The sequence below is a fragment of the Schistocerca cancellata genome, chromosome 2 (genome assembly GCF_023864275.1).
Source record: "Schistocerca cancellata isolate TAMUIC-IGC-003103 chromosome 2, iqSchCanc2.1, whole genome shotgun sequence".
NCBI classification, from domain to species: domain Eukaryota; kingdom Metazoa; phylum Arthropoda; class Insecta; order Orthoptera; family Acrididae; genus Schistocerca; species Schistocerca cancellata.
The window spans coordinates 971,386,911-971,531,089 of record NC_064627.1 but is presented as its reverse complement, the minus strand read 5'-3'; the positions used below and the strand labels follow the sequence as shown (position 1 = coordinate 971,531,089).

Sequence of the window (144,179 nt, the reverse complement as noted above, 5' to 3'; positions counted from 1 at the left end):
TTGTTCCAATGAGTCTAACTTTTGAAGATTTTGTTCCATCGTGTCTAACTTTTGAAGATTTTGTTCCATCGTGTCTAACTTTTTAAGATTTTGTTCCACTGCGTCTAACTGTTGCTGTGTTTGTCTCTGGTGTTGTTCCATTGTGTCTAACTTCTGAAGCTTTTCTCCCATTTGTTGCATTAATTGTAATAACAATGCATTGGTGTCTGAAACATTTTCCTCAGTGCTTTTCGGCAGTGAATTTGCACCGGCAACATTCACATTTTGACAAGCTGAAAATGTGTCTTGACTTACTTGAGAAAACGGTGAGGACGCAAAACCTGAATCTACAGTATTTGCAAAATTGTGTCCTATCATTTCGGATTCCTGAGGCGAGCTGTTGCCGACCGATCGATCGATAATGCTTCCCTGTTCACTACCTGTTTCACTGCCTACGCCATTGTTTGACGCCCGCTCCATTTCCCTATGCACAGTTACCAAATTACTACTTTGAACATTAGTAAATTCATTACTCGGCGGCGCTGATAAGCTACGCTCGTCGTCACTATTATTTCTCAATTTAGCTTGGAGCCTAGTGTTACGTTTTTCACACGCCATTATTGTCACAATATTTCACACGATAACACAGAAAAGCACAATTTGAATAGCAAAAATAAGAGAACACATTAACATAGCATTGAAAATAATATCTAGTTAATTGCAAGCGTAGCTGCGAAATACTTGGTGCAAATCTATATGCATGCCACAACTGTTTTACTGTACAACAATGAAAGACTGCAACTACCAAGGAGATTCTCTCTACAATTACGCGCTAAAGCTACACTAAATACACAAACTACAAGAAAAAATCAGAAGATTCCAGTGAGATATCCTAGGCTAAGGGTCGACATATGAAACGTCCCCTTAGAACAATTTATACACGACTGTGCTTAACCTGACACACAATAATTTTAGCGCAACGCAATCTGACTATCAAAAATCCCTGCAAAAGAATGGCCCTGAGTAACATTACACTATACCTTTCACAAATAACTTACCTCACAAAAATCTTCATTACTGGAACTACTGCAATACAGCGAGCGCCACTACTGCCAGCTAAATAAAAGATTCAAACTACAGAAGGCACTAACTACTGATAGGGATAGTTAGCAAATGAAAGATATTAATAGAGAACAAACAATGTATTTACCTTAATATTCATAATTGACATCCAGTATTACAAAACTCCGCCATCTCTCTCCCCACATCCACCACTGCTGGCGGCTCACCTCCAAGTGCCCAACGCTACGCGCTGTTCACATCCAGCTGTAGCAGTGTTTGACAACAATGGCAGACAACAATGCAAACTAGCCACATACTGCACACAGCACAGCCAGTGATTTTCATATAGAGCGCTACGTGGCATTACCCATATAAAAATCTAAACAGCCTACTTACAGTATCTGCGAACAAACCAGGGGTAACGGAAGAACTACTTCAGTCGATCGACGACAGGGACATTCACGAATACAGACATACAAATCACTTAGGAATGAAACAGATGGTAAGTGTTGGGATGGTAAGGGGAAGCCGCTGCATGAAAAATATGTAGATATAGAAAAAAAATGGTCATCAGAAGGACAGATCCAGCAAATATAAAAGTCAAAACAAGCTTCGGTTAAATTAAAAGCATGCGCGATTACATTAAGAGTGTAAAGAGGATTTCACTGTTAAATTCAGGTGAGAGAGAGAATAGGAGGAAAGAATACTATGAAGTCCTCTGAGAGGGAGGAGACTTGACTGATGATGTAATAGAACAAGAAACAGATGCCGACAGGGAAGTAGTAGAATCAGAGCTTTGGAAGGCTTAAGATCAAATAAGGCAGAAGGGATAGATAACATCCCATTGGAATTTATAATATAACTGAGGGAAATGGCAAAAAAAATCAACTACTGATGTTGGTGTGAAGAATGTATGAGACTGGAGACATACAATCATACTTTCGCAACATTATCCACACAATTCCGAAGATAGAAAGAACAGACAAGTGCGAGAATTATCTCAAAATCAACTTAACGGGTCGTGTATTCAAGTTGCTGACATGACTAATATACAGAAGAACGGAAATGAAAATTTAAGATCTATTACGTGACGATCAGTTTGGCTTTAGGAAAGGCAAAGGCACTACAGTGACAATTCTGACGTTGGCTTGATGACTAAAGCAAGACTGAAGGAATATTGAGACACTTACGTTAGAATTGTAGACATGGAAGAAAGGGTTCGTCAATGTAAAATGGTACAAAACTAAACTAAACTAAACTCCGTCCGAACAGACCTTGTGTAAGAAGGCTGTTTAGGTTTTTATGTTGGTAACGCCACGTAGCGCTCTGTATGAAAATCACCAACTGTGCTGTGTGCAGTCTGTGGCTGGTTAGGATTGTTGCAATATTCGCTATTGCAGTGTTGGGCAGTTGGATGTGAACAGCGCACAGTGTTGCGCAGTTGGAGGTGAGCCGCCAGCAGTGGTGGATGTGTGGAGAGAGATGGCGGAGTTTTGAGAGCGGAAGATCTGGACGTGTGTCCATCAGATACAGTAAATTTGTAAGACTGGACGTTATATATATATATATATATATATATATATATATATATATATATATATATATATATATATACTCCTGGAAATTGAAATAAGAACACCGTGAATTCATTGCCCCAGGAGGGGGAAACTTTATTGACACATTCCTGGGGTCAGATACATCACATGATCACACTGACAGAGCCACAGGCACATAGACACAGGCAACAGAGCATGCACAATGTCGGCACTAGTACAGTGTATATCCACCTTTCGCAGCCATGCAGGCTGCTATTCTCCCATGGAGACGATCGTAGAGATGCTGGATGTAGTCCTGTGGAACGGCTTGCCATGCCATTTCCACCTGGCGCCTCAGTTGGACCAGCGTTCGTGCTGAACGTGCAGACCGCGTGAGACGACGCTTCATCCAGTCCCAAACATGCTCCATGGGGGACAGATCCGGAGATCTTGCTGGCCAGGGTAGTTGACTTACACCTTCTAGAGCACGTTGGGTGGCACGGGATACATGCGGACGTGCATTGTCCTGTTGGAACAGCAAGTTCCCTTGCCGGTCTAGGAATGGTAGAACGATGGGTACGATGACGGTTTGGATGTACCGTGCACTATTCAGTGTCCCCTCGACGATCACCAGTGGTGTACGGCCAGTGTAGGAGATCGCTCCCCACACCATGATGCCGGGTGTTGGCCCTGTGTGCCTCGGTCGTATGCAGTCCTGATTGTGGCGCTCACCTGCACGGCGCCAAACACGCATACGACCATCATTGGCACCAAGGCAGAAGCGACTCTCATCGCTGAAGACGACACGTCTCCATTCGTCCCTCCATTCACGCCTGTCGCGACACCACTGGAGGCGGGCTGCACGATGTTGGGGCGTGAGCGGAAGACGGCCTAACGGTGTGCGGGACCGTAACCCAGCTTCATGGAGACGGTTGCGAATGGTCCTCGCCGATACCCCAGGAGCAACAGTGTCCCTAATTTGCTGGGAAGTGGCGGTGTGGTCCCCTACGGCACTGTGTAGGATCCTACGGTCTTGGCGTGCATCCGTGCGTCGCTGCGGTCCGGTCCCAGGTCGACGGGCACGTGCACCTCCCGCCGACCACTGGCGACAACATCGATGTACTGTGGAGACCTCACGCCCCACGTGTTGAGCAATTCGGCGGTACGTCCACCCGGCCTCCCGCATGCCCACTATACGCCCTCGCTCAAAGTCCGTCAACTGCACATACGGTTCACGTCCACGCTGTCGCGGCATCCTACCAGTGTTAAAGACTGCGATGGAGCTCCGTATGCCACGGCAAACTGGCTGACACTCACGGCGGCGGTGCACAAATGCTGCGCAGCTAGCGCCATTCGACGGCCAACACCGCGGTTCCTGGTGTGTCCGCTGTGCCGTGCGTGTGATCATTGCTTGTACAGCCCTCTCGCAGTGTCCGGAGCAAGTATGGTGGGTCTGACACACTGGTGTCAATGTGTTCTTTTTTCCATTTCCAGGAGTATATATATATATATATATATATATATATATATATATATATATATATATATATATATATATAATGACTTTTGAACACTATTAAGGTAAATACATTGTTTGTTCTCTATGAAAATTTTGCATTTGATAACTATGTCTCTCAGTAGTTGTGACTTCAGTAGTTAGAATCTTTTATTTAGCTGGCAGTATTGGTGCTCGCTGTATTGCAGTAGTTTGAGTAAAGAAGATTTTTGGGAGGTAAGTGATTCATGAAAGGAATAGGTCACTGTTAGTCAGGGCCATTCTTTTGTAGGGATTATTCAAAGTCAGGTTGAGTTGCGCTAAAAATATTGTGTGTCAGTTTAGTGAATGTCTGAGTACGTTCAGTTTTGCTCAGCTGTTTAAAATCAAATAACGTAGAGGTTTATCAGCACAGTAATTCAATAATTTTTCTAAGGAGATGTTTCATATGTCGACCCTTAGCCGAGGATACCTCACTGGAATCTTCTGATTTTCTCTTGTAGTTTGTGTAGTTAGTGTAGCTATTGTTTATTGCTAGAGTGTAACTGTAGAGATAATTTCCTTTGTAGTTGTAGTTTTTCATTGTTGTACAGTAAACCGGGTGTGGCATGCATGTGGATTTGCACCAAGTATTTCGCAGCTGCGCTTGCAATTAAGTAGGTATGATTTTCAGAGCTATTGTAACGCCGGAAATGCATATCCTCCTATTTCCATCTACTGTATTATAAATTTTTTCCTTATTTTGTTGCCTGAAGATATGACATTTCTGTGTCTTTATATATTGTAATTGTTTTACTGTTTGTATATAGTAAAACAATTACAATATATATACGTAATATTGGTAAACTGCAGGAGTATCCAGGGCAAGGTTCCTGAATTAGTATCTCTTATTGAAGGAAATAGTGCGCATATAGTATTAGGAACGGAAAGTTGGTTAAAACCGGAAGTGAACAGTAACGAAATCCTAGACACAGAATGGAATATATACCGCAAGGATAGGATAAACGCCAATGGTGGAGGAGTATTTATAGCAGTAAAGAATTCAATAATATCCAGTGAAGTTATTAGCGAATGCGAATGTGAAATAATCTGGGTTAAGCTAAGTATCAAAGGTGGGTCAGATATGATAGTCGGATGCTTCTATAGACCACCTGCATCAGCAACCGTAGTAGTTGAGCGTCTCAGAGAGAACCTGCAGAACGTCGTGAAGAAGTTTCGTGATCATACTATTGTAATAGGGGGAGACTTCAATCTACCAGGTATAGAATGGGACAGTCACACAATCAGAACTGGAGCCAGGGACAGAGACTCTTGTGACATTATCCTGACTGCCTTGTCCAAGAATTACTTCGAGCAGATAGTTAGAGAACCAACTCGTGAAGCTAACGTTTTAGACCTCATAGCAACAAATAGACCGGAACTTTTCGACTCCGTGAATGTAGAAGAGGGTATCAGTGATCATAAGTCAGTGGTTGCATCAATGACTACAAGTGTAATAAGAAATGCCAAGAAAGGAAGGAAAATATATTTGCTTAACAAGAGTGATAGGGCACAAATCGCAGAATATCTGAGTGACCACCATCAAACGTTCATTTCTGAGGAAGAGGATATGGAACAAAAATGGAAAAAAATTCAGAAACATCGTCCAGTACGCCTTAGATAAGTTCGTAGCGACTAAAGTCCAAAGCGAGGGGAAAGATCCACCGTGGTATAACAATCATGTACGAAAGGTACTACGGAAACAAAGAAAGCTTCATCATAGGTTTAAGAGTAGTCGAATCATAGCTGATAAGGAAAAGCTGAACGAAGCGAAAAAGAGCGTAAAGAGAGCAATGAGAGAAGCATTCAACGAATTCGAACATAAAACATTGGCAAACAATCTAAACAAGAACCCTAAAAAGTTTTGGTCATATGTAAAATCGGTAAGCGGATCTAAATCCCCTATTCAGTCACTCGTTGACCACGATGGCACCGAAACAGAGGACGACCGAAGAAAGGCAGAAATACTGAATTCAGTGTTCCGAAACTGTTTCACTGCGGAAAATCGTAACACGGTCCCTGACTTCAGCCGTCGCACGGACGCCAAAATGGAAAATATTGAAATAAACGATATCGGAATTGAAAAACAACTGCTATCACTTAGTAGCGGAAAAGCATCCGGACCAGACGAGATACCCTTAAGATTCTACAGTGATTATGCTAAAGAACTTGCCCCCTTTCTATCAGCAATTTATCGTAGATCGCTGGAAGAACGTAAAGTACCTAGCGACTGGAAGAAAGCGCAGGTCGTTCCCATTTTCAAGAAGGGTCATAAATCAGATGCGAATAATTATAGGCCTATTTCGCTTACGTCAATCTGTTGTAGAATAATGGAACATGTTTTGTGTTCTCGTATTATGACGTTCTTAGATAATACAAATCTCCTTCATCATAACCAACATGGATTCCGCAAACAGAGATCATGTGAAACTCAGCTCGCCCTATTTGCCCAAGAAATTCACAGTGCCGTAGACACTGGCGAGCAGATTGATGCCGTATTCCTGGACTTCAGGAAGGCATTTGATACGGTTCCGCACTTACGTTTAGTGAAAAAAATACGAGCTTACGGAATATCGGACCAGGTTTGTGATTGGATTCAGGATTTCCTAGAAGAAAGAACACAACATGTCATTCTTAACGGTTCAAAATCTGCAGATGTAGAGGTAATTTCGGGAGTACCGCAAGGAAGCGTGATAGGACCTTTATTGTTTACAATATACATAAATGACTTAGTTGACAACATCGGTAGCTCCGTGAGGCTATTTGCAGATGACACGGTTGTCTACAAGAAAGTAGCAACATCAGAAGACTCGTACGTACTCCAGGAAGACCTGCAGAGGATTAATGCATGGTGCGACAGCTGGCAGCTTTCCCTAAACGTAGATAAATGTAATATAATGCGCATACATAGGGGCAGAAATCCATTCCAGTACGATTATGCCATAGGTGGTAAATCATTGGAAGCGGTAACGACCGTAAAATACTTAGGAGTTACTATCCGGAGCGATCTGAAGTGGAATGATCACATAAAACAAATAGTGGGAAAAGCAGGCGCCAGGTTGAGATTCATAGGAAGAATTCTAAGAAAATGTGACTCATCGACGAAGGAAGTAGCTTACAAAACGCTTGTTCGTCCGATTCTTGAGTATTGCTCATCAGTATGGGACCCTTACCAGGTTGGATTAATAGAAGAGATAGACATGATCCAGCGAAAAGCAGCGCGATTCGTCATGGGGACATTTAGTCAGCGCGAGAGCGTTACGGAGATGCTGAACAAGCTCCAGTGGCGGACACTTCAAGAAAGGCGTTACGCAATACGGAGAGGTTTATTATCGAAATTACGAGAGAGCACATTCCGGGAAGAGATGGGCAACATATTACTACCGCCCACATATATCTCGCGTAATGATCACAACGAAAAGATCCGAGAAATTAGAGCAAATACGGAGACTTACAAGCAGTCGTTCTTCCCACGCACAATTCGTGAATGGAACAGGGAAGGGGGGATCAGATAGTGGTACAATAAGTACCCTCCGCCACACACCGTAAGGTGGCTCGCGGAGTATAGATGTAGATGTAGATGTAGATATATAAAGACACAGAAATGTCATATCTTCGGGCAACAAAATAAGGAAAAAATTTGGTACACCTCACACAAATGCTTATTGCTTAGAGTATCCACGCTCTGGAAAACTATTAGGTATACGGAACATTGTAGACTTGAAATTGTACCAACCTAGGGCTGATTAATACCACAAAATGGGTAATTTGTACAGTATGTAAATACAGAGTGTACGATTTAAGGTTTGCTAGATTGCCATGCTTTTGGCTGACCAAGAGGACATTAAAGAAGTTGTAATTAATAAGTAATTAATTTTGACTAAATGATTTAAGAGTAACTGATTATTAATCAATTGAAAAATCCAAGCTGCTGGTTTAAGTTTTCCGCTGATTCACAGTAGATTAAGGAATGTAAATATGATTTTGTAACTAGCTGTAAGAGTTCATGAATGTGTGTTTTACTAGTCATTGCAGATGTACTTAGTAGCTGTTTTAAGTATCAGGCTAGTACATGCGTATGATGGTGGACAGTGTTGAGTTATCCACTGTGATAGTATTAATAGACTCCTTGAGATTACTCGGGAGTGAGTTTTTCCGAAAGAATTCAGTGAAACGGACGTTCTGGAAATGCCGTTATACAGGCGAGTGAAATCAAGCATGCTGCACAGTCGGGCGCAAAAATACTGGCGTGGCGGAGCCGCTGTCGGCTCTTGTGCCGCTTTCGGCATTCTTTGTACTTGCGAGTACCGAAGGCGGAGTTGTTTTTCTTTCCGGACAGCTGATGTGAAAGAATTCTACTGTCAATATTCATGTTTTTTTTTCGATTTGCTGTATATTATTTTGTTGTTTAGCATTAAGTGGACTCTCATGGCGAGAATATTAATTATGAAAAGGTTACATAAAACATGAGTATTCTATGTAATTAATTATAAATTTGCGTGTTTTGATCTACCTGTTTTTATGACCATGTACTCTAATTAATTTTGTAAATAGTATTCCATATCTTGATAGTGTTAGGAATTTTGCTGATTTTAGAACAACTGAACCAGTTTGTATGTTTTCTATGAATGTTGTCAACCTGTTTTCTTTAGTGTAAGATAACAGACTGGATTAAGGTTAGGAGTGTCTCCACTCAATTATTATGGCCTAAAAATTGGTTTATGGTTAATTAGCCTAATGCTAAATTTTCTTGATGTTTTGAGCATATGCGTTTCCCCTGTTTTTTTTTTTTTCCTTTTTGCGACATTTTCTGAGTCTGTTTAGTTTACACGAACATCCTCAAACAATGTGGAGCACGTGTAACGCCGGAAATGCATATACTCCTATTTCCAACTATTGTACTATAAATTTTTTCCTTATTTTGTTACCTGAAGATATGGCATTTCTGTGTGTTTATATATTGTAACTGTTTCACTATTTGTATATATATGCATTTATGTTGATGTATAATTGGTTTATTTTGTAAATATTATTTGTATTTTTATGCTGGGTCTGGCCTAGGGAAAACTATGCTATCGAACGATTACATCGATAGGTCGTGTGGAGAACCAAAGTGTTTAGGATCTCTGGTAGTGAACTCTGCCGCATGGAGCTCGGGCAGAGGGGGTCTGGCTGGGGGAGGGCGGTGGAGCAGGTGTGTTGAGTGACGCTCCCGCGAGTTGCCGCGCTTTTGGGGTTTGGCAGCATGTAATTGCGCTCGACTTGCTATGATAGTTTCTGACACGGTGTCGCGGACGGGAAGCATTAGCTGGTGCACATCAACAACCCGTTTCGCCTGGTGACAGTGTCGAGAAGAAGGCGCGCCAACATCCAGCTTCTGCAACAGCGACGGCCGACAATGAGTGACTGTCTCCACCTCCTCAATCGACGACTTCAAACTTTCAGTCAACCAACAAGGACGACTAGAAGCACGTAAAGTTTTACAACTGTATGGCAGACCTCAGCTTATCAAACTGTTCAATTTGCCTCAAAAAATTACAGCAACGTAGCATGAACCTTTGTTGCTCATTGTCCCAATTGCATTACCAAGCAGGGTGCCTTCCTTTTCCGAAATGAACCCGAGAGTCGTTGAAATTCATACGCCAGCATTAAAGTAATATCATTACATTTCACTGCTTTAATTTCAAAGTTCAGTTAAAGTAGTCATAGCTGGTTACAATATTTAGATTACACAAGCACAAATTAAGAGTGCGAGTTTTGTTACCATATTTTAGCTTACCTGTGACTGCAGCTCAGCTTGGTATGTACTAAATTTTACTATTGTTAATTGTTCAGAATCATTTAATTCGAGTTTAAAGTTAAATCTCTTATTTCTGAATTGCGTAGATTCAAGTAGCTTTTGAAATGATTGTTGAGGTAACCCAAGACTAACCTTATTTTATTGAATTTCGTAGTGCTTCAGAAACAAAGTTCACTATTAATTTGAGTCACTAAATTAACTTTCAATTTTCCGGTTTTATTGATTCTTTTGCTAAATTTAGTCAGAGTGTAGCGAAATTTATTACTTCTGACAAACATTCAGTTTTCATACAACACGCGTCAACCTTCAGTTGCCACGCTTTTAGTGCTAATTATATGTGCAATAATCTTTCATCTTCAGTTATTATAGTAGTTGTCCATAGGACTGGCGACTGTAATTTTCCCCAAATCTCAAATATCGAATTAACGCCAATTAATTGTTAATGTAACGACAGCACATTTACTTTCTTTATTAATTTCACCCTTTTGTCAAAATTAAATTCCACCAATTTCATTTGCATTTTTCGTTTCATTTAGATGTAACCCTTTCCTCCCTCTTTACCGACAAATTAACTTTGGTGACGATTGCTTTTCTCAAATTTCCATTAGGCGCACGTAGTTTAATTTTTCACTGTCATTAAGGTCGATAAGTGAGGGGGAGGTTACACTATGTTAATGTGTTCTTATGTTTGCTCTTCAAATTGTGCTTTTCTTGTTATCGTGTGAAATACGTGATAATTATGGCGTGTGAAAAACCTAACACTAGGCTCCAAAGTAAATTGAGAAATGATCGTGACGACGAGCGTAGCTTATCAGCACCACCGTGTAATGAATTAACATACATTCAAAGTAGTAAATTGGTAAGTGTGCATAGGGAAATGGAGCGGGCGTCAAATAATGGTGTAGACAGTGAAACAATTAGTGAATAGGGAAGCATTATCAATCGATTTGTTGGCAACAGCTCGCCTCAGGATTCCGAAATTACAGGACAGAATCTTGCAAATACTGTAGATTCAGGCTTTGCGTCCTCAACGCTTTCTCAAATAAGTGAAGGCACATTTTCTGCTTTTCAAAATGCGAATATTGTCGGTTCGAATGCACTGACGAATAGCACTGAGGAACATGTTTCAGACACCAGTGCATTGTTATTACAATTAATGCAACAAATGGTACAAAAGCTTCAAAAGTGAGACACAATGTAACAAAATTTTTGAAAGTTAGACACAATGGAACAAAATCTTCAAAAGTTGGACACAATGGAACAACACCAGAGACAAACACAGCAACAGCTTCAAATGTTAGACACGACGCTTGAACAAACATGTGAAGGTTTAACTGCTGAGTTACTTAAAATCGAATCGAAATGTGAAAAAGTCTGTAATGACGTAAAAACACAAATTTGTGAGCATTTTAAACCTATTTTTTCTCGTCATGAAAATGCATTACAGAATCACGAAGCAGCCATAAAGGAACTGCAAACTATTGTTCATGAAAATCACGACACCTTGCAAGCTAAAATTGACTCAGTTGCGTCTACCGATTCGGTTACGCAACTTGCAAGAACTCAGGAAAACTTAATGAACACAGTAGATACGTTTTCAACACAAATGGACACTCTGAAACTTGGTTCAGAAAAACACACTGAGGAAATCAGTTCATTATCGGAGAAAGTAGCCGAACTTTCGCATCAGTTCACTAACTTATCTACAAAGATAGATGATGATCTGAATGACACAAGACCCGTAGCCTTCACTGACACAGAAGTGTATGAACAAATTAGAAAATTCAAACAAAATCAGAATCAAATCAATACACAGTACAGAAGTGAAATGCGGGAAGTACAAGATCAGTTGACACAGGCAATACAAGAACTACATATTTCAGAGGAGACTCGCACTTCAACACGGGAAGAGGGACTTAGAAATACGGAAAAGCTGCAAAATAATAACACAGGGCATTTCGGAAATTGTGAAAGAAATTGGCGAGGTGCACCGAATTTTGAGATGGAACCGGCGACATGACATAACAGTGACCGATATGCGACCCGCCGACACGATGATTTTGACTACAAGCTGTTCATTACTACACATAAATTCAAAACATTTAAGAATTCTGCCAACGACGTTAATCCACAAGCGTGGCTTCATCAATTCTCTCATTGTTTTCCTTCCAACTGGTCATTAGAGCACAGATTAGAATTTATGTGTGGCTCTTTAGAGAATGAACCAGCTGGGAGAAAGCGATCGGTCATTCACGATTGTCACAGTGAAGGAGAATTTTATCATGCATTCCTCTCAGCATATTGGTCTCAAGCTACACAAGAACGAGTAAAACATAGCATCATAATGATGAAACATTTCGAACAATCTGAATTTTCCAGTCTTGTGAAATATTTTGAACACATGTTGCATAAGAATCAGTATCTGTCAAACCCATACAGCCCCTCAGAACTCATCCACATTTGCTTAATCAAATTGCCAGAACATTTAAGACATATTATTTTGGCAGGACGTTGCGAAGACGACATTGAAGCTTTTCAGGGACTCTTACAAGAATTAGAAATTGACACAGGCAGTTGTGGGATGCGAAAACAGGAAAACAATCATTACATTGTCACATCCGTCACAATTCCCTGACGACAGAAACAATAACTGGACACGACAAGGCTATTCTTACAACGCAAATCGTGACCAAAACAAACACCACCCATATGACCACCACTAGCAGAGTAATAAGAATCACAGGGAAAGATCACCTCTCCGTGGTACTGACTATGACAGAGACAGTCAGAGAAACAGACAATATGGCAACCAAAATAATTATTATCAAAGGAGACAGAATAACTTCAGGCGCAACGGTCCACCACGCAGTTACGATTCCGGGAGAAATTCTCCACAACATCACCGACAAAAGAGAAACTATGGAAACTACCGACATAACGTCAGACCTGAATGTCATCAGAACTTACGGGATTCAAACAGGGCAGGGCCCTCTCGACAAGGTGAATCTGTAGAAGTTAGATATCCAAATCCCAATAACGACGCGCGCCAACAAATAGACTATAGGCAATGATCACATCGCTGGCAGCCGCAAAACGTACTTCTGAAACTGACGACGCAGCTGCCGTGGCTAGTAGTTACGTAAAAATGGAAGATATTAGGGACGTCTTACTACAGGAACACGACGTAAAACATAACAACATTACATATCCTGTAATTCACATTGCAGTAAATGACGTAAAATTTACGGCAGTACTTGACTCTGGCAGTCCTATTTCAGTAATTATTGAAACAGCCTTTAGCAAATGCAACAGATCTAACGATTGCCTCACACTTCCGTTACGTAGGATTAAATTACAAGGTGCAGTCGTTTGAAAAAGTGTAGATGTACGCCTACAAACCAACTTAGAATTCTTTTGTCAAAGCCACAGCTTCTCTACGAACTTTCTTATTGTTCCATTATTATCGACGGAAATTATATTTGGAGTAGACTTTTTGAATAAATACAAAGCAATCTTAAGCTTTCACGATGCTGAAGTAAGTTTAGAGAAAGAAGGTAAGTCAATAGCTTTGAAATTTGAAGATCGGATCTCAAACCATGACGAGGAAATTAGTCGGCTTTACCTTCTGTTAGACATCAGTTCGGAATTTTCGACGGAACTAGACACTAACAATCACTCTGCAAGTACTGACAGGGATGATATCGACGGCGTATTTGATACTAATGAGTTAATACAGAATAAAATTCAAACAATTGAGTATCGTAATGACACTGATAGGCAGGACCTTTTTGAGAATTTGCAACTACAGTCCACAGTTGTTACTCACAAAACAGGAACAATCACGGGATTTCAATACCAATTTCATGTTCGTGAGCATACTAAATTTTGTGCTAGACCACACGTAATTCCGGCACGCTATAGGGACCGTGTTAGAGCAGAAATACAATCTATGCTTGACGAGGGCATTATTGAGCCTGCAGCAAGCTCATACAACAATCCATTACATGTCGTTGAGAAGAAAAATGGATCGATCTGGCTTGTCTTAGATTCGAGACAAATCAATACTATCGTCATTCCTGAAACAGACAGGTCGCAAACGTTGGAAGAACTTCTCAAAAATTTTTAAGGTGTAAAAGTGTTGTCTTCTATTAATCTCAGATCCAGCTTTTATCAGATCGAACTTCATCCAGAATGTAGAAAATACACAGCCTTTCTTTGTTTCGGCGTTTGTTACCAATTTCGGAAACTTCCTTTTGGTTTGAACATTTCTTCGGCAGCATTCATTCGCGGGCTAAATTCCATATTACCTGAGTTCTTAAAACGTCATATCACCTTATATGTGGACGATATTCTAATAGCAGAAGCCTCATGGGAACAACATAATCCCATCCTCAACAGCGTGTTACGTATTTTTGCAGAATCTGGAATTACAGTTAACTTGGAAAAGTCTGAATTCGGTAGGACAAAAGTGAAGTTTTTCGGACATATTATTTCTTCTGAAGGCATTCAGCCGGATCCTGAAAAGTTAGAAGCAATCAGAGCCATTCCAGTTCCATCCACAAAAAAAAAGTCCGCAGTTTTCTAGGTCTCGTAAATTTTTACCATCGTTTTCTGAATATGCAAATTCTTGTTACACCAAAACTTTGTTCTCTCACTGGAAAAAATACTATTTGGAACTGGGACGAACAAGCATAGTTGGAATTCAATTCTTTGAAAGAAGCGCTACTTAACGCGCCAATATTAGCTCATCCAGATCTGTCACAAGATTTCTGCCTTAGCACGGATTCTTCTAAAGTCGGTCTTGGTGCCCATTTATTTCAAGAAGCCATAGAGAATGACACTACTGTTCAGAAAACCATTGCTTTTGCTGGCCAAGTGCCAACAAAATCTGAAAAAAATTATTCCGTTACTGAATTGGAAGTTTTAGCTATCGTTTGGGCATTTACCAAATCCCGTTTCTTTCTTTCTGGTAAGCACGTAAAAGAATACAGTGATCATCGTGCATTACAATTTCTTATGTCTTAAAAATTAAATTATGACAGGCTAAAATGTTGGGCATTGTTTCTGCAAGAATTCCACTTCACAATAGTCTACATTCCCAGCAATGAGAACATTGTTGCGGACGCACTGTCACGCGCACCAGCTGGGCTTGATAAAAGTAACACAGAAGGTAACCTCGAGAAAAATTTCAGTATTCTTTACATTCAGAAAGTCGCCTTTGAAAACTTCATCACCACATCTTTAAAGGACATTGCTCATGAACAAGATAAAGATGCGATTTGGAAAGACATCAAAAGTAAATGGCATGAAAAGACACACACACAGATTCGGCATTATTATCTGGTTAGAAACAACATACTCTTCAAACGCTGCATTGTTGATGACAAGCTATGGGTACTTTGCATTCCTGACGATTTTGTTAATAAGCTCATTTGGTACATTCCTTTCAGCTTTGCACATTTTGGTCCACAAAAATGTTGTCATATTCTTCGGTCGACTTGTTATTTTAGCAATATGGAAAAGAGAATTCGAAGACTCTTGTCAGAACACCGAATGGATTTTCGTACGTTCTAGTAGCTGTTGAACTTACTTCAAAATTTGTTTCTTTCACTCCGTTACGTAAAGCCACTGGGCGGTCTGTATCCAACGCCTTTGTTAAAAATTTATTACGTGAAATTGACCACGTTGCTAAAGTCATTTCAGATAACGGACCGCAATTCAGATCTGCTGTTTGGTCACGCATGCTTCAGAATCATAAAATCAAACCTGTTTTTATTTCATTGCACTCTCCACATTGTAACCTGTCTGAACGGATAATGAAAGAAATCAATAAGCTTTGCAGACTTTATTGTCACAGAAAGTATCAGCATTGGGACAGATATTTACACTTATTTCAAAACGTGCTAAATGAAATGCCTCATGACTCCACTGCTTTACCACCTATTCTTGTACTGAAGAATGAAGAACCACCGAACAGAATCAGAGAGCTTGTACCTATTCGGAATACACATAAACTTCGACACAAAGACATAATTGATTTGACTATTAATAATATAAATTCTTCTGCAGACAAAAGGAGAAAACTACACGGTAATGCAAATGCAAAGAAACCATATATTGGTCAGAAAGTTCTCGTTAAAGCTCATTCATTGTCACATAAGAGGAAACACTTGAGTCACAAATTCTTTCTGATTTACAATGGACCTTACAGAATCCGACGTATACCACATGATAATTGCGTTGAAGCTGAAACTCTGCGTACTAGGAAGAGTAATGGATTGCGCCACATTTCACATGTAAAACGGTTTATTGAGAGATAAACTGTTTTTAACTTAGTCTTTGCTATAAAATTTTTCTTTTCACGTTACTAGTACGCTTTGTCACACTTAGAAACAGTTAACATGAAACAATGTTTTGAAGTTAACTATCCAGTCTAGAACCTCGGGAACATATTTAGACAGTAATTACGAATGCATTGTTATAGTGAACAGACGACACAGTGTTATTGTGTGTGTACATTCTTGCTTGTTAGTTGCACGATTACGTAACGACTATAAGGCTCCCATAGTTAGAACATATACCGGTACTGCTAATGAGATTTTAATGCAACATTTTGGTTTACTTGAAAATAATTCTGGATTTAAAATACTTTCTGAGAGATACCAGATGACACAGTGGTTAGTTTATTTGACAGCTACACCATTATATCACGAAGCTGCTAATGTGTGACACAATTTACATTGTTGCTTTTGCGCTGCATCTGTTTTATATCTGCACAGTTTTTCTGAATTCTTCTGGAAAGTAAAACATGTTTTAGTTGTAACTTTTGTGGTATAGCTACAATGAGACAGCCTTTTTTGTAGCACAACAATACGTTACACTATAGTACTTTCTTGATCACGGTAATGTACGTAATAACTACGATATTTATACCCATAGCATTTCACTTTGTTTATTACGAGGTAAGTACATTGACTTCTACAGAACTTTGCTTACGGACGACGATAATTACGACACTTGACACATTTTTTACCCTTATGTGATGAAGGAGATTATCTTACAACAAGACACACAGTTTAGCACTACAGTACACGTATCTGAGTGATTAATTTTGTACTTAAAACGTTTATTTTTAAACATTTTTGAATTACAAAGATACACAGGTTTTCCGTGATACATTTCATTCCATTGCTGTAATCTGTAACACCTGAGGGTATAATTACATTAATCCTCAGGGGGTACACGCCTACTTTGTGTACTAAGTGTGTAGCGAGCGCTAGGAGCCCTAGCTAATATGGTATTTGCTTATACAACTTTACACATCGGTACCATATTTCTATAACACAGAATTACACAGCTATCTGATTATTTAACAGAGAAACAAACATTTTTTTTACTACGTCAGTGACACATGTTTACGCAATTACACAGCTGGATAACTTCACACTTATGAAATTGTATTTTGTCTGTACTTTGTGAACTCTTCATATTTGTTCGGAACCATTTGATACTATGAGAGCTTTGAATGTCATATTTGGTAAGGAATCGTGATTTTTTAAGTATGTTTGAGGGAGATGACTTTATTGAAGGTTCTGAAATTATTGAAAGAAGCTGCAACGATTTTGAGATGTGATTTATCTGTTATGATGTTATTATTACAATGGTGATGTGTATTATGGTGTTGAGGTATGTTTACGATCAATAAGCTGATGGTATATCAGGAATTTGATTATGCTATGTATTTATTATGATGAAATATTGAAGAAGTGTCGACGAATGTGTATATGTGTAATAAGGTAAGGAATAATGAGTAGTGGTTAGGGACTCTGATTTGTGAAAAAGGATGTTGGAAAACAAGAATCGTACTTTAAGAATTATGAAATGTGTGTACATGTGTGAATGTATCACAATGCCGGCAAAAATGTTTTGGACACTATTATACTTATAGGATTTTGTTTCTACACATTTGCAACGTAAATTTTCGACCTGGGGAATTTTTTTTATATGAGACTGTCACTGTAGCGCAAACTGCTGTCATAAATATTTCGGTAAGAAAGCTAAGTGACCTTGATGTAATGCATTGTGGGCGCCCAGCTGTGCTAGTCGCCTGGACAAAAAGCCATTAGGTGGAGAAAAAAGAGGCCATTAACCTCGCTATTGACATTTCTTTGTAGAAAGCATTTCAAATAAGACACGCTCATACTTGAAACATATGATTACAATTTGAAGCTTGTACTTTCTGATATTTACTGAAATGACTAATGAAATGATGAGAAACATTTCACGTCTATTGTCTTGCTAGTTGAGAGATTTTTTACTGCATTATGAAATGCCATATGGCTAGTGAATGACGTTTCGCCTTGCTTTATGTATATATTTGCTCATTTGTTTAATATCTGGTTTCTAGTTGCACTGCAGCATTGATTAAAATAAAATTTAATAGATGTACTAATATCGCTATTTTCTGTCTACAGACCCAGTAAAGAATAAGTTTATGATGTACTTTCTTAGAAAAGAGAGCACAAATAAAGATTTCCCTTCACAGGAACTGCATACATAATTTTCTTTTCAAGTACTTGGTAATGTTTTTTGTAGAATAAGTTGTTGTGGTGCACCACTTTAATGACATAGACATTAAGATGTGAATAGACATTCTCTTATCTGCATTGTTGCCTTTAGTGTACTATTCTTTCTGCTTGAGCTTTGTCATACTTAGGTATAAGTTATTGCATTTGCTGTTGCTGTTTGCCAGGCATAGTGCTACTGAATTTCACTTTGTATTACTCTGTTAAGCCAGTTTTACTACTGATTTATATTTCTTGTTGCTCCACATTGGCTCATATTAGTTGTAATGTTGCATTTGCTTTGCTAATTTAGATTTACTGCTGCTAGCTTTGCCAATTTGGATTTTTTTGTCATTGCTGTTTGTGTTAATTGTTTTGTGCTACTGCATTGCGTGGTCCCGTAGTTTATACATCTGAGCTCAGTAGATTCAAGTTAGCTTAAGAGGGGGTACACTATACAAGAGAATGAGTTTCGATGAACTGGAAGAAATGCATTGATATGTTATACGAAAAGAAGTTTGTAAAAAAAGGGTACTGAACAATGAAAAATAATTATTTTGAAAGAGGATATGAATAGAATACAGAAAGCAGGTATAGGTAGGACTTTTTAGCAATAATGATGAACGAATGGAGATCTCCAAGAAGTAAAGAAAATTTTGTTTGCAAAAAACTGCAAAATCCTTTCCTTTTGTGTTATTCCGCTATGTGTTTGTGTACCCTTGTGTATTTGTGTTCTTCCTGTCTTTATATGTTTATCTGATAAGAGTTATGTTGTAGAATTTTTCTAATATTACGTTATTTACTTTGTAAAGATGTTTAGACATTATTTATTCTATTCTCTTTTAATGCTCATGTGTGAAATTAATATTTCGAAAACTATTCTCATTATTTTATTTATTTATTTATTTCATAATTCCTGTAACACCGATGTATAAGTTTATTTCGATTTTTTCGTAAAGCCCATATTACTACATATGTTATCTGTATTGTTATGTTCTTTAATGATGTATTCTGTACCTTTGTAATTGTATTCTCATGTTATAAAATTGTAATTGACATCAGTTCATCAAATTAAGTAACTTGTAAGCATTCATTTCACTGTGCACATTTCTGTTGGTCATAGTATATGCACAATATGTGAGAAGTTGGGACTGTTATTGTTTGCACATGTGTTAATAATTCAGCAAGGGACTGGTTAACAGCATTGCTGGTTCTAAGGACAATTCCAAAAACTTTTTGAGTGCACAAGTGGTGGTTTATGGACTTGCTATATTGTATGCAAGACTGTTTGATGGTGATTGGCCACCTGCACAGTCGCAACAGACGGCTGCTGGCCATCTCTACAAGGACTGCAGTGGGTCTGCACCTTTGATGACCCACCAATACCATTATTTCTACAAGGACTGCAGTGGGTCGTGCTCCGGTGGCCCACCAATACCATAATCTACCAGGACTACAGTGGGTTTGCTCTGTGATGACCTACCTACCAATTTTCTTCAACTTCGACTGACACTGCTGCGGGTTTGCTCTGTTGTGGCCCATTACGTGTCTGCATGTCAAGAGTCAGCATTATCTTTCTGTTGGAAGGACAACACTACTTCTTCAAGACTGCATGGAAATCCACTACTTCCTTGTGCATTTTCTTTTACTGCTCAGACTTTGTGCATAAAATTGTAATTAATACTGTGATGAATGATCAGGACTGTCTTTATGGACTGTGAGAAAATTTTAGCTTTTGACCAACATTGTATCGATAAGTGTATGCATTTGATATATTTGTTAGCGTTAATATAAAATTTCTTTAACAAATATGTATTGGCCAGTGCCCAAAACAATTTGTAAAAATTTTTGTGGGGAACATGGGGGCTACGTAAGTAGACTGTTTAGGTTTTCATGTTGCTAACGCCACGTAGCGCTCTGTATGAAAATCACTGCCTGTGCTGTGTGAAGTCTGTGGCTGGTTATCATTGTTGGAATATTCGCTATTGTAGTGTTGGGCAGTCGGATGTGAACAGTGCTTAGCATTGTGCAGTTGGAGGTGAGCCACCAGCAGAGGTGGATGTGGGGAGAGAGATGGCGGAGTTTTGAGAGCGAATGATCTGGACGTGTGTCCATCAGTAGTTAGTGACTTCAGTAGTTAGAATCTTTTATTTAGCCGGCAGTATTGGCGCTCGCTGTATTGCAGTAGTTTGAGTAAAGAGGATTTTTGTAAGGTAAGTGATCATGAAAAGTATAGATTATTGTTAGTCAGGGCCATTCTTTTGTAGGGATTACTGAAAGTCAGATTGCGTTGCGCTAAAAATATTGTGTGTCAGCTTAATGAATGTCTGAGTACATTCAGGTTTGCTCAGCTGTTTGAAAATCAAATAACTTAGAGGTCTTCCAGCACTGTCATTTATAAAATTTTTCTAAGGGGATGTTTCACTTGTAAGGCCTAACGGTACCGACCGGCCGCCGCGTCATCCTCAGCCGACAGGCGTCACTGTATGCGGATAGGGAGAAGCATGTGGTCAGCACACCGCTCTCCCTGCCGTATGTCTGTGTATGAGACCGGAGCCGCTACTTCTCAGTCAAGTAGCTCCTCAGTTCGCCTCACAAGGGCTGAGTGCACCCCACTTGCCAATAGCGGTCGACAGACCGGATGGTCACCCATACAAGTGCTAGCCCAGCCTGACAGCGCTTAACTTCGGCGAGCAAAATGGTACTAGATTTTCGAAAATCTAACAAAAATAGTGGTAAGCTATAGGGAAAGGCGGGTAATGTACAATACGTAAACAACCAGGTGGGAAAAATGACACTGGAAGACCAAGAACGCAGTGCTCGGGTTAAAAACGGTGTAAGACAGGAATGTAGTCTTCCGCTCCTACTGCTCGATCTATACATCGAAGACTGAAATAAAAGAAAGGTTCAAGAGTGGGGTTAAAATTCATGGATTCCCAGCACTCGGTTGCGATACAGGTGTATAACATGTCACGACTTAGGTCATCTGTTGTAGTGAGCCATCAAACTGGCGTCTACAAAAGACACTCGTTATAAGCAATGTGTAAAAAGAAACAGTGGTTAAAATCCGCAAATGTTTGTGTGCAGATTTTAGTAATTATGCAGTTGATAGTATTGTTGGGCGATGATACACAGAATTAAAGCGCCAGGAATTATAGAATCCGAGTTCAATGATCTGCCACGTTCCGAATGTTCTGTCACAGTTACTGCTCCCAATATTGTGATTCGCGCAGGTACTATTATTCGTACAGACCTGCGCATAGCTCGCCGATCGACTCTTAAGTTATCTGTGAGCATTGAGATTGCGTGTGCACTGACTGAGACTCATGAATACTCGAAAATGTGCTCGAGATGGGTTTCATGAGTGCTCACTACCATGCAACAAATTTCAAAGAAAAGCCACTTTATCTGTACTGTTGGAACAGTATGAGGCCAAATGAGAGGCCAGTCACTGGACAGGCACCCTCTGCAGATACTCTACTGACAAAGCCATGATGACAGTCTTTTGGGATTAATGTTTTTAACAGCTTCCATGACAAAACTCTGTCCCAAAATCCAAAGATATTATCTTTGTATAAAAGTACACCAGCGTAAAGTCATAATCAGTACCTTTGCTCCGCCACAGCAATCGGGTGGTACTGCCGACAGTGCCACTAAAGCGAAGTTTTCCAAAATTTGTTCACCGAAGAAGGGAAAGTGAATGCACAGTTTGAACCAAGAACTGCTGCCAACACGAGTAACTTAGGAGTAGATGACCTAGGTGTTGTGAAGCAGCTCAAATCTCTTAAAAGACAAGTCCTCTGGTTCAGATTGTATTGCAACTAGGTTGCTTTCAGACTATAGTGATATAATAGCTCCACACTTAGCAATTATATACAACGGCTCTCATGACGAAATATCCGTTCCTAAGAACTGGAGAGCTGCATAAATCACACAATTTCAAAAGAAAGGAAATAGGGGTAATCTGCTGAATTGCAGACTCCAATCACTGGCTTCAGTTTGCAGTAGGATTTTGAAACTTGTACAGTCTCCGAGCATTATGAATTACTCAAGGGAAATGATTTATTGACAAACAGTCACACAGATTCAGAAAATATCATTCCAGCAAAAAACAACTAGCTCTTTATTCAGATACAGTAGTAAGAGCTATAGACAGAAGATCTCAGATTGATTCAGTATTTCTAGGCTTCCGGAAGGCTTTTGACACCATTCGTCACAGGCGACTACTAATCAGATTGCATGCCTACAGAGTATCATCTCAATTATGTGATCGGTTTCGTGATTTCCTCTCACAAAGGCCACAGTTCGTTATAGCAGACGGAGTGCAATCTAGTAAAATAGTGTGAAATCTAGGTTTTCCGAAGGAAGTATTAGGGTCCTCTGCTGCATCTGATCTACTTAAACGATTAAGGAGGCAATACGAGCAGCCATCTGTGATGCTGGCCGTTGTGGCCGAACGGTTCTAGGCACTTCAGTCCGAAACCGCGCTGCTGCTAAGCTAGCAGGTTCGAATCCTGCCTCGGGCATGGATGTGTGTAATGTCCTTGGGTTAGTTAGGTTTAAGTAGTTGTAAGTCTAGGGGACTGATGACCTTCGATGTTAAGTCCCATAGTGCTTAGAGCCATTTGAACCATTTTTGGACCATCTGAGATTGTTCGTAAAGTCAACAGATGATCAAAATCAACTGCAAAATGATTTGGACAAGATATCTTCTGTAGCGAAAAGTGCAAATTGACTCTCAGTAATGATAGTGTGAAGTCATCCACAAGAGTACTAAAACGAATCCACGAAATTTCGGTACACGATAAATCACACAACTCTAAAGGCTACAAATTCAACTAAATGCTTAGGGATTACAATTACGGATAATTAAATTGGAACGATTACGGAGATAATGTTGTGGGGAAAACAAAGCAAAGACTGCAGTTTATTGGCTGAACACTTAGACAATGCAGCAGGTCTGCTAAAGAGACTGCCTACACTACCTTCGTCCGACCTGTGCTAGAGTACTGCTGTGCGGCATGGTATCTATACCAAGTGGGAATAAAGAGAGGGTCACCAATATGATCTGTAAGCTGGGATGGCTATAATTGCAACAAAGACGCTTTTTCATTGCGGCAGAAACTTTTCACGAAATTTCAGTCCCCAACTTCCCCTCCGAACGCGAAAATATTAAACTGTTATCAGCCTGCATACGGAGAAATGTTGATTGTAATGAAATACGAGAAATCAGAGCTCGCACGGAAAGATTTAAGTGTTCGTTTCCCCCGCATACTGTTTGAGAGTGCAACGGTAGTGACGTAGTTTGAGGATGGTTCGATGAGCTCTTTAGTAGATACTTAATTGTGTATTGCAGAGTAGACACGCAGGTGTAGATGTAGATGTAAATATTGATGTAAATGTAATGTTGGTGTCATTTTCGTGGATTTGTTGCCAAAAAGGACAACCACTAATTCAGAGGCCTATGGAAAGACTCTGAACAAACTTGAAAAGCCGGCCGGGGTGGCCGAGCGGTTCTAGGCGCTACAGTCCGGAACCGCGCGACCGCTACGGTCGCAGGTTCGAATCCTGCCTCGGGCATGGATGTGTGTGATGTCCTTAGGTTAGTTAGGTTTAAGTAGTTCTAAGTTCTAGGGGACTGATGACCTTAGAAGTTAAGTCCCATAGTGCTCAGAACCAACCAAACTTGAGAACCGTTTCTGTGTGTTCGATCTGAACAGGACCTGAAAGAAATCTGGTTCCAAAAGGACGAAGGAAGTCCACGCGTAAGTCTCAAAACGCACCGCCTAACTGGGTTGGATGCCCAGACGTGGCGCCTGTGGACTGTCCTCTGTTTCGGCCACTTCAGGATTTTGTAGATGGAACACACTCTGAAGTTCCTGCAGTGGAAACATGGCTATGTGCAGTGGTTCAAAATGGTTCAAATGGCTCTGAGCGCTATGGGACTTAACTTCTGAGGTCATTAGTCCCCTAGAACTGAGAATTACTTAAACCTAGCTAACCTAAGGACATCACACACATCCATGCCCGAGGCAGGATTCGAACCTGCGACCGTAGCGGTCATGCGGTTCCAGACTGTAGCACCTAGAACCGCTCGACCACTCCGGCCGGCGCTATGTGCAGTGGGAAAGAGCTTTTATCAGCATCGAATACATGCTCTTACGCAACGCTGACGTAAGACCGCAGAACGTGATAGCGAATGTGAAAGAAATGTTGATTAATACTGACACCAATATTTTCTTTTTTAGTCATCAGTCTTCTGACTGGTTTGATACGGCCCGCCAAGAATTCCTCTCCTGTGCCAACCTCTTCGTCTCAGAGTAGCACTTGCAACACACGTCCTCAGTGATTTGCTGCATGTATTCCAATCTCTGCCTTCCTCTACAGTTTTTTCCCTCTACAGCTCCTTCTAGTTGCATGAAAGTCATTCCCTGATGTCGTAACAGATGTTATCCGGTCCATTCTTCTTATTATTGTTCTCCGCATATTCCTTTCCTCTCCGATTGTGGGGAGAACCTCCTCATACCTTACCTTACTAGTCCACCTACTTTTCAACATTCATCTGTAGCACCCTGTCTCAGACGCTTCGATTCTCATCTGTTCTGGCTTTCCCACAGTGCATGTTTCACTACCATACAGTGCTGTCCTCCGAACGTACATTCTCAGAAATTTCTTTTTCAAATTAAAGCCTGTGTTTGATGCTAGTAAACTTCTCTTTTCCAGGAACGCCCTGTTTTCCAGTGCTGGTCTGCTTTTGATGTCCTCCTCGCTGCGTCCGCCGTTGCTTATCTTGCTGCCTAGATAGCAGAGTTCCTTTACTTCATCTATTTTGTGACGATCAATACGGATGTTAAGTTTCTTGCTGTTCTCATTTCTATCACTTTTCATTAGTTTCGTCTTTCTTCGATTTACTTTCAATCCATATTCTGTACTCATTAGACGGTTCATTAGCAGATCATGTAATTCTTCTTCACTTTCACTTAGGATAGCAGTGTCAACAGCAAATCGTATCTTTGGTATTCTTTCAGCTTGAATTTTAAGTCCGTTCCTGAACCTTTCTTTTATTTCCGCCATTGCTTCTTCGATGTACAGATGTACAGATGTAGGTGCGAAAGACTACACCAAGTTATACCTTTTATGAATAAATACGTCCTATTGAAAAAATTGTGGTACATTATTTACTGGACGGCTCTCGTATAAACCGAATTGTGCCTTTGTGTATTCTATTCTGTAAGTCGTTGGTTCAGGATTGTTTTGCTCGTTCCTATGTTTCACCGGAATCCAAATTGGCCTTCACTGAGGTTGGCTTATACAAGATTTTCTGTTGTTCTATAAGTAATTTATGGGAATACGTAGTAGCCATCTCTTATTAAACAGATGGCTCGCTAATATTCACACCTGCCAGCGCCTTTTGTATTGGAATTAAGGTTCGTCTTGAAGCCTTACTGTATATGATCTTTCTCAAACATCTCACGTATCAGGAGGGTTACTTTCATCATAGCTGGCTCTATTGCTATGAAATGAAAATTATCTTACGCTTTAATAAACGGGTAAGAATCTCAGACTGTCATGGACGACAAAGGTGGCTACAGAGAAGCTGACAGAAACAGATTTACAGTAAAATCAAGAAGTGTTTCCATTGTGCTAGCAGTGCCACAGGAGTCACGTTCGCGTGCCTACGTTAGAAGGAGGAGAGGGAAAGGAGAAGTAGCTGGAAAACTGTCATTAGCGTCCTTTGAACTACGTGCATTTGGAGGGAGAACATACCAGCTGATGGTTGCAGGGTTCCCCGGCAGCTAATCGACGCCGGCTGTGCAGCGTTGGCGACCTCCAGAGACCACAGACAACGAGATTACGGACGACGTCATCCCTGCCTTCGGGCGGAAAAGTTCGTGAGTGCTCACTACAGCCCCACAGCTGCGGAGGCGTTCCAGTCCACTGCCGCGGCAGAAGCGAATCGGTGAACTTCCGCTGCAGCTAAGGTGAGCCCCTCTCTGAACAACACAGCACTCTTTGTTTTCTACTATCACTGTCCGCTATCCGCGTCTATGACAGGCACACACCGAAAACGAGTCAATAAGCACCTGGTATCATCTGTATACATTTTATTCTGCATGAAGAGTAATTTCTAATCAGACACACACTGAATTCGACAATTTGCTGTTTCCTGGCGAATTTTTAGTAATTTTAATCTCTGTCATTGCTGACGATCGTATCTCGGACTCACGAGCCATAACGTATTTTTTACGCGAAGTTTCTCGAGTAATTTACGCATTAGACTGCAATTATTGTTTACTATCCACTTTTTTCACAGTCTGGAACCGCGCAAGCACTACGGTCGCAGGTTCGAATCCTACCTCGGGCATGGATGTGTGTGATGTCCTTAGGTTAGTTAGGTTTAAGTAGTTCTATGTTCTAGGGGACTGATGACCTCAGAAGTTAAGTCCCATAGTGCTCGGAGCCATTTGAACCACTTTTTTTCGTTATCCAATATTATGCTGTTGTTATGCGGTAGTTGTGGACTACTCTATCTTGCCACCAGCAGATGAACGAGGACGGAGGTTGGGGGTCCACGGCAGGCGAGAAAGTTAAAAAATAGACGTATTAGCAACATATTTTAAAAACTGCCAATAATGACATAAATGAACTAGTAATTTCTCAGGTTTAACCTTCTGATTATCCATACAACGTACATAGAATACGTGATCAGTTTCGGAATACATACTCCTTCCTCTGATGTATCTGGCAAACCAGCTGCATCTACAGAGTGATTCTGCGCTGATGTTACAAATTTTCTGGAGTGATTGAAAAGGGTAGATGTTTCAGTTTGAGCTAAGGGACGCTGGTCAGGAAACGACTGAGTCGAAAGTTATAAGCGAAAATCGTTCTGGTACCCCTGACACGTGCAGGTGCTATTATTGGTAAGGTTGTAGGATAGACAACTTTCAGAGGTGGTCCTATGGCCCAAAACGTGAAAAAAATATCTAGTAAACAAGGGCCCTAAAATGCATGCCTTAAGAGCTACGAGCACGTGTTGATCTTCGCTATTGTGAAACGCATCTCATGTCCTGACCAAGCGCCCTTAGCCCTTAAGAGGGGGTGCTCATGAAAAACACACGCTATTTAAAAGATGCACCAAATCCACAATTTTGAACATCCGGCAATGAAATTTTGTACCACGGTTTACATGGAGTTAAAACATTTACTGTTAAGTTTCTTGGATTGTGTGTATATAACTTTTTTTCATTATGGAATTTAAAACTTTCGTTTTCAGAAAATAATATATGTGTCTTTTTCTCAGAAACTATTCAAGAGATTTCTATTCAAACTTTCTTTGTTTAATCTCTTTGCATCTAGCGAGTTTCACTCATGAGGCACCGAGCGAGGTGGCGCAGTGGTTAGCACACTGGACTCGCATTCGGGAGGACGACGGTTGAAACACGCGTCCGGGCATCCTGATTTAGGTTTTCCGTGATTTCCCTAAATCGCTTCAGGTAAATGCCGGGATGGTTCTTTCGAAAGGGCACGGCCGATTTCCTTCCCTATCCTTCCCTAATCCGAGCTTGTGGTTCAAATGGCTCTGAGCACTATGGGACTTAACATCTGAGGTCACCAGTCTCCTAGAACTACTTAAACCTAACTAACCTAAGGACATCATACACATCTATGCCCGAGGCAGGATTCGAACCTGCGACCGTAGCAGCAGCGCGTCTCCGGACTGAAGCGCCTAGAACCGCTCGGCCACCGCGGCCGTCTCGAGCTTGTGCTCCGTCTCCAATGACCTCGTTGTCGACGGGACGTTAAACATTAATCTCCTCCTCCCCCTCCACTCATGAGGCTTTTTGAATAAATCGAATAAAAGAATTGTAATAATTTTTAAGTATAATTATGTGAGTGAATATAAAATTCATCCAAAATTCAACACACTTTGCCCCATATCTCAGCTTACACTCAAAATCTCAATATTTATGGGGCACCATTAATTGGCTTTATAGAAATAAGTGTACAAAATTTCATAATTCTAGTCTTCATAGATTCTACGAGGATGGTACATAAACTTTTAAAAAACATAATTTGCAGGAAATGGAATTTAAAGTTCAGCCCAACATTTCTTCTTATGTCACCTACTCAGAAGGCCCCCACACTAGTACTCAGGGCCCTCTTTCCCTTCAGGGCTTCTCTCCTGGTTTCTTGTTTTCTGCCCTCTTTGCTTTACCAGGTCTTCAACTGACTTTTTAACTGCACAGAGGCGCCGAATATCTATTTTTCTCAAGAAATCTTGAGTGAAATTTCCTGTCTTGGGTCCGCCTGCTTAACTTTGTGGTGACGTGCTCGCCTCCGATGCAAGCGGGCCCGGGTTCGATTCCCGGCCGGGTTGGAGTTTTTCTCTGCTCGTGGACTGAGTGTTGTGTTGTCCTCATTATCATTTCATTCTCATCCCGGCGCGCAAGTCGCCCAATGTGGCGTCGAATGAAATAAGACTTGCACTTGGCGGCCGAACTTCCCTGACTAGGGGCCAACTGGCCAACGATGCCATACGCTAATTTCCATTTTTTTTTCTGTCTTGAAGCCCATTCTCTCTAATATCTGAATCCTCCCAAGGTTCCCATCAATTACAACTCTGACAACTATAGCGGATGAAAATTGGTTTTGGGGCATCGTTTCCATATGAGTGAATTTACAGACTGATTTGGATTCTGGTTTTGCCATGAACACGGTATTTTAGAAGTCCATGATCGGTCAGAAACCTGTAAGTGGGCTATCCCGTGCAAGGCTGTTTGAAAATAATCCACGGAATCGTTGCTCACTGAGCTAATACGAGGTGCATTCAAGTTCTAAGGCCTCCGAGTTTTTTTCTAATTAACTACTCACCCGAAATCGATGAAACTGGCGTTACTTCTCCACGTAATCGCCCTTCAGACGTACACATTTTTCACAACGCTGACGCCATGGTTCCATGGCAGCGGCGAAAGCTTCTTTAGGAGTCTATTTTGACAACTGGAAAATCGCTGAGGCAATAGCATCACGGCTGGTGAATGTGCGGCCACGGAGAGTGTCTTTCATTGTTGGAAAAAGCCAAAAGGCACTAGGAGCCAGGTCAGGTGAGTAGGGAGCATGAGGAATCACTTCAAAGTTGTTATCACGAAGAAACTCTTGCATAACATTACCTCGATGTGCGGGTGCATTGTCTTGGTGAAACAGCACACGCGCAGCCCTTCCCGGACGTTTTTGTTGCAGTGCAGGAAGGAATTTGTTCTTCAAAACATTTTCGTAGGATGCACCTGTTACCGTAGTGCCCTTTGGAACGCAATGGGTAAGGATTACGCCCTCGCTGTCCCAGAACATGGACACCATCATTTTTTCAGCACTGGCGGTTACCCGAAATTTTTTTGGTGGCGGTGAATCTGTGTGCTTCCATTGAGCTGACTGGCGCTTTGTTTCTGGATTGAAAAATGGCATCCACATCTCATCCATTGTCACAACCGACGAAAAGGAAGTCCCATTCGTGCTGTCGTTGCGCGTCAACATTGCTTGGCAACATGCCACACGGGCAGCCATGTGGTCGTCCGTCAGCATTCGTGGCACCCACCTCGATGACACTTTTCGCATTTTCAGGTCGTCATGCAGTAATGTGTGCACAGAACCCACAGAAATGCCAACTCTGGAGGCTATCTGTTCAACAGTCATTCGGCGAACCCCCAAAACAATTCTCTCCACTTTCTCGATCATGTCGTCAGACCGGCTTGTGCGAACCCGAGGTTGTTTCGGTTTGTTGTCACACGATGTTATGCCTTCATTAAACTGTCGCACCCATGAACGCACTTTCGACACATCCGTAACTCCATCACCACATGTCTCCTTCAACTGTCGATGAATTTCAATTGGTTTCACACCACGCAAATTCAAAAAACGAATGACTGCACGCTGTGCAAGTAAGGAAAACGTAGCCATTTTAAGTATTTAAAACAGTTCTCATTCTTGCCGACGGCGGTAAAATTCCATCTGCCATACGGTGCTGCCATCTCTGGGATGTATTGACAATGAACGCGGCCTCATTTTAAAACAATGCGCATGTTTCTATCTCTTTGCAGTCCAGAGAAAAAAAATCGGAGGCTTTGGAACTTGAATGCACCTCGTATTAAAATATTGCTTCAAAAAGTGGGCATGGCATAAATATTGAGGCGTACATTTAATTGCTTTTCAGGCACTTCGGATGCGATTTGGTCATTGAAACTTTAGGAACTTTTCGTGTGTGAGTTCTACTAACAAATCTAAAATTAATTGATAATTGACATATTCTGTCAGTTCTATGAACTTCCCCACTTAAGATCTGCATTTTACAGCCCATATGAACTAGACTTTTTTTCCTTGGTTTGGTCCGTTGTACCTCCTCCAGAAATATGGAGACAAAAGATTAGAAGAAATACTTCCCAATATCGAAGATCAACACGCGCTAATAGCTCTTAAGCTATGCATTTTATAACCAACATTTACTACACATTTTTTCTAGTTTTGATTCACAGAACCACCTCACAAAGTTGCCTACCCTACAATTTTAGCAGCAAAAATACCGATTATGCATTCCACTGTCGGAGTACCGATGCTACTAGTTTTTCAAGGTATGCAACTACGTTTCGTTGGTGAATACCACTGTTTTATTCCGACCTCTTTCATTATTCTATTTGCTTCCCACGATTCCGGCTGCTTTGAAACAATCTCGGAAATTTCTGTTAGGATGGTTCTCTTACTTTTACATTTATTGAAGTAAAAGCGCATCTCTTTCCAAATTTTCAGAAATATTACCCTTCTCTCTGAAAATTATCTCAGTTTGTGAAACTATAAGTAGTGCCGTGGGGCGAGTTGGTCTCTCACGATCCTTCAGATAATCAGTCCACGTCCCTGGATAGGTTTCAGATTGTCTGCCATTTCACTCTTCCTTCGTAGATACAGGTTTTGCCGAAAAACATGGGTAGTAGCTGAAAGTTAGTTAAACTATCAAGCGTTCGGGATTCTTGCATGACTCGTTTGAAGAAATGTCTAGAATTCCCTTTAAGTTGGTTTATGTCTTTAAAACACGGAAATGGCTATAAAGTCCGTATTTACTATACCGCCATCAATTATTCAATGTTATTGACTGTGTGTTCACTCGTACTGACGCACGACTTCTTGCGAGTTAACACATTCTGTTGTTCATTAGGCTTCTTGTAAAGAAGTGCTCGCCATAATGTAATTTACACGAAACGCACCGCGCGGAGCTTATGTCCAACATTCACACGCAAGTATTTCCTAAAACAAACCACTCACAAAGCTCAAACTTTCACAAAGGACTCACTACTGTAGTCGCCTGTCGTCAACGACACGAGAACCGATCAAACGCGCAAATTCTTTCGTTTTGTACAAATTTTATCAACGCGGCTTAACTTATGTGTTTGGCAGAAAACGGCTCCCGAGCCATTATCTCGACTCATACAGCTGAGGCACAAGGCCCTACACAAACGCACGGGAAATTCTGAATTAATATTAGCTAGTATGTTAAGCAGCTAGTCAGATCATCTCGAGCACTTCCACATTCGCGGTATTTCTAATGTCAGCTAATCAAATTACCACGAGTAATTTAGACTAGAAATCCCGTAACTGCGAAACTGAATAAAATTCAATGAAAACAAAATACGATTTCTTTCCAAAAAATAAATTACTAATAAATTTAATTCTCAACGCCCCTTCTGGCTGACTTTTACAAAATCAAGATCATTCGGACATACGTCACTAATTCCCCTATTGCACAATAACTATTTCACGCACACATTTACATTCTTTTAATAAAATATGACATTCTCACTTTACGTAAGTCTTCCATTCACTCTCTCAGTCTCTCCAAAACACTGTCACAACCAAAACACGATGAAATAATAATTTTCCAAGGTACTCCTACTTACGTCTGAAATCTGTGGTAGTTAAACTAAAGAAAATTCCAGAAAATTAGATTGTATGAACTCATCCTCTCCGTTGCAGTTTCGGTTGTTACTGTAGATGAATACATCACAGTCCCTAACTCAGTTTCACAATTACATCACGTTTATTATGTGTTTTAGATAAAAATTTATATCTCCGAAAGTACTGAAGTTATTGATTTGAAATTTTAACTGTATGGTTGTGCTATTCATCGAATTTGGTATACTAAGTATGAAATAGGTCAATTAATATTTACTAGTACTTCTTCAGATTCGTAGCAATATGTGTAACGCATTGAACTCAGCTTTAGGCAAGTACACAGGTCGCTCGCCCAGTAGCCAGCGTCAGTTGTGCCAGCTTGAGAACCAAAATCAGCTCTTCTCCCGGCTCCATGGAAAGCTACGATTCCAATGCAGGACGACAATTCGTAATAATTTGCGACGCTGCAGTAGGTTTGGCAGTGTTCGGATTTCCTTCTTCTCTTCATAACTCCGAAAAAAAAAGAATACCATTATTTTGTAGTTGCTTTCTCTTTCATAATTCGTTTTTTCTGACATTCCTACTATTTTTGCCACCTGAAAGGTTTCGTTCTGTATAGGCATCTTTACCTGATTCTGCTTTCTCTCTCTCTGGTAAAATTGTACCGCTTTGTACATCAGTTCTTTTAACATGAATGTATCCATTTTCGCGACATTTTCCTTCGTTTTCCACTCTCAGGTGCACTACTCGCGACCTGAAAACATTGACAACGCGGAGCGTTTTACTTAGTCACCACTGTACGTATTTGCTGCAACGTCTTTGTGTGTTTACAATAAGTCACTGTAGCTCAAGTGGAATAATATCATGTTTAAATAGTACATACTCTTTAACGGTGACTAATTTTGAAACAGTACTCTCATTTTCGATCCCTAATCAGCGTCTTTATAATATGGTTGTTAATATTTTACAATGATATAACTAAGATGCAGGCAATGGTTCGAAAATGAACGGACTCGTCACCACTAAGGAATATGTGTACAAATGCGGCAGGAATCTAAATAAATATTGAGTTTCCGTTGCTATGCTGTACAGTCAGTTTCGATTCCGTAAGAAAAAGGTAAAGCTTTATCAACCCGAAGGTTAGTTTCAACACCACACTGCTTTACTGTGCATGGTACTATTGAACTGACATAGCCAGCTACAGAAAGACTTACAATTTAACATACGACTCCGAAGCACGGTACATCTCGACATTTTTCGCATTAAAAAAAGTTGCCCGATGTGAAAGAACTGATAAGGATAAAACTCAAAGGGGTAATCTGTAGTCGAGGATGAGACCCGTGGATCCATAGTCGTACCCTTTTCCATTTTTTTATTTTATTGAGATACCGATTCGCGCTTCGTTTATTTTTGTTTAGGGGGTGGGTGGTGGAGGATTTGTATGTGCTGTAAAATAAAACGTTTTCGCATAATATTCCGTTACTTTTAACCACGTAGTAAAGTGTTGAGGCATGACCCCGGTAGTTAACGGGTATATATGTACAGGTGTATTTCACTCAATCATTGTAGCTTTGTTTGGCTTACCAGATACGTACGATGATGTAATGTGTGTCCCGAAATCAATAGTTACATTGTAAGGATAATAAACAATAACAAAATGCAGCATGAAGAAGTCTGGAATCTTTGACATAATAAAATAATAACTCATTTATTCTCTGATTGGCAGCTTCTAAAACATGTTACTGATACATCTACGTTTCACTTCTCTCGTGTGCTGTTTATTTATGTATAGCTACCGGAAGAATCGATAATCGAGGATGTGTGTTTGCGGATGCTCCATGCAAGAAGCTATTTCGTCTTAAGACTTGTCCTTTCTCACCGGAACGTTTTATATAGAATTGTCGTCTTCAATGGTCACTTCGACCGTGACATGCTCGTTTCAAATAAATGTTGATTAAAACGGGTTCTTTAAAGGGTTGAAACAGTATTTACGGGTATCAATGTTACCTGGTAATAGATTAAATTATGGTACTTCCACAATGTCTGCCGTACGTTAATATTGGGTTCAGCGCTTTCTTTGCCTGCATGGTGTTTAAAGCTGTCCCTTTTAGTGGAAAATTCAATTTCATGTTTTTCCATAGTCACTCTGACACAGACGGCCAGAAATAGTTACCTGAATGATGGTAGTTTTACCTCAATATGATATAGTCAAGCATTCAGAAGAATTTTATTTAAATTTTGTTTTCATCTTCACAAATTATTCACTTAAGAAAGAATGGAACTGGACAGAGATTCTCTACAGTGGCTTCCGGGGTATTTGGGTAGCTGGAGATATAAAAAAGCTAAATATGTTTTGTACGGTTACAGTCTTTCGGCGAGAACGACCTTTCGAGCAACTACTGTCTTCTGTCTAAAGCGCCACTATAGTCCGATGCACGAACGATGGCGGTTCGCGCATGTCGAGACACGGACGGGATTGCATTGTTGACGATTCCAAGCGATAGTTAGTGTGTAGCTAGACACACGGAAAATCAAACATGAACACCCGGAAACAACGGCCATACTCGAAAGAAATTTTGTACGTTAGTTACACAGCCTGTGCAATGTATACGGTTTTAAACAGAAGGTGGTGATGCATTCATGGGCAGACGGTGTTGAATAACAATTCCAGCATTTTGTATAGCCTTCACTAGGTCGTTGTATAAAGTTCTGCCTTCGTATGTAGTTGTCGTCTTACAGGTGACACTAGGTCTATATCGAGAAAACAACGCCATTTAAAATCGTTTACCACGAAATGCACGCATGGACGCCCTTCTGGCTTGTTTTTAATGTTAGCTGACACAAGACGAAGCTGGAAACATGTGGTCAAGCTATTCAGGCTCAGTTTGTGGTTCCAGATGCCTCCGCATTCAGTCATTGCATATATTTCTCGTTCCCACCGCCGCAAAAAACAGTGTTTGCCCCCAATATTTTCAAAAGTTTTCTCTTTGCAGTGTCCATTCGTAAATCGAAGATACTGAACGTATGAAACTTGTACATACATTAGCTATAAGTAAACCAATATACATTGTATTTCTAGAATATTTTTCAAGCAGTAATCTTGATCATTCTGTGCTTCAACCAATGAATAATGTAAATGTTAACAATAACCACCATAGCTGGATTTCAAGTACGTTTATTACGCTACAACAGCTTATGTTAGAAATGATGATCTTCATATGACCGAAATTCCAACTGTATTCATAACTAACAAAGTGGCGGATATGTGCCGATGCCATGACTCAAAACTGTCTAATCACCGTACATAATTCTGAAAGTCAATTTAGAAACACGGAGATCACAGTGAAAAATTCTCCCTTGTCGGGCCCTAGCACAGCCAGTTGTATTTGCGTGGTGGATAACATGCCGCCCTAAATGGTTCTCTACAGCGCAGAATGTTATGTTCCTTGCATATACTGACGGATGTGTTTGTTCCAGACAACCGAGCAATTTTCATTGTGCTCGTCGTATTCCGGAATTTGCCTTTCATCGTTATGTATAGTGAGTAGACAATTTCGTCTCACGGCACTGGCAAATTTCTGCCAGTTTGTGAGAATTAGCTACGGAGACTGTTGGTAAACTATCGATTAACTCAAGACGTTCATTGAGAGCGAAACGGGTTGCATCGTAATATAAGTACGTCAAATACAGCTATACAGGTACTTATTAAGATATGTGTGCAAGTTCTCCACGTAACTTAGTTCGCAGTATCTTACGGGTATTTTGATACTAAAATATTTTGAATGTTTATCAACTTACGCTGTACATTCTGATAATAATTCCTTTATTTTTACAGACTGTCGATATAATGGCTGAGGAAGTGAACGTAGCCTTGCAAAACATATCGCAGGCAAATAATGTCTTTACTTTCGACATGTATAAGGTTGGTATCCAATTAGTCCAGTACATGACAGCACGAAGCTATGTGTTGGAAAAAAAAAAGATATTTTTGATATTTCAACTACTGTGTATGTTTCTGTGTTTCTGTTCCCTTATGATTATTCTTGTTTATATCACTAGTGTTTGACTGTGATTAATGTTTTTGTTAGCTGTAGTCCACTGAAAATACTCAACACGAGCATAACCAAAAGGCCCGAAGAACTGATAGACGTACAGTTTCCTATCCTATATGGTGTATATGGGCTTTCTGTGAAGGCTAGACCACCATATAATAATATAACGAGGGCTAATTGGAAGATGTGTGCCGGCCGAGGTGGCCGAGCGGTTCTAGGCGCTACAGTCTGGAACCGTGCGACTGCTACGGTCGCAGGTTCGAATCCTGCCCCGGGCATGGAAGTGTGTGATGTCCTTAGGTTAGTTAGGTTTAAGTAGTTCGAAGATCTAGGGGACTGATGACCTTAGAAGTTAAGTCCCATAGTGCTCAGAGCCATTTGAACCATTTTTTTGGAAGATGTGTTACATTTTTTCATATACTGCAACAGATAAGTACGACTGAGTGCAGTTTGTAAAAGTTTACAACACTGGTTTCATGATAATGGCTTCGCCAAACATGGCCCTGATGGTCAGTTAATTGGATGTTCTGTCATGTGATAATTTATCTAACATATACAAAAACGAATAGTTGTAGCCGACCACTTACTATTTTCATTAAAAGAACGAAGATTTAGTGTCATTATGTGAATCTCTTTCCTACGAAGTTATTAAAGGCGCAACATCTGTAATAGATACGTACGTAACACTGCGAGAAAATTATAAATCTGCCACCTAATCAAATGAAGGAAATCGTGGAAGTGACATTTACAGTGCTTCAAAATTTCGTTTTCAGCATACTTTCGCTATTAAAGAGCGAACATGTTTCTTCTGAAACTGTTATGAAACATTATCTGCAAGAAAATGTAATCTCCCGTGTCTGACATGCTGCTTGCTTGGTCGTGGACAGCTACAAACCCAGAGAGCAGCCATCCAGGTGCTCATTAACCCCAAGAAACCTTGAGCCTTATTGCATACCGAGTTGAGACATTCTCTTCTTATTCTTTCAAACCTGTCTACACTCTCAGCCCAGGTGATGGAGACCTCGATGACAAGACCAAAGATCTGAAAAGATTCACTCATTCTCTAACCATTCACTTGATGTGAGTCTAGTAAATTATCAGTCAATAAATAATCTTGCTCATTCTTTGTACTCCACAGCTGATTAACGTTAATGACAATAAAAGCACTGTAGCTATATTTAAGGTAAGCTTGTTACGTCACAATCGTTTCCGTTCAATGAACATTATCAGATGACCTACAGTTTAACATTCACAATGCTACTCCAGGCGGGTGTAAAAATTCTTTCAAACCTGTCTACACTCTCAGCCCAGGAGATGGAGACCTCGATGACAAGACCAAAGATCTGAAAAGATTCAATCATTCTCTAACCATTCACTTGATGTGAGTCTAGTAAATTATCAGTCAATAAATAATCTTGCTCATTCTTTGTACTCCACAGCTGATTAACGTTAATGACAATAAAAGCACTGTAGCTATATTTAAGGTACGCTTATTACGTCACAATCGTTTCCGTTCAATGAACATTATCAGATGACCTACAGTTTAACATTCACAATGCTACTCCAGGCGGGTGTAAAAATGAATGTGCCCAACGGAAAATAATAAACGCTAAAATGATGACTTGGCCCTGTCTGACTATCCCCTGAAACAGATATTAGGATCTCTTAATGCTCTTTTTTACATATAAATTACAATCTAAACATAAATGAATGATGAAAGCAACTAATACTAGTAAATGATAAACGTTGTTGTTCAGTATATATGTATTATAGATTAAAATCAACCCTTTAAGTACGAGAGTAATCCCAAAAGTAAGGTCTCCTATTTTTTATAAGTACATAGACCCGTTTATTTCTACAATGGTTTACATCAGTTTACAGCTTGAACATTTAGGTATTTTTCGACATAATGTCATACCAGCTCGCCACCACGTTGTTCAGAAAGTTATGAACCTCTTCTTTCACATCGTCGTCGGAACTGAATCGCTGGGACCACAATTAACGGTGAAAGGTACTGTGAGACTCTGAAAAAACTCAAACGGATAATTCAGAACCGGAGAAGAGGAATGTTGAGCAAGGGCGTACACATTCTCCATGACAACGCTCGCCCACACATCGCTCGGCAAACCGTTGCTCTCCTGCAACAGTTTCAGTGGACCATAATCACCCACCCACCCTATAGTCCTGACTTGGCACCCAGTGACTATCACCTGTTCCCTAGGTTAAAAGAACATTTGGCCGAAAAGCGATTCAGCTCCGACGACGAGGTGAAAGAAGAGGTTCATAAGTTTCTGAACAGCATGGCGGCCAGCTGGTATGACATGGGCATACAAAAACTGCCACAGCGTCTACAGAAATGCATCGACAGAAATGGTGATTATGTCGAAAAATAGCTGAATGTTCAAGCTGTAAACTGATATAAACCGCCGGCCGCGGTGGTCTAGCGGTTCTGGCGCTGCAGTCCGGAACCGCGGGACTGCTACGGTCGCAGGTTCGAATCCTGCCTCGGGCATGGGTGTGTGTGATGTCCTTAGGTTAGTTAGGTTTAAGTAGTTCTAAGTTCTAGGGGACTTATGACCTAAGATGTTGAGTCCCATAGTGCTCAGAGCCATTTGAACCATTTGATATAAACCACTGTAGAAATAAACAGGTCTATGTACGTATAAAAAATGAGAGACCTTACTTTTGGGATTACCCTGGTACAATTGTTTATATTTCCTAACTGAAATTATTAATCAATTGCCCAATTCTGCCCCTTATTATGACTGCGCGGTCTAATATCACTAACGCGAAATGACTGTCATCATCTACGTACCGAACACTAGAAGACACTACTTTCAAAGATGGTCTACGGTAGTGTGGAACCTCAGTGTGAATAAACTAACGTGATCACAGCTGTTTAGCTTTTGTAGCCCTAATAAGCCGAAGCAGTTTGCGATATCACCGTATGTACTGCGTCCGGTGCGTCGAAGTGATGGTTCTAGTACTCGTCTGCGACAATGGAAGAAATCCTGCCACAAATAAACTCTTTCAAACAGTAGGACAGCAGAAGGGGGTCCTCTGACTAATATAATACTGTCTCATCCTCTCTGTGCTCTACGGACGAGAAACGCGAACTCCCAGACACAAGGACGGAGTTCAGATAACGTCTCAACGTTAAGTATAGGCAGAAGAAGTGCTGTCAATTACTGAACGCTGCTTACTCAACGACAACTTCCAACCCGGAGGTGAAGTCCAGAATAGTATAGGTTCGCAACAGTACAGTGCCTTACTGCTCTAACTATAAACTCTCCTGGGAGCAAAGACATCAAGTCCGTCTGTACCACCAAAGCTGATACGGGGCGACTGTCACACACGGGGGCTCGCAATGGAAGATTTTGTCTCTCCAGCGCTGGATTCCCAGCAAGGCTTGGCTCCCCACCATCGTAATTCCGAAAACGAATCATATTCCCGAAACCAAGGAATATTCTCCCTCTCTACAGATTCTTCCGAACGCCGACCAACCATATTTTAGTCTTTCGTCGTCCAGCGCGGAAAGTTTGTGAGGAAAAACCTATACTCCTACAATGGTACGCTTCTGAGTAAAAATCCTTGGAAATAACCCGGCCTGCGTGGTTTCAGAGGTGCCACTTCTTCGTTCCTCTCACCTGCGTCCAAGATTTGCAGAGTTCCCGGTTATCCTTCCGGTCCTGCTACAATAGCGGCCGGCCGTCACCCTATTGTGCTTCAGAGCTCAGGTGCCACGACGTCCGTCTGTCTACTTCCTGTTTTTAAGCAGGACCAACACCTGTGCAGGCCTTCCACCCAGGGCTTGAGTTCTGCCTGCCGTTTCATTTCCACTGGCGTTCCAACCTCTACTAATATAGGCAATCATTCTTTGCGTCATTCTGATAATAAAGAGAAGAGAGTATTCCAAAAAAATGGTTCAAATGGCTCTGAGCACTATGGGACTTAACTATTGAGGTCATCAGTCCCCTAGAACTTAGAACTACTTAAACCTAACTAACCTAAGGACATCACATACATCCATGACCGAGGCAGGATTCGAACCTGCGACCGTAGCTGTCTCGCGGTTCCAGACTGTAGCTCCTAGAACCGCACGGCCACTGCGGCCGGCAGAGTATTCCAGTCAACATTATCAAAAGCTTTCTCTAAGTCTACAAATGACAGAAAGGTAGGCTTAATCTGTCTTCTAAGATAAGTCGTAGGGTCAGTATTGCCCCAAGCGTTCCAACATTTCTACGAAATCCGAACTGATCTTCCCCGATGTCGGCTTCTACCAGTTTTACCATTCTTATGTAACGAATTCGCGTTAGTATTTTGCAGCCGATAGCGTACCTTATTCGTTATATTCTATCATTACTTCCAGTAATGTCTATGAAGACATTTAGGATTTACAGTCTTAAACTCTCATAGCAAACGGGTCTTAAAATTACATTAATATATAGACTGTGACACATGTGTTCATTTTTAGGTTTTGGCAGCAGAGCCGGGAAACCTGTTCTTCTCTCCTATCAGTATACAGGTAATTCTCGCGCTGACATTTCTTGGAGCCAAAGGCAATACTGCCAAAGAGATTGCCAGAGGACTGCGCCTACCAGAGGATAGCGCTGTCGTTGAGGATGGTGTTGGGGCTGTAATGAACAGATTACAGGTGAGTAATGCTTGTGCAAGGGACTTATGCACGCAGATCACTTATCCGATAATATCAGAAGAATGGAAATCATTCTCCTTGATACACGTTTTAAAACTGTTTCTGTAAATGTGACTTCAGTAACACCTAATGAGGCAGTTTGCTTAGTGTGGTAGAGGCAAAATTTGTAAATTTTCGCTTCTAAACAACAGTAAGTGCATGCTTGTTTGTTCTTATTTGCGTTTAACGCATTTTTGAAGAGCATGCGCAGATCTGGAGAATCTGACGAAAACAGAAATAACAGCACCAAAGAATAATTAATGTAGAGTAAAGAAATTTTGGAAATATATACGTTTAGATAGCAGTTCATGTGATTAACATTGCACAATCACAGTTGAATGTAAGGGCGAGATAAGCCATTGAAAATGTGAAATGCTGGTATATAAATAGCCGGTGTAGCCGCCAGAACGTTGAATGCAAGCATGCAAATGTGCATGAATTGTGTTGCACAGCTCCTGGATGTCCGTTTGTCTGGTGGAGTTCGATAACTGTTGCGCTTGGGACGGGTATGGTTAACACGTTTCTTGTAGTAGCCATTTTCGAGGTAGCTGTATATAAATTGCAGTTTTTTCAAAGAAAATAATGTTGTTTGTGGATGACGCTTGCCCGATAATGTCCCATACTAGCTCTCCTGCAAACAGATCTAGTGTTAGAGCGAGCCAAGGCAACATGTCGACATTTTATAGAGCATGTTGGATTACAACATCGGTATTTGGGGGAGCGTCATCCAGTCGGCAAACACTTACTGCGGAATGCTGTTCATGAATGGCAGCACGACATATCGAATCATCACAAATTGATGTACCCATACGGAGTCAGATTGCGGGGGATAGCAACGAGAGTTGCCGAGAATTCTCCGGGTTGTATGGCCGTGGTCCATGGAACTCTTCTATCCCTGACGTGTCGTCCAAAGCTACGCTGGACATCTTCAGAGGTACTCCTGGTTGTGCTGAGTCTTGCCGACTGACGAGTCCTTCGTCGAAGAACGGCCTAAATACCGTGGAAAGTGGGCATGGTCTGGATTTCATGTGATAGCAGAGATAAACCTTGTCAAGGATAAAATATAACTATAAATCATAGTACGTCAAAGATAAGAACTTCTCATCGATTCTGGGGCGCCACTGACCATATATCGCTGAGTTTCGTGGCTTTTTTCTTTTCTGATAAAATTATCTCCATGTTTATATATTTCGATGGCTTCTCTATATAGCCGTGGACAATACACTCCTGGAAATTGAAATAAGAACACCGTGAATTCATTGTCCCAGGAAGGGGAAACTTTATTGACACATTCCTGGGGTCAGATACATCACATGATCACACTGACAGAACCACAGGCACATAGACACAGGCAACAGAGCATGCACAATGTCGGCACTAGTACAGTGTATACCCACCTTTCGCAGCAATGCAGGCTGCTATTCTCCCATGGAGACGATCGTAGAGATGCTGGATGTAGTCCTGTGGAACGGCTTGCCATGCCATTTCCACCTGGCGCCTCAGTTGGACCAGCGTTCGTGCTGGACGTGCAGACCGCGTGAGACGACGCTTCATCCAGTCCCAAACATGCTCAATGGGGGACAGATCCGGAGATCTTGCTGGCCAGGGTAGTTGACTTACACCTTCTAGAGCACGTTGGGTGGCACGGGATACATGCGGACGTGCATTGTCCTGTTGGAACAGCAAGTTCCCTTGCCGGTCTAGGAATGGTAGAACGATGGGTTCGATGACGGTTTGGATGTACCGTGCACTATTCAGTGTCCCCTCGACGATCACCAGTGATGTACGGCCAGTGTAGGAGATCCCTCCCCACACCATGATGCCGGGTGTTGGCCCTGTGTGCCTCGGTCGTATGCAGTCCTGATTGTGGCGCTCACCTGCACGGTGCCAAACACGCATACGGCCATCATTGGCACCAAGGCAGAAGCGACTCTCATCGCTGAAGACGACACGTCTCCATTCGTCCCTCCATTCACGCCTGTCGCGACACCACTGGAGGCGGGCTGCACGATGTTGGAGCGTGAGCGGAAGACGGCCTAACGGTGTGTGGGACCGTAGCCCAGCTTCATGGAGACGGTTGCGAATGGTCCTCGCCGATACCCCAGGAGTAACAGTGTCCCTAATTTGCTGGGAAGTGGCGGTGTGCGGTCCCCTACGGCACTGCGTAGGATCCTACGGTCTTGGCGTGCATCCGTGCGTCGCTGCGGTCCGGTCCCAGGTCGACGGGCACGTGCACCTTCCGCCGACCACTGGCGACAACATCGATGTACTGTGGAGACCTCACGCCCCACGTGTTGAGCAATTCGGCGGTACGTCCACCAGGCCTCCCGCATGCCCACTATACGCCCTCGCTCAAAGTCCGTCAACTGCACATACGGTTCACGTCCACGCTGTCGCGGCATGCTACCAGTGTTAAAGACTGCGATGGAGCTCCGTATGCCACGGCAAACTGGCTGACACTGACGGCGGCGGTGCACAAATGCTGCGCAGCTAGCGCCATTCGACGGCCAACACCGCGGTTCCTGGTGTGTCCGCTGTGCTGTGCGTGTGATCATTGCTTGTACAGCCCTCTCGCAGTGTCTGGAGCAAGTATGGTGGGTCTGACACACCGGTGTCAATGTGTTCTTTTTTCCATTTCCAGGAGTGTAGTTCGTCATAGGGCATAAAACTTCAGTTTCCGAAAATTTCACTACGTTATGACCTGACTGAAGAGCATGTTCCAACACGGCTGTCTTGTCTGTTTTCCCTAGTCGGCTGTGGCGTTTGCTGTGTTATTCAGTGGTTTGGTATTTAATATGTAAATGGAAATGATGATCTTATTTCATTACAGTGAATAATTACGAAATAATTTTTTCTCCCGGCTAAAGATTTGGTCAAGTTGCTAAAGAACTCCAAGTTAACGTTGTGTTAAAGTGTTGCCTGTAAGTTGTGTAAGTGTCACTAAATCACAGTTCATACAACAGATTCTATACAACTATTGATTATGATGGAAACAGTTATGATCATTAAAACCACCGAATATCAGCCGCGCACAACACTGACGTATATTACCTGAAACAATATTCTTCGCAACTCGTGCGTAATTAATTTCGGCTCCATACATCAGCAAGAAAAAGTTTGTTATTAGGATCGGTCTATGAGCACTGTTTTTTAAGAACCAATCTGATTCGAATTATTTTCATTAAAGTGAGTTCGGAACCACCGGTGCACATTTATTTTTACACATTTTTATTGCCTTCGGCATTTATGTTTGCAGAGTTGCGTAATTTAAATTTACCGCTGTAGATACTTTGTATTGTTAGAGCAAATTTCCTTTTAACAGGATAAGTATTTGAAATGCTTATTAAACTTTACTTTCATATTTTGCACTATTTAGACTAATTTTCATCAAGCAAACCTTTGATACTTTCGTAAGAAACACAGATAAAAACGCGATACAGATCGCTCTCATCAATGGCTGCTCTCCTTGCAGCGGAAAGAAATAATTAACACATATAATGCTTATTGAGAGAGGAATTTAAGTTACAAATAATTATTCACTCATATTTCTAATAATAATGAACTCTATTCTCAAGGAATAATTAACAAATAATTACAATTTCTTAACATACCTCAATTTGATATGCGTCTTGCGTCCGCAACCTACAAAAGCCAACAAAAAAAGGTAAAAACAAAGGAAGACAAACGCAGATCATAAAAGGAATTTAAAATTATCATTGTCTTTGTATGACACACATCGATATGTTCAATTACATCATAAAATATAATATTAATAATTAATATTTATCATCGTTTTATTTCACTGGTTTTTCATATGTCGGATAGATAATGTTTGTAACTGTTAGAGGCATAAATTCCTCTCGTCGCACTGTAGCTAAAATTTATCTCGTGGATGTTACACGGGAGAGATTTTTATGTTCCTTCAACCGTGTATTCACACTTGTCTTTGTAGTTCCAATGTAGATCCTACCATATGTACACGGAAAGTTGTATACACCACTTGCATGTCCATGATCACGTATACCTAATGAATTTGATTTTGGACAAGGCCATCGTCTCCGAAGAAATCTGTGACTGGCTAGTGGTGAGAAGTGCACAACGAGTTGTTATGAGCAGCCTACTCTACTCTCTCATTCTCTACTTATTTAGATTTGGTTTAATGCTTAAACAGTGCGACTGCTCACGTAAAATATGAAACAAAAGAGCCTACAACAAATCGAAGTAATACAAAAATTAATACGGTCGCTATCCCAATGGGACACTGTCCGTCCAATAACTGATCAATAATTCGGACGGCAATGAAAACGTAAATGTTTGGGTGTACCTGTGGTGACAGAAGACTGACACACGTCTCTGAGAACACAGTATGCTACGAAATAATATTGAATGTAGAAATCAGTTGTCTTAATACTCAGATACGTTAATTTTAAGAGAGTATTTAAACTAGTTATACAGAAGTAAATTATCGACTGGAGGTAGTTGCTTTGTTACGAAAGTAATTTACGTAACCTCAGATTAACGTTTAGTTACACGCTCTAATTTCCTGGATATGGCAAGCTACGAACTTTGAAAATGATACTTACTATAAAAATTTACTGGGTCAAATAAGCACCTGTTGACTTTCAACAAATTAATAACGCCGAAATACGAACCGACCGAGTACACAATAATATTACTACAGTAGAGACATATATAAAATACGTGAACGTAATTTATTCCTTTCTTGGAACTGAAATTGCCACAATTACTCCGATTTTAGGTTACTTTTCTTTGTTTTCACACAATTAGCAACAAAGACATTGCCTTTGACTATTATTGAACAACAATGAGGCTTCATTATTACTTACTTCAATTATCCTTTTAGCAAACAAACAAAACCGGCAATGATAGTCTCTTATTACTTTTCTTTTAGCTGTTTAAACAATGACACTCTGGTATTCACTAATTGGAAAGGGGTGGGGCTCTAAGTAGATGACAATCACTGAGGATAATAACAAGATCAGGTACCCACAGTTTTTACGTACAGCACTTACTATTGAAATAAAATTAACTGGAAATTTCCCTGGGTAGTATCTCACAAAGTTTACTAAGATTATGAACGTTTTCTGAAAGGCATATTATCATTGATATTGTACTGGAAATATTACAACTTTTTATTGGATGTAGCACGTATATTTAACATCAACATGTTGATAAGTTTAGTAGCTATTTCTGGCCTATGACGAGTAAAATATTCACTGATTACCACTCTCCATGAATATTTCTGAAACGTCTGACCGGTAATAGTTATGTTTCACGTTACAGAATCTATAAGCGTTGGATACATATCGTTTATAAACAGTATATACAGTATTAGAAACAGTATATACTTCATCCTTTTTCGGCAAATCAAAATTATAAAATAAAAAAAGTTCACCTAGTCTCTTCTAACTCAAGTATTCTAATGCAAAACTCTTCCTATTGCACTAAGTGAATAGCACAGCTATGCCGTATTGAATGAACATGCTTGTCGTACATGCGACTGTAATGTTGCTAAATTGCCTTTCTTTAATTTCTCTTTTGTACCAAATGCGACGACATACTGTTACAGACATGTTAGTATGCAAGGTATCACACTGTGGCGTCACACTCCACGAATTTTGGTGTTTGCTGTTAATTCGACTTCTCGAATCATCTCCTTAAATTTCTTATGATATATTATTTTTCGTACCTACGACGGCTATTCCTGCTGAAGTTTTACATCTCTGGACTTACTACCGTAACATGGGCCCCCGAACCGAGATTTCTGTTTCACACTGTGATTTTCGTTGTTAAAACTGTCTTGTTTTGATGTAAATGCGATATTACTGTTGACAGTATTACACGTATTGTGTTTTTATTCTGCAAAACCATATGAGGTACTAGGACTTTGTAAATATTAATGTTCGTATGAAACAGAATAAGAGACGCAAAAGAACGATGATAAAAAGTTCAACATCTCTACGTCAGGAACAGGAGAAAAAGGAGGGCAAGTTAGAACTAAAAACGAATGAAGAAGAAGATATGAAATTGAGATAAACCGTAATATGTTCAGATCCTCATGGCTGAACGAGCTTTCGAACACTCACAGTTATTAGTAACAGTGTGGACCCCTTGGGACAGAATATGCTTTATTTTTCAATGTGATCAGATGACTTGGAATTATCATTACATACATAACGTCCTATATGAAGCCCAAGATGTTTCAGTGTCAGGTATGCCTGTAAATGAATCAGTAGGTGACCTTTAAGAGGCAGTCAAATGGAAGCCGAACATCCCCCAAAACGGAACCATGGAACGGTTCCATTAAAAAGTAATCACACCCGTTAAAACTTTTATTCCACTGGGACATGGGAACACGCGTTAAGACTGAAACCTGGTTGGTAGGTACTCAGAGAGCGCACAAGATAAGGTTACGATTTGGGATGGGGCCGTAAACAGTTACTGTGAGTTGCACAATCAAACACGCAACTTTATTTTTGTAAGAACCACTTACTTACATATTGCTTTAAAAGATCACAATTAGACATACTGATGAAGGCCAAGTTAAAGAAAACTTGAGATGCTTTCTGGGCTGAAGGCCGAAAACCACATCAAAAACAAGAACGGCTGAAGGCCTGTCTTAGAAATCAAAACAGATTAAAAATAGAAGGTAAAAATTTTATTGAAAACAAAGAGCGACTGAAGGCCTACTCTACACGTCTGAAGGACAACTATAATTAAAACACATTAATAAAAATTTTTTTAACCAAGAAATTCTTTTTAAATCTACATTAGAACAGCCGAAAGCCCAATTAATGAAATATTAACTCATTGCACAGCTGAAGGCCACAAACAAATTAGAATCAATGGGTGAAGTCCGGAACGCCAAGTCAAACAATTTAAAATAAACCCCTTCCTTCTGATAAAAATATTCTCCTTTAAAGAATACACGGGGCTGAAGGCCATATTGAAAGGGGTTCACATAAATCCTCTGCTGAAGGCCACACATAACAGATCGAGCAACTAACGGCTTAGGGCCTGGATTACAAACAATTTCAGATAGAACAAATTTTAAGAAAACAATTTTTTTTTAAATAAAATCAATCTTCAAAATTTTAATTTAACATGGCTGAAGGCCCTTATGAAAAATTAAAAAAAAAAAGAACTGAATTAATACACGGCCAAAGGCCTTGCATAATACTTCAGACTAAAATGAAAATCACAATCTAAAACAAACATAACAAGTGGTGCTCAGAAGTGTTCCAAGGGTCGGCCTGAGAAGGTAGCTCATACGTAAGGTGAGGTGAGACAGGCAGCCAAGAATTGAAGTTAAATAATCGGATGGCAACCCAAACTAGGGATGGACCAAGGACCGACCAACAGTTTAACCAATTCCCTTCCATCCGACCAACGGCACAACGATGGAAAATGTTGGCCGAGGACGAGGATACGAACAGCACTACGTTTTCAGAAATTGGCGTGGAAAAACAGCCAAGGGAACAACAACCACTCTATGCAAAATATGAACCAAACAACCTAAAAGGCTGTTGAACTACACGCCGTGCCGGACAGCATCAACATGGCGAGGAAAGGCACATTGCTGGAAAAGTACACTAACGACCAGGGCAGGCGATTGGGGTGTTAACGGCCACAGGGCAGAAAATACCGCTGGTGCACTTCACTGACAAGTAACAGTCAATTTAATAATTAATCACAATATAGGACTCCAACGCGTCATACGTTGTTGCTAGCCCGAATGGCCCAGGAAGCAACAACCCGCAAATGAACGAAGAGATGTCACAGTAGTTGAGGTTTCATAACAGGTTAACTGATCACTCAACTTCAGCGTCCAGGTTCGGTGGGCAACAAACTTTGTCGCTCTCGCAGGTAGCGCCTCAACAGTGCCAGCAGTCCCGGCCTGACCTCTCGCCGCTGTGACTTCCTGGCTGCTGTGTCCCAACCGACTGACCACCACACACACCACCACCACCCGGAAATACTGGCGGTCACACCAAAGATAGTACGACAGTACTATTATCGATAAGCGCTGTTGCTGCCACTCAGGGAGGCAAGCCAGCAATTTCGTTACGGCATTAAGTACGGAAAAAACAAGACGCCATTCGACGTGACAAAATGACAAAGAACAAACGGCATGAACGCGAGCTGCACACGGCTCAAAGACCTTTATCCCACTGGGAAATGAGATGATCAATTCTTAATTTGTAGAACGTGGTCGGCTGCTGGTGCATCCACAACCGCATGAACTCTTGCACTTCCTCGTCCGACTGAAGACGACTTCCACATAAGTCTCTCTACAGGTCAAACAAGTGACAATCCCACGGCGACGAATCCGGGCTGTATGGACATCTACATTCTACATTTATACTCCGCAAGCCACCCAACGGTGTGTGGCGGAGGGCACTTTACGTGCCACTGTCATTACCTCCCTTTCCTGTTCCACTCGCGTATGGTTCGCGGGAAGAACGACTGTCTGAAAGCCTCTGTGCGCGCTCTAATCTCTCTAATTTTACATTCGTGATCTCCTCGGGAGGTATAAGTAGGGGGAAGCAATATATTCGATACCTCATCCAGAAACGCACCCTCTCGAAACCTGGCGAGCAAGCTACACCGCGATGCAGAGCGCCTCTCTTGCAGAGTCTGCCACTTGAGTTTGTTAAACATCTCCGTAACGCTATCACGGTTACCAAATAACCCTGTGACGAAACGCGCCGCTCTTCTTTGGATCTTCTCTATCTCCTCCATCAACCCGATCTGGTACGGATCCCACACTGATGAGCAATACTCAAGTATAGGTCGAACGAGTGTTTTGTAAGCCACCTCCTTTGTTGATGGACTACATTTTCTAAGGACTCTCCCAATGAATCTCAACCTGGTACCCGCCTTACCAACAATTAATTTTATATGATCATTCCACTTCAAATCGTTCCGCACGCATACTCCTAGATATTTTACAGAAGTAACTGCTACCAGTGTTTGTTCCGCTATCATATAATCATACAATAAAGGATCCTTCTTTCTATGTATTCGCAATACATTACATTTGTCTATGCTAAGGGTCAGTTGCCACTCCCTGCACCAAGTGCCTATCCGCTGCAGATCTTCCTGCATTTCGCTACAATTTTCTAATGCTGCAACTTCTCTGTATACTACAGCATCATCCGCGAAAAGCCGCATGGAACTTCCGACACTATCTACTAGGTCATTTATATATATTGTGAAAAGCAATGGTCCCATAACACTCCCCTGTGGCACGCCAGAGGTTACTTTAACGTCTGTAGACGTCTCTCCGTTGATAACAACATGCTGTGTTCTGTCTGCTAAAAACTCTTCAATCCAGCCACACAGCTGGTCTGATATTCCGTAGGCTCTTACTTTGTTTATCAGGCGACAGTGCGGAACTGTATCGAACGCCTTCCGGAAGTCAAGAAAAATAGCATCTACCTGGGAGCCTGTATCTAATATTTTCTGGGTCTCATGAACAAATAAAGCGAGTTGGGTCTCACACGATCGCTGTTTCCGGAATCCATGTTGATTCCTACATAGTAGATTCTGAGTTTCCAAAAACGACATGATACTCGAGCAAAACACATGTTCTAAAATTCTACAACAGATCGACGTCAGAGATATAGGTCTATAGTTTTGCGCATCTGCTCGACGACCCTTCTTGAAGACTGGGACTACCTGTGCTCTTTTCCAATCATTTGGAACCTTCTGTTCCTCTAGAGACTTGCGGTACACGGCTGTTAGAAGGGGGGCAAGTTCTTTCGCGTACTCTGTGTAGAATCGAATTGGTATCCCGTCAGGTCCAGTGGACTTTCCTCTGATGAGTGATTCCAGTTGCTTTTCTATTCCTTGGACACTTATTTCGATGTCAGCCATTTTTTCGTTTGTGCGAGGATTTAGAGAAGGGACTGCATTGTGCATGCTGCATTGTATCCCAACCAAGTCGCTGAAGCGTAGCCTTCGTCCGATTGGCAGTGTGGGTATGGGCGTCATCGTGCAACATGACACTTCCGTCCGTCTCACAGCATTCCCGGGCATTGTGACGTTATGGTGCGTCACAGTTTCTGCAACGTGTCTCCATAGCGCTATGCATTGTAGTTTCACGCTCGAGGATACTGACGAGCAGAGGGCGTCCGCAGTAGAAGAAGTTATCATGAGCTTATCCGAACTTGCGTTAACAACTATGGATTTCTTTGGCGGGGGAGATGGAGGATGTTTCCACCGCTGACTGCCGTTTGCCCTCAGGCTGTCGTAATGCTGTCGGGCGGAATCATTCAGTTGCACGATAACGCAGCCCTATACACTGTCTGTCGGACCAAGGCTACACTTCAGCTGTGCAACATTATCCGTACAGCCTGGATCTTCCACCGTGTGATTTTCACGTCTCTGGCGACCTGAAGAAAGAAATGCGTGTACGTCGGATTCAGTCGGTTACCTTATCGATCTACGTAATTCTCAACATTCATCTGTAGCGCCACATCTCAAATGCTGCAATTCTCTTCTTTCCCGGTTTTCCCACAGTCCATGTTTCACTACCATACAATGCTGTGCTCCAAAAGTACATTCTCGGAAATTTGTTCCTCTAATTAAGGCCTATGTTTGATACTAGTACACTGATCTTGGCCAGTAATGCCCCTTTTGCCAGCATAGTCTCTTTTATGTCGTCCTTGGTCTGTCAGTCAAGCTTTATTTTGCATCCTAAGTAGCAGAATTCATTAACGTCATTTACTTCATGATCCCCTGTTCTGATGTTACGTTTATCGCTGTTATCACTTCTGCTATTTCTCAGTACTTCCGTCTTTTTTCGATTTACTCTCAATCCATAATCCATACTCATTACATTGTTCAGACCATTCAACACATCCTGTAATTCTTCTTCAGTCTCTACATCTACATCTGCATCTACATGGATACTCTGCAAATCACATTTAAGTGCCTGGCAGAGGGTTCATCGAACCACCTTCACAATTCTCTATGATTCCAATCTCGTATAGCGCGCGGAAAGAATGAACACCTATATCTCTCCGTACGAGCTCTGATTTCCCTTATTTTATCGTGGTGATCGTGCCGCCCTATGTAGGTCGGTGTCAACAAAATATTTTCGCATTCGGAGGAGAAAGTTGGTGATTGGAATTTCGTGAGAAGATTCCGTGGCAACGAAAAACGCCTTCTTTTAATGATTTCCAGCCCAAATCCTGTATCATTTCTGTGACACTCTCTCCCATATTTCGAGACAATACAAAACGTGCTGCCTGTCTTTGAACTTTTTCAATGTACTCCGTCAGTCCTACCTGGTGAGGATCCCACACCGCGCAGCAGTATTCAAAAAGCGGACGGACAAGCGTAGTGTAGGCAGTCTCCTTAGTAGGTCTGTTACATTTTCTAAGCGTCCTGCCAATAAAACGCAGCCTCAGTTTTACTGAGGATAGCCTTGTCATCAGCCAATCTTATCATTGTTGTCTCCTCACCCTGAATTTTAATCCCACTCGTAAACCTTCCTTTTATTTCCGTCATTGTTTCCTCTATGTATGGATTGAACAGTAGGGGTGAAAGACTACATCCCTGTCTTCCTCCCTTTTTAATCCAGGCTCTTCGTTCTTGGTCGTCCACTTCCCTTCTGGTTCTTGTACTTGTTGTATATCACCCGTCTTTTCTCAGAATTTCGAACATCTTGCACCATCTGACACTGTCGAATGCTTTTTCCAGGTCAACAGAACCTATGAACGTATCTTGATTATTCTTCATTCTTGATTCCATAATCAACTGCATCAGAATTTCTTCTCCAGTGCCTTTACTTTTTCTATAGCCAAACTGACCATCATCTAGCAGATCCTCAATTTCCTTTTCTATTTTACGAACTACGATGTGGTCATTTCATCTTCCAGTAGGTTAAATATCTCAACGCCTCTGATAATTACGTTCGAATGCAACCATTCCATTATCCCCTTATGGGACGTGTTCGGTTTTAATTTGACTGCCTCTATCAAATGGAAAGTTGCTGTAATTTCATGGGGGATTCGCTTTTGAACCGTGCAGAGAGCGTGGGAGAGTGCAGAGGGAAGCTGGGTGTTTGCGACTGAGGACGTTCAGCGCTGACAAGTTTTTATTGCAAAATTTTATTTTTCCTTTTTATTCTTATTTGTTCTAAAAGCGCAAAAACTGCTTGCTGGGTGCGGCGTCCATTTAGACGCCTGATGTCGCTTCGTTGACCCAGGTGCTGGAAACGATGACGTGTACCAGCAGTAGTGATGCGGCGTGGGTGGCAACGATAGCACGAACGATATCAGCTGCCGACGGAGCAAGACGCAGAGGCGACGGAAGTGTCATGCTCAGTAACAGAGAACTGAATCCTGACTGGGTCACACTGCAGGGAACAGTACCACTGTCCGGTGACATTAAAAAAGAAAACAGAGCCAAAGAGCAACGCGTTACTTAAGCATTATCACAAAATTGATGTCATAAAACCGTAACAACTTCTGACTTCTTCATATTTATTACTGAGCATTCCGTTACGCTTTGCCATAAAAGTAAACCATAAATGCAACAACGAAAATCTGATCACTTCAAATATTGAAAATTACAAAGCAGCACATAGAATGGACGCAAACGAGCATTCACCATCGAACAGACACATAGTTAACGTTTCTGTCCGTGACCGGTTAGTAATCCAAATTAGTACATATAACAAATAAACATCGGCCGCTGTGCTTCACAAGCATGGTTTCTCAAACTAGTGAACTCAGGTTTAGTATTTTTACTAGCGCCGCGCCACTCAGTTCTGTAGAAAATTCTTATACGGTGGGTTTTATTTGTCTGGCTGTCGAAATGGCGATAGTCAAAAAAACTATTAGAAATCTACTCTGTAGGAATCAGCATGGGTTTCGAAAAAGACGGTCGTGTGAAACCCAGCTCGCGCTATTCGTCCACTAGACTCAGAGAGCCATAGACACGGGTTCACAGGTAGATGTCGTGTTGCTTGACTTCCGCAAGGCGTTCAATACAGTTCCCCACAGTCGTTTAATGAACAAAGTAAGAGCATATGGACCATCAGACGAATTGTGTGACTGGATTGAAGAGTTCCTAGATAACAGAACGCAGCATGTCATTCTCAATGGAGAGAAGTCTTCCGAAGTAAGAGTGATTTCAGGTGTGCCGCAGGGGAGTGTCGTAGGACTGTTGCTGTTCACAATATACATAAATGACCTTGTGGATGACATCGGAAATTCACTGAGGCTTTTTGCGGATGATGCTGTGGTATATCGAGAGGTTGTAACAATGGAAAATTGTACTGAAATGCAGGAGGATCTGCAGCGAATTGAAGCATGGTGCAGGGAATGGCAATTGAATCTCAATGTAGACAAGTGTAATGTGCTGCGAATACATAGAAAGAAAGATCCCTTATCATTTAGCTACAATATAGCAGGTCAGCAACTGGAAGCAGTTAATTCCATAAATTATCTGGGAGTACACATTAGGAGTGATTTAAAATGGAATGATCATATAAAGTTGATCGTCGGTAAAGCAGATGCCAGACTGAGATTCATTGGAAGAATCCTAAGGAAATGCAATCCGAAAACAAAGGAAGTAGATCACAATACGCTTGTTCGCCCACTGCTTGAATACTGCTCTGCAGTGTGGGGTCCATACCATATAGGGTTGATAGAAGAGATAGAGAAGATCCAACGGAGAGCAGCGCGCTTCGTTACAGGATCATTTAGTAATCGCGAAAGCGTTACGGAGATGATAGATAAACTCCAGTGGAAGACTCTGCAGGAGAGATGCTCAGTAGCTCGGTACGGGCTTTTGTTGAAGTTTCGAGAACATACCTTCACCGAGGATACAAGCAGTATATTGCTCCCTCCTACGTATATCACGCGAAGAGACCATGAGGATAAAATCAGAGAGATTAGTGTCCACACAGAGGCATACCGACAATCCTTCTTTCCACGATTATTACGAGACTAGAATAGAAGGGAAAACCGATAGAGGTACTCAAGGTACCCTCCGCCACACACCGTCAGGTGGGTTGCGGAGTATGGATGTAGATGTAGCGTAGAAGTAGTCTATGGCAACAGGCCCTTGTAACAAACTGACTGCTCGCACTTAACTAACTTAAACCAGGACTTTAGATTAAGGTAGTGAACGAACCTCTTTATAAATTAACAAGCACTATCCATAATACTAGAAAATCAGATGTGCTGTAATATTAAGGCGCGGTTTAGGCTACTCAGTTATCACCAAGTGAGAATCATTCTTGGTGCAGGACTTTACTAAAGAATTGTAAGTACCGCCACAGCGAGAAGTGGACGACGACGACAACAAACACGTCCGCTGTTCCTTCAGTACGACACGAGGTAAACTAAATAACTATAGAGGCGCACATAGCAAACAACGTGAACAAGCATAAAACATATCCATACAACAAGCCACAAGGCCCTCGACTTTTAAAGGCACTTAAAATGCACAACACCAATTATGAGACAACACATCAATTAATAGACATATCATTCCTAAATTAACAACGGGAACACGACGGCGACACCACTAAACTTGCCGGCGATCGTAGAGGAAGGAACAACAAGATCATAGCAAACAAGAATATAACCTGACAAATATAATACTGTGTCGGACACGGCTCTCATAGGCAACATGTCCTCACATCACGCCACTAAGTTGACAGCTAACCAACAGTGGTACCTGAAGTCTCAGTTTAGTGACTGGTATTGCGCAAAGCCCACGCACGCGATACTTTCCAGTCAATGTCTCGGGAACGTGCAAACTATTTCTTCGTCAATACATACTACTCGTGTCGTATCTCCAAGACACTTGAAACGTCCCATTTGAAAACTTAATGAATTACTGTGCTGATAAACCTCTTACATTATTTGATTCTCAAACAGTTGAGCAGAACTGAACGTACTCAGACATTTCGCTCTTTACCTATTCTGATCAACACTAAACTGACACTAAATATTTTTAGCGCAACGCAATCTGACTTTCAATAATCCCTACAAAAGAATGGCCCTGACTAACAATAACCTATACCTTTCATGAATCACTTACCTCACAAAAATCTTCGTTACTCGAACTACTGCAATACAGCGAGCGCCACTACTGCCAGCTAAATAAAAGATTCTAACTACTGAAGTCACTAACTACTGATAGGCATACTTAGCAAATGAAAGATTTTGATAGAGAACAAGCAATGTATTTACCTTAATAGTGTTCAAAAGTCATTATATATATATATATATATGCATGACATCCAATCTTACAAATTTACCGTCTCTGATGGACACACGTCCAGATCATCCGCTCTCAAAACTCCGCCATCTCTCTCCCCACATCCACCACTGCTGGCGGCTCACCTCCAACTGCGCAACGCTACGCGCTGTTCACATCTAACTGCCCAACACTACAATAGCAAACAACAATGAAAACCAGCCACAGACTGCACACAGCACAGCCAGTGATTTTCGTACAGAGCGCTACGTGGCGTTACCAACATAAAAACCTAAACAGCCTACTTACACACTGACCGACCAGACTTGAAACAGTACCTACAAGGTCTTAACACAAGTCAGTACATACAACAGGCAACCAAATTATACGTCCACTATCTTTCCCATGGTTGAACTAGAAAAACAAGCGACACGTGTGTTCCACGTTACCGATCACACGTCATAGTGGAACCACTCGCAGTGGAGCTGTACCCGATTCCCGAATGCATGATACCAACAACGAGGAAGCCATATGCTATTGATGATGATTTGGTTTGTGGGGCACTCAACTGCGCAGTCATAGGTGCCCTCACAAACTCCCAATTTTTACACAGTCCAATCTAGCCACTGTCGCGAATGATGATGATGAGGATAAAATGTTGAGGACAACACAAACACCCAGTTCCCGGGCATAGAAGATCCCCGACCGGCCGGAAATCGAACCCGGGACTCCGTGATCCAGAAGCAGCAACGCAGGCCACTAGACCACGAGCTGTGGACATATATGCTATTGACGGTTACTACGAACCAGCTCTGATAAGATTGTGGGTGCCGACCGCAGGAAGAATTCTAACCGCACACCCGACATATGTGTACCTAACTAACGCTCGCAAGTCACATAGGAACCACTGTAACGCCGGAAATGCATATCCTCCTATTTCCATCTATTGTACTATTATTTTTTTCCTTGCTTTGTTACCACAAGATATGACATTTCTGTCTCTTTGTATATTGTAATTGTTTTACTGTTTGTATATATAGATTTATACATTTATGTCGATGTATAATTGGTTTGTTTCGTGAATATTATTTGTATTTTTACGCTGGGTCTTGCCTAGGGAAAACTACGCTATCGAACGATTACATCGATAGGTCGTGTGAAGAATCAAAGTGTGTAGGATCTTTGGTCGTGTTAACTCTGCCGCGTGGAGCGCGGGCTGAGCAGAGAGAGTCTGGCGGGAGTAGCGAGTGGAGAAGGTGTGTTGTGTGACGCTCCCGCGAGTTGCCGTGTTTTCGGGGTTTGGCAGCATGTAATTGCGATCGACTTGCGATTATAGTTTCTGACATGGTGTTGCGGACGGGAAACATTAACTAGCGCACATCAAGAGCCCGTTTCGTCTGGTGACCTTGTCGAGAAGAAGGCGCGCCAACATCCAGCTTCTGCAACAGCGACGGCCGACAATGAGTGACTGTCGCCACCTCCTCGACCGACGGCTTCAAACCTTCAATCAACCGACGAGGAAGACTGGACGCACGTAAAGTTTTAGAACTGTATGGCAGACCTCAGCTTTTCAAACTGTTCCATTTTCATCACTATAATTACAGCAACTTAGCATGAATGTTTGTTGCTCATTGTCCCAATTGCATTACCAAGCAGAGTCCCTTCCTTTTCCGAAATGAACCCGAGTGTCGTTGAAATTCAAACGCCAGCATTAAAGTAATATAGCTAACTCGTTTTCACTGCTTTAATTTCAAAGTTCAGTTATGGCATTCATAGCTGGCTACAATATTCAGATTGCACAAGCACGAATTAAGAGTGCGAGCTTTGTTACCGTATTTTAGCTTACCTGTGACTGCAGCTCAGCTTGGTACGTACTAACTTTTACTATTGTTAATTGTTCAGAATCATTTAATTCAAGTTCAAAGTTAAATCTCTTATTTCTAAATTGCGTAGATTCAAGTAGCTTTTGAAATGATTGTTGAGGTAGTCCAAGACTAACCGTATTTTACTGAATTTCGATGTGCTTCAGAAAGAAAGCTCACTATTAACTTCAGTCACTAAATTAACTTTCGATTTTCCGGCTTTATTAATTCTTTTACTAAATTAAGTCAGAGTGTAGCGAAATTTATTACTTCTGACAAACTTTCAGTTTTCACACTACACGTGTCAACCTTCAGTAGCCACGCTTCTAGTGCTAATTATATGTGTAATAACCTTTCTTTTTCAGTTACTATAGTAATTGTCCTTAGGACTGGCGACCGTGATTTCCCCCAAATCTCAAATACCTAATTACCGCTAGTTAATTGTTAACGTAACGGCTGCACATTTACTTTCTTTATTAACTTTACCCCTTTTCAAAAATAATTTCCACCAGTTTCATTAGCATTTTTCCTTTCAGTTAGATGTAACCCTTTCCTCCCTCTTTACCGACAGCTTAACTTCGGTGACGATTGCTTTTCCAAAATTTCCATTAGATACACGCGGTTTCATTTTTCACGGTCATTAAGGTCGATAAGTGAGGGGGAGGTCACACCACTCGGTGTGGAGCTATGCTCGCTATCCGAACGCTCGACACTAAATGTACCAGGAACACGTAACTCTTTTACTCTCCCTACAAAAGCACACCGACAATTGCGTGCGAGATGCCAGCCACCGGCCACAACTCTAATTTGGTCCCCTCCCCTTCCCTCTAAGGCTGCATGTCGAGTAGACTTCACATTACTTTTTGCAGTCGTGACGTCACTTGTGGCCTTTCTACTATCGACTTTTGCGAACGCGTGTGAACGACCCCTCTGTGAACTGTGCGCATTTCGATTATTCATGAATTTAGTAGAGTGTGTGGCGCCGTATGCTTTTTCAAAGCAATGACGCAATGAAAATGTATCACAAGCGCATAACCCTTATCATTCACCGTCAGTTAATAACGCAGCAACAATACAAGGCTTTAAGAGCTGTTATGACAAGTAAGATCTGATATAACATTCGCATGATTAAGCCTTTGCGTGATGGATAACGTAGTGGTTTATGGAGTGAAACGATGTGAGTTCGCAAACCACCACATGCTATGCGTTAAGCACAGTCTCGGACTTCGTTATGACTGTAATACACGTATGTTAATGATTTAAAATTTCCGTCTGATTAGAGAACGAAGGATGAAGTAATTATCTGGCTTTTTATTTTCGAAAATGTAGTGATTTCCAATTGTGTAATTGGTCAATAACCTAACAGAAAAACTCATATTCTACCTTATCACAAATACTTCGTACGTTGCGCAACCACAAACTCATTCCTTGAAAGAGTTCTGCGAAATGCTCCTCTCACTAGCACACCCGTAAACATCAACTCGGCGCTATAGCGACTGACAGATCGACAGCGTCGTTTTTGTTCACCTTCACCACACCGCCCCTAGGTCACGATTACGTCAGTTCCTGCAAAAAATAATGTGAAACATACTCGATCCTCCCAGACAGCATCACCCCTCACGGAAAGTGGCGAGATTTTTCAACGGCGCTCCAGGCGGGACCGCACGGCACAAGCTTTCTACGGCCCTGTTCAATGTATGAAACATTTAATACAAGACTATAACACAACTCAGTAAGGAACCTCTGTTTAACCTAACTCTCCATTTGAGTGATATTCGTCTCTACATAAACATGTACTCCTTGTTGTGAAGTGTTAGGCTCAAGAGCATTCCTTAGTACAAAATCATGCAATGTTACTTTCACATGTAGTGACAAATTTTTCTGGCACTGTGCTAATTTGCCTTTCATTTTCATACATGATCTGTTGTCATAGCTGTGTACTTCCGCTAGAGGCTAGTTCTTTCAAGAAGTAAATAAATACAAATTAAAATTACCCCAGAAAAGGAACACAAGGAATTCGGAACACCTAGTGCATTGTATAAAGCACAAACCATTGTGATCGTAGGTATTTTCTCGCACACTCCCCGTTTCTTCATACGATTATTTTAGCCAAGGTGAGTCATTATATTATAACTCGGAATTAGTCGTAGAATTCGACAGCAGCTACACACTGAAAGTTTGATGTAACAGCCCTGTATTTCAGATCTGCTGCGTTTATTGCATAATAGTGCCATGTGTGCTGTTGTTCTGTATATGGTGACAACGAAATTCTTTGTGTTATTGTCTTAATATCGACTGAATATTGTTTCAGGACAGTAACGACGTGCTGCTTGACATAGCCAACAGGATATTTCTGAAAGAGGGTTATGGCATCAAAGAAGGGTTTAATCAGTCAGCAATTAGGTTCAAGGCTGGAGTAGAAGAAGTTGATTTCCTACAAGAACCACAAGCAAGAAAAATAATAAATGACTGGGTCGAGTCGAAGACGAATAATAAGATAAAAGACATAATTCCACCAGGTGAGCAAGAATCATTGACATTATACTTAAGTCAGAATTCGCAATCAGTAACTGATCAGATAAATATTTCAGCTAAACTAATTACGCATGCATAGGCTGGATATTGGTCACCAACTGACCTCGAATATCTTTTCCTTACGATGGTGTTCAAAATGGCTCTGAGCACTATGCGACTCAACTTCTGAGGTCATCAGTCGCCTAGAACTTAGAACTAATTAAACCTAACTAACCTAAGGACATCACACACATCCATGCCCGAGACAGGATTCGAACCTGCGACCGTAGCGGTCACGCGGTTCCAGACTGAAGCGCCTTTAACCGCACGGCTACACCGGCCGGCTACGATGGTGTGTGTAACATTGTACGTAGACCAAATACATGACTTTAACGAGCTGCATGACATTGTCGAAGGCTGTCATTTCGAGACACGGAAAGCTACTTTTATATTTGATAGCCCATTTCGTGTGTGCCGGAAACAGACTGACAAATGTCTCGCTGTAGATCGTTCTGCATATTATGAGCAAGATTTGTTGCCGCTTAGGCATTGGCCAAATAGAGACACGACCTCTGGACCTCTGAACAGGACATCTACAGCTCTAACAGTCACGAATGCAATCAAAGCTTCATGGTCCCTTTACTTCTTTCTTACGATCAACATTAGCGTATGTAGCGTGTTGGAGTGGATGTTCCTTGAACAAGGGAACTCCAATGGCTGTTCTTATTATACATAGAAGCTAGTTACGACCTCCAATTCCTGTACATAAATTGGAAAGTAGCAGAGCTATTCTTTACCTTTTTGTGTGCATTACTGTTTTATCATCTGCTTAAGCAGTCTTTCGTGGATGGTGGGATCTTTTTAGAACGTCGTTGTTAGGCCATACTATTCCAAATTTAATGTTCAGGACCCAGTGGGACCAAACCCTGAACCCCGCCTCAAGGAATGAAAACAATCACACACAACACTTCATGTTATGTTATACGACATTCAAAGTAAAATTTCGAAGCACAATACGATTTTTAGAAAGTGGTGAGTCAAAGTTCTGTCAACGAAGTACGGTAGGATGCTTGCCATTGCAGGATCTGTCGCACTTCCTTGACCCCGAGCACGACCTGTTTGACTGCCCTTAAAAAGGCTCAAGAGTGCGAAAGTGAGGGGCGTTCCATACTGAACGGCACAGAACGTACTTCTAGAAGAATGGAACCCGGTAGGTAGCTATGGGAAAGATATTCGCTATATCTTTACAGGCAAGGTCCGAGAGACGTTTCCAGTTAATAGCATCTTTCCTCTAGTGGCACTCTTGTTTCTTCTTCTTCGCTTTTCAGTGATCATGGGTATCGTAACTACCGCGATAGAGTACACTACTGGCCATTAAAATTGCTAGACCATGAAGATGACGTGCTACAGACGCGAAAGATGCTGTGCAGGAAGAAGATGCTGTGAAATGCAAATGATTAGCTTCTCAGAGCATTAACACAAGGTTGGCGCCGGTGGCGACACCTACAACGTGCTGACATGAGGAAAGTTTCCAACCGATTTCTCATACACAAACAGCAGTTGACCGGCGTTGCGTGGTGAAACGTTTGAAACTTCCCCTTTCAACAATTATTCATGACTGTGCTTAAACTGACACACAATATTTTTTTTAGCGCAACGCAATCTTTCAGATATCCCTACAAAGGAATGGCCCTGACTAACATTAACCTGTACCTTTCACAAATCACTTACCTCACAAAAATCTTCGTTACTCAAGCTACTGCAATACAGCGAGCGCCACTACTGCCACCTAAATAAAAGATTCAAACTACTGAAGGCACTAACTACTGATAGGCATAGTTAGCAAATGAAAGATTTTAATAGAGAACAAACAATGTATTTACCTTAATAGTGTTGAAAAACCATAATATACATGTTCATGACATCCATTTTTACAAATTTCCAAACTCCGCCATCTCTCTCCCCACATCCACCACTGCTGGCGGCTCACCTCCAACTGCGCAACGCTACGCGTTGTTCACATCCAGCTGCCGCTGCCCAACACTACAATGGCAGACAACAATGCAGACTGGACACAGACTGCACACAGCACAGCCAGTGATTTTCATACAGAGCGCTACGTAACGTTGCCAATAAGAAAACATAAACAGCCTACTTACATAGCCCCCATGCTCCCCACAAAAAATTTTACAAATTGTTTTGGGCACTGGCCAATAATGATTTGATAAACTTTTTCATAATTACAATAACAAAGATATCAAATGCACACACTTATTGATACAATGTTGGTCAAAAGCTAAAATTTTCTCACGGTTAATAAAGACAGTCCTGATCATTCATCAGAGTAAAACTGCCGTTTCTTTTCTCAAAGTCTGAGCAGTAAAAGACAATGCACACGGAAGTAGTGGATTTCCATGCAGTCTTGAAGAAGTAGTGTTGTCATTCCAACGGAAAGACAGTGCTGACTCTTGACATGCTGACAGGTAATGGGCCACAACAGAGCAAACCCACAGCAGAGTCATTCGAAGTTTTGAAGAATACTGGTAGGTAGGTCATCATAGAGCAGACCTACAGTAGTCCTGGTAGAGATTACGGTATTGGTGGGCCACCAGAGGTGCAGACCCACTGCAGTCCTTGTAGAGATACTGGTACTGGTGAGTCAGCAAAGGTGCAGACCCACTGCAGTCCTTGTAGAAATAATGGTATTGGTGGGTCATCAAAGGTGCAGACCCACTTCAGTCCTTGTAGAAATAATGGTATTGTTGGGTCATCAAAGATGCAGACCCACTGTAGTCCTTGTAGAGATGGCCAGCAGCCATCTGTTGTGACTGTGCAGGTGCACAATCACCATTGAAGAGTCTTGCAGATAATAGAGCAAGTCCATAACCACCACTTGTGCACTCACAAAGTTTTTGGAATTGTCCTTAGAACCAGCAATGCTGTTATCCAGTCCCTTGCTGAATTATTAACACACGTGCAAACACTAACAGTCCCTACTTCTCACATATTGTCCATATACTATGACCAACAGAAACGTGTGCAGTGAAATGTAACTTACAAGTTAATAATATGATGAACTGGTGTCAATTACAATTTTATAACATAAGAATACAATTACAAAGGTACAAAATACATCATTAAAAACATAACAATACAGATAACATTTGTAGTACAGGCTTTACAAAAGAATCGAACTAACATATACATCAGTGTTACAGGAATTATGACATGACTAAATACATAAAAGATCAGAATAACTTTTGAAACATCAACTTTACACATGAGCATTAAAACAGAACAGAATAAATAATGTCTAAACATCTTTACAAAGAAAATAACATATTATCAGAAAAATTCTACAACATAGCTCTCATCAGCTAAACACATAAAGACAGGAAAAAGACAAATAAACGAGGGTACATAAACACATAGTGGGATAACACAAGGAAAGGAAAGGTTGTGTTTTATTGCAGTATTTTGCAAACAAAACTTTCTTCGCTTCTTGGAGATCTCCCTTCATTCATCATTATTCCCAAAAAGTCCTATTTATACCTCCTTCCTGTATTCTATTAATATTTCTTTCAATATAATTATTTCTGATTGTACAATACTCATTTTGGCCCAAATCTTTTTCATATAACTTCGCAATGCATACTTTACCTATTATCCATAGTCAGTTTCTTATATAGTCTACCTCTCTTAAGCTAACTTAAATCCACTGAGCTCAGATGCTAAACTAAGGGACGAGGCAATGCAGCAGCACAAAACAATTAACATGAACAGCAATGACAAAAAAATTCAAATTGGCAAAGTAAGCAACTAATATAAGGCAATGAGCAGCAAACAAGAAAAATAAATCAGTAGTAAACTGGCTTAGAAGAGCAACACAAAGTCAAATTCAGTAACACTATGCCTGGCAAACAGCAGTAACTTATACCTAAACATGACATAGCTCAAGCAGAAAAAAATTACACTAAAGACAACAATGCAGACAAGGGAAATGTATATTCACATCCTAATGTCTATGTAATTAAAGTGGTGCACCACAAATTATTCTACAAAAGAAATTACCAAGTACTTGAAAAGAAAATTCTGTATGCAATTCCTGTGAAGGGAAATGTGTTTTTGTGCTCCTTCGTTTTTTTTGAAGTACATCAAAGTTATTCTTTTTTTCTGGATCTGTAGGCATAAAATATTTATATTAGTACATCTATAAAATTTTATTTTAACCAATGCTGCAGTGCAGCTAGGAACTAGATATTAAAGAAAATGAACAAATATATACAAAGGAAGGCATATGGCATTTCATAAGGTAGTAAAAAAATCTCTCAATTCTCGTAGAAAGATACTTGTCATAATCAGGTGTGCAGATGTAAGAATGTTTCCCAGTAATGAGCGTGTCGTATTTGTGGTGCTTTCTATAAAGGAACGTCAATAGCGAGGTTAATGGCCTCCCCTTTTTTTTTCTACCTGTGCCTCTGAAAAGGACACACACAAATGGCTTGTTCTCCAGGCGTCTGACACAGCTGGGTGCCCACGACGCATTACGTGCAGGTGGTCACTTAACTTTCTTACGGAAATATTTACAACAGCAGTTTCCACTACAGTGACAGTCTCATATAAAAATATTTCACAGGTCAAGAATTTGCGTTGCAAATGTGTAGAAACAAAATCTTATGAATATAACAGTATCCTAAAAATTTTCGCTGGCATTGTGATACATTCATGCATATACACACATTTCATAACTCTTAAAGTACGCTTCTTGGTTTCCAACATCCTTTTTCACAAACCAGAGTCCCCAACCACTACTCCTTATTCCTTACCTTACTACACATATACATATTCGTCGACACTTCTTCAATATTTCATCTTAATAAATATGTAGCATAATCAAATTCCTCATATAACATCGGCTTATTGATCATAAACATACCTCAACAGCATAATATACATCGTCTTCGTAAAAATAACATCATAACACCTCAGTCAAATCTCAAAAACATCGTAGCTTTCTGCAATAATTTCAAAACCTAAAGAAGATTCTCTGCTCATTTCAGTAGTGTCATCTACCTCAAACGTACTTTAAAAATCATGATCTCATACCAAATACATCATTCAAAGCTCTCACAGTATCACAATGGTTCTGAAAAAATATGAACAGTTCACAAAGTACAGACAAAATACAATTTCGTAAGTGTGAAGTTATCCAACGCTGTAATTGCGTAAACATGTGTCACTGACATAATAAAAAAGATTGTCTCTCTCAGTTAAATGATCAGATAGCTGTGTAATTATGTGTTAGAGAAATATGGTACCGATGTGTAAAGTTGTGTAAGCAAATACCATATTAGCTAGGGCTCCTTGTGCTTGCCAAACACATGGTACACAAAGTAAGCATGTACCCCCCTGAGGATTAATGTAATTATACCCTCAGGTGTTACAGATTACAGCAATGGAATGAAATGTATCACGGAAAACCTTTGTATCATTGTACTTCAAATATCTTTAAAAATAAATGTTTTAAGTACAAAATTAATCACTCAAATACGTGTACCGTAGCGCTAAACTGTTCGTCTTGCTGTAAGATAAGCTCTGTGGAAGTGTCGTAGTTATTGTCCTCCGAAAGCTAAGTTCTGCAGAAGCCAATGAACTTACCTCATGATAAACAAAAGCGAAATGCTTTGCGTAGAGATATCTTAGTTATTATGCTTCTTGTTGTGATGATGAAAGTACTGTGCTATAATGTATTGTTGTGCTATGGAAAAGGCTGTCTCCATGTAGCTATACCACAAAAGTTACTACTAAAACATGTTTTACTTTCCAGAAGAATTCAGAAAACTGTGCAGATATAAAACAGAAACACCGCAAAAGCAACATTGTAAATTGTCACTCATTAGTAATGTTGTGATATAATCGTGTAGCTGTTACATAACCTAACCACTGTGTCATCTGGTATTTCACAGAAAGTACTTTAAATCCAGAATGTATTTTCAAGTAAACCAAAATGTTGCATTAAAATCTCATTAGCAGTACTGGTAAAGGTTCTAAGTATGTGAGCCTTATAGTTGTTACGTAATCGTGCAACTAACAAGTAAGAATGCACACACACAATAACACTGTGTCGTCTGTTCACAATAACAATGCATTCGTAATTTCTGTTTAAATAAGTTCTCTTGGTTCTTGACTGGATATTTAACTTCAAACATTGTTGCATGGTAACAGTTTCTAAGTTTGACAATGCATACTAGAAATGTGAAGTGAAACGTGTTATGGCAAAGACAAAGTTAAAAAGCAGATTATCTTTCAATAAACGGTTTTACATGTGAAATGTGGTGTAAACCTTTACTCTTCCTAGTATGCAGAGTTTCAACTTTAACGCAATTATCATGTGGTATACGTCGGTAAAGAATACTGGAATTTTTCTCAAGGTTAGCGTCTATGTTATTTTTCTCTGAGCCAGCCAGCGCATGCGGCAGCCTGCGGTGCGAGTCATTGTCTGTTCCTTTGTTGGCGCGCGTCGTTATTGGGATTTGGAGACCTAACTTCTACAAATTCACCGTGACGACAGGGCCCTGCCCTGTTTAAAGCCCGCCAGTTCTGATGCAGTTCAGTTCTGTCGATACGATCATATCGTCTGTCGTCATGTCAGTAGATTCCATAGTTTCTTTCTTGTCTGTCACGTGGTGGAGAATTTCTCCCTGAGTCGTAACTGCGCGCTGTACCATTGCGTCTAAAGTTATTCTGTCTCCCTTGATAATAATTATTTTGGTTCCCATATTGTCTGTTTCTCTGATTGTCTCTGTGATAGTCATTACCGCGGAGAGGTGATCTTTCCCTGTAATTATTACTACTCTGCCAACAGTTGTCATACGGGTGGTGTCTGTTTTGGTAACGATTTACGTTGTAAGAATAGGCTTGTCGTTTCCAGTTATTGTTTCTGTCGTCACGGAATTGTGACGGATGTGACCTGTAGTGATTGTTGTCCTGTTTTTGCATCCCACAACTGTCTGTGTCAATTTCTAATTCTTGTAAGGGTCCCTGAAAAGCTTCAATGTCGTCTTTGCAACGTCCTGACAAAATAATATGTCGTAAATGTTCAGGTAATTTGATTAAGCAAATGCCGATGAGTTCTGAGGGGCTGTATGGGTTTGAAAGATACTGATTCTTATGCAACATGTCTTCAAAATATTTCATAAGACTGGAAAATTCAGATTCGTTTCATCATTATGATGCTATGTTTTACTCGGTCTTGTGTGGCTTGAGACCAATATGCTGAGATGAAGGCATGGTAAAATTCTCCTTCACTGTGGCAATCGTGAATGACCGATCGCATTCTTACAGCTGGTTCATTCTCTAAGTAGCCACACATAAATTCTAATCTGTGCTCTAATGACCAGTTGGGAGGAAAACAATGAGAGAATTGATGGAGCCACGCTTGTGGATGAATGTCGTTGGCAGAATTCTTAAACGTTTTGAATTTACGTGTAGTAATGAACAGCTTATAGTCAAAATCATCGTGTCGGCGAGTCGCATATCGGCCATTGTTACTTCGTGTCGGCGGTTCCATCTCAAAATTCGGTGCACATTGTCAATTTCTTTCATAACTTCCGAAATGCCCTGTGTTATTATTTTGCGGCTTTTCCCTATTTCTAAGTCCCTCTTCCCGTATTGGAGCGCGAGTGTCCTCTGAAATACGTTATTCTTGTATTACCTGTGTCAGATGATCTTGTACTTCCCGGATTTCTCTTTGGTGTTGCGTATTAATTTGATTCAGATTTTGTTTCAGTTTCCTAATTTGTTCGCACTATTCTGTGTCATTAAAGACTACCGGTTTTGTGTCATTCAGATTATCATCTACCTTCATAGATAAATTATTTAGCTGATCCTAAAGTTCAACTACTTTCTCTGATAATGAACTAATTTCCTCCATATGTCTTTCTACTGTGTCCTTTAAGTTTTCCTGAGTTTTTGCAAGTTGCGTAACCGAATCGGTAGATGCAACTGAGTCCATTTTAGCTTGCAAGGTCTCATGCTTTTCATGAACAATAGTTTGCAGTTCTTTTATGGCTGCTTCGTGATTCTGTAATGCATTTTCATGACGCGAAAAAATAGGTTGGAAATGCTCACAAATTTGTGTTTTTACGTCATTACAGACTTTTTGACATTTCGATTCAATGTTATGTAACTCAGCAGTTAAATCTTCACGTGTTTGTTGGAGAGTTTGTTCCAATGAGTCTAACTTTTGAAGCTTTTGCTGTGTTTGTCTCTGATTTTGTTCCATTGTGTGTAACTGTTGCTGTGTTTGTCTCTGGTGTTGTTCCATTGTGTCTAACTTTTGAAGATTTTGTTCCATTGTGTCTAACTTTTGAAGATTTTGTTCCATTGTGTCTAACTTTTGCTGTGTTTGTTTCTGATTTTGTTCCATTGTGTCTAACTTTTGAAGCTTTTGTCCCATTTGTTGCAGTAATTATAATAACAATGCACTGGTGTCTGAAACATTTTCCTCAGTGCTTTTCGGCAGTGAATTTGCACCGGCAACATTCACCTTTTGACAAGCGGAAAATGTGTTTTGACTCATTTGAGAAAACGGTGAGAACCCAAAACCTGAGTCTACAATATTTGCAATATTGTGTTCTGTCATTCCCGATTCCTGAGGCGCGCTGTTGCCGACCGATCGATCGATAATGCTTCCCTGTTCACTAATTGTTTCACTGCCTACCCCATTGTTTGCCGCCCGCTCCATTTCCCTATGTACAATTACCAAATAACTACTTCGAATGTCTGTTAATTCACTACACAGTGGTGTTGATAAGCTACGCTCGTCGTCACTGTTATTTCTCAGTTTACTTTGGAGCCTAGTGTTACGTTTTTCACACGCCATTATTGTCACAATATTTCACACGACAACACAGGAAAACACAATTTGAAGAGCAAAAATAGGGGAACACATTAACATAGCACTGAAAATAATATCTAGTTAATTACAAGCGCAGCTGCGAAATACTTGGTGCAAATCTACATGCATGCCACAACTGTTTTACTGTACAAGAATGAAAAACTACAACTACAAAGGAGATTCTCTCTACAATTACGCACTAGCAATAAACAAAGGCTACACTAATTACACAAACTACAAGAAAAAAGCAGAAGATTCCAGTGAGGTATCCTCGGCTAAGGGTCGACATATGAAACTTCCCCTTTCAACAATTATTCATGACTGTGCTTAAACTGACATACAATATTTTTTTTTAGCGCAACGCGGTCTGACTTTCAGATATCCCTACAAAGGAATGGCCCTGACTAACATTAACCTGTACCTTTCACAAATCACTTACCTCACAAAAATCTTCGTTACTCAAGCTACTGCAATACAGCGAGCGCCACTACTGCCAGCTAAATAAAAGATTCAAACTACTGAAGGCACTAACTACTGATAGGCATAGTTAGCAAATGAAAGATTTTAATAGAGAACAAACAATGTATTTACCTTAATAGTGTTGAGAAACCATAATATACATGTTCATGACATCCATTTTTACAAATTTCCAAACTCCGCCATCTCTCTCCCCACATCCACCACTGCTGGCGGCTCACCTCCAACTGCGCAACGCTACGCGCTGTTCACATCCAGCTGCCGCTGCCCAACACTACAATGGCAGACAACAATGCAAACTGGACACAGACTGCACACAGCACAGCCAGTGATTTTCATACAGAGCGCTACGTAACGTTGCCAATAAGAAAACGTAAACAGCCTACTTACACGTTCTTGTGATGCCTCGTGTAAGGAGGAGAAATGCGTACCATCACGTTTCCGACTTTGATAAAGGTCGGATTGTAGCCTATGGCGATTGCGGTTTATCGTGTCGCGACATTGCTGCTCGCGTTGGTCGAGATCCAATAACTGTTAGCAGAATATGGAATTGGTGGGTTCAGGAGGGTAATACGGAACGCCGTGCTGGATTCCAACAGACTCGTATCACTAGCAGTAGAGATGACAGGCATCTTATCCGCATGGCTGTAACGGATTGTGCAGCCACCTTTCGATCCCTGAGTCAACAGATGAGGACGTTTGCAAGACAACAATTATCTGCATGAACAGTTCGACGACGTTTGCAGCGGCATGGACTATCAGCTCGGAGACCATGACTGCGGTTACCTTTGACGCTGCATCACAGATAGGGGCGCCTGTGATGGTGTACTCAACGACGAACCTGGGTCCACGAATGGCAAAACGTCATTTTTTCGGATGAATCCAGGTTCTGTTTACAGCATCATGATGGTCACATCTGTGTTTGGCGACATCGCGGTGAACGCACATTGGAAGCGTGTATTCGTCATCGCCATACTTTCATGTCACCCGGCGTGATGGTATGGGGTGCCGTTGGTTACTTGTCTCGGTCACCTCTTGTTCACATTGACGGCACTTTGAACAGTGGACGTTACATTTCAGATGTGTTACGACCCGTGTCTCTACCTTTCATTCGATCCCTGCGAAACCCTACATTTCAGCAGGATAATGCACGACCGCATGTTGCAGATCCTGTACGGGCCTTTCTAGCCAGCACATTCTCCAGATCTCTCACCAATTGAAAACGTCTGGTCAATGGTGGCCGAGCAACTGTCTCGTCACAATACGCCACCAGTTACTACTCTTGATGAACTGTGGTATCGTCTTGAAGCTGCATGGGCATTTGTACCTGTACACGCCATCCAAGCTCTGTTTGACTCAATGCCCAGGCGTATCAAGCCCGTTATTACGGGCAGAGGTGGCTGTTCTGGGCACTTATTTCTCAGGATCTATGCACCCAAATTGCGTGAAAATGTAATCAGATGTCAGTTCTAGTAGAATATATTTGTCCAATGTATACCCGTTTATCATCTGCATTTCTTCTTGGTGTAGCAATTGTAATGGCCAATAGTGTATGTCTCCGAGTACACGAACTTCTTGAACCTCTCTCTCTCTCTCTCTCTCTCCCTCTCCCTCTCTTTCTCTCCGCATCCTCCTCTCCCCCCTCCCTCTCTCTCCATCCCACCCCTTTCTCTTTTTCATTATTGGGCCGTTATGTTCAGTTCACACAACTATATGGCACAGGTACGTCTCTTCTTTAATCATTGCTGTCCCATCATTACATTGTCCTTTGAGTTCTGGTTGCACATGCCCGCCGAAGTCGCTACGGATCGTACGTCGTGGATGCACTTACTTAAGACGCGGAAGTTCCTGCTCGTTTCCTTCTTGACACTGATGTCGAATGAGTGTGTTGGGGTCAGATTCTAAGCGGCTGCCCGCCTATTAAGACGGACAGCAGTAGTTCTGGATGGTATCAGAGCTTGCGTATTTGGTACTACCAGACAACTGTGTGGATTGGCCGATGGGGCTGTCTGAGTGTTTTCCCGTACAATCACCGTGTCCTTGGGTAACGTCTTTAAGAGGCGATGATGATCACGAATGAGGAGGCAGCAACGTCTGTGTTATTTAACTCTGGCAAAGGGTTTCTTAAAGTCGACAGTCGTCAGTATCGGGTACCTGTGTGCAGCATTCCATACAGATCGCTGTCCAGTTTAACTCCAAAATCACGATTTCTCTGTTCTTGGGGGAAGGCTACCTATGATGAGGGTGGGCGACTGCGCTGCAGGCACCCTCCACCCTCACTTTCGACGGCACTTGATTGTTCAGTCACCATGTTAGTCTAACGCTGGTCTCGTTTGGCGCTCCGATAGGTGAACGCCACAGCTCTTGAATATCAACGTTGTATAGTGCTAGTTGAACATGTGATGCCAATGGTGGACCCATCATGTAAAAGATTTACAGTATAGAATTAACCCCTTGGAACTGATTAAATTTCTAGATGCAAGATAAAAATAAAAGATCGTGGCGCCTTACAGGTACTCGAAACACTCAGAAGAATTCAGCACTTGTCAGAAGCTTTGGTAGCTTCATGCACAATCGAGCGTCTACCGGCACTGGTGCTCAGAAACAGTTAACCTTCCGATTATTAGCACAGCTTTGGTATGATGCGAATTCATGACATTCTGATTAAGGGGTAGATATAAAACCCTACGGAACACAACCCTTTTGGCGTCAGTGAGACGATGTGTCTTCAATTGCGATAGCATAACGCAAGTGGTCTTGCTTGTAGCTATGCATGAATCTGTAGCGTTGCTGAAACGAGTGTCTGAAAAAGAAAGATTCACCGGATATCATAAGAGAATATATTGACGCTTTTGTTTTCGTACGAAGCATCTGATGTTACTAATGCACAAACATTTTTGGAGTATCTTTTATGGTCACGTATAGGATCAAATTCTCATTTGTCTTTGACTAAAGTCAATATGCCTTCCACTGGACGCACGACGAACATCCAGACGAGTCAGACTCGTCCCGTACTTAGCGAACATGCCTGGGGCTACTGCATTCACTGATGCTGGTGTGGAACGAGAGATAAGGCGACCTCAGAGGCCAATGGTGCAAAGCTAGATCCGATAAACTTCTCACTGTTGGGGTTCAGCAATGTATAATTTTTTAAAGGGCATCATATTTGCCGTTGACTACAGAAGTTATTTATTTCACAATTGAAATTTTCGGCCTTTGGGCCATTTTTAAGAGATATTGCAAATGATATTGTTTGAGCACAAGACATGCTTTAAAGTTCTCCGACTTATTTACATTCCGTCGTCAAAAATAGGCCTATTCACTTTATATGTAGTCTGCTGTTGCTGTATTTCTACAGTGAAAAGGACTATTTTTGGCGATCACATGTGTACATGTCAGACGATTTTAAAGTCTGACATGTGCTGAAGTAAAATCTTCTGTGGAGCCACTTGCAAATGACCCTAATGCCGAAACTGCAATAGGGAAATAAGTAATTTATAATGTCAGCGACGAATATAACCTCCTTCAAAAATATACTAGATCAATTCGCCCCTTTCTAGCTAAACAGGCAGCTCATTGTTATTAAATGTTCGTACACACAGAAGGTAGTGCAGTGTTACAAAGCTGTGCTGAAAATGAAGGCCTGGGGGATTGTGCTCTGCCCTGTCGAAAAATGAATCCCAGTGTGTTGATGCTCTGCCCTGTTGCAAACTGAAGCCCAGTGTGTTGATGCTCTGGCCTGTTGATAAATGAAGCCCAGTACGTGATGCTCTGCCCCATTGAAAACTGAAGTCCAGTGCGGTGGTGCTCTGCCCTGTCGCAAAATGAAGCCCAGTGTGTTGATGCTCTGCCCTGTTGATAAATGAAGCCCAGTGCTTGGTGGTCTACCCCGTTGAAAATTGAAGCCCAGTGCGGTGGTGCTGTGCCCTGTTGCAAAATGAAGCCCAGTGTGTTGATGCTCTGCCCTGTTGATAAACAAAGCCCAGTGCTTGGTGCTCTGCCCCATTGAAAATTGAAGCCCAGTGTGTTGATGCTCTGCCCTGTTGCAAAATGAAGCCCAGTGTGTTGATGCTCTGCCCTGTCGCTAAATGAAGCCCAGTGCTTGGTGCTCTGCCCCATTGAAAATTGAAGCCCAGTGTGTTGATGCTCTGCCCTGTTGCAAAATGAAGCCCAGTGTGTTGATGCTCTGCCCTGTCGCTAAATGAAGCCCAGTGCTTGGTGCTCTGCCCCATTGAAAATTGAAGCCCAGTGCGGTGGTGCTCTGCCCTGTTGCAAAATGAAGCCAAAATGAAGCAAAATGAAGGTCTTGAAATTGCCAGTTCTCGTCTGGTGGTATAGTGGTGGTAAGCGCATTCCTGGAAACATGAAGGTCATGGTTCCGATTCCCGTCCGGAAAACGGAATATTTGAGTCTAGCTTTAATCTAAACTTCATCTCTTAAAGATGCGAATATTCGCGAGGAATTACCGAGAGATATAATTTAAAGTTCAGCTACTCCCAACGGTCCAGTGTGGGCTGTACTTATCGTATGGGATTGAAACGTGGGTGATATTAAGCTGGAAAAAAAAAAATTGTTCCAATTTTGGACACCAGGTGCAAATCTGGCGCTGTACAGCATCTCGTTGATGTCTTTGGTGCTCGTACTAAACAAACTATGTAACTGGTGGTTACAATGTCATCAGCATCATGTCTTCCTCCCTTGTTTGACCATTTCTGCCCACATCCAGTTTCTGACCCATTACTTATGGAAACATTTCTTTGTCTTTCATGCATTCACGGCGCCTGACTTTCACCTGGTGGTCACAATCGGATTTAACTTTTTTTCGGCGTAAATCGGTTCCACATTAACGCACCAGAAACCAGAATATCTACCAAGTTTCGCTGCCATACTGTAATTACAGCTCACAATGGACCTCTGTAAGTAGCTGCACTTTAAAAAAAGTGGGGCTGTATTCATAGTCTACGTAACACTGCTCATCTGCGCAGTTGTGGAGAAGTTGCGTAGTTCAGTTTCCCGACTCTGACTTTGTCTCCCGCTTCTCTTACACTTCCCTGGTGTATTCAAGCGCGAAAGACGGGTTGAAACTTAATACTAAAGATTCTCGTATAACTGAAATAGGCATCGTGGTGAAAATTACTCACTTCGGAATTAACTGCAACTACGACCAGCAAAAGTTATGGGCAATACCTTTACACCAGGAATCATTAATATATATATACGGTATTTCTAATTAACATGATTCTGATATAGCGATAACTCTTTGCCACCCATGTACAGCGCGGTATCACATCCTCGTCTCCCATTCTGGAGGAACGTATTTTAAATCTTCTTTCGAATTTCGTGATGTAGATTTGCAGCCTCCCCACTATATTTGTTTTTGTGTGAAATTTAGCCCAACTCTATCTCCCACTTTACAAAAGTCTATGTATTACCAAAACCGTGTATTCCCAAAGTGTTATCCAGCTTACACTCCTACGCTAAGCTTTGACTAAACAGAACCCAATTTGAACTCATATGATCTGAATGCAGCCTGTCTTTGTATTAAAAGCGCAACTGAAGTAAAACAATTATCTGGCCCAAATCAAAATTTCAACTTACCTCGCGTATTGATAACATTGTTACCGATTTTTCGAAAGCACAACAGCAAACAGCACGCAGCAGCTAAACTAGATTTCTGTTTCTAAATACATATTCAAACCGTTGCATGTGGTAATGCATACTGACAAACACTGGGGTGGGGAGAGAAGCTATTCCTATAAAATGATATGCTAAAACAACGATTTTAGAATGAAGTATATATTCAGAAAGACGGAGTAAAACTTCACGTGATTTCACACATAACATTGGTCTGAACAATGCTATGCTTAACGAAGTGAATAATGATTTAAAAGGGTACAATGTTAATAGACAATTTCTATAAAAACCAAACAGCCTAGCTGCAGTCTTACTTCAAACTTCTCTACTTCAAAAATAATAACATTACTCAAAAGATATGTTTCTTTCACCTCTCAATGTACACATCATACTTGTCCTTGCTGTCCTTTACCATACGCTTTATCTAACATAGTCATAAAATCTTTGTTGTCGTCTACAAGACTTTAAACTTAAATCTCCCCTCACTACTTTCTCTGTTCTTCTTGCACGCAGCAGGGATCCAACGTGACTGTTGTTATCAGAAATCAGCAATAATTTTGACATGCTGCATACATTATAGTTTCCTGCGTCGAATGCAGTTGAGGACCCAGCAGGTGGACACATGTTACTTATCAAGAAATCCCACAATCACTCATTGGGAATGGGATCGGCTGAGTCAGGAAATCATTGAAGATGAAGTAAGTCCAGGATGCGTTATTTGAATCACCTCTGTGCACTGTACACAACGTCTCCGATTAATTTACGCCAAGGTCTGGTACGATGACATCGCGGTTTTGGGTAAAAAACTGAGAACCTAGTCTGTAAGGAGATGTAGATAGTGTTTACTATCAAAAACAGTCTCGATCACAAATTATTTATTCCAGTGACCGGTTTAGACCACAACTGTGGTCATCTTCAGACCAATGAGCAAGAACCTCCTTCTGGTGGTGATTCACCACCAGAAGGAAAGCCGGCCACAGTGGCCGAGCGGTTCTATGTTCGAATCCAGCCTCGGGCATGGATGTGTGTGATGTCCTTAGGTTACTTAGGTTTAAGTAGTTCTAAGTTCTAGGGCACTGATGACCTCAGAGCCATTTGAACGATTTTGAACTAGAAGGAGGTTCTTGCTTATTTGTCTGAAGATGACCACTGTTGTGGTCGAAACCAGTCACCGGAATAAATAATTTGTGATCAAGACTGTTTTTTAAAGTAAATATTAGTAATAACACTGATCACTGGTTGCTCCCACAATCTGTTCAAAAGAGATAATTGTTGTCTCTGGGAATGAGTCGTCAAAGTTCCTATAGCGTAAACAAACCACTTACCAGAACGAACTGGAATGTGTGACCTGAGGTGTGAACAAAGGCGAGTGTGCCCCATTCTGAGGGGGGTCCATATTGGAAGAGGCGCGCCATCGGAGACGCTGGAAATCATGGGGGATTTTCTCGCAATGAGCTAAGCATCTTCTTCTCAGTCTACGTCTACTGTAAACGGAATGACGCTTATGATTCAAAGACCCTCCCAGCTGCATCACAGTTCCTCGGGGTTTCACGTACTGAAGACAGTGAGTCCTTTGCTACAGTGAATCCGTTTATTATTCAGAAAGGTATTGCAGCAATTGCTGGCCCTGTGAAATCCTGCTCTCGCTTTACGAAATGGCACTTTGCTTTTGGAGACTACTTGTGATTCTCAAGCACAGGTGCTTGCCGCTTCGCCCCTCCACGGCTATCCTGTTCATGTTGAGGCCCATTGAATACTGAATTATTCCCTTGGTTTTATTTACACTAAGCTGCTCGATGATCTGACCGAGGCAGAAATCCAAACGTACATCTCTCATCAGAGTGTCATCACAGTCCATCGGGTTATGAAAAAACTAGATGCATCCTTAGTACCCATATGCACTCTATTTCTCACTTTTGATGGACTGGTTCTACCGTCAAAGATCAAAGCAGGATATGAAGTCATCAAAGTACGACCGTACATTCTGTACCTGATGCGCTGCTACCAGTGTCATCACTACAGCCCCACTCGAGAGTGCTGTCGACTCCCAGCCAAATGTGTAATCTTTGTTAGGGATTCTGGATGCTCACGAGTGCGATTGCCCGCCTCCTTCTCCCCACTGCATTGTCCCGTGTATGTCGATGAAAGGGCTGCCCAAGAGATCCGGATGAAGGAGAAAGTGCCTTACCCAGTCGATCGCAAGTTGTTGGCTAGTCGGAAACCCTGCATTCTACCATCTGGCAACTACAGTACTGTTCTTGCTACATCTCGCTCCACGAAGGACATGGCCATACAGACGTGTGACCTCAAATTTAGCACTGCGGTTGTGAAATCGCCCAGCGTCATGGTAGCGTCCCTTTCTCCTCCTCCAGCTGTGCAACAAGCCACCATACTTTCACCTCACAGGTCGAAGTCACCTGCTACACAGCTAGCAGGCTGGAAAGGAAGGAAGGAATACACCCGTGAAGACTTTCTACGTCCCTCCAGCCAACAAACATCTGAGTCTTCCTCTGCCAATCGGAAAGTCTCCAAGAAGTCAAACAAAGGGAAACGGTCTTCTCCTTCGCCGACTCGGAGATCCTCTTCGACGGTGCCACCATGTGATACCCTCGCCCGGCCGACCTCCGTGTCGCAGGTGCTCACCACGAAAGGCTTTTTTGCTCTGGACTCCATAGACCGACAGAAGGAGAATGCCGACGGCTCTGTAGGCCTCATGGAGCAGGATCCTCCTGCTTCTGTGCTCTGTAGCAGCACGTCTTCGAAGCCTGGCACTAGACAGCCGCCGAGGCTACACCCCTTCATTTATTCCTCGTCTTGACTCTCCTCCAATGGAACTTTTGCGGCCTTCGATCCAACAGAGAGGACTTATTGCTGCTCTTAGAATCGCAGCATCTGCTTGTACTCTTCCTCCAGGAAACAAAATTGCGTCCTCCCGACCGCTTTGAGCTCTCGCATTTCTTCATGGTCTTACTCGAATTCCATCCAGAGAATGACATTCTCATGGGGGAGTCATGCTGCTCATCCAGGATGACGTTCATAGTGAACCCATCTCCTGACTACCCAGCTCCAACTTATTTCAGTCCACATTTTCCTTCCTCATTTCACATTTTCCCTTGCTACCGTTCACATACCTCTCTCATTTGGTGCTACCAGTGCAGACTTTCTCTTGCTTGTTTTGTAACTCCTTCTGCTGCTCGGCGACTTTAATGCACATTGTTCCCTTTGAGGCTCGCTCAGAACCTGTCTGAGAAGTGCCCACTTGGCTGACCTTTTCAATCACCTTAAACACATCTGTCTTAACACGAAAGCACCCACGTTCCTTTCAGACTCCAATCACACCTATTCCCATTTTTGACCTCTCCTTCTGCACTGCCCATCTTGCTCATCATCTCGAGTGGTATGTTCTCTCTGACATGCTGTCGAATGACCATTTCCCATTTGCCATCCGACTGATGACTCCTGCCCCACCTACGTGCACACCAAAATGGAAGCTTTCTAATGCTGATTGGTGGCTTTTCTCCTCCATGGCGACCTTCGACAAACAACATTTCCTTAGTTTCTTCTTCTTAACCGCACTACTGTCTCCCGGTCCCTTGTTGGACTGAGGGATGCCGCAATGCCATTCACGCACGAAGACGTGTTCTCCGATAAATAAATAAAATAAAATAAAATAAAAGAAACCTAGCTGCATTTCATTTATTGGTTCTTTTAATAGTTCCACTCCCTCTTCCTTTGTGTGTGGCCATACTCCGACGGCTCTCTAGGGGCCAAGTCCATTCTCCAATTTCCAGCCTGTCAGTAGCAGCCAATGTCATACTGGATCCTTTGCTATCTCCATCACCTCGGTGCCACCATTTTGCGGAGATTTCGAGCTCCTTCCACTATCAACCTGCCTTTCTCCATCGGAAACGAGCGGAGGAGACTTGTGCGATACTCTTCTTTCCTCAGAATAGTGAGTGGTACAATGCCGCCTTTACTATGAGGGAGCTAGATCACGCTCTCATTTCACTCCGATCCTCCGCTCCAGGTCCAGACGATGTTCATGTTCAGATGTTGCAGCACCATTAACTCTATAATGGCGTGTCTCCCGCTGGGCATCTCCGGCTCCCTTTTCGTTGATGATTTTGCCATCTATTGTAGCTCTCCATGGACCTGTCTCACAGAGCGGCATCTTCAGCGATGTCTCGATCGTATTTAACCATCTAGCATCGACAATGGTTTTCGCTTTTCCTCTGACAAAACCGTTTGTATGAATTTCTGGCGGCACAGTTGGTTTTTTCTACCGTCTTTACATATTGGGCCTTGCGATGCCACTACCCGAATTTACTGTATCATTATTATTAGACTGTGCGGCATCAGACTTCCGGAAAGTCGCTCTCGCGTGTAATAGGTTTGAATAAACACCCTATTGTGATCCAACTACTACACGGAATTTTTGGAATAGATAATGATAACGGCGCGTAACCAACTTATTTTTACGTCTATATTTAATTATTAGTAGCACTGATAATCTCTTTGAAGTGACTGAACAGGGAGCACTTAATTCTGTATGTTTGATATTGCCTAGCAGGAGGAAATTATTCATTTTAAACAGTACCACAGCCTGAAATCGTTTCACAATACATTAACACACATGATAAACACTTGAACTTGTTTTACGTTAATGTAAACTACACAAATTGTAATTACTGAATTTAATGTTATTGAGCTTGCATTATGCTGAAGGCACAATGTGTACTGTGGTGACAGCAATTTCCTTGAACGCTTAATTAAAGAACAATATAGATCTGCTTGTCAATATAGTTACTGAAAACACTAATTGATAATTACGTTGCTCGGACGGAACCGAGTAATTTTTGACTATGGCAATGTACTGAAGAGCCACCACATCGAGCTGGATAGTAATTAAGGTGGCACAGTACCTGGCATCTTCCATCCGTTGCATGAAGCGGCGTCTGCTGGCAATTTTGGCGTTAATTCCGACTATTTTCTCTTGCAATATACACTCCGGGAAATGGAAAAAAGAACACATTGACACCGGTGTGTCAGACCCACCATACTTGCTCCGGACACTGCGAGAGGGCTGTACAAGCAATGATCACACGCACGGCACAGCGGACACACCAGGAACCGCGGTGTTGGCCGTCGAATGGCGCTAGCTGCGCAGCATTTGTGCACCGCCGCCGTCAGTGTCAGCCAGTTTGCCGTGGCATACGGAGCTCCATCGCAGTCTTTAACACTGGTAGCATGCCGCGACAGCGTGGACGTGAACCGTATGTGCAGTTGACGGACTTTGAGCGAGGGCGTATAGTGGGCATGCGGGAGGCCGGGTGGACGTACCGCCGAATTGCTCAACACGTGGGGCGTGAGGTCTCCACCGTACATCGATGTTGTCGCCAGTGATCGGCGGAAGGTGCACGTCCCCGTCGACCTGGGACCGGACCGCAGCGACGCACGGATGCACGCCAAGACCGTAGGATCCTACGCAGTGCCGTAGGGGACCGCACCGCCACTTCCCAGAAAATTAGGGACACTGTTGCTCCTGGGGTATCGGCGAGGACCATTCGCAACCGTCTCCATGAAGCTGGGCTACGGTCCCGCACACCGTTAGGCCGTCTTCCGCTCACGCCCCAACATCGTGCAGCCCGCCTCCAGTGGTGTCGCGACAGGCGTGAATGGAGGGACGAATGGAGACGTGTCGTCTTCAGCGATGAGAGTCGCTTCTGCCTTGGTGGCAATGATGGTCGTATGCGTGTTTGGCGCCGTGCAGGTGAGCGCCACAATCAGGACTGCATACGACCGAGGCACACAGGGCCAACACCCGGCATCATGGTGTGGGGAGCGATCTCCTACACTGGCCGTACACCACTGGTGATCGTCGAGGGGACACTGAATAGTGCACGGTACATCCAAACCGTCATCGAACCCATCGTTCTACCACTCCTAGACCGGCAAGGGAACTTGCTGTCCCAACAGGACAATGCACGTCTGCATGTATCCCGTGCCACCCAACGTGCTCTAGAAGGTGTAAGTCAACTACCCTGGCCAGCAAGATCTCCGGATCTGTCCCCCATTGAGCATGTTTGGTACTGGATGTAGCGTCGTCTCACGCGGTCTGCACGTCCAGCACGAACGCTGGTCCAACTGAGGCGCCAGGTGGAAATGGCATGGCAAGCCGTTCCACAGGACTACATCCAGCATCTCTACGATCGTCTCCATGGGAGAATAGCAGCCTGCATTGCTGCGAAAGGTGGATATACACTGTACTAGTGCCGACATTGTGCAGGAACGTGTCAATAAAGTTTCCCCTTCCTGGGACAATGAATTCACGGTGTTCTTATTTCAATTTCCAGGAGTGTAGCTACGCCGATACTCATGCACCATTACTTTTCACTGATGTTGCAGCACATAGAAATGACTAGATATGGGGTAATAATGAGCTATTTCCTTTATATAAATGATTACACTTGGGGAATGCAATTTAAACCACAAAATTATTATTGCCTCCAAACTTTACACACTCTAGAGAACTTGGTTTGACTATTACACAAACTGATTCGCAGAATATAAATGTACTGGTAATGGCGTCGGTATAACAACTACTGTTCATAATAATACTCTTGTAAGATTAGTTCTAGTTCGTTGCTACCAAAGTGAGCTCACCAATAGACCTCATCAGTTATTGAGATCACAATACGCCGTTGGATGCGGCTACTAGTCCCTTCACACCTCGCTGTTGGCACAAGCAACTCGCCGCAATTAACACAGCATTGCACCGTGCAGTGCCATGTACTCCAGAGCGGGAAACCGTACTATTTTGCCGCTCACAGTCCATCTCCGTCGAAATACTGCGTCTTACAAGCCTTAGTGTCCATTTAGCTTGTAGCCATAGGATAAACGAAGTGTGTATCTGTTTTCAGCTCACTTCTAAATGGTCCATTAGCAACGTTACCGTAACACACCGGCAGTCACTTTTACGCCACTTAACACTTGTTCTGCCTCAGGGCTACGCCAACTTACTTCTACCGCCAATATTACGCGACAACCTATACACTGTTCTCATTCTCGGGGGTTCCCCCCAAACCTAAACGTTTTTTTACATTACGCCAAGTTCTTTATTTACAATTAAACATACCATAGCATTACAATGTTCAACTACAGTCATTTTCACATATTAAAGTAATATTACATTTATATTTTTACTACATGTAACAATATTATTTAGTTTAATTCTTTTCTTATTTTGCTGTCAGAGCGCAGCACAAGCCAGACACTGTCTCCTGCATAGCGTTCTTTAATTTAGCTTCCACCAGGCGGAAGCACTTCCGCTTTGCCTTCGATTCTGGCCAACAGGTGGCACAAGCGTCCACTTTCTCTACCGTTGCACCTTGACTATGCTTGGCCTTCACTAAATGGCACATTGTCACATTACAGCCTGTTGCTCTTCCGTTCGTTGAAACTTCGAAATTCCTGGAACTCATGCTCGATAGGAAACTTTCTTGGTCCTCCCATGTGACTTACCTAGCGACTCGCTATATTCATTCCCTCAGTCCTACGTGTCATCGTTGGTACTTCCTGCAGAGCAGATCAAACTACCCTCCTCCGTTTGTACCGGTTCCTTGTCTGTTCGAAACTATGCTATGGGTGTTTCGTTTATGCATATGCACACCGTCCCTCTTACGCCATCTCAATACTATCCATCACTGTGGCACTCATATGGCCACTGGTGCCTTTTACACTATCCCCGTTGGGGGTCTCTATGCAGAAGCTGCCGCACTACTACTGTCCTATCACCGTGACTTTCTCCTCAGCCGATATGCATGCCGTTTGTCTGCCATGCCTGGCCACCCATCCTATACCTCCTTCATCGATGACTCCTTTGATCGCCAATGTGTGGCGCATCCCTCTTGTCTGCTACCTCTTGGAGTGTGCTTTCGGCTCTTGGTCCGGCAGCTTAACCTCACTCTACATGCCACTTTCCCGATGGGTGTGAACATCACCTTGGCTTCGTGCGGCAGCCTGTGTTTACCCAAGCCTTCATTCGCTCCATAAGGATACGACTCCAGCCTCTCTCTAGCGCCTTAAGTTTCATGACCTTCGCATCGAACTTCGCGATAGAACCTTTGTGTACACTGATGGCTCTCGGACTGACCGTGGCGTCGGCTGTGCTTTCGTGATTGGCACCGACATTTTTCGGTATCGGCATCTGGACACTTCTCAGTATTTACAACAGAGTTCTTCGCCCTGTATCAGGCCACGAAGTACATCCGGAGTCACAGGCTTTTCGTGTGCGTTACCTCCTCTGACCCTCTCACTGGGATCAAAGCCTCTGTGTCCTGTACACCGTTTATTCCTTAGTGCAAGTAGCCCAGGAAAGCTGTCACTTGCTCTCTCTTGATAGAGCCACTGTGATATTTATTTGGGTTCCTGTTCATGTCGGTCTAACAGAAAACGAGGCCTCTGTTGCCAAGGCCGCAGTCGTCGTACCTCAGCCCACTGGTTCTTACATTCCGTCCGATGATCTCTATATTGCCGTCTGTTAGCAGGTGGTGCCACTTTGGCATCACAACTGGTCCTCCTTCATGAGAACAAGCTCCCGCGTTATTAAATCACTCCCAGCGGCTTGGACTACATCTTGGCCGTCTCGTCGTGAGCAGATCATTTTACCTAGGCTGCGTATTGGGCACTGTCTTTTTAGCCATCGCCATTTGTTAAGTGGTGCTCCCCCACCGCTTTGTGCTCCTTATCATCAACATTGGATAGTCCACCATTTCCTGACGGAGTGCCCTATTTTTAACCACTTGCGTTCTCATTTGTGTTTGCCATCTGAGTTACCAACCGGTTTAGCGAACGTCTCGCGAGCTGTCGACCGCGATTTACTTTTTATCCGTCGTAGCAATATGGCGTAGGACATTTAATCTTTAGTTCAGGACCTCTGTCTCTCTACGGTGTATTTTATAGAACTTTCTCCACGTACCTGTTTTAGCTGTCTTCTCTTTCGTCGATTGGGATTGATGTGTAGTCGTTTTTAACAACTCTCTTTGTCTTCGCACCCTATACCAAAAAACAAAACAAAAATGTAGTTACGCTGTTTAAATTCACACGCAAATATACACTCCTGGAAATGGAAAAACGAACACATTGACACCGGTGTGTCAGACCCACCATACTTGCTCCGGACACTGCGAGAGGGCTGTACAAGCAATGATCACACGCACGGCACAGCGGACACACCAGGAACCGCGGTGTTGGCCGTCGAATGGCGCTAGCTGCGCAGCATTTGTGCACCGCCGCCGTCAGTGTCAGCCAGTTTGCCGTGGCATACGGAGCTCCATCGCAGTCTTTAACACTGGTAGCATGCCGCGACAGCGTGGACGTGAACCGTATGTGCAGTTGACGGACTTTGAGCGAGGGCGTATAGTGGGCATGCGGGAGGCCGGGTGGACGTACCGCCGAATTGCTCAACACGTGGGGCGTGAGGTCTCCACAGTACATCGATGTTGTCGCCAGTGGTCGGCGGAAGGTGCACGTGCCCGTCGACCTGGGACCGGACCGCAGCGACGCACGGATGCACGCCAAGACCGTAGAATCCTACACAGTGCCGTAGGGGACCGCACCGCCACTTCCCAGCAAATTAGGGACACTGTTGCTCCTGGGGTATCGGCGAGGACCATTCGCAACCGTCTCCATGAAGCTGGGCTACGGTCCCGCAAACCGTTAGGCCGTCTTCCGCTCACGCCCCAACATCGTGCAGCCCGCCTCCAGTGGTGTCGCGACAGACGTGAATGGAGGGACGAATGGAGACGTGTCGTCTTCAGCGATGAGAGTCGCTTCTGCCTTGGTGCCAATGATGGTCGTATGCGTGTTTGGCGCCGTGCAGGTGAGCGCCACAATCAGGACTGCATACGACCGAGGCACACAGGGCCAACACCCGGCATCATGGTGTGGGGAGCGATCTCCTACACTGGCCGTACACCACTGGTGATCGTCGAGGAGACACTGAATAGTGCACGGTACATCCAAACCGTCATCGAACCCATCGTTCTACCATTCCTAGACCGGCAAGGGAACTTGCTGTTCCAACAGGACAATGCACGTCCGCATGTATCCCGTGCCACCCAACGTGCTCTAGAAGGTGTAAGTCAACTACCCTGGCCAGCAAGATCTCCGGATCTGTCCCCCATTGAGCATGTTTGGGACTGGATGAAGCGTCGTCTCACGCGGTCTGCACGTCCAGCACGAACGCTGGTCCAACTGAGGCGCCAGGTGGAAATGGCATGGCAAGCCGTTCCACAGGACTACATCCAGCATCTCTACGATCGTCTCCATGGGAGAATAGCAGCCTGCCTTGCTGCGAAAGGTGGATATACACTGTACTAGTGCCGACATTGTGCATGCTCTGTTGCCTGTGTCTATGTGCCTGTGGTTCTGTCAGTGTGATCATGTGATGTATCTGACCCCAGGAATGTGTCAATAAAGTTTCCCCTTCCTGGGACAATGAATTCACGGTGTTCTTATTTCAATTTCCAGGAGTGTAGAAGAGCTCTAAAGAAGATAATTTACTGCGTGAAGAGGCTTTCTGCGTGGATGCGTAATGAATAACGATTGCTTACTGATAACTGTCTTTTCTTTTCAGATGTCTTGAACAACGATACTCGGATGGTACTGGTCAACGCTATCTACTTCAAGGGCGAGTGGTTGAAAAAGTTTGAGAAGCGTGACACGTATCCTTTACCCTTCCGCTCAGCTGTAGGATCAGCGAAGAACGTAGATATGATGTTCCAAGTGGAAGAATTCAAGTACACAGAGATAAGTGATTTAAACTGTCAAGTCCTTCTACTTCCTTATAAGGTAATGTGCCTGACAACGATAGTGACTGTTGATAACTAAGATTGACAAACTAACATCAACACGAAAATAGATGAAAATAATTCAGTAGTAACAATATTAAATGACATTAAACTTAAAGGAAAAAGAAATGCAGAGTGTGAAGTTTATGCAGCCTGATTAACAGCAGTAAAGTTAACGTGTTTCATGAACTCTTACTGGAGTTTTCGGTTTGTATGGGGCTGTGTGGCATTGCAGGATGATGATATTGTCACAGGGCTACTTTATTTTCATTCAGAGCAGCAGAGCAGTACACGCTAATGAGGAACAGACTAAGAGACAATCTATTAGAAGCGTGTGGCATGTCGTCATCCTAACAACAACTCGATGTAGTACTGGTGGCCTTTTGGGCACCAAGACATTTCTATATCACTTTTTTTTTTCGTCAGTCTCCAGAATATTTAATTATATAGCCCGCCACGACTTTTATCTCCCGTGTTAATCTTTATCTTGGAGGTGCACTTATGACCAACGTTCTTAATTGTTAGCGCATTGGTGGCACGTTTCAGGAGCAGCGTACTCTTTATAATGAATAACACCGTCCCGATCACTATTTCTTAGTAAATGGTTACTGCTTTCGATTCGACTAGCAGAGCATCAGACTGCGTTAGCTTTACGGGCACTCTTACGACTACTGACAAACTGCACTTTGCAGCACCAGATGTGTAGATAATGTGCTAGTCAAATCGATACCGGTAATTATTAATAAAACAAACAATGATCCAGACGGAATGTTTTATCCATTGTACTTGATTGTTTGTTGGATGAATTCCTGTTTCTGTCTGGTCCCTACAGTTTTTGTCCTCTACGGCTCCCTGTAGTGGTATGAAAGCAATTTCATGAAATGTTAACACAGGTCCTCTTGTCCTGTCCCTTCTTCTAGTGAGCGCTTTCCCCATATTTCTTTCCTCTCTGTTTCTGCAGCGGACCTTAATTTTCAGCATTCTCCTGTAACCCCACACCTCATAGCCCCTGACTGACTTCCATTCAATTAAGTGTTACAGACGTACATTCTCAGAAAAGTCTCACCTAAGTTATCTCGTAACTACGGACATGAATTCATGTTACCTAACTACGACATGTAATCTGATTCCGTATATTCCCTTTGAGTTTTACTCTTTATTATCGCAACTTTTCTTTATTTCATGTATAATTAGGAGAGCTTAGAAGAATTATGGAAGTAAATTACCACATTTAGTAAATCAAAACCATAAAACTTGCATCCATTACGGATGAGGATCACTGCGACTGTGATGAATAAAGCTTTCTTGCAGTTGCTGCAATTGGTCGCCATTTTCTTTTTTTTTTTTGGTTCCTCAATTACTGGTGTCGAAACGTCTACCGATTCATTGGATGGTACATATTTACTGATTGTTTCCCGCAGTGTGGGAGACATGTAGCTGTGGCAAGATATGTAAACGAAACGTGTAAGCACTGAATGTGGCGAGAATTATTCACATCATGTGATCGATTTTGTTGCATTACTTATAGTTATTAGTAACCGTTGGTTGTTTGTTAGTGCACACGGTATTTTGTAAAACATAATGAACATTTTCCACTGACGTTAATTTTAGTGAACTTCACACACTTAGCCACAGATAAGAAGCTCCACATGGTCTACAAAACGCGAATAAACGATGACGTATAGTTAAACATATGTAAAAATTAATGCTGTGATGTTTATTGTGTATTTCGTAAGTATTATTGATCAATGTTAATTAAAAGAAAGATAAAGGAAATATCAAACGAAATTTCAGTGCTAAAGTTGTTGATGTAATATCCTCCAAATTCATTTTTTAATAGATTTTATAAATCGCACATGTAAATTTTGTCATATTCTTACATGTTATTTTTGCAATAGAGAAAGAGATACATACTTACCGTCGCCAGCGTGTATTACAAGAGCTGAACAAAGAGATTCTGTGCTCTAAGACAAACTCTTTGACAGAACTTTAGTTATGCTCCTCGGTTTATTTACGTTATATAAAGCATGTGGAACGTGTAACCTGTGGAAAAGTGTGTGAATTGTAGTAATATTAACGTTACTGGAAAGCTTTCATTATATTTTCCAGAATACCGTGTGCACCAACAACCAACCAACGAATATTAGTAACTATAAGTAATGCAACAAAATCGATCCCATAATTTGAATAATTCTCGCCTCACTCAGTGTTTACATGTTTTGTTCATATGTCTTACCACAGCTACACAACTCCTACACTGCTGCAAACAATCAATAAATGTGTACCATCTGATGATGTACCGCTAGGCGGTACAAAACCGGTAATGGGTCAATAAAAATTGAAGACAGGACAAAAGGCGACTGGTGCAGTAATGTCGAGAAACCTTTAATGAAAATCATATGTTACACTAAAGTACTTATAAAACATAGAAAGTGTTACTTTAGTTATAAAATTACAGAGTTTTCACGGAGGAATTTAAGATACTGACTTATTCATTTCTTAGAACGTAATATACATTCTTATTTACTGTGCGAGATATAAATAATTTGAAGTAGCGCCCTTCTTTAGATAAACATGTTAGCCTACGTCAGATACAACTGTGACTGGCGGTTGATGATCGCTGTCACAGATAGACGATTACAGCATTTGCATATTGTGAAAATTTTCAGTTTTTGAGACATATAGATCATATTTATATTTGCCAGCTTATCTTCACCTGACACTGCACTTCATATTTTACGCTCATTGGTATGTACTTATTCAACTGTTCCTGTAATACTTTCTCAATTTGCATTATTTTAGTTTTTATATTTTCTCGTGACAGTCAGATGAACCTAAGACTAAAAGCATGTGCTGCAAGCGTTTTCATCATTCGCCTGTAGAATGACGATCGCCACTGGCTGATGGAAACCAATACGGAGCACTGCGATATTTTCTTCCGATAGCGACTTTAAGAAACAGAACGTAATTAGTTAATCACTTAGTCTCCATGGATAGTATGTCATTTCTCCCTCACTTTCACTGAGCATAACAAAGTCATCAGATAAAACATCGCTCTTGCTCTTCCATTGGTACAGTTCACTCATTGACATTGTACATGTAACTTAAAGTGCGATCATAACGTAAACTTAAGGAGACGTTTGCCTCCACTGAAGAATCGGTCCCTAGAATAACTGGTCACTTGCTGCTCAAAAATTCTGAAGTTATGCTCTGATGCAGACAGATGACACATCTAACTCCAAACTTTATATGAAGGCATTTATTTCTAATGTTCTGATGATGCTCTATGTCCAAATGCGTCAGTAAGTAATCATTTTTGGACAGCAAGTGAATAGTTATTCTAGATGTGGTGTCATCCGAGGAACGAGGCACCATGACAAAGTTGGTATGTCACGACGGAACCACAAGCAAGCGCAGTCGCTCTGCCAGACGCAGCGACGAATGACAGACGTCGGCGTAGACACAGCCTCAAGAGCACTGATACGCCGTCTCTGATGAAGACCGACTTGCGTCAGAACGCATTGGCGCTCAACTCACTCTGAAATCATTGCCGAAGACAATAGCATCGTCTCACTACAGAGCCAGCAGCGCGAGAGTGTTATTAGACAGAACAATGCAGCGAAGTTTATAGTATATTGTGTATCGAGAGAACCTACTATTATTCTGCGCTGTATCAAGTGATACGTCATAGCGTTCAGTGACATTAACAAGTACACGTAACATTCCTGTGGACATTTTTGGTTGGTTGGTTGATTTGGGGAAGGGTGCAAACCGCGAGGTCATCGGTCCTATCGGACAAGGGAAGGATGGGGAAGAAGGTCGGCCGTGCCCTTTCAAGGAACCATCCCGGTATTTGCAGTAGCAGTTAAGGTAAATCACGGAAAATCTAAATTAGGATGACCGGAGGCGGGTTTGAACCATCGTCCTCCCGAATGCGAGTCCAGAGGGCTAACCGCTGCGCTACCTCGCTCGGTCATGTGGACATGAATTGTTTCAGTGTTCTGTATTCTGTTTTGTTCAAGTTTCAATAACGTGATCTAATTGTGTGTGCCGGAGTATCCACTCGGCCTCCTCCAGAAGCAAATCTAAGAATCAACCACAATGCCGACGTGTGTCTTTTACGTCCTGCACAACATAAGCGACCCATTCAGCAGTACAATAAATGTCCTCAGGTCTTGTACAGGGTGTTTCACAATTCATGTTACACACTTCTAGAGGTTGTAGAAGTTTTACATAGGAACGTATGTCCGCAAACATCATCCCTCGACTCTACAGTGTCAAATTTATAGACGCCGGCGTTTGTTAATGTATGTATACACAAAGTGACTCACCGATGATGCTACAGACTTTCTAGGATGATGAAGAAGGATAAACGTATCAATTTGAGGTAAGGGTCCCTGTACCGGAAACGAACGGGTCGAAGGTTATAAGCGAAAACGGTTCTGCTGCATCTGACATTGGAGTACATGTACTGTTGTTGCTAAGATTGTAGGGTAGACAACTTGTAGAGGTGGTAGTTTATAGCAAAACAAGAAAAAATGTCTGGTAACCATGGACTCCAAAATGTATACCTTAAGAGCTATGGTTCAAATGGCTCTGAGCACTATGGGACTTAACATCTATGGTCATCAGTCCCCTAGAACTTAGAACTACTTAAACCTAACTAACCTAAGAACATCACACAACACCCAGTCATCACGAGGCAGAGAAAATCCCTAACGCCGCCGGGAATCGAACCCGGGAACACGGGCGCGGGAAGCGAGAACGCTACCCTTAAGAGCTATGAGCACTTGTTCTACATCTACATATACACTACGCGAGCCACTAAGTGGTGTGTGGCGGAGGGCACTATTCGCGCCAAAGCCATATTCCCCCCCCCACCCCCCCCCCCCACCCCTCTGTTCCACTCGCGGATCGCGCGAGGGAAAAACGGCTGTCTGAACGCCTCAGTACGAGCTCTTATTTACCTTGTCTTTGAATGGTGATCGTTGCGCGATTTGAAGGTTGGTGGTAATAATATATGCTCTACATTCTCGGCGGATATCGGATATTGGAAGTAGTGAAGAGCCCCTTCCACTTAGCGCGTCGTCAATCTGCAAGTGTGTCCCACTTCAAACTTTGTATGAGATTTATAACGCTCACACGATGACTAAATGTACCAGTCACGAATCTTGTCACTCTTCTTTGGACCTTCTCAGTCTCTTGAATCAGACCCAACTGGTAAGTGTCCCATACAGACAAACAATACTCCAAGACTGGACGAACTAAAGTATTGTAAGCAATTTACTTTGTTGAAGGACTGCATCATTTCAGGATTCTACCAATAAACCGCAGTCTAGAGTTCGCCTTACCGTTACTTGTGTAATCTGATCGTTCCATTTGAAATCATTTCGAATAGTCACACCCAGATACTTCACCGATGTAACCGCTTCCAAAGACTGGGAATTTATTTTGTACTCGTACATTAATGGGGATTTTCGCTTTGTTATATGAACATCAACAGAAGCAAAAGGAGAATAATGGAATGTAGTCGACTTAAAAGGGTGACGCTGCGGGAATTAGATTAGGAAATGAGAGGCTTAAAGTAGTAAATGAATTTTGCTATTTGGAGAGCAAAATAACTGATGATGGTCGAAGTAGAGAGGATATAAAATGTAGACTGGCAATGGCAAGGAAAGCGTTTCTGAAGAAGAGAAATTTGTTAACATCGAGTATAGATTTAAATGTCAGGAAGTCGTTTCTGAAAGTATGGAGTGTAGCCATATATGAAAGTGAAGCGTGGACGATAAATAGTTTGGACAAGAAGAGAGTATAAGCTTTCGAAATGTGGTGCTGCAGAAGAATGCTGAAGATTAGATGGGTAGAACACATAACTAACACGGAGGTATTGAATAGAATTGGAGAGAAGAGAAATTTGTGGCAAAACTTGACTAGAAGAAGGGATCGGTTGGTAGGGCATATTCTGAGGCATCAAGGGATCACCAATTTAGTGATGGAGGGCAGTGTGGATGGTAAAAATCGTAGAGGCAGACCAAGAGATGAATAGACTAAACAGATTCAGAAGTATGTATGTTGCAGTAGGTACTGGGAGATGAAGAAGCTTGCACAGGATAGAGTAGCATGGAGAGATGCATCAAACCAGTCTCTGGACGGAAGACCACAACAACAACATATACGCAGTAGGTTACACGTACCAATATAGAGAGATGGCTGCCAGTCATTACACCACGCATTTATTTTCTGCAAATTCTCATTGATTTGTTCACAACTTACGTGAGATACTGTGAAACGTGTTTCACAGTATCGCAGATGATCAAAATGTGTGTGAAATCTTATGGGGCTTAACTGCTAAGGTCATCAGTCCCTAAGCTTACACACTACTTAACCTAACTCGAACCTCCGCCGGGACCAGCCGCACAGTCCATGACTGCAGCGCCTAATACCTCTCGGATTGCAGATGAGCAAGTGTTCATAACTCCTCACGTATAAGTTTTAGAGAGTACATTTACTAGACATATTTTCCTTGTTTTGGTCCATACTACCACCTCTACAAGTTTTCTACTCTACGATATCGGCAACAACAATACCAATACATATATTTCACTGTCAGAGGCATCATAACGGTTTTCGCTTGCAACTTTCGACTTGTTCGTTTCCAGTGCAGGGACCGTTACCTCAGACTGATACATTTATCTTTCTCCGTCGTCCTAGAGAGTCTATAGCATCATCACAGAACCGCACTGTGCATATGTACATTTACAGGCGCTGGTGCCTTTAACTTCGACGCTCTGTAGCATTGTTGGATGACGTTTCCGGACATGGGTTTCTGTGTAAAACTTGATTTACTAAGTCCCCTCTACAATCTTCAGAAGTGTGTAACAGGAACTGTGAAACACCCAGTACATGCCTATAGGTAGAACCTATTTTTGTGCCGGCCGGTGTGGCCGTGCGGTTAAAGGCGCTTCAGTCTGGAACCGCGTGACCGCTACGGTCGCAGGTTCGAATCCTGCCTCGGGCATGGATGTGTGTGATGTCCTTAGGTTAGTTAGGTTTAATTAGTTCTAAGTTCTAGGCGACTGATGGCCTCAGAAGTTAAGTCACATAGTGCTCAGAGCCATTTACACCATTTTTGTTGCGCTGATGACCTCGATGTTGAGCGCCCATAACCCCCCTCCCCTATTTTTGTTGGTGAAGATTTCAAACACGTTGTTTTGTCTAAAGCTTTATCTTGGTCGATCACTGTTATGAAGGAATCTTGACTTTTTTCAGTTTTGCCTCTATTATAAACTTCAGAACTACCTTCTAGAGCCTTTAGCATTGTTAAAAATAAATTAATCACCATCTAACAGATCCTCAGTTTTCGATTATTTCATATATTACTTCTGTGACCAACTTGGATGTTGAGCTACTTTACGATTGTTCTCACATTTATCAGTCTTTAATAATTTCACGATGGTGCGGTTGTTATTCCTCCCAGAAACCGATGATGTGACACTATTCTCATAAGTTCCACACACTCTAACTCGAATAGTCGTTCGGTTGTTTCTTCCTACAATGCCAAGATATTAGTCACTTCTGCCTTGATTGTTCTCAACACTTCCAAAGCTGTATCAAACTCTGACACTGATACTAGATAACTTAGGTCTGAAAAACATTCGTTTCCTCTTCTATCATTTAGGCAAATTTCGTCGTAGAGACCGTCAAAGGAGCGCTTCACACCTCACTGCTCTCCGCTGTACTTAACAGTGGAATTCATAACGACGGCTTTTACTTTCACTGAATGCTTCTTTGACGTTCCTATATACTGAACATGTCCTTCAGATGACCAGTTTCTTTTCGATTTCTTCATTCTTTTCCTGTAGCTATTTCGCTTTATCGTCCCTACATTTGCTTTCGGTTTGATTCCTTAGTGATTTGTATTGCTGTATTCCTTACATTCCCTGAACGTTTTTGTATTATTTTTTCCTATGTATGACGGTAGTATCTGTTCCCGAAAGAAAAGTTACTGTTGATGTCCATGCAGCTTTGCTAGAATGAAATGATAATTAAATGGACACCCTAACTGCAAACAGGGGTTGATATACTTCATTGGGGACATGTTGAAAATGTGTGCCCCGAGCGGGACCCGAACCCGGGATCTCCTGCTTACATGGCAGACGCTGTATCCATCTGAGCCACCGAGGTCACAGAGGACAGTGTGCCTGCAGGGACTTATCCCTTGCATGCTCCCCGTGAGACCCACATTCCCAACATGTCCATACCACTACAGGGTGTTACAAAAAGGTACGGCCAAACTTTCAGGAAACATTCTTCACACACAACGAAAGAAAATATGTTCCGGCATAGCATAGTCATTACTCGTGGCAGATTAATTTACCAAGTCCCGTACCAGTTCGGGCATAGCTATGCCCGAACTCGTACGGGACGTGGTAGATTAATCTGCCACGAGTAATGAGTATGATGGGCAAACATCTATTAGGCGCACTACAAATATACAGGGTGTTACAAAAAGGTACGGCCAATCTTTCAGGAAACATTCCTCACACACAAATAAAGAAAATATGTTATGTGGACATGTGTCCGGAAACGCTTACTTCCCAAGTTTGAGCTCATTTTATTACTTCTCTTCAAATCACATTAGTCATGGAATGGAAACACACAGCAACAGAACGTACCAGCGTGACTTCAAACGCTTTGTTACAGGAAATGTTCAAAATGTCCTCCGTTAGCGAGGATACATGCATCCACCCTCCGCCGCATGGAATCCCTGATGCGCTGATGCAGCCCTGGAGAATGGCGTATTGTATCACAGCCGTCCACAATACGAGCACGAAGAATCTCTACATTTGGTACCGGGGTTGCGTAGACAAGAGCTTTCAAATGCCCCCATAAATGAAAGTCAAGAGGGTTGAGGTCAGGAGAGCGTGGACGCCATGGAATTGGTCCGCCTCTACCAATCCATCGGTCACCGAATCTGTTGTTGAGAAGCGTACGAATACTTCGACTGAAATGTACAGGAGCTCCATCGTGCATGAACCACATGTTGTGTCGTACTTTTCAAGGCACATGTTCTAGCAGCACAGGTAGAGTATCCCGTATGAAATTATGATAACGTGCTCCATTGAGCGTAGGTGGAAGAACAAACTAAAATGAGCTCTAACATGGAAATTAAGCGTTTCCGGACACATGTCCACATAACATCTTTTCTTTATTTGTGTGTGAGGAATGTTTCCTGAAACATTGGCCGTGCCTTTTTGTAACACCCTGTATATTTATAGTGCGCCTAATAGATGTTTGCCCATCATACTCATTATTCGTGGCAGATTAATCTACCACGTACGTCACTTGGTAAATTAATCTGCCACGAGTAATGACTATGCTATGCCGGAACTCGTACGGGACTTGGTAGATTAATCTGCCACGAGTAATGATACGATGGGCAAACATCTCTTAGGCGCACTACAAATGTAGTGGTGTGGACATTTTGGGAATGTGGGTCTCACAGGGAGCGCGCAACGGATAAATCCTGCACGCGCACTATCATCTGTGCTCTCGGTGGCAGAGATGGATAGAGCGTCTGCCATGTAACCAGGGGATCCGCGCTTCGAGTCCCGGTCGGTGCACACATTTTCAACATGTACCCAATGAAGTATATTGAAACGTCCCCTTACAAACATTATACATATGAAACGTCCACTTAGAACAATTGTACAAGACTGTGCTTAACCAATGTGAATGTTGCCGGTGAAAATGCACTGCCAAAAAGCATAGAGAAACAGATTCCAGACACTAATACATTATTATTGCAATTAATGCAACAAATGGAACAAAATCAGAGACAAATGGGACAAAATCTTCAAAAGTTAGACACCATGGAACAGAATCTTCTAAAGTTAGACACAATGGAACAAAATCTTCAAAAGTTAGACACAATGGAACAACACCAGAGACAAACACAGCAACAGTTACACATAATGGAACAAAATCAGAGACAAACACAGCAAAAGCTGCAACAGTTGGACACAATGGAACAAAATCTTCGGAAGTTAGACACCACACTTGAACAAACACGTGAAGATCTAACTACTGAGTTACATAACATTGAATCGAAATGTCAAAAAGTCTGTAATGACGTAAAAACACAAATTTGTGAGCATTTTCAGCCTATTTTTTCGCGGCATGAAAATGCATTACAGAATCACGAAGCAGCCATAAAAGAACTGCAAACTATTGTTCATGAAAATCATGAGACCTTACAAACATTATACATATGAAACGTCCACTTAGAACAATTGTACAAGACTGTGCTTAACCTGGCACACAATAATTTTAGCGCAACGCAATCTGACTATCAAAAATCCCTGCAAAAGAATGGTCCTGACAAACATTAAACTATACCTTTCACAAATCACTTACCTCACAAAAATCTTCGTTGCTCGAACTACTGCAATACAGCGAGTGCCACTACTGCCAGCTAAATAAAAGATACAAACTACGGAAGGCACTAACTACTGATAGTCTTAGCAAATGAAAGATTCTAATAGAGAACAAACAATGTATTTACCTCAAGATTCATAATATATACAGCAGTTCATGACATTTTTCAAAACTCCGCCATCTCTCTCCCCACATCCACCACTGCTGGCGAAAAGCATAGAGAAACAGATTCCAGACACTAATACATTATTATTGCAATTAATGCAACAAATGGAACAAAATCAGAGACAAATGGGACAAAATCTTCAAAAGTTAGACACAATGGAACAACACCAGAGACAAACACAGCAACAGTTACACATAATGGAACAAATGAACTGCTGTATATATTATGAATCTTGAGGTAAATACATTGTTTGTTCTCTATTAGAATCTTTCATTTGCTAAGACTATCAGTAGTTAGTGCCTTCCGTAGTTTGTATCTTTTATTTAGCTGGCAGTAGTGGCACTCGCTGTATTGCAGTAGTTCGAGCAACGAAGATTTTTGTGAGGTAAGTGATTTGTGAAAGGTATAGTTTAATGTTTGTCAGGACCATTCTTTTGCAGGGATTTTTGATAGTCAGATTGCGTTGCGCTAAAATTATTGTGTGCCAGGTTAAGCACAGTCTTGTACAATTGTTCTAAGTGGACGTTTCATATGTATAATGTTTGTAAGGGGACGTTTCAATATCAACGCCTGTTTGCAGCTAGGGTGTCCATTTAATTATCATTTCAGTCTTTTTTCCATTATCGACTGAAGTTTCTTTCTGTTACCCAAGTTTTCTTAGCAGTGACCTTTCTTGTACTTGACTGTTCGGCTTCTGTGAGGTCCTTTTCTAGGGATACTCCCTTTAGAACTGAATTGCCTACTGAGACATTCATTTTTGCGTTACTTCCAGGCTCAGAACTTAACGCACACGTGATCGTTCCTCAGAAATTTCGTATTTCACTTCTGTGCATATTCGTTCTAACGACTCTCTTTAAAGTTCACACCACTCTTACGTCACTGAATTGAGATCTGAGTCTATACCTGCTCCTGAGTACGTCTTTCAGTTCAGTATGTGATTTCGCAATCTCTCTCTCACCATGATGTAACTCAGCTGCTACCTTCCTGTCTCTTCTACGATTCATGTGACCCATAAAGCGTGTGTTCGTTACTACTATATGAAATTTAATGCAGAATGCAAGGAATCTCTCTTCCCTCTCATTCCTGCTACCAAATCCGTAGTCTCCCGAAAGCCTCTACTCTGTTTCTTCCGCTACTATAACTTTCCAGTCCCCCATGATTATCAGTTTTCATCTTCCTTTACATCCTGAGCTACTCGTTCAGTGTTTTCATATACTCTCTCAATTTTGATCACGATATTTATAAACGATTTGAAAGTCGTCAGAAATCTCCCGAAACTGTTAAAATTAGAAAAATCCTAAATGCATAAAACTGGAGTGGAGGCAGGAGGACCTGCAGAAAATCAATTCTTTGTGCAGGAGTTTGTAGTTGACTCTAATTAAATAAATTTAACAGTAAGGGAGACATAAAAAATCAAAAGGAGAAATTTCTTCCTCTCCCTCTCTCGCCTTAAAAATTTCTCATTTCCCAGAAAATGTTTCGGTAGCATGTGATAAGGTTACCTTGCAGTTTTTACTTCTATAAAATGGAATTTTGTCATCCCAGAAACCTGAGGGTTGTTTCATTTCGTGGGAAACTGTTGCCCTGAAGTCTTATTCTGATCATTTTAGGCTAAAACTTAGGCCTACATATTTCATACTTTTCTGATGAGGTTGTGGTGCACATTAAAAAGAAATGGCGTTATGAAGAGCCCTAAAGCCGTCATAACATTCAGTTACACATCTGATTTCCACACTCTATTTTTTATATTTTTGATTTTGTGCGTTAAAAAGGATTTATGTTGTTGTGCTTGAAAAGTAAATGCAATAATATCAAAACGGAAAATTAAGGACCTTAGGGAAAAGGATAGCGAGAAAAGTTTAAAAATGATAACAAATAATGTTCCAATGCATTTTATTAATTACATTACACAATTATAAATATACATATACATAAGACGACGTAAAGTTTTGCGGCTCATGTAAGAGTTTCGATAAGATGGTTTAGATAAAGTTTTGTTCTTCATCTTGCGTCAAACAGGAAATGAAAGTCTTTAGTTAATTTTTTCCCTAATTCAACTATATCATTAACAAGTCTTAAACAGGTCAATTTTATTTTCTTCTTAATTATGATAGTTTTCACACCATACGTTGAGATCAGTATTCAAAAATTCCATATCGTCTTCAAATCTCCTAAGAAATACGCAGTTCGAAGAGAAACTAAATACAAATGTTTTGGCCCAATAAATCAAGAACCTGTTTTAGGCGGTAGTTGTTACATACCTACCGTCAGATTCATCTTTATTCCTCCCTACTAGGAAATCTCATTTTTCTGCCATCATTAGTTGAAATTTCAACCTGTTTGGTTTCGAAAACCCTATCTGGAAGTTTTATATAATACTTGTCTGATGACTGTCAGTGGTTTCTTCCATTTTTCAGTTAAAACTGTGTTTAGAATATCTTGTAAAATACTGTGGTAGCGCGCCAAGTACAGAAGTTTTTCTCTCAGAATTGCCTGAGCAAAGCCTAGGTTCCTCTGGCACGTCCAGTATTTACTGCTGTTGTCTCAGGATACATTGTCTGGAGGTTTTAGTGCCTCCAGTGTTAAATTGCTGGTAATAAAACACTTACTTGAGTAAGCCACACACTACTTTCATGCTAAGAAAGACCTATCAACAAGTATTCATCCACATAAATAATTAATACTACTATCCTCTCTAACGTTTCTTATTTAACATATCGGGTGTAATTCCCTGCACCAGAGGAAAAATCGAATTTCTTGAATCAGTTTTCGAGAAGCTCAGCCCTTTTCGGTCGCAACATTTGTTTGTAGAATGCCACCTCAGTTACACATACAGTTAAATTCTGTAAGTCAAGTTCCCACTATGTTTGTTTCACAAATTTTTCACCTATATAGCAGTAAATGTATATATTTGATTTGAGAGTTCCTGTGTATTATCAGCAAATGTTGAAACTTACATTAACGTGAAATCAGACTGTTCTAACCGCGACCCACTCATCCGAAACATTCGTGATTGTTCTGAAAAATCTCGCAAAAAACCGTGATACGTTAATGAAAGACATATTTCACGATACACTTAAAATTCATATTTTCGAAAATAAATGGGGCACATTTATTATAATCGTGTTATAGTGAACGTTCAACAACTCACTAATAGTTTTACATGTAAGTGTAGGGGTCACCTTGGTCTAGGGGTAGTGTCTTTAACTAACAGACAAAACGTCCTGTGTGTCGGGTTGCATCCCAGCCAGTTGTAAATTCTGAATCAGCAACGGCGGTCCGTATCAATCAGCAGCGTTGTGCCACCGCTCTTGTCAAAGAAGACGGTGGAGTGGTCACAAGGGGGGGGGGGGGGGGCATCACCCTGCCCTTGGAGTGGGAAATTACCGCTAATAGGCGGAAAAATCGCCAGCCCTTAATGGCACTGGGACGCATAAGGCAGTAGAAATGGCTGCATTAAGGAAACGTGATGTGTATCCACGGTATATGTGGCCTGTAATTGCAAAAAGAGTCATGATCTATCCCAGTCGATAAAACATCCCGAATTAATCCCACTTTCGGATCTCCAGACTGGGAGGTGGCCATGACAAGAAAAAATTATATCAATTTAATTACAGTTTGCTAACCGGATCGTGGAAGACCAGATTCCTGAATGTGGTAGGGCAGCTATAAAATCTGAAAAGGAAATGCAAAGATTCACTCCAGATATGGTAGGAGACAATGATTTGTAAAAGTATGTAGTTAAGGGCATCTGATCAGTGAATATAGAATAATATCAAAAACAGCATGAAACGATGTAACGAGAATAAGTAAGATTTGTCTTAAATAGGAGGATAGGGCAACATCACCCCAGTGAGAAGACTGATTACCTCCCCCCTCACAATAAAAAAAAATAAAATACAAATGCATTCCAGCTATTTGAAGATGAAGAAAATCTTCGAAGTTGGTAATGGTATTATACCTTCATATTTTTTAAATGTGTCATTTATTTATTTGTTTAGTAGATGTTATAAAACATGTAGACACAGAACCTGCAAAATGTAATATACTGACAACATGCGAGGCCAAGTATAGGAAAAGATGGAATACGACGTCAAACTGTAAGTAGGCTGTTTAGGTTTTTATGTTGGTAAAGCCACGCAGCGCTCTTTATGAAAATCACTGACTGTGCTGTGTGCAGTCTGTGGCTGATTTGCATTGTTGGAGTATTTGCTATTGTAGTGTTGGGTGTGAACAACGCGTAGCGTTGCGCAGTTGGAGGTGAGCCGCCAGCAGTGGTGGATGTGGGGAGAGAAATGGCAGTTTTGAGATCGGACGATCTGGACGCGTGTCCGTCAGAAAAACGAAATTGGTAAGACTGGATGTCATGAACTGATATGGTTCAAATGGCTCTGAGCACTATGGGACTTAACTTCGATGGTCATCAGGCCCCTAGAACTTAGAACTACTTAAACCTAACTAGCCTAAGGACAGCACACAACACCCAGTCATCACGAGGCAGGGAAAATCCCTGACCCCGTCGGGAATCGAACCCGGGAACCCGGGCGTGGGAAGCGAGAACGCTACCGCACGACCACGAGCTGCGGACCATGAACTGATATATAATGACTTTTGAACACTATTAAGGTAAATACATTGTTTGTTCTCTATCAAAATCTTTCATTTGCTAACTATGCCTATCAGTGGTTAGAATCTTTTATTTAGCTGGTAGTATTGGCGCTCGCTGTATTGCAGTAGTTCGAGTAACTACGATTTTTGTGAGGTAAGTGATTCATGAAAGGTATAGGTTATTGTTAGTCAGGCCCATTCTTTTGTAGGGATTATTGAAAGTCAGACTGCGTTGCGCTAAAAACATTGTGTGTCAGTTTAGTGTTGATCAGAATAAGTAAAGAGAGAAATGTCTGAGTACGTTCAGTTTTGCTCAGCTGTTTGAAAATCAAATAACGTAAAAAGTTTACCAGCACAGTAATTCATAAATTTTTCTAAGGGGATGTTAAACCAATTGAAAAATTACCTTAAAAGAAGGAATCTTGTAGCCAGCCATTTTTCACACACACGTCATTCACGAACTGAAAAGGGAAGTATTATCTGAAGCATCCACCACCATGAAGCATAACGTAGCTTGGGGTACGGATGTAAATAAGTGTCTTCAGTGTGGTAATGCTATCAGCCGTCAATTCTGGAAAGGTTGTTTTACTCTGATTGAAAATCCACTTGTATGGCGACAGAAAAAGACAGGGGAGAAATTTAAATCGTGATTTACTCCAAAGAATATTAAATTTGAAATGTAAAAGGTGGAATGAAAGTTCTGTGAATGTGAAGTTAAATGTTAATGTACTTCACCAAGAATTTTTTTCCTCTTAATTCAGAGTGGCTTTGAATGGATCTAAGATTTCAAGCTGTCCAGCTATGCCTATGTTTAAAAACTTTACTTGTACGGTGTAGGTTGGTAGGGCAACTTGTACGACGTAGGTTCGTACAGTCGGCGTAACGATCAAGTGGTAGCGATACGAAGCTTGTAGCCTTCGAACTCCGCACCGCTGCCGTTGCACGCCCCTGTCCTGAAAAACTTACTTATTTCACACTGCAGACTTGCCTGGCCAACTGCACTCTAGGATGTATGAATATAGTCGTCTCAGCTTTGGGGGGATGAAATTATTAATAAGAGGGCCTCTTTCGATGGAACCGGACTTGCGTGCCGGCTCGGACTAACACTCATAAAGCCGCACAGGCGAATGTCTAATCGTGCCTGCATGAAACTTGAAGCGTAAGTTTCCAGAGTTGTTAAACTGATGAAATTACTCACCCTTGAGTAGGTATATGTTTATACGATAGTTCTCTTTGACCAAAAAAAAAAAAAAAAAACAAAAAACAAAAACTTGCATATTTTCCATCACAAGATATTACGTCTCAGTGTTCAAGTAAACTTAATTCTCTAATTCCGTAGTGGTTGCCGCGCAACATTAAAATTAGATCCGCTCCGACATCACGTCCTTCTGTTCCAGTATCTCAAGCCATAGTAAAAAGTATTAGTGATCCAGTGTTAAGGACGCGATATCAGCAAAGAATAGCATCGCCTACACCGTTGGTTTCCAACCTGTTGATTATTTACAATAACATGAAATTTTCTGAGAGGAGAAAACTAAACGATTCGATTCTGTTTCAGTCACGAACTAAATTATATTCAAAAGATCGTTACTGTTATCACAATTTTGTAAGAATCTAATGTGGATTAAATAAGTTATCAATAATTACTTTTTCTGAAATAGTAGTATTAATCCAGTGACGTTACAGGTTCCTCACACAGTTCATCCACTACACACCTATGTTGTGCTTTGTGCCTTACATCACTGATGATAAAAGCGAGACATATATGTAACAAGTGCTAAATATCTCAAGGAAATGTCTTCTCCAAGTTGTAGGTAGTACCTACAGTAGCCGTGAAGTTGCTTCATCACTCGCATTGAAAGAGAGAAATGAATTGTGAGCAAGATGCAGCAGTAACTGCATAAGGACTACTATAGTTCTGTACACAGTATTATTATTATTATCATTATTATTATTATCAGCGACTGTAGACAGACACAAAGCATTGACAGCCTGAAGTCCACATTCTGCCAGTTCAGGAGAATGGAGTGCAACAATCAAATGATTTACAAACAATAATTACAGTGCACACATTTTAACTTGAGTGCTTTTAAATGGGGTTGCAATTGCAGTGTGCAGGTCAGGCAAGTGCCGTAATGGAGAGGAACAAAGCAGGGGAAGTACGTTTTGTAACTAGTGTACACCCTCATTGTGGATAGCTCTTTCTTGTCTGAGAAGAAGTTGTGGGTAGCACTGGCGATCCTACACAAATTTCTTCGTCATTCACTCTAAAACACGCACACACACACAAACTATCATTTATATTTGATCTGACTGATCTGATTGCACTCAGGGGTAATGATCTAAGAATGGCTGGGAACCACTGGCCTACACTGAGTTTATTCTCGCCGTCACTTCCTTACGCTGCAGCAAATACTTTAATTCTAAAGTGCTCGTAGCCCGTGTTTCGTTAACTACAGTGTGTGCCGTAAAACACTGCCAATACAGCTGACCTACACAATCTATTTCAAAATTAGCACATTTTTCATCTCTTGTGTCAATTTGTGTCACTACAAGCCTTAATGGCTCATGAAAGGCCAGTTCGTTGATAACACCAGAAAGAAACTGCCCCGCTCGTTCTGCCCTGTAGCTTCGCCTTGACCCATTGCGTTAACATATACTGATCTCCCGGTCTGGTCTCAGCTTTCTTTTAGCCAGCGGTTCGAAAATTTAACATGAAGGTCATGTTCCGTCTGCGATTTCGCTGTCGCATGTGCTAGTGGGCGAACTGGTTTAATACGGCAGGCATATTCGTACTCAGTTAGTCGCCATGAAGATGATGTTTCAGCTTCCACACTCACGTAGCAGGCGTGATCCTTTTGCAGTTGTAGGCCCACGCGTTCTTCTAAGTCGTGATATATAGAGTGACAATTATTGAACTATGTAGAAAAAAACGCAAATTAGTGACAAACCACCGCGTGCACACAATTTATTCAACACGTAAAAGTCACTACAGATATTCGGATGCCTGCCATCATTGGCGATGATATGGCGCTGACGAATACCGAAATTCTGCATGCCCCGCTGAAACGTCGGACCATCGATGTTGTCGATGACCTCCTGAATGGCTGTTTTCACCTCAGCAATGGTTTTAGAGTTATCGCTGTACACCTTGTCTTTAGTATAGCCCAACAAAAAGGAGTTGTATGCGTTCAGATCCGGAGAATATGGCGGCCAATCAAGGACCATACCAGTGGCCTCTGGGTACCCCAGAGCCAGAATGTGGTCCCCAAAGTGCTCCTCCTGGTCATCAAACACTCTTCTGCTTCGATGGGATCGAGCTCCGTCTTGCATGAACCACATCTTGTCGAAATCAGGGTCGCTTTTGATAATGGTGATGAACCTTCACCTACCATTCGGTAGCCAGCGTGCCTACAAGGAATTTCGCACCAATTATTCCGTGACTGTACTCTGCACACCACACAGTCACCGGTTGTGGGTGAAGAGACTTCTCGATCGCGAAATGAGGATCCTCAGTTCCCCAAATGCCCCAATTTTGTTTATTGACGAACCCATTCAAACGAAAGTGGCCTTCGTCGCTAGACCAAACCATAATGCGCATACTAATGCCCATCATGCCCCGCGACCAACCGTGCAGTTTGAACGTCCAACCGCAAACCGTTCAGAAGTTATGACAATTTTATTTCATACAGTCCAGTAACAGTCACCCTGTAAATCATATCAGCAAATAATCCTGGAAGCTAGTATTTTATATGATCTCCGAACAATGGAACAGGCTGGAATTTTTCGATTATGAAAATCTTTGCTACAGGTCAAAGAAACATTACCTGACGGAAGCCCGCACCCCAGAATTTATCCGTTTAGCTTCGCACATGATTAACATATTTCCTAATATAAAGCGCTTCCAAGGGGCACTAATGAGCACGAGTGCTGTTTTATGTTTACAACAAACACCATGGATTACAAGTCATACTTCCTATCAGACTTCATAATTTCCATTTTACAAGGGAGATGTAGAGGTACATTTACTTGGTAGCTAACATTAGTAGATGAGTGTATTTACATTATAATACATAATATTACAATAATTATAATAAAAACAATACATTATATCATGCGGTAATATAGAAGATAAAGCATAAAATAAAACGGAAGCAGCATTGACGTTCTGGGTAACGTACTGAAAACCGGAGATGTGGTGTACATGGCTTCAATGAGAAATAAACGAAAATTTTCCTTGTCTCGAGAGACGGCTAGTAGTTTATTTTTAGAACTTGAAATGGGTAACTTGTGGCACAAATTATTCCATATTCTAGTTCTTGCTGTATTTAAGGACTTGAGGAAGACAATTGCGAGATGAGAGTAGACGAAATGATTTAGAGAGTGGGCGTCCAATGTTCCGTGAGTGTTGCTCGTGGAGAAACAAAATTTGTCATTACAGATATCTAAAACATACTGTTGGATTAACGTAATTGTGCATTTTCAGAATTTGGCTTCAAATCTTCTCTGTGCTTGTTTTGATCTCTACTCATTTCCACTGATGCATGTTTGAGTCATGTAGCAATTACCACTACATGTCTTGACTGCTAATAATTTGAAAAACATTTGAGAGAACTTAAGACCATCTAATAACATTGTTGATAAGCCTGTCTTGGATATGTGCTGAATAAATTGTTCCTCACGTTTCTTTCCATGTATGTTACGACAGGGAGAGAGACTCAGCATGATGATTTTTCTGCCCAGAGAAGTAGATGGCTTGGCAAGCCTTGAAGAGAAACTTGCCAGCTTCAGTCTCCAAGACACTGTCAACAACATGTATGAGACAAGTGTGCACTTGTATTTACCTAAATTCAAAATGGAATACTCAAAACAACTTAACGACGCACTAACGAGAGTAAGTATATCTAAGTGGCGTGTGTCAATTGTATGTCATTTACAACTTTAAAGGTTTGTAAGTGCCGTATTTTTAAACAAATGCATCGCGATACCCACCGCAACACTGAACTTAAATGAAACTGTAACAATATAGCGAGAGGCACGCTATTTGAATGTTTTCTGACGTGTCACAACTGTTTACTATAGGCTTAGTACGCTTGAAACCAGTTTCAAGTCTAGATCCAACTCATTGATTACAATTGTTCTATTTGGAGTCAGATGTTTTGTATGCTGCACATTACTATACGACAGACCTAATACCACCTCACAATTCTGTAATTCGCGAGCTGCTATTTTTCAACATTTTGACCGTGATTGTGTTATTAACTGTTTGTTTACTGAATAAAACTCATTTATTCATCTCCGAAATACGTCCCAGGAAGCATACAAAATAAAAAATGCGAAATATGAAACGTTTCTGTTAGGCTGCACAAAGCTTTTGTCACAAGTTGTCGCTCCCCACTTAGCTCCCATCGGTCAAGATTTCTAGTTTGTTGTTCATGGCACTTCCCCCTACCACCATACGAAAACTTGCGACTGCACGATACTTCTTATTCTCACTTCTCCACTGACTAGTATTATTACGCTACCGGCGTAGTAGGGAGTTTACAAATTGACGTTTGTGTAAATTTTACCTCACAATTTTTGTGAATTTGAACAGCATAAAATAAACAATCTCATCATTTTATGCATCAGGCCTTCCGTCTACGAAACTACTGTTCTTGTAAGAGTTAAGGTTGGCTAGGATTGTCTACGTAATTAGTTGAGGCGTAACGTTTACACAAGTCGGTTTTCTTTCATTGCCCACACGGGCACTTGTAGATTAATAATTTCACGAAATAGCCGACTACGCTAAAGGCACAACAGCCCAATCAATAGGGACCAAAAAAAGTTTGGATATTGGGAACTGTTCACGTTCACGGTAATTTCGGTCAGTTGTAGGAGGGAGTGCCGCGAACAACGTACTAGACATCCTTGTTAGTAAGGGATGTATGTGGTGGTGGAAGTGCGTCACTTTTGTATTTTTGCCTTGAATAACTGCAAAACCATGGGCTCCAGCGAAAACTACATCACATTTCCTACAAAAACGGTTCATTTTTTTCTGTAGAGCTAATGGTTTGTGCCTAGCGAGTGAGACCATAAGAAAATCTCGCGCGTGGTTTATGGAAGCCAGATGTAACATGACAGGCTACACGAAATGAGAGTAGTAGCTGCAGCTGAATCAGTCTTTGTAATTTTCCCCACATCTTTATACACAGGGCCATCATCTATCAGAGACGCTAATTACTTGGAACTGTAGACATTTTAGCCTCTCATACGTGCTGGAACATGCGCAGTCCGACAGCAAACGATCGGCTGGTACTTCATTGTCAGTTGGCAAGCCGTCCTCGTGTTCTGCACATTTTCTATTGACGCACTTTTGTCACCATCACACAGACACACTTCCCTCCACCTTTTCCTATCCTGTGGCTACAATCCGAACTATTAACCGTATATGTGGAACAATAAGCAATACAACATTATACATAAATACATAGGAATTGTCCATTTTCAGTACTGTAGGTGTCCAGATCCTGACCGCTACCGATGCTAGGTTTGAACCGCGCAGGGTGTCGTGAAAAGGATCTGTTCACTCTCGAGGGCGCCAAGAAATCATCATTCACAACAAAACATTTATTAATCAGAAATACGTGATTTTCTAACCTAGACGCAGACAGCTCCGTCGGGTCAGCAAAGTGCGGACGCAGTCAGCAGAAGCGAGAGCGCCACGGTCATGTTCTGCGGCGCTGCGGAAGTATCTTGAGGCGGCCGTTACGTCACGGTTCGATCAACGACCTCCAGGCTCTGCTGGCCAATATCCGAAGCACTCTCGTTGAGGTCTTGACTCGGCGTCCAGCTGATCCTGAAGTACCAGGTGTTTATACGAGGGTTGGAACCTTAACAGTGGCCACTATATATTTACAGCTCTTACAGAATAGATACGTGTTTCAAAGTTTTACTGACCTTCAGAGTAGTCACCAGCATTGTGTATAACCCGTTGCCATCTATGTAAAAGTCGAAGGACACTCTTAGCAGTGCCAGTTGTGTTAACAGTTGGAGCGGCGCGGTCTACTGCCCGACGAATTTGCAGAGCGAATGCCGTGAAGTGTTTCTTCAGTTTAGAAATCGAGTTGAACTCACGAGGGCTTAAGTCAGGGGAGTGCAGTAGGTGGTATAGCACTTACGAGCCCCATCGGTCAAACAAATCAGTAACAGCTTGCACTGTACGTGGTTGAGCATTGTCCTGCAAAATGATGGTCAGCTCCTGCAGAAAGTGTCATCACTTCTGTCTCTAAGCTGGTCGTAGGTTGTGTTCCAAAACTGAACAGCGTGGTGCGTGAAAACGGAGGTGTGTTTCTGGATAGCTCCCGTATCATACTACGCTAAAAAACTACACCGACGTATTGGATAACTTCTTTAATAACTCTGGAAAAAGTACCAAGGATGCACTGAGACATAATTCGGAAGACCATTTTGCTCCGGTTAGGGGAAATTCAGCCCTTTTCTAACTCTATGCAGACAGGGTTGCCTACAATACGATGCTCGAAATAACAGCACTCACTGGCACTACGATCGAATTCGAGTATCCCAAAGAAATATGACTTGACATCTGTAGTGGTGTTCATGATTTTGCTTAATTTTTAATGACACTCAAATGTTGCCATAACTTTAGTCTGTATCCATTTTTCAGCTTGGAATGATTGATATGTTTGATGACTACGCCGCAAATTTCACTGGAATTACTGACGAAGAGCGACTTAAGGTGGACAAGGTCCTGCACAAAGCTTTCGTTGAAGTCAACGAGAAGGGAACGGAAGCTGCTGCTTCTACTGGTAAGATACGCTTAACTCTAAATTGTCTACTGTGTTCTCAATCACATGATTCACATGTCTTGAATTTAGTATTACATACTTCACCAAAACGTCTTTCTTCATAGCTTTTGCTTTTTCTTCGTTATCAAGACAAAACCGAGAGACCAGTCAGGTGCATATCTGCTTATGTAAACAGTCTGGTAGAAGAAAGAACGGGTAAAATAATTAGGTGAATGGGAACGGTGTAGTTGACGTATCGAATGTCTATATAGCTGACCAATTTTTACTTCTGAAAATGAGTTGCGAGAAATGAATTCTCATTTGCCATTTGTAGCTCATTATGTGCCATCACTCAACTTTATTTAGTCGTCAGCTTCCATAAAAACGACTTGGACTGTTATTGGTAATAAGACTAATATCATGCCATTGCTTTCAGAACTCCATGTAGAAGCAAATAAAACCTCATATTGGCCCGAGTCGTTAGTTTTATTTCAGAAGATAAATTTATCATCGAAACCGGTCGTGCACCTGAGACAGACAAAACGAATAGTTACAAAATTTCCTCAATTACTGTTAAAGTTCTTTACGACTCTAACTGCAAATAAAGACGTTATGAACAACTGAAAATCGCTGACGCTCTGCTATCTTATGGCATACGTAGATATTTTCAAGTGAGTTAGGTTTCTACGGTAATAAGACTTCACTGTTGTATCTACTATTATTGTATTTTCTCGTCGTTGATAACACAAACAGAAATCAAGGTTTTTTTTCCACACTAAAGTATATTGCTCACTTTGCGGAACATACCTCAGTATTTACAGTGGAGAATAAAGTTTGAAGAACAGGTGAACAAGTTGGTGTCTACTCTTTCTATAGATCATGCAAATAACTAATTTCAAAAACTGCAAGCATGTGTTAGATGTATGGCAAAGTAGCAACCTCTCCTGTACACGGCCTCTAATCTCACAGCTTGTAGACCTCACCATTCTTTGACAGTTATAAGTTTAATCATGTAAATATGAAGAAGTCAGGAATAGGTGAAGATGGTCAGTTAAATTAACTGAGGTATCAGCCGGTTTTATTTCAAAGTTGCCAATTTTCTACCTAAATCCCAACGAAATTTTTCGTTTATAACCAGTCCTAAGGAAAGAAGAGAAACCAAAAAGGTGATAGGAGTATATAGAGCAGGGCTTAACAACTGGCCGGTTTTGAGCGCGAGTACTCGCGTCTGCTCAGGCACCTGCTCGCGAGCAGGTGCAAGGTCGCAGAGTAGTGATGGAGGGGAGGGAGGGAAAATGCGCGCGCACGTTTGAATAGGGCCGCAGCGTGCCTATTGGATTCGCGCCGACTGTGTAACGTTTAAAGCACTATGATCAGCTCTAACAGTCATTGCGCTGGTCAAGAATCATGTCAAGTCGCCGTTGTGTAACCTCAACCATGCTTCCGCAGTTCAACCCCCATTGGGAGGAATTGTATTTGTTCACAGAAAAAGATGGTGTTGCAAAATGTTTAGTATGTCACAAAACGCTGAATTCTTTCAGGAAATTTAATTTGCAGCGACATTATATGTCGCACCACGCGAAAGACTACGGAAGTGGAAAATGTGATGGACCAGATCGTGCACAGGAAGTTATTAAACTTAAAAGGAAGCTACCCAAAGAAGATCTGGACGACGAAGAAAAATCAACTGAGGCAGCTCGCAGAGTGAGTTACAAAATTGCTTTGCTTTTAACAAAATCCCTACGCCCCTTCACTGATGGCGATTTAATAAAAGAATGTTTGGTAGTTGCAGCGGAACATGTGTGTCCATCTCAAGTTGAACAGTTTTGGATTGTGCCATTATCTAACATGATCATTATGCGTCGCATACAGGACATGGCAGACGACGTCCAGAGCCAGCTTGCAAATATCTGTAAAGATTTTACGGCGTATTCTCTAGCTCTGGAAGAAAGTGTTGTTATCACTGGAACAGCGCAGCTTGCCATATTTATTAGAGGTGTTAACAGAGATCTTCAGGTGAGGGAACAGCTCATCGGTGTAGTAGCCATGAAGAACACTACAACCGGAGGTGATATATTAAGTAGTGCTGAAGAAAGTGTTGAAAATATAGGATTGTCGTGGAATTCGTTAGTTTCAGTGTCTACAAACGGTGCACCAGCGATGACAGAGAAAATATCAGGTTTCGTTGCGCTGTTGAAGGAGAAAATGCAAAAACTGACCATGCCGAATGCAGGGAAAAAATCAGGTTTCGTTGCGCTGTTGAAGGAGAAAATACAAAAGCTGACCGTGCTGAATGAAATAAGGGGCGTTCACTGTGTGATCCACCAGGAAAACTTATGTGCAAAGAGTATCACTCTAAAAAATGTGATGGTTGTTGTTGTTCGTACAACCAATTATATAAGGAAGCATGGACTACAACACAGGCAATTTAAAAGCTTTCTTGAGGGTGTAGAAAGCCAGTACGGTAGCCTGCCTTATTACAGCGAGGTCCGCTGGCTTAGTCGTGGCGAATTATTAAATCGATTTTTTTGCCTATTAGATAAATGTGTTCATGGAAATAAATAACATGTGTGTTCCTGAATTGAAAGAGCCTTCATGGAAATGTGATCTCGCGTTCTTAGCAGATTTAACTAGCCATCTGAATGCTTTGAACATTTCACTACAAGGTAAAGATCTGCTAATTACTTATTTCATAGATCGAATACGAGCTTTTAAAATGAAATTGACACTTTGTGTGAGTCAGCTGGACACAGGAAATCTAGCTCATTTTCTTAAATTATCATCCATGAAAGATGTTCACAAAGACTGTGAACGTCATTCAGATAGTTTAGTTGCCTTTAAGGAAGAATTTGATCCAGACTTTCAAGATCTGACAGCACTAGACAGCGATTTTGATCTGTTCGCCTCTCCATATTCAGCGAATATTGAAAAGATTCGTCCTGAGCTGCAACTAAAAATTATTGACCTGCAATGTGACAGAGAATAGAGACAAATTTCAGAACAAGAAAAACATTTTGTAATTCTACATACACTTCCCTCAGGATAGATTTCCTCGTTTGCACAAACTGGCGGCTACAATAATATCAATGTTCGGTTCCACGTATGTTAGTGAACAACTGTTCTCTGCAATGAAATGTAGCAAGACGCGCCTGAGAAACGCATTGTCTGATCGAAATTTAAACTGCACGCTGCGCCTACAAGGCACAAGAACAATTACTCCGAACATAAACGCAATTGTAAAGGACAAAAAGTACAAGATAACCGAGAATCCCACACTTCAGTGACACCTTTTATTGTGTAACAGTTCACAAATTAATACGAATGTAGAGGCATACACTAAACTAATAAAGTTATGTGGCATGTGTACATTCTCCTTTATTTGTTTCATTTGTCGCAGTAATAATTCTTGATTGATATCCCTGCAGGTGGCCACGGATTTACAATGACTGGCGGCAGCTGTTGTGTGCCCCACGTGACTCTCCTCATTTTCCGCTCTGGTCGGGTAGTGGGGGTAGCGTGCTCGCGCTGCTCCGTGCTCGCGCCTTACTGCTCACAGCTTGCTCCGCGTGCACGTATGTTGTGAAGCCCTGATATAGAGGATCTATACAAGGACGATGTACTTGAGGGCAATATTGTGGAGATGGAAGAGGACTTAGATGAAGATGTAATGGAAGATATGATACTGCGTAAAGAGTTTGACAGAGCACTTACGTCGAAAGAAGTCCCCAGTGGTAGATAACATTCCATTAGAACTTCTGATAGCCTTGGGACAGCCAGCCGTGACTAAACTCTTGCATCTGGTGAGCAAGATGTATGAAACAGGCGAAATACCCTCAGACTTAAAGAAGAATATAATAATTCCAATCCCAATGAAAGCAGGTGTTGACAGGTGTAATTTTCAGTTTAATAAGTAACGTTTGCAAAGTATTAACATGAAGTCTTTATAGAAGAATGGAAAAACTGGTAGATGCCGACCTCGGGGAAGATCAGTTTGGATTCCAAGGAAATGTTGGAACATGTGAGGCGATATTGACCCTACGACTTATCTTAGAAGATAGATTAAGGAAAGGCAAACCTACATTTCTAGCATTTGCACACTTAGAGAAAACTTTTGACAGTGTTCACTGGAATACTCTCTTTCAAATCTGAAGGTGACAGAGGTAAAATACAGGGAGTGAAAGGCTATTTACAATTTGTACAGATACCAGATGGCAATTATAAGAGTCAGGGGCACGAAAGGGAAGCAGTGGTTGAGAAGAGAGTGAGAAAGGGTTGTAGCCTATCCCGAATGTTATCCAATCTGTATATTGAGCAAGCAGTAAAGGAAACAAAAGAAAAATTTGGTGTAGGAATTGAAATCCATGGAGAAGGAAAAAAAACTTTGAGGATTGCCGACGACATTGTAATACTGTCAGAGACAGCAAAGGACCTGGAAGAGCAGCTGAACAGAATGGACAGAGTCTTGAAAGGAGGGTACAAGATGAGCATCAACAAAAGCAAAACGAGGCTAATGGAATGTAGTCGAATTAAAACAGGTGATGCTGAAGGAATTAGATTAGAGAATGAGAAAATGTGGTAAATGAGTTTTGCTATTTGAGAAGCAAAATAATTGATGATGGTCGAACTAGTGAGGATGTAAAATGTAGAGTGGCTATGACAAGGAAAGCGTTTTCGAAGAAGATAAATTTTTTAACATCGAGTATAGAGTTAAATGTCCTGAAGTCATTTTTGAAAGTATTTTTATGGAGTGAAGCCATGTATAGAAGTGAAATATGGACGATAACTAGTTTAGACAATAGGTGAATAGAAGCTATCGAAATGTTGTGCTGGAGAAGAATGCAGAAGATTCGATGGTTAGATCACATAACTAATGAGGAGGTACTGAATAGAAGTGGGGAGAAGAGGAATTTGTGGCACGACTTGACTAGGAGAAGGGATCGGATGTTAGGACACGTTCTGAGGCATCAAGGGCTCACCAATTTAGTATTGGAGGGGAGCGTGGAGGGTAAAAATCGTAGAGGGAGGCCAACAGATGAATTCATTAAGCAGATTCAGAAGGATGTAAGTTGGAGACGAAGAAGGTTGCACAGGATAGAGTAGCATGCAGAACTGCATCAAACCAGTCTTTGGACTGAAGGCTACAACAACAACAACCAGTTATCTGGGACACTGCATATCGAGTCTACATTAAGTGCAATTTGTATTCAAATAATTTAATGTTACAAACTCGATTTATAATGAGAGTGCTACATAATACTGATATTGATATCTAAAATTTGTGTGTTACATTCCATCAAAATCTAGTGTCGATGAATATTAAGGTAGGATGGAAATGTTAGCGTATCGTAAATCTGGAAATGTTTTGTGACGCTGGTGCTGACGGACGTAGCACAATAAGAAAAATAGATTTTGCTTTTTTGATATATTACGGACTCTTTGCTGAGCAAGATAGAAATAAACAACTTCATTCGCTAAGAAAACTGCAATACGTAATGTGTAGCTCCGTGCTGCACGTAAATACATGCATCTCGGAGCATTTCCCCGCTCGAAATTTGTCTAAATGTACAGCATTTCTAATTTTCTCATAGGCCATCACCAGGGATGCTTTAGGTGTGGTAAGTGACGAATAATAATACATACTCTGCTGGGCCACTGCCGACTGGTATCCACTTTATGTAGGTCATATTTGGCCTATTTTTCTGTAGAAGGAGAGGAAATAAGTGCATAGAGTCATGTAAGATGCATGGAAAACTGGATGTCTTTTTACGCAATTCCTTCACTTTTCTTAATGAATGATATCGAGCATTCCAGAGGATTTAATCCGAGGTCCACTCCAGTCTCTGCTACATGGTATAAATGACCTTCCTTTATCGCTAAGCGGAAATAGATTCTACATCTTGGATAACGAAGTAGGTACGTCCGGAAATATACCACCACCATGACAGCTGAAACTTATCAGTAAACTTTTTGATTCGCTTTCTGTAATGACATTGCCTTTCAACTTGAAGAGAAAAAAAACACTAGAAATTAGGTGAAATTTAGTATGTAAATAATTCTCAAAATCCTTCTGTGTGTATTAACATCGATTTTTATTGGAAAACACGTCTTACAATTCATTTAAACTTCCAAGTTCACGATGTGGCTACCCGAATGTGCTGGTGCGTATTACTGTTTAGTTGTGTCATGTGGAAAAGTATTCTGGCACAATACTACATATCACTCCTCTTGTACATAGTTATTTAAGCAAATAAACGACAGTAAAGTACATTTGTGAACATTGACAGTTACCCACAGACCCGAAATCGGATGTACGAAACAAACAGCTGTAATAATTTAGACCTCAACTGCTTACAACGCGGGTTTGCTTTGGCGCAGAAAGTCTTAATTTATTTATGCATGAGATACTTTGGCATCAAAAAAGTGAACTAAATGTGCTGACTGTCAGTAATGAAGAACAGTACAATTTTAAATAATTTTTCCTTGTCGGATTGTCGTATCAAAAATAGTCCACATCTTTCTAGGATATTGGGATAGTTGGCATGCTAAATTTAAGTTATTAACTTACTTCAACACACATGAGATGTCTCAATATATGTTCTGAAATTGAAGCCAATGCACAGACAAAAAGGCTAAATCTATTAATTTTAAAAACCTCTTGGTTTATTTCACTATACTCGGTGTCATCTTATTATCTTGCAGTTGATTTGCGTAACACATACGTGACAAAAGGAGCCGAATTTTTCTTCTTCATTATTTCTAATGAATCAGTTTCTCCTACATTCTATTTTATATTTTGATTGCCTATCTTTTCTGCTTAACTGCACTGTGAATTTGTCTTGAACAGTGAATATAATACAAAACTGCAGTTTTAAAACTTTTGTCCTATTAATTTTCAAAAATAACGTCTAGAATACGTATTTCTTCTTCTGAAAATTGATTTCATTTGGTTGTATCATGACAACATTTTTCGCAAAACATTATCTCATATTTTAAAGACTAAAGTAATTGAAGCAGGCACATTTCAATAAAATTTCAATCAAGGATATATTTTTAATATTATTGTTTTATTTTTAGACACACATTAAAATATTACAAACAGATGTCTAAGCAACATTACCAGTACTGTTACGTATAGTTTTCAAACATTCCCACTTTTGTTTTCGTCACAGAACCTACAACCTTAATGTCTATTACCTCTTTTCCATTTCCTTGATGTCCTAGTCGAAGCATTTTCGTTGCTCTGCTCAGCAATGTCCCAGGTTTTCAGGGAAGTAGCAAATATGAGATAGTAGGAAGTGCACTTTTACGCTCATGTTATAACACAACTGCTTGGAATGTACCAACTTGGTTCTGACTGTATTTTGGTAATTTGAATATCTTTTATCAGCTAGAAAGTTTTCAGTAGCAGGCCCAATGGCAGGCCATGCATCTTTTTCTCTAACATCCATTGCATTCTTAGATCCATGATCCTCCATAAATCTGTGACTTTGGGGACCAACAAAAATTCCAACTTTCAATATTCATTTACTGATGAAACAGAATTTCATACAAAGGGACGTACAACAGGATCCATCTTATGAAGCAGGCGTTACAAACTGATTCATGGAACCCAAACTGGAATTTATTGGTTTAAGCAATATTTTGGCGGTCTACGAGCGGCTCATGTAAAATGTTGTTTGTCCCTGGCGCTAAAACTTCCTATCTGGGAAAACACTTGCACTCCAATGCTTTTGCTGTGCGAAGTTCCCACATCCACACACAGAAAAAGACAGGACATATTCGTGTACCCAACTTGCTGTCCAAATAAAATTCCTGTAATCAAAAATAAAATAAACATTTCTGTATTGTGAAAAAACTGTACTCTATAGAATTAAATTAAGAACAGTTTTGGAAACAATGTAAAAATATTATTTAAGAACACTCATTTACTTTTAAGTCATCTGATATCACGCAGACTGGTGTTATTAAAGCAAACGTTACATGACACATTCTTTTGCAGCAGTGTTGGTTGCCGTTTCAGCCTCCCTTCAAATTGGGGGGCCACAACCCATCATCTTTAAAGCAGATCACCCCTTCGTGTTCCTCATACTGGACCAGCAGACAAAAATTGTGCTGTTCGCGGGACGTTACGTGGACCCTCCATCCACATCCTGATGTGAACGTGTTGTCTACCCTAAGGTCTGCAGCACTTCGGACATGCATACTGCACAGTGCCCAAATAACTTAAAATTCCGCATAGTACTGTAAAAATTTATTTTCTCTATTTGGAATAAATACTGAGACAGACCATGTTTCTAAGTTTTCATTGTTGTTTGTAGTTTTATAATTATTTTAAACGTTGCCTCTTGACTACACAGATCTACACTGAATGACAGATGTACCCCCAAAATAAAAATAAATTGCAAACGTCTTTTCTGCAATTTTTTACTCATTAATTTTACTTTAATTTGAAGCCATGGCCGGCCGCGGTTGTCTAGCGGTTCTGGCGCTGCAGTCCGGAACCGCGGGACTGCTACGGTCGCAGGTTCGAATCCTGCCTCGGGCATTGGTGTGTGTGATGTCCTTAGGTTAGTTAGGTTTAAGTAGTTCTAAGTTCTAGGGGACTTATGACCTAACATGTTGAGTCCCATAGTGCTCGGAGCCATTTGAACCATTTTTTTTTTGAAGCCATGATATACTTTTATTCCTTGTAGTTTCTGACACCCCACTTCTTTTTACATTTGTCAGACATCAGCAAAAGCACGCTGTGAGTGCGTTAGCGTCTGTAGAATAAAGGACTGGGGTTAGGAGTGGACCCTTATTCTATGACAGATCACATCGGTGTTTAGTTGTACACAATTTGTTTAATTTCAGAATTATTGTCAAAGAAGTACACGAATTTACATAGTGACATGACATTCACAGGATAGTTGTCAATATAACGCATTATGTCCTGTTTAGCAGAAATTACCCTGAACACAACAATATCAGATTTAAATAGAAGGTTCTCTACAAGATTATTCTTACTACTACACCGTGAAGTTGGCCAATATTACGACAAATCATACGATTCTAGTTCTAAGTTTGGTACTATTTAGGATGCTAATCAAGTCTATGGAGGATGGTTAGTTTTTGTGACAAGATGAGAAAAGTATTACTCAAGGTTGCTCGAGTTCACAGCGGATGCAAGCTGGTGAACCAACAAGTTTACGCCTCTCCCAGCGGCAGTTACCTTTTAGCTGTGATGTGCTATTGGCTGCATGGCTGCTGTCGCCCTCTGAAACTCCTATACAAAGCTAATCAAAATCTTTACTGATTTTATCAGCTCAATCTGTCTTAGGTCTCTCGTTAGGCGAGAAAACATGCAGTCATCCCTAGTCTGGAAAACATGGCGATATACACGTGCATAGCAGGTGCAGCATGTATCCTTCAATGCCCTCACAGTTGTCGCAAGAACAATTAACGACATAGCTGTTTCGTTTTTCTGCTATCGGAGCTCAACGACTCTTCAGATAATTCCTAGCTGATTGTCAGCCAAAGTGAACGCAGTGTTCACACAAATGTCCTCTTTTGCCATCGTACAGAGCGTGATGCGCCCTGTTCTACACTTGACGTTGGTTTCGAGTAGAGTCCCCGAAGTTTTCGGTCCTGTGTCTTTCGTAGCAAACTGTCCCCCACCCGTGTACTTTCGTGCTTCACGTCAAGGATTTTTCAAACCAGTGGAAGCGTTCCTTTCATCTTGTGAAAACTACCTCTGCCAATCGCAAAGGACCTACCTTTAGCTGCTGCTACGGTCACAGGTTCGAATCCTGCCTCGGGCATGGAGGTGTGTGGTGTACTCAGGTTAGTAAGGTTTATGTAGTTTTAAGTCTAGGGGACTGAAAGACCTCAGATGTTAAGTCTCCTAGTGCTTAGAGCCATTTGAACCATTTTGAACCTACCTTTAAACTGCTTCGAAATATTGCCCCTTTCTACTCTTTCCGAGTTTATTTCAGCCAATGGGACATTTTGCGCCTGCTCCTGACTCCTAAAAGTTACACACATACATCACGAGCGTACCACGAGCATTTCACGTTATCAGCTGCGTCGCTGGTCTGTTTGTATCCATCTAGAAATTTCACAACACAGTTTTCTGAAGAACTTATCCACCACAAGCAGCGCTGGCCCACTAGCCGCTCTCCTTGATGTGTCGCCCGGCGTGTTCATTGTCCCTCTCACCACAGGTCACCAACCCCTTTTTAGAAGTGTTCCGTTGTACTCGGGGCGTGACGACATAACTCACATCTGCCCCCAAACAAAACATTTCCTCCAGCAGCTTTTTTCACCTTTTGCTTCTTGGCATGCAGGATTTGGGTTCAGTGTGTCAATACCATCGAATTGAGTGTCATCCCTTTGCATTCCATACTGTGCATTTTGCTGGACAAATCTGCTCATTATCGCCGAAGTATGCCAGGTGACATATTCATCTATTTGTTACAACGTATACAATCTGTGGTGTCAACGCCAGACACCACACTTGCTAGGTGGTAGCCTTTAAATCGGTCGCGGTCCGTTAGTATACGTCGGACCCGCGTGTCGCCACTATCAGTGATTGCAGACCGAGCGCCGCCACACGGCAGGTCTAGAGAGACTTCCTAGCACTCGCCCAGTTGTACAGCCGACTTTGCCAGCGATGGTTCACTGACAAAATACGCTCTCATTTGCCGAGACGATAGTTTAGCATAGCTTTCAGCTACGTCATTTGCTACGACCTAGCAAGGCGCCATATTCTGTTACCATTGATATTGTAAATCATGTACCGTCAAGACCGACGTTCATCATTAATGGATTAAAGTTAAGTATTCCACCAGCTACGTCCGTTTTTTCTAAATTCTAATTTCCTTGTCCTGTTGCAGACCTCACGCCAGCCTGCGTGAGCTAAAACGCGTGCATTTCGGCCTCCTCTAGTAACACGGTGTTGGCTCTCCTGCCAACCACAACACAATCTCTCATGTAAGGTGCGAAATTGACATTCATTCAATCTGCCACCTTACAAGCTTATGGTGGGGATGCTGTTTCATCATTTGATGTTTATTACCAGTATGCATGCAACAGCATGCGTACCTAATATTTTCCGAAACACCACGCATAAAAACAAGATTTTATGGTACTCATACCTTGGGTTCTGTTGTGATAAAAACCTAGGGTCAAGTCCTTTGGATAGCCCTCGGGCTAGGAACCATTTGCATACACAACAGAACAATTTCTTAATGTCGATATGCTAAAATACAGTGTCAGAGTATGAATATTAGATACTGCCTCCTAATTAGGCATATGGAGCAAATCTTTTTTTTTCGCATTTGATGTCGTCTACCTTGGGCTTGATGGGACTTAGGGAACCACCATTAGTTCATGGGCAGCTTCTCAGAAGACCCACAAAAATGATTTTTTACTGTACCATCACCGTCAGCAGCGCACCAAACCGCAGCTGAGGATTTCAAGATGCTTATGCATAGCAAATGGCTGAAATATTTGCACTGTATTTCTGACATCACAATCCCTAACATCCTAGAAAATGTTCTCTATATCTTTATCCGTGTCCAAAATACAGATGTTCAAAGTTACCCTACATCTACATCTAAATAGTAAATAACTTCAGAAAATTGCTCAAATTTTAACGGTATATTCTCTAGCCATTTATCTAGAAGAACCATCTCCCTTTTTTCAAATTTTCTGTACCAAAACCCAGGCGCCGATTCCGAGACGGCTATGCACTGCAAATGCCTGTAATTTTTACGATTTATTCCTAAGATCTCGATCTCGAGCAACCTTTGAAAATTTGCTTCACATCTTCATCTGTTTCCGAGATACAGGGGTTCAAAGCTTCCCTACTTGTACATGTAAAATATACACTTAAACGTAGTTTATAAAATGACATAGCACAGAGAAAGGTGCTGGGAACCCCCTGTTGTAGTACTGAAGCAAATGCAATTTATTTTTCACGTAAATTCCGGTCTAAGGAATAAAATTAGTTTTGTGCTATTTCAATTTCGCTGAAGTAAACTATCTAAATTTTACTGATCATTACATTTCATTTCATTTGCGTTGTAAGGCGTCAGGATTTTCGAAACCATACAAGTCAGGTGCCTCAGTTTTACGTGTCGTTTATAGTGTTGCAAGACGCTGGTTTGTCTGTATATTTCACATATTTGAGATTTAATACACGTGGCATCGAGAATGACAAGAATAACTCCCTTAGGTAAATTTGCAAATTTAAGTTAAGTAGAAACAGGACAGAAGCATCACTGGAGGGGAAGCTTGTTTTAGTTAGCCACACTGCGACACAATGGCCTGCAGAGCCTCAGCGTAATCAAGGTCAAGCTCAGATGACGGGCTGGGAGAGAAATGGGGGAAGAAAAGTATATCACGTGAGCGGCGTGTGACGGCGTAACTTATCACTCTTGTGGATGATGGAATGCTAATAACGGGGGAGACGGACCTGGCTGTTCACTTGGAAGCCAGCCAATTACACGACACTGTATGTATTAAGCCATTTGCTGATTGGGCAGCCATGGCCACCAGAAATGAAAGAGCGACTGCCACTGGCTGTTCCATCCAGTGTCCAACGCCACTGTAGAGGGAAGGGAGGCTGGGCTAAAGAGACGTGCAACTGGCTCTGAGCACTATGGGACTTAACATCTGAGGTCATTAGTCCCCTAGAACTGAGAACTACTTAAACCTAGCTAACCTAAGGACATCACACACATCCAAGCCCGAGGCAGGATTCTAACCTGCGACCGTAGCGGTCGCGCGGTTCCAGACTGTAGCGTCTAGAACCGCTCGGCCACACCGGCCGGCGAGACGTGCAACTGCCCAGCGCGACAGGGCACCTTTCCTTGAGACATTGTCTAGTGTGGTCGAAGGGCATCCCTCTCTGACGCGACGACCAGGAGAGGAGATATATTGGTGTGAACACTTTGTTCACCTGGCTCCAAAATTCAGTCAAGAGCCGCCTGAATTCTTTACGAAAATCTGAGTAGCCATCAAATGTAGAATAGGCTGAAGTTAACGTTTTTCGCTTCACGAAAACGTAGGGCAAGTTTGCTGACATAGAATCATCCAGGCTCAGTATAGGATTTTGATAGATTTACAGATCCGATGACACACGGCAGCAGCCAAGCCGAAGACGCTGTGCAACACAAGGTAAAGAACACAGTACACCATTAAATGTAAAAGTCGTATCACAAGCCAGTTTTTGCTCCAATGATAGGAAGCTCAAATTAGGAAGACCTGTCCTCCTTATAGTATTTCCTGTGATCAACGTGTTTCGTTCGTGTGCTCGATGGCCACATTTAGTTAACATTTGTGGGGAAAGAATAAAATTCGTTAGGGCCGGTAACATTGTTTAGCTCGACATTAGGATAGTCTTGCACCAGAGAGTCTTTCTCCCAAGTAAAATAATGAACTATCCTGAATTTTGTGATATTATTGATGTTTTACATTTTATGTTATTTGAGAAGGATCTGCTTGTCTAAACAGGCGACACCTGAGGTTGTTCTTGTGGATTGTAATGACCCAATATGTGCAAAAGTGATTCCCATAAATACAATTACAGGGAATAGTTGTTATCTGTTCTAAGATAGAGGTCCTCTTCCAACCTCATTAGAATATTTTAGGAACATTGATGACAGCTATTCTTATGAAGTCTAAACCCTTCATGAGTAATAGCAGTAATAGCACATTTCCTTACAGGTCGGGTTCAAACTGCGTTATGCGTTCTAGGTGGAATCGTGCACACAATGCAAACATACATGCCCTGCTGCAGCCCAGGAAAAAAGGAAACCAAAACTGCTCCTATCAGAGCACAAAAAAACCCGAATATGTACCTTTTTACTTAAGATTCTGACTGAAAATGGGGTGCCAGCTACCTCTTTCTATCTTCCTCAGCACTTTTAACCATTTTCCTAAAAATTTTGGCATGCGAACGTTTTAATGCTGTTTTAGGCTGAGAGAGAAGAAGACAGTTGGAATGGCAATGAGGCGGAAAAGTGATAAATGCTGGAAGATACTGGACAGTGGTTGTGTTATGGAAAGGGCGAATGAGGGAATGCCAGTGTGAAAGAAAGAGATGGACAGTGGGGCCATGGAACATAGGTGACAATGACAGAGCAGTGCTAACTAGTTCACAGTGCAAGCTGGTGGGGAAGAGGAAAAAGAAGTGGAAGTGGGTGAGAGCCAGTGATAAAGAGAGAGTATATGAGAATGACAACTACGAAGAGAGAGATAGTGATAGTGGAAAGATACAGACATTGACTATGACACATAAGACAGCGAGAGACACAAGACAATGACGAGTTGGACTGAAAGAATGAGTGAGAAAGTCCAGCTGGGAGTGGATGGGTCTGAGCGTCCTACAGCGATAGACTAGTGGGTAAGAGGCAGTTACAGTTAGGGAAGCTTGCGGGAGTTTGGGTGGGCTTAGGTGCATGTAAGAAAAATGGAGAATATGTTTGCATACCCAAATCTTTCGGAAAATTTTTAATGATACAGTGGAAGGCAGAATGAGGCAGCTGATACCCCACTTCAGTCTTAATAAAAAACAGGAACAGATTCACATTCCTTGTGTTCCTATAGAAGCATATTTCTGCTGGTATACAATACGATCAAAATCATCCGAAAACCTGCTACTGAACATTAATATAGTGTGTGTCCAACCTTCACCTTTATGACGGATTGAACTTTGCTTTGGGAACCTTCATTGATGTGTCTGTGAAAGAATGGAGCCAGAAACAGTGAAGGCAGAGATGTTGGATACTGGAGTCTGCAGCGAAGTCGACGTTCTAAATAATCCCAAAAGTGTTCCGCTGGATTCTTATCGGGACTCTAGGCGGGCAGACTAGTCCATTTTAGGGGTGCTATTGTCCACAAACCATTGTCTGAGAAATGGAGAACAATGGCAGTCGATTGCAAATTCCGTCGTTTTATTGCAGCATATCTAGATTTCAGTTACATCTACATCTACATGGCTACTCTGCAAATCATAATTAAGTGCCTGGCGGAAGATTCGTCAAACCACCATTACATTAATTCTCTATTATTCAACTCTCGAATAGTGCACGGAAAGAACGAATGCCTGTATCTTTCCGTGTGATGTCTGATTTCCCTTATTTTATTATGATGATCGTTTCTATTTATGTAGGTCGGCGTCAACAAAATATTTTCGCATTCAGAGGAGAAAGTTGGTGATTGATATTTCGTGAGAAGGCCCCACCACAATAGAAATGCCTTTGTTTTAATGATTTCCACCCAAAATCCTGAATCATGTCTGCGACACTCTCTCCTCTGTATCTCGGTAATGCAAACCATGCTCCCTTTCTGTGAACTTTCTCAGTGTACTCTGTTAATTCTATCTTGTAAGCTCTCTCACCGCGCAGCAGTACCCCAAAAGAGGACGGACAAGCGTTTGTGGTCTCTTTCGTAGATCTTTCGCATCTTCTAACTGTTCCGTCAATAAAGCGCCGTCTTTGGTTTGTCTTCCCCACAACATTTTCTATATGTTCTTTCCAATTTAAGATGTTCGTAAATATAATTCCTATGTATTTCGTTGATTTTAAAGCCTTTAGATTTGACTGATTCATCATGTAACCGAAGTTCAATCGATTAATTTTACCACTCATGTAGATGATCTCACTCTTTTCATTATTTAGAGTCAATTGCCGATTTTCCCACAATATAGATATCTTATCTAAACCGTTTTGCAATTGGTTTTAATCTTCTGATGACTTTATTAGACGACAAACGATAGCATCATCTACAAAAAATTTAAGATGGCTGCTCAGATTGTATCCTGACCCGTTTATATAGACAGGGAATAGCAGAGGGCCTATAATACTACCTTGGGGAACGCCATAAATCACTTCTGTTTTAAAAATGGTTCAAATGGCTCTGAGCACTATGGGACTCAACTGCTGTGGTCATAAGTCCCCTAGAACTTAGAACTACTTAAACCTAACTAACCTAAGGACAGCACACAACACCCAGCCATCACGAGGCAGAGAAAATCCCTGACCCCGCCGGGAATCGAACCCGGGAACCCGGGCGTGGGAAGCGAGAACGCTACCGCACGACCACGAGATGCGGGCACTTCTGTTTTACCTCGATGACTTTCTATCAATTATTACGAACAGTGATCTCTCTGACAGGAAATCACAAAACCAGTTGCATAGCTGGAACAATATCCCACAAGTGCACGATTTGATTACAAGCTTCTTGTGAGGTACAGTGCCAAAAGCCTTCTGGAAATGCAGAAATATGGAATCAGTCTGAAATCCCTGTCATTAGCACTCAACACTTCGTATGAGTAAAGAGCTACTTACTTCACAAGAACGATGTTTTCTGAATCTGTGTTGACTCTGTGTCAATAGACCGTTCTCTTCGGCTGGACCCTCATTTGACAGGACGACGGTTCAAACTCGCATCCGGCCATCGTGATTTAGGGTTTGCGTGATTTTCATAAATCGCTTCAGGTAAATGCCGGGATGGTTCCTTCGAAAGTGCACTGACACCTTCCTACCCCATCCTTCCTTAATCCTATGGGACTGATGACCTCGCAGTTTGGTCCCATCCTCCGAATCAACCAACCGTTCTCTTCGAGATAATTAATAATTTTCGAACATATTTGTTCTAAAATCCTGCTGCATATCGACATTAACGAACTAGTCCTGTGATTTAGTTGATTATTCCTATTGCCTTTCTTGAATGTTGGTGTGACCTGTGCAATTTTCCAGTCTTTGGGTACCGGTGTTTCTACGAGCAAGCGTTAATTGGTATGTTATCTGAACCGGAAGACTTGCATTTGGGGAAGTGATTTGTTTCTCTACTTCTAAGATGTCTACTTCCAAATTACTCATGTTGGCAGCTGTTCTGATTCGAATTCTGGAACATTTACTTCGTTTTCTTTGGTGAAGGAATTTCAGAATGCTGTGTTTAGTAACTCTGCTTTGGCAACACCGTCATCGATAGTAATTCCTGCGCTATCACGCAGAGAAGACATTCATTGTGTCTTGCCGCTAGCATACTTTACTTACGACCAGAATCTCTTTGGATTTTCTAACAATCTTGGGGATTTTACATTCGTTTAAATTTGGCATGCTTTTTCCGTAGTTTCTGGAACAGTGTTAGGACGTGTTCTGTGTATTTTGGGGGATCAGTTCCGTCGTTTCTTAATTTATTTGATGTAAATATCTCAAATGCTGTCGATACTATTTTTTTGAATTCAAGCCACATCTGGTTTACATTCACGTTGTTAATTTGGAAGGAGTTGAGAATTTTTATCTCCTTTTTTGAATAGATACAATTTTTGTTTATTTTTGGAGTATTTGGCAGTTGTGGTATTCCGTCTTACCACGGCAACCCTGTGTTCACTAATCCCTGTACCCGTTTTGATACTCGTTATTAGCCTAGGATTATTTGTTGCTTAAAGGTCAAATGTGTTTTCACAACCGTCTACTATTCGAGTAGGCTCAAGAACTAATCAGCAGTATTGTATGGTGTAGAGCGTACAGGAGTCTGCGCTCTACACCAACCAATACTGTTTACTACGTGATACTTTGGACTAATGTCACCTATCGTTATATGCACTGAAGATGACTATGTAATTGTTGAAATCTGGATATGATCTAATAAAACGACGGATTTCGTGGTCGATTGCTGTTCTTTTCTCCATTTCGATAATCAACGATCGTTGTGCACAACTGGATCATATGAATTCCAGTCTGAGAGCAGCAGCGTTGACAGGTTGCATCGTAATGTTAATGCAGTTATCGCCTCCGAAATATTTCTGTACTTAAGGCTGTAAGGCACAATGCCGTAAAATGTGTTCGTACTCTTCCGCTTTTAGCGTTTACTTACGCATAACAACGGAACAACTTCCTAACCACGACGAACAACCGCCTACCGTAACAACACGGCCTCAATATTTAAGTTTTGGCCCTGCACATCACTGCAGGTAACCCTCTCCAGGCATTCGTCAAACCCAAATCCTTCCACCGGATTGCCATACGGTATAGCGTGATTCTTCACCCCAAATCAATCATCCACTGTGCATTGGCGTCCCCCAGCGCTGACCACAGAAACTTGTGGTTCATGAGGAGCTGTTCAACAATTGTACCTCACTCTTTCTAACCCCGTAAATACAGTCATTGCGCTAGCTGAACTGGTAGCACTTTGAAACTCAGGAGTGATTCCTTCCGCTGATTTCATGCGATTATTTGCAAGCACTCTCTGCAATGCTACATTACAAGGCGCAGTGCGTCTCCCTTTATAAAGAAACTGTAAATGATATAATTAAATTAAGATCATTTTTGAAACAGAATAAAAATATTAGTTAAGAACTCATATATACTAGGTCTACAACTTTGTTTCCGCCGTTGTTTCTCGAAGTTCGGGGCTTTATTGCGAAAAACTTACAAAAGAAATTACGAGGGCAGTTCAATAAGTAATGCAACACATTTTTTTTCTCGGCCAATTTTGGTTGAAAAAACCGGAAATTTCTTATGGAATATTTTCAAACATTCCCGCTTCGTCTCGTATAGTTTCATTGACTTCCGACAGGTGGCAGCGCTGTACGGAGCTGTTAAAATGGCGTCTGTAACGGATGTGCGTTGCAAACAACGGGCAGTGATCGAGTTTCTTTTGGCGGAAAACCAGGGCATCTCAGATATTCATAGGCACTTGCAGAATGTCTACGGTGATCTGGCAGTGGACAAAAGCACGGTGAGTCGTTGGGCAAAGCGTGTGTCATCATCGCCGCAAGGTCAAGCAAGACTGTCTGATCTCCCGCGTGCGGGCCGGCCGTGCACAGCTGTGACTCCTGCAATGGCGGAGCGTGCGAACACACTCTTTCGAGATGATAGACGGATCACCATCAAACAACTCAGTGCTCAACTTGACATCTCTGTTGGTATTGCTGTCACAATTGTTCACCAGTTGGGATATTCAAAGGTTTGTTCCCGCTGGGTCCCTCGTTGTCTAACCGAACACCATAAAGAGCAAAGGAGAACCATCTGTGCGGAATTGCTTGCTCGTCATGTGGCTGAGGGTGACAATTTCTTGTCAAATATTGTTACAGGCGATGAAACATGGGTTCATCACTTCGAACCTGAAACAAAACGGCAATCAATGGAGTGGCGCCACACCCACTCCCCTACCAAGAAAAAGTTTAAAGCCATACCCTCAGCCGGTAAAGTCATGGTTACAGTCTTCTGGGACGCTGAAGGGGTTATTCTGTTCGATGTCCTTCCCCATGGTCAAACGATCAACTCTGAAGTGTATTGTGCTACTCTTCAGAAATTGAAGAAACGACTTCAGCGTGTTCGTAGGCACAAAAATCTGAACGAACTTCTCCTTCTTCATGACAACGCAAGACCTCACACAAGTCTTCGCACCCGAGAGGAGCTCACAAAACTTCAGTGGACTGTTCTTCCTCATGCACCCTACAGCCCCGATCTCGCACCGTCGGATTTCCATATGTTTGGCCCAATGAAGGACGCAATCCGTGGGAGGCACTACGCGGATGATGAAGAAGTTATTGATGCAGTACGACGTTGGCTCCGACATCGACCAGTGGAATGGTACCGTGCAGGCATACAGGCCCTCATTTCAAGGTGGCGTAAGGCCGTAGCATTGAATGGAGATTACGTTGAAAAATAGTGTTGTGTAGCTAAAAGATTGGGGAATAACCTGATGTATTTCAATGCTGAATAAAACAACCCCTGTTTCAGAAAAAAAATGTGTTACATTACTTATTGAACTGCCCTCGTATCATTCATAGTATTGCCCATCGGTGGCCATTACATTCTCCCATCTTTCGGATAGCATACGAATCCCGTGGCGGAAGAACTGGGCGTCTTTTGTGGGGATCCATGAATCGATTCAATTTTGCATTTGTTCATATGATCCGAAGTGCTGGTCAGGCAGATTGTAAGCCACAGATCGCAAAAGGTGGTAGTCAGAGAGAGCAACGAATGGAGAATACGGCGGAAGGGATAGTACTTCTCATTTCAACGTGTCCATGTGTATTTTGACGGGTTTTGCGACATGGGGTCGAGCACTGACCTGATGCAAAATTACCTTTACGTGTCTCTCGCTGTATTGTGGCCATCTGTGTTTCAATGCTGGGCTCGAACGCATCAGATGCTTTCGATAATGATGTCCTGTGACTGTCTTCATCTGTTTCAGTAACTACGAAAACGTTCTGTCTACCACCGCCATGACGGTCTTCGACATCAAAATCACCGTTCTTAAGGCGTTGAAAACATTATCTACATGTTCCTCCACTAATAGTTCCCTCGCCATTGGTCTTACCCAGCATTTTAAGAGCCACAGACGCAGATTTCTTCATGTTAAAGCAGAAAATTGAAACTTCCCGCAAATGGCGAGAAATGGCTGCGGAAGTTGACGTACTTAATCGAGATTAACCTTATTATTCAATCAGAAATCGACTAGTATTTTTATGGCATTTGTTTACAGATACCTTAGCTTACTGTATTATACCTATGACCAACCACCTGAACCCCAATTGCAGCTACTGCCGTCTATTGCGAAACGGCGGAAGCAAAGTTGTAGACCTAATATTTTCAGTCGTGTAATACCATGCAGATGAGCCACGGGTCATTGGCAGCCACATCGCATCTTCTTCAAAGCAGACCATCCCTTCCCGTTCCTCATACTGGACCAGCAGACCAAACCTATGCTCTTTGCGGGACGTCACTCCGATCCTCGGACAACGTTTTGACGTGAACAGGATTGCCTATACTAAATCTTAAAGCGCATCGAGAGATGTGCACCGCATAACACCGATTTAAAGAAGACTGCTGACTATATAGATTTCTACTGAAGAACAGATCCATCCTCGAAATAAAAATAAATGAAAAATATCTTCTTTGTAAATTTTTTCTCACATTAAGATTATTGTAATTCGAAGCCATGGTACACTGTTTTTCCTCAGAGCGCTTGCCCCGCTTATGGCGGGGTCGGCTGTTTCATGACTTGGCATTTATTAGATATGGGAGGGGGAGGGGGGCAGGATCAAACAGTTCTGCACTTCAGAATCGGAATGCCAATTAGGCATAATAGCTGTGAGCATTGAGGCAAACATCCCACAGACGCAGTAGGGTGAAGATACCCGCATGGTGAAACAGCCGTTTCCTGCTGTGTGAAGAAGTCAGCAACTGAATGCTGCACAGCCTCGTCCAATAGAATCGTCGACTCTTCCAGGTACTTTTTAATCGACCGATGACATGATAATTGCATGGGGAGAGATCAAGGCTACTGGACACGTACTCAAATATCTCTCAGTTGAGCCGGGGTAACATACGCATCAAGACTTTGTGACATGCGGACGTGCGTTATCATTAACTTGGCACACCATTCCACAATGATGGTTTTCGACAGATGTGCTGCTCCATATACATTCTTTAAATTCCGATGGATGTCTACTGCTGTTGGTTCTACGGTAGCCAAGAAAAGAATAACAGCAATATGTTCCTGTTTTGACGCATTTGGTAATAACGTCGCCATAGTACACGTTTCCGCATGTATCACTTACACATCAGAAAGGCACACATGTCACATTAATCTCTTGCCTACACGTTGGTGCTTATACAGGGTGTTACAAAAAGGTACGGCCAAACTTTCAGGAAACATTCCTCACACACAAATGAAGAAAAGATGTTATGTGGACATGTGTCCGGAAACGCTTAATTTCCATGTTAGAGCTCATTTTAGTTTCGTCAGTATGTACTGTACTTCCTCGATTCACCGCCAGTTGGCCCAATTGAAGGAAGGTAATGTTAACTTCGGTTCTTGCGTTGACATGCGACTCATTGCTCTACAGTACTAGCATCAAGCACATCAGTACGTAGCATCAACAGGTTAGTGTTCATCACGAACGTGGATTTGCAGTCAGTGCAATGTTTACAAATGCGGAGTTGGCAGATGCCCATTTAATGTATGGATTAGCACGGGGCAATAGCCGTGGCGCGGTACGTTTGTATCGAGACAGATTTCCAGAACGAAAGTGTCCCGACAGGAAGACATTCGAAGCAATTGATCGGCGTCTTAGGGAGCACGGAACATTCCAGCCTATTACTCGCGACTGGGGAAGACCTAGAACGACGAGGACACCTGCAATGGATGAGGCAATTATTCGTGCAGTTGACGATAACCCTAATGTCAGCGTCAGAGAAGTTGCTGCTGTACAAGATAACGTTGACCACGTCACTGTATGGAGAGTGCTACGGGAGAACCAGTTGTTTCCGTGCCATGCACAGCATGTGCAGGCTCTATCAACAGCTGATTGGCCTCCACGGGTACACTTCTGCGAATGGTTCATCCAACAATGTGTCAATCCTCATTTCAGTGCAAATGTTCTCTTTACGGACGAGGCTTCATTCCAACGTGATGAAATTGTAAATTTTCACAATCAACATGTGTGGGCTGACGAGAATCCGCACGCAATTGTGCAATCACGTCATCAACACAGATTTTCTGTGAACGTTTGGGCAGGCATTGTTGGTGATGATTGGGCCCCATGTTCTTCCACCTACGCTCAATGGATCACGTTATCATGATTTCATACGGGATACTCTACCTGTGCTGTTAGAACATGTGCCTTTACAAGTACGACACAACATGTGGTTCATGCACGATGGAGCTCCTGCACATTTCAGTCGAAATGTTCCTACGCTTCTCAACAACAGATTCGGTGACCGATGGATTGGTAGAGGTGGACCAATTCCATGGCCTCCACGCTCTCCTCAACCCTCTTGACTTTCATTTATGGGGGCATTTGAAAGCTCTTGTCTACACAACCCCGGTACCAAATGTAGAGACTCTTCGTGCTCGTATTGTGGACGGCTGTGATACAATACGCCATGCTCCAGGGCTGCATCAGCGCATCAGGGATTCCATGCGACGGAGGGTGGATGCATGTATCCTCGGTAACGGAGGACATTTTGAACATTTCCTGTAACAAAGTGTTTGACGTCACGCTGGTACGTTCTGTTGCTGTGTGTTTCCATTCCATGATTAATGTGATTTGAAGAGAAGTAATAAAATGAGCTCTAACATGGAAAGTAAGCGTTTCCGGACACATGTCCACATAACATATTTTCTTTCTTTGTGTGTGAGGAATGTTTCCTGAAAGTTTGGCCGTACCTTTTTGTAACACCCTGTATACCCTCAATCAGAGTCATGCTAAGCTGCATACACGCCACAGCAAGACCCTGAAAAGGATTTGTTTACCCCTTATAGGGTTGTGGCTAGATGATTTTTGTGTCTCCATAATCGCCGGATACACTAAGCTAGGATAAAGTCTGTGGCAAAACGAGCAAGGTGTCATTGCGAAAGATGCAGAGGTGAGCGAGAGTGCCAGTACTTACCCCAGTTCAGTGTTACTAACGCCACGTCATCTGTGCATCTGCGCGTAGCATAAAATCTATTGTGTCATAATCTAAGAACGAAATCAAAAACTGAAAGAGCTTTTCCAAACTTTGTCAGTGTATGCTTCGGTATATTAATGTTAACACTGTGAAATCTCAAAATGATGAGATGAATAAGTTTTGCTAAATGTATTATTTTAATAAAAAAATAAGTGGTGCTAAATAATGAAGCTAGAAATCCAAAAACTATTCAGAATGTGCCAGTGTATGTCACAATCAAAGGTTACGAGTCTTATCTTTGGTCAAAATCGGCGTTTTTATGAAAAATTGAAGGCGTAAAATATTATGCTCAGAAAGAAGAAAAATCGTAGGTAGCCTCAGTTTGGTATTAAAACATTAACTATGTGACTCCATTAAGATGTCTGTGTTAGTTTTTAAGTTATTTTCTAAAAATCCAAATGTGCAACAGAACTGCCCTTATTGATAACAGAGTAAGTAGCATTTGTATTTATGAGAGAAACCTCTAATTACACCGCTTCATTACATTCATTAAATAATACAGCTGTACCAAATTTCAAGACTTAAGTGCAACTAACAATCAATACAAAGACTATTAAAGAAGTAGTTCAGAGGTCACGTTGGTTTCGTTCTAAAAATTCTAGCCAGAAAAGTATAAACGCGGTCGAGTTAAGTCTATTTGTTTTTAACTAAACCAAATTAACTCAATTCATGAGGAAATTATAAAGATTGAAAATTATTACACAACAGAGATATTCCTTAATTTGTGTCCAAGGTAAGGGCCATTTAGATGGTTCTACCTGTGTCTTACAGCTGTTGATATACCAGATGTTCCGTTCGGTGGTCCGTTGCGCCTATAAAGATATGTTTACGTAATGTGTATACATAAACATATAATTATAAATGTCCCCGTTCGTAGTCGCTAATTATAACAATATGTTTACTTTTGTGCTGTAACATATAGCTATAATCAGCGGTGGAAATATATTTGCGAACGCCGACCGTGTGCGGCTGTTTCTTGTTGGATCGTCTGATCAGACGGAAGTTGCATTGCGGAGGAGAGTAAATGCCTATTCAAAATATAATTTTTTTGGGTAGCTCAACATGAATTTCCTAAGAGACCGTAGTTTATCATGCATTTACCAGTAGAATATGGCGCGGAGAAAATATTTCGCCGCATACAACTTCCGTCCGATTTCGACGAAAGAATTCGTGACTGTGAACTCTCTATTTGGCAGAAACATAAAGAAAATTAAATAACTTCATGAAGGAGTGAGACATAGATTCTATATTAAATAAATAGTCCATACACCAATTCCATTTAAATCTGTATTTATGGCAATTAATAGATGAACTTACACTGCAATGAAAGATTTAACATGGATGCCGTTTTGACTGGCACTTCTCTTCTCGTAATAAAAATAATTACTTTGACGTTTTCACATACACGTCGCACAATAAATCTACTGCTATGCAGTATTGCACTTTTAGTATTGCACTTTTTCTTTACACTAAAATAATATTACTTTTAATGATAATAATACGGCGGCAAGACATGCGCGTCCGATACAAGTTACAAGAGACAAGACAAGAAAGAGTAACTGTTCTCGAGAATATCGCGTACATAAAAAAAAAATGTGTCAAAGTGTTCTTCTTCTGTCCGTTTTTCGCGCCGTGGTTTTCAAAGTCAATTACTCACTGCATCTCTGACGGCGCTTCGACAATAAACAAGTTACGTCACAGGTTGTTCACCTTTTACATTCTCGCAACATTATTTGCTAACTGTAGCTGTTGCCGAGCAACTGCTCGATTAGTGAATGATTTAAAATGATAAGGCAATCAAATAATGTTACACGCCCCTGTATAAATAAGGCCAGATAGGTAGTAAGAGAGCCACTTCACACGGTGGTATCAATCTGTCAGCTTCACGCAAATGCCGACATAGCTCTGCCTCGGATGACGTCAGAGTTAGGCATCTGCCAAACGGGTTTCCTGTAAAAGTAGGAAATGAACTCGTGACAACTTTACTCAATCCTTTATCGCTTAGATTTCAGGGAAGTAATGGTTTATGTGCCACCCGTAATGTTGACAAAACCGCGTGGCAAGATGTGAGATTATTTTCCCCTCCTGAGGCGAGGATTTAACTTGGATGACTACAAGTCAGAGTAATAGACCATTTTACTTGGAACTTACCGTAGAGGTCACCTCTAAACTGCTGTTTGTGATAGGGACATTATTATCATTATCAGGAATACTATTATGTTTATGTGTGAACATTTACTGAATATACTCATATCGAAAAAGTATTGCATCAGCCCAGTTCCCAGTATTCCTGAAGATAGACGTTCACTGTGGATATTGTGTCACAGACACAGTCCCTTTGACTGTTCAGAGATCTCACTAAATCCGCCCAAAGAAGTAAACAACCATACGTGAGCAGCTCCTATTAGACAGAGGGGGTCCGACAGTCGATCGGTTCCAGTCATTCCACCAGGAAGGAGGTACATGGCTCGTGTTTCAGTAGTTCAACCATGTCTGGACTGTCAATACCGCGGTTCGATAGCGTCTGAGTTGTAACTTTGTGCCAGGAAGGGCTCTAAACAAGGGAAGTGTCCAGGCGTCTCGGAGTGAACCAAAGCGATGTTGTTCGGACATGGAGGAGATACAGGGAGACAGGACTTGTCGATGACATGCCTCGCTCAGGCCGCCCAAGGGTTATTACTACAGTGGATAACAGCTATCTATGGATTATGGCTCGGAGGAACCCTGACAGCAACGCCACCGTGTTGAATAATGCTTTTCATGCAGCCACAGGAAGTCGTGTTACGACTCAAAGTGTGTGCAGTAGGCTGCATGATGCAACTTCGCTCCTGACGTCCATGGTGAGGTCCATCTTTGCAACCACGACACCATGCAGCGCGATACAGATGAACACAACAACATGCCGAATGGACCGCTCAGGATTGGCATCACATTCTCTTCACCGATGAGTGTCGCATATGCCTTCAACCAGACAATCGTCGGAGACGTGGTTGGAGGCAACCCAGTCAGGCAAAATGCCTTAGACACTGTCCAGCGAGTGCAGCAAGGTGGAGGTTCACTGCTGTATTTGCGTGGCATTATGTGGGCCCGACGTACGCCGCTGGTGGTCATGGAAGACGCCGTAACGGCTGTACGATTCGTGAATCCATCCTCCGACCGATGGTGCAACCATATCGGCAGTATATTGGCGAGGCACTCGTTTTCATGGACGACAATTCGAGCCCCCATCGTGCACATCTTGTGAATGACTTCCTTCAGGATAACGATATCTCTCCACTAGAGTGACCTGCACGTTCTCCAGACATGAACCCTTTCGAACATGCCATGGTAGATTGAAAAGGGCTGTTTACGGACGACGTGACCCACCAGCCACTCTGAGGGATCTATGCCGAATCTCCGTTGAGGAGTGGGGCAATCTGGACCAACAGTGCCTTGATGAACTTGTGGATAGTCTGCCACGAAGAATACAGGCATCAATGAAAGAGGACGTGCTGCTGGGTATTAGACGTACCGGTGTGTACAGCAATCTGGATCAAAGATCTCGCTGTATACGGTTTTCATGAGCAATAAAAAAGGCGGAAATGATGGTTATGTTGATCTCTATGTCAGTTTTCTGTGCACGTTTCGGGACTCTCGGAACCGAGGTGATGCAAAATTCTTTGATGTATGTATTACGTCCACGTACGCAAAAAAGGCTAGTAAGCCTTATGCTAAGAACTACACACTCACCCATGCCCGAGCGATGGCTAGAACCTCCGGCGAGACGGGTCGCGCAGTCCATGACATGACGCCTTAAACCACGCGGCCACTCCGCGTGGCTCACACTTGTTCAGAGCTCCTTATACACAAATACGAATATAATGAAGCCTCAGCTCATTACTGAACTTCAGACTTCACAAAGCAATTCTAGAGCCCACAAGATATACGCGAACTTACTGTCCTCCGATTGGCTGGTACACATCATAGCCTATCCGATATTAGTACTAAACCGCGCAATTCTGCGTGTTTTAAATTTGACCAATCACAACCTTTACGAACAGTTTACTAAATGAAAATATTTAGGAAGTCCACAAATATCAAAATAACTTTTTGTTTATAAAAAAAAAGTTCAAATGTGTGTGAAATCTTATGGGACTTGACTGTTAAGGTCATCAGTCCCTAAGCTTACACTCTACTTAACCTAAATTATCCTAAGGACAAACACACACACCCATGCCCGAGGGAGGACTGGAACGTCCGCAGGAGCCAGCCACACAGTCCATGACTGCAGCACCCCAGACCGCTCGGCAAATCCCGTGCGGCTTCTTGTTTTCCCAATCCCATAAAATTGCTAGTTGTACATTACAAAGTACCCGTGAGAATATAATGCACTATCGCTGTACAATCACAATTCTCACGCCAACGTGTACTCAGTTAATAGAAATACACTACTGGCCATTAAAAATGCTACACCACGAAGATGACGTGCTACAGACGCGAAATTTAACCGACGGGAAGAAGACTGTAATATGCAAATAATTAGGTTTTCAGAGCATTCACACAAGGTTGGCGCCGGTGGCGACACCTACAACGTGCTGACATGAGGAAAGTTCCAACAGATTTCTCATACACAAACAGCAGTTGACAGGTGTTGCCTTGTGTAAGGAGGAGAAATGCGTACCATCGCGTTTCCGACTTTGATAAAGGTCGGATTATAGCCTATCGCGATTTCGGTTTATCATATCGCGGCACTGCTGCTCGCGTCGGTCGAGATCCAGTGACTGTTAGCAGAATATGGAATCTGTGGGTTCAGGAGGGTAATACGGAACGGCGTGCTGGATCCCGACGGCCTCGGATCACTAGCAGTCGAGATGACAGGCATTTTATCCGCTTGGCTGTAACGGATCGTGCAGCCACGTCTCGATCCCTGAGTCAACAGATGGGGACGTTCGCAAGACAACAACCATCTGCACGAACAGTTCGACGACGTTTGCAGCAGCATGGACTATCAGCTCGGAGACCATGGCTGCGGTTACCCTTGACGCTGCATCACAGACAGCGCCTGCGATGGTGCACTCAACGACGAACCTGGGTGCACGAATGGCAAAACGTCATTTTTTTGGATGAATCCAGGTTCTGTTTACAGCATCATGATTGTCGCAACCGTGTTTGGCGACATTGCGGTGAACGCACTGTGGGGCGGCGGGTGGAATTTAATTGTTTATTAATGTAGAATGTAATGTAGAAAAGATGCATTTCCTGGCCGATGCACCATATGTGGGGCGGCAGGTGGAATAATTGTTATATAAATGGTCCTATTATTTATTTATTTAATGCTGTTGTTTGCCGTTCTCAACACTGGCTCTCTAACTACAATATTGGCAACCAGAAAGTGATTAGCAAAACGTGAAGCCTGTAATTAGAATTCCTAGTGCCCACTTCATCTGAGAAATTCATTTATAGCTACAGCTTATAGCTCTGAGGAATTAGGAGATTGTCTGGGATTCATAACCAAAAAACCCATTCTCTCTAAAATGTTCACTATATTCTGAAAGTCACAGACCAAAAAGAATCCACAGAATCCAGCTACCAGAGCAGTTCAAAGTCTAATGCGCTGATGCCACTATAACTGTTGCAATTAAATGTTTAAGTGAATGCTCGCCATAATTTGATGATAATGTTCATCAAACGCCACTCTAAATAATGGTAGGATGTCAGTCCCGCAGCGGCACGTGAAAATACGACATACGCAAACTGAAGATAGATCATTAAAGTCATCCCAGAATTAACGCGTCACTCGAAAACGATTTCATGGTTACGCGTATCCCGAGTATCTACTTAAATTTAAAAATCCTAGCTTTATTTATTCGCCTACTTAATCTATCTTGCTTCCTTAATTTCTAAGACAAAAACCAGAAAATCATGAATTTCAACTAAAATTTTAATTTGTGAGATCCACAATACTGTTTCTACTAAATTATTATGAAAAAGGAATCTAAATTTAAATTTTTAAGTTTCTAGCTCTTTTCTGTTGCGCCAATGATTTTTACAGAAAAACGTCCAAATTTCGAAAATGGTTAAAGTTATTGAACTGATATTCAACACATATTGATTTAGTATTACTCCTGACATGCTAGAAACTTTTCAGGTTATTTACTTGATTTTTAAATTATTGCGCAACATTTATGACGTCAGAGCTAGTTACAGCGGACTAGGCTGGCACACAATGGAAAGACTGATGTGAATTTTATAAGGCGTGAGTAGGCTGCTTCCCTACAGCACATTGAAAGCGTGTATTCGTTTTCGCCATACTGGCGTATCACCCGGTGTGATGGTCTGGGGTGCCATTGGTTACATGTCTCGGTCACCTCTTGTTCGCATTGACGGCACTTTGAACAGTGGACTGTATTTCACCGCTATTGCATTGTCTTCATTATCTGAAAACAGTATTTGCCATTTCAGTGGCTACAAAAGTATGAAGGTAGCAGAGTTCCTGCACCATGCCAACAACCGTTTCGAGCGTGTAGCAGTTTGTTCACGGATGTGCATTTCTGCATCTATTTGCATGAGTGTGTTCGTATGTGCGTGTGTGCGTGCGCACGCACTTGTGTGTGTGTGTGTGTTTGTATACGAAACAAGATTTGAGATAATTCTCAGTTATTGTTCCGTCTTGGTTGCACTTTTTAATTTGATTACATGTTTCGGTCACTCATAATCATCTTCAGATGTAAGTAGTTGCATCAACACCCTGTCGTATTTACACGGAACCACACATCAGAGTTCCATGACAGCAGGCTATATGCCAGCACCAGGATTCATTCTCTCCCTTCTTTCATCATCAACATAGAACACAAAAATTACACTACAGAATTCACACGCACACACACACACACACACACACACACACACACACACACAGGGAGAGAGAGAGGGAGGGACAGAGAGAGAGAGAGAGAGAGAGAGAGACAGAGAGAGAGAGAGAGAATACATAAATGCAATTGTAATGGAGCATGCCGCACACAAACACTCTTACATCTGTTTCTGAGTAGATTAGATCTGAAGATGATCCTGGGTGATCGAAATATGTATTCTAATTAAAAATAAAAAAACTGAGACGGAATAATAATGAGAATTATCTTAAATATCAATACAATTGCTGATTCTCATAAGGCCAATATGTGGGATATAATCGAAACAAGATTTGGATTGTGCTTTGTAGTTACTTGGCAGGACTGTTTGGCAGTATCTGAAAGAAGGTAAGTCATAATATGGAAACATGTTGAAGCAAGTAAGTTGTACTCATTTATTTAGAATATGCCGTATTACGATATCTGTAATGCATCTATTGTATGTTTGTGTGTGTGTGTGTGTGTGTGTGTGTGTGTGTGTGTGTGTGTGTGGTTTGTGTGTGTGTGTGTGTGTGTGTGTGTGTTTGCGGATTGCAATGTAATGTTTGTGTTGGATGATGATGAGAGAAAGGAAAGGGTGAAACCCGGCGCTGGCACATAGCTTACCCCTCGCGAGTAGAGCCATGGGGGCCACCAAACTAAACGTCCCTGTCCGACGAATGGATCCCATCAACAGCGTCATATGCCCTCACGTCATGATTCACTGCGAAAAGGTTTGATATTTAAACCAGGACATTGGCAAGAAGTCTGGTGATCTGGCACTTTAGGCCTCCACCTCTCCTTCGCTTGTCGACGAAATACTGGCCAGGAAAATTTTTCCACCACCGGGATTCGAACCAGTTTACCCTTAGTCAAGCACCACCGCGTAAGCATGCGTTACCCACGAGGAAAGAATGTACACTGCTGGTCATTAAAATTTAAGCTCTAAGAGGGCGCCACGCAGCAAGCGTCAGATAGATATACTTGCTTGGATATGCATTACTGGACCTGTATAACTACTCCCGTCTCCATATAAAATACAGTCCCTTTAATATTGGCTTTCTGCTCAAGAAGACATATTCCTGTCTCTGTTGTGATAGTGGAGTATGACCAGTTTTAACTGGGTACTTTTATCATTCTGACTAGAGGTTATAGGTTGCTGCTTCCAAGCTGATGTGGTAATATTTTTAGAATATCGAGCAGTAACTGAACTACAGTCCATAAGTCCACTGGATATTATGTATGAGCCGACAGCTAATGTTTCATTGCGATTACCAGCCACATTTATCTCATATTGTATTATATGTTCTCCTTATAGATCTTTGTTCTTATCTTAATTTTGAAGTTTCCTCGGTGCAATGAGTATTTCATGAGGTTTCAGAATTGTAACCGGTTGTCTCTCAGCTGAAATACCTTCTCACCAAAATATTTCAGATGAAAACCGGGTAGCGTTGTGCAGATGAGTTTGAAATAGCAATTACTATCAGTGTATCAAGAGGAACGGAACAAATCTCTCATTATCAGTCTCGGGAATGTGGGGTTTGTAAAATCTGCTTCTGTGTTACTTGGGTTTAGTGACGGGGATAGAAAAATTGACTGCCTAGTGAGAGAAAAATAATTTAATAATTTTGAAAATCAGATACACCCTCAAAATGAGTGTGGTTTTTGATGGAATCGTTAGTTGCAGCACACAAAAGGGATTGAGAAAGGTAAGAACGTGTTATTTCCTAGTGCCATATTTCATGATTAGGGATAGTTTCACGGTCTCGAAAAATAATCACTTGTCTCGCTTTAGTTCGATATGCAGGGAGCAGAGGGTTTCTCTGATGAAACCGAAAACTATTATTTTTTTATGTTTTCCTCATGAAATCGGAAAAGGGTGAAAATTACTCTGTTAATTTTTACGTACCGCTCAAGCGGCCATTTTGACACTGTCCAAGCCAGCCAGGAATTAATGCGTTTTCACTTGACGCCTTTTACAACCTCGAAGAACAGTTAAACTCCTTCGCCTTCTCTACAGTAAAAGGTGCCATAGGACAATTGTAACAATTCTGTACGCCGATTACTTTACTTAAATGGTAATTATTAAATAATGAACGGACATACATCTGCCCAAGCAATGTTCAACGCTGAAAAGGTAAAGACACAAGAATGTGACAAAACATGATCAACTTTAACATACCTATTTTTTTTCCTACAGGGATCATACTATTCCACCTGGCACGGAAATTATTTATTATAACGCTTCAGATTACATTGTAAAGATAATATCGACTTTTTTTCGCCAAATCGAACTAATTATTCATCAAAATGTTTTTCATGGAGTGGCTAGGTGTACAGGAGCAGAACAGTGTAAAAGAGTAATACTATTCTGTTCTGTATACCAGTGTTCTGAAACTGGTGTGCCACGGCACACTGGTGTGCAAGCACACAGTGAAAGGTGTGAAGCGAACTTTTACATATTATTGTAGGACTTTAAGGGATTTCCGTTTTTGATATGCCGCGAATTTTTATGTTTTTAAAGATATTAAATGTAATTGATTTCCTTCAGTTTTAAAAGAAAATTGTGTGTGTATTCTTGAATTATTTTATACGTGCTTAAAATTGTCATATTTTTATAGAAATTAAATGTAATTTATTTACTCAATATTGTCGTTATATTTTGCTAATCTTAATTATATTCTCGCCTGTACCACCGCACCGGCTATGCCGATGGGGTGAGGGTACTTTGTAACACCGCATCTTTCGTATGTGGCTGACTCTACGTGACTTTCCCTAAAATTCCGGGTATTACCAAAAATATCCCCCTGATATTATTTTTATTGCCTTGTTTTGATATTCGTTCCAGTTTGTAGCCGTTTCTTGAAATTTATTGCTTTTTTCGTTCGCCACCAAAGGACTCACACATTGTCAGACAACTATAGAGTATTTCAGTTCAAAAATACTGTTGTTATTCTACCCCCGACTCTCCATTGTTTCTGTATTACAGTTCAGTTTTATTACAGCTATGGTCTGTAGTAGTGCAAGCTGTATTATGGTTCCTACTTTCTGTTATAGTGTTATTAAACTATTTTTTTCCGATATGAATAAGTTCATCGTACTTAGTGGTCAGTAATCGAGTGCAAATAGTGAAACCACCGACCCCGAAAAAATGAAACAGAAAGTGGTTCAAAGGGTATATAGTGATAATTATTTATCTTAATTTTTTTGGTGTGGTGAGAAAACAATTCATATCTCCGAGCGTGTTTTGTGTGCAGTGAAAATCTCAGTAATGCTGCTACGGTTCGCAGTATACTGAAACGACATTTGTCAACAGAACATTCCCCTCAGTTAAGCTGTCAACAAAACATTCCTCTCTGTTAAGTAAAGATCTGGATTATTTTCGTCTGTTGTCTGAACAAAAGAAAGCCAAGTGAAGTTCAAGACTACTCTGGTACGTGTTTGACAGAAGGTACAGGAAGGTACTACAAGGTAGGCGAACATATTGTAAAGGCCAAAAAACCACGCACAATATCAGAAACGTCGTCAATGTCAGAGTGCAAGAAAATGTTAAAAATAGTTCTTGGTTCAGAAGCTCTGCTGAAATTTAATAATTCCTCTCTCTGCTGACACTATCAGCTGCCGATGTAGTGACATGGCCTGTGACATCGAAGCCATTCTGAAGGAGAGAATAAAGAGCAGTCTGAAGTTCTCGCTTCAGATCGCCGAGTCCACCGATACTGGCGGTCACACGCAGTTTCTTTCCTACATTTTCTTTCCCCAAACAAGTACCTGAATGAACACGAGTTAAAGAAATATTTCGTGTGACTAATGAATATTTGATCCGTAATGAACTAACATGGGAGGATTGTGTTAGTGCTTTACAGACAGAGCGGCTTTTATGACAGGCAGACTGACAAGATCTGTTAGTAAAGTATGCAGAGTAAATCCTAACTTACGAACCGACCATTGTCAAATTCACTGCAAAACCATTGCTGCTAAGTCTTTGCTACTATCGGCTCTGGAAACTGCATGGACAAAGTAGTAAAAGTGTGAACTTTATCAAGTCATGGCTCCTAAATAGGTGTCTCTTTAACGTTTTGTGCCGAGAAATGGGATCGGAGCACATGACACTTCTGCTACATGCAGCGATACAATGGTTAACTCGAGGTAAAGTGTTAATGCGAGTCTTTGAACTTAGAGATGAGGTACTTGCATTTTTGACTATTTGGTGAATGGAATTG

General features: G+C 41.7%; 1 protein-coding gene across 2 annotated transcripts; it reads left to right on the top strand.

The window, feature by feature from the left end:
• The first annotated feature begins 26,322 nt into the window (after nucleotides 1-26,322).
• On the top strand, nucleotides 26,323-118,000 carry LOC126162935 (serpin B4-like). 2 transcript variants are annotated; one of them, XM_049919759.1, is made up of 8 exons: nucleotides 26,323-26,456; nucleotides 36,242-36,328; nucleotides 40,933-41,112; nucleotides 60,571-60,778; nucleotides 86,420-86,634; nucleotides 106,553-106,738; nucleotides 109,511-109,652; nucleotides 117,634-118,000. In XM_049919759.1, exons 2-8 carry the CDS (start codon nucleotides 36,254-36,256, stop codon nucleotides 117,783-117,785), a joined length of 1,158 nt encoding a protein of 385 aa, XP_049775716.1. In that variant the 5' UTR covers nucleotides 26,323-26,456; nucleotides 36,242-36,253; the 3' UTR covers nucleotides 117,786-118,000. The 2 variants fall into 2 exon arrangements, with proteins under 2 accessions (XP_049775716.1, XP_049775715.1); XM_049919758.1 differs by having other exon boundaries at nucleotides 26,324-26,456; nucleotides 117,631-117,998.
• The last annotated feature ends 26,179 nt before the right edge of the window (nucleotides 118,001-144,179 follow it).

What these genes read in the sequence shown, in the direction of transcription:
- LOC126162935 (XM_049919758.1), top strand. Translation starts at nt 36,254, where the DNA reads ATGGCTGAGGAAGTGAACGTAGCCTTGCAAAACATATCGCAGGCAAAT. An exon ending in AAAAGACATAATTCCACCAG is followed by an intron (nt 60,779 to 86,419) that starts GTGAGCAAGAAT and finishes TTTTCTTTTCAG; the next exon opens with ATGTCTTGAACAACGATACT. An exon ending in GGAAGCTGCTGCTTCTACTG is followed by an intron (nt 109,653 to 117,630) that starts GTAAGATACGCT and finishes ATTCTTTTGCAG; the next exon opens with CAGTGTTGGTTGCCGTTTCA.